The sequence below is a fragment of the Tinamus guttatus genome, unplaced genomic scaffold, assembly GCF_059628265.1.
Source record: "Tinamus guttatus ecotype Peru unplaced genomic scaffold, ASM5962826v1 Tinamus_guttatus_pri_ptg000639l, whole genome shotgun sequence".
In the NCBI taxonomy this organism is placed as follows: domain Eukaryota; kingdom Metazoa; phylum Chordata; class Aves; order Tinamiformes; family Tinamidae; genus Tinamus; species Tinamus guttatus.
In genome coordinates this window covers 1,055,704-1,199,882 of record NW_028289173.1, presented here as the reverse complement: position 1 = coordinate 1,199,882, position 144,179 = coordinate 1,055,704, and the positions used below count along the sequence as shown (strand labels likewise).

Here is a 144,179-nt window from a genome sequence, read left to right as displayed (position 1 = left end):
GCCATATTTATTAAGCACTGTCTACTCTTACTAGTAACCACAAATTTAACTAACAATCTTTGAAAGGTTTTTTGAGACGTTCAGTAGAAAATGCAAAGCATTGCTCTTTTCAGAGTGTATTTGGACTGAGGCATTGACAAATCTCCAAACCAATCTCCTCCACGCCCCAGCTCTTCCCCTGGCAGTGCAGGGCTTGTAGCGCTCCCTTCAGCTGGGTGGATCCTCTCACCAATATTGAAAGTGAAGCCAAAGTTTCACTCTCAAAAAGGAAAACGTATTTTCTTGGAAACGTGACAGACACCCTTTATTCTCTGCACTGATTAATTACACACATTTTCATGACATAAAAGCTACTGGAGTGATACACTGTATGTGTGAATGAGCCCATGAAGCCTAAGGTGATTCTAAGGTTTTCTTCTTCACATGAAAGACATTATGCAAAATGTCAGCAAAGATCAAGTTCTTAAGACAAAAGCTAAAAGAGATTAAAAGCCAGTTCTGAAGAGAAATTCTTCCTAAAAAGACTTAGCAGGAAGTGTATAATTCCAGGTTACAGTTGACATAAAGCAGCCTGGGACTGAAAGCAGTAAAATTCTATGCACAGGCCATGGACTGCATAGACTTTGCCCAGATGCTGTATTTTCTGAACTTCAGAAAATTTGTATTAGGTTTGTATTAGCCAGTCTTTTCTTTTGCTACCCAAACCCTCCCCAACCCAGAAAACTAAGAGTTAATAACCATTGGTTCTCAAATAAAATTTGCTCTTCAGATTAACAAGCACACCAGTGGTAAAGAATGGACTTAACCTCCCAGAGCACTATAACCCTCACATCCCAAGGAATTAAATGATACTAAATATGAATTTATCTAAACTTTACCACCCAAGGTGATTCACAGAATCACAGAATGGCTGGGGTTGGAAGGGACCTCTAGAGATCGTCTAGTCCAACCCCTGTTCAAGCAGGGACATCTAGAGCACGTGGCACAGGGTGGCATCCAGGCGGGTTTGGAAGATCTCCAGAGACGGAGACCCCACAACCTCTCTGGGCAACCTGATCCAGGGCTCTGTCACCCTCACAGGAATGAAGTTCTCCCTCATATGGAGATGGAACTTCCTGGGTTTCAATTTATACCCATTACCCCTTGTCCTGTCACTGGCCACCACCAAGAAGAGTCATCTAACCCACACTTCCTGAGCTTCCCCATGAGGATATTATGGGAGTTGGTGTCAAAAGCCTTGCTGAAGTCCAGCTAGACAATTCCATGGCACTCTCCTCATCCATCCAGCCAGTCATAGAATTGTAAAAGACTATCAACTCACAAATCTGATTTCAAACATTGCAAATTCTTGCATGCTTAAATCATTTCACATGTCTTTTTTAAGCAAACATGCAGTTGTGGTTCTATGTGCACCTGGTAGCACAAGCAAGGACCACGTGGTCCAAGATCCAGCTACCTCAGGCACTGAAGGAACTTTGGAGGTTACTAAAAGTCATAAGATATTTTTCAGAGTGCTGAATACCACAACAGGTACTAATACTAAATCTTGCATAGTCCTACATGATAGAAACAAAAGGACTTTGCTATCAGTAAAGTTCTCCATTCCACTAGTCTCTATTCCACTAGGGTCCACACTGGCCTGCTATAACTGTAGGAATTTCCACAAAATATTTGTTGTTCTTCTCATGCCATAGGAGTCATACATGATAACACTTACCATACTGGTTGGTATAAAGTAGCAGCTAAAACATCTCACAGACAACTACTTTGATCCTAGTTTTGCAGCTGTCTACCTAATCTTCATTTATCAATGGGAATAAGAGCTATATATACACCTCCCGAAACATAGTCTGTAAAGGATGAAGTTACGAATGAGAATGTATCACAGTGAAGTGCTCTAAATTTGAAGGTTTTATGTACTCAGTTACCATAGAATATCAACAAGGTCATTGTAAAGATTCTTTTTATTTAATGTTATAATTAAGGACTTCAGAGGGAGAAGAGCAATCCAGGTACTTCTAGGGTTCACTATAGGCCCGTTAGAAAAAAATTTGAGAAAAGTCATCCAAACAGTAAAAAAAAAAAAAAAATAGAAAAAAAGATATTTCTTTCAAAGAAATGAGAAATGATTCTGCTGAACAAGAATAATAGTTACCAAAATCTTCTGGGCCCCTTTCCTGATTTTAACTTCATATCAAGCCAAAGAGCTGCAGTCTTACCTTCAAACCTTCGTTAAAAGGCTGCTGTCCAAAAGGCTTTCTGTGTAATTCTTACAGTTCTCAGAACAGCTGTCATTATTTCATGCAATGTGTAGATAACTGTCTCAGCTATTGTCCTTTCTATGTATGCCTCATTATGCTCCATAGCACATACCCACCCTTGAAAACTCTGTCAGCATTCACCAAACAACAAATACCTCAGCAAAGCTTTCAGAATATTTTGTCTGAAATGTAAATATTGACAAATTATGTTGCTTCAGCAAAAGTAAATTGCTAAACCCAGAGATGTCACGTTGTAGAGGGATTCTGCACTTTTAAAATATATATAGTCTTATTTCTGTCGAATTTTTATTTACAAGGATGCTAACTTCTATCGGGCTTAGTTACTGAACAGTGGCCTAAGATATATCCACATTCCTGACATTAAAAATCAATGATGAAAAATCATCCTACGAAAGAGAGACTTTAACCTCGATCTTATGCAGAACAAATGCAAAACAAAGGCAAGTGCAAAGTCCTGCACCTGGGGAGGAATAACCCCAGACACCAGTACAGGCTGGGGACTGACCTTCTGGAGAGCAGCTCTGCAGAGAGGGACCTGGGTGTCATGGTGGACAGCAAGTTGACCATGAGGCAGCTGTTTGCCCTCGTGACCAAGAAGGCCAATGGGATCCTGGGGTGCATTAAGAAGAGCATCTCCAGCAGGTCGAGGGAGGTGATCCTGCCCCTCTACTCAGCCCTGGAGAGGCCACATCTGGAGTATTGTGTCCAGTCCTGGGCTCCACAGTACAAGAGGGATGTGGAGCTGCTGGAGAGAGTCCAGCGCAGGGCCACAAGGATGATCAGGGGCCTGGAACATCTGCCCTACGAGGAGAGACTGAACTGGGCCTGTTCAGGAGAAGAGAAGGCTGAGAAAAGACATGACCAGTGTCTATAAATACCTTAAGGGAGGCAGTGAAGAGGATGGTGCTGGCCTCTTTTCACTGGTGGCCACCGACAGAACTAGAGGTTAATGGCCACAAACTGAAGCACCAAAAGTTCCGCATGAACTTAGGGAAAAATTTCTTAACAGTGAGGATGACAGAGCACTGGAACAGGCTGCCTGGAGAGGTTGTGGAGTCTCCTTCTCTGGAGATCTTCAAAACCTGCTTGGATGCAGTCCTGTGCCAGGACGTGCTCCAGGTGACCCTGTGTGTGCAGGAGGGTTGGACTAGATGACCTCTAGAGGTCCCTTCCAACCTTAAGCAATCTATGATTCTATTAAATCAGTATTTTGGGCACTGGGAGAGAAGAAACACTTGCATGTAGCCGTAAAAGCATTCAGTGAATTTAATTTGTATTTGATCATCATGAGAATGAACACTTCAATGCCCCCCAAACTGCCACAAAACTAAATTTTCACCCTTTTTTTCTTTAACAGAACTGTAATACAAAACTGTTTATTTGTGTGGAGCCATCACACAAGACATGACTGGAAAGTCAAAACTCAGGCATTCATCTGGCTGGAATAAGGGGACGATGGCTTGTATTTACCAAGTCAGGTAAATATGTACAATTCATTTGAGTCCAACCATCTACCATCTGTAACCAATAGCTAGTAGGCATTGCAGTGTTTAATATTGCAGAATCAAGCTTTCTTTGTGGATCTTTCTCTGTTCTCTACAGACTGTTTTTATATTTGTCTAAATCATAATCCACTTATTTCATTATTTTTCTAAGCCTAGTGCAATTACTCTGACTGAAATTTCTAATTTTTGTATACTTTATTAAACTATAATGATATTCTTTTATCATGAAGATTAAGGTCAACTTACCTTGTTTCTGTTTGTTTCACCCAGATTTCCAGCATTTGCATACAATCACGTTAGGAACTCCATTTTCCCCTAAGCTTCATAGGGAAAGTCTAAGAATAAAAAAGTTTATATTGTAGGTTTGCCAAATGTTTTCCGTGTGATACAAATACATAGTCAGAATACCAGTCACATAATTTGTTCAACAATCATCCAGAGAATGTGTAAAAGTAAGAAGGCTAAAGGAGACAGAATTAATCTTGTCTTTAGTATGAAATACTTAATTTGTACTTAATTTAATAAGTGAGGCATTGTTTTCTTCAGCCACTTAACACCAGGAATGGTGCTAATTACCCTTCACAAAGCTTTAGGAGGGGTCCCATAAATCTTTTTATCCCATTTCTACACATTGTATATGAAGAATTTATGTATTAAATTAATAAGTTAAGAAATCCTTCTCAGCTGCCACTTGAGCTGACTTATGCCCTGTGATATGTAGCACACTCATCTCCATTCCATAGTCCATGCCAAGGGTATTATCTCAAACTTTTTTGAAGATACACTTAGGAATTTTCAAAAGAGAAAGAAATATTCTTCCTCCCCAGAGAGTGCTGTTGGTGTTGTATTTGGGTCAGAAGATGCTTGCTTGCTTCCTAGTCACCAGCACAGGAGCAGTGGCCACAAGCAGAGTAGCTCTCAAGATCATTGAAAAACAAAAGTTATTGGTCGGCTCTGGTTTTGTTGATTTCAAACTGATGGTGACGAACTGGGTCAAGATTTAAAAAACAGTAATAAAAAATGTGGAAGGAAAAAAGGAGCAGACAGGAAAAGGCTCACACATCTGGGAACCGCTAGCTTTCATTTTAGTGTATATTGAAACCCATCAGGTCAGCTGATAACAAGAAAATATATTCCAATCTTATTATCTTTGCTGAATATTGGAGCGTGAATAAACTACCTAAGGCTGTCTCGACCGTGCCAGTTTGTGTCATTTTAATATGTCAAAGAGAGAAGAATTAACAGCTCATCCTTGGACAAATTACCTCATCTACACATATAGAAATTCAATATAGGTTAATGTCTCTCTCATTTTCTCTTCCAGCCATCCTTCACCATAATCACAAATTTATGGCTAATTGTCGAACGGCATCCTTTGTGAGTAATTAAGTTTAACTAGCAGGGAAGCTTACATTTCCAGAAATAAAATGTTTGATGGGGAATTTCCCTCTATCACACATTCAAAGATCTTGTTATAAATAAAATACTACAGTTGACTTTTTCTTCAAATGCCAAAGTGTTTCCTATGTAATAGCACACAAATTATATGTAGAAAAGCATTATCCTTTATGAACTATTTCATGGCAACATCATAAATCACTCTGCTAAATGATTTCTCCATATTACATGAGCAAAATGCTGAACTTATCATTCCCTCTTTTTTATGAGTCTCAAGATAAAGGCACAAAAGCCAAAGGAATATAGATCAATCCTTCTGAAAACTCAAGACTCAGCTAATATAAAGAAGCAAGTATGCCTGACACCGCTCATTTGAAGGCTAAAGTGAGGAAGTCAAATGGGGAAGATTTTGTTGCCACATTCTCACCAGGAAACATAATATATGGCAATCTACTGGGTATATATCAGCAAAATCTGATGATGTTAATCAATAAATCTCCATCTTATTTAAGACACTCTCACTTTATTTTTTTCCTGCTAGCTGCAATCAAACACTGCAATATTTCTGCATTATGTGTGTATATATATATATAATTAAATCAAGATTTTTGAAGCATTACAACTACAGAACTATTACTAAAATGCCACTGACTATCCTGTAAATTCCTTACCACAGTAAAATCATGAGGAAGCAAATATTCCTCCATCTGACAATAATTTTCTATAGTGACTAGTCTTGATGACTAGTTGGCTTTGGGCCAACCAATAGTTACTTAGCTACACCGGAATAAAGCATAAGAAGTTTGGTTTCACTCAGCTGGCAATTGTCACTGAATAACATACTTTTACATTTGATTTTAAATATGTGCCTGTCTTTCTCTTTAGGTTGGGTTTTGCTTTTGAAAGAGGTCATCTTTAATTTCCTAAGGTGTGGAGCCAGTATTTGGTTAGCTACCAACAACCTTTGTCAGGGAGTCCCACTGGCATACATCTCAATGTGAGATAAATATGACATTTTCAAACTTTAACCTTTTGAATACAAAAGATAACACTGTAACATCATTAGTGTGTCTCATACTTGCTTCACAAAGAAACAGAAGACAGAGCTGGCATCTTGGTTAAGACAATGTCTCGCTAACGTTGTCTTTGAATAAATTACAGAAATACCAGGTAGTTGAATATAGGTTTCTCTTGGTACACTACAAAAGGTTAAATAGAATGGTCAACAGCCACATAAATAACTGACATCCACAGCAGTGCAACTGCTTTATGTGAATGGGATCAATTCTAAATTAGAAGAGTGATCCAGCAAATCTACTTATCAATAAAGATCTGATAACTCCTGTCCCCATTTTACTGTCTCCTTTGTCACAAGGGCTGTCCCAGCTGGTAAAATACATAATAAAAATAAATAAAATATATTGTGGAATTTGCAAAAATACTCAGTGCTGTTCTAGCACCTCCAAAGATAACATTATTTTGATTTCAATGCAAGTATAAATACGGGCACAAAGATGGACATGATTTTCATATCTTAAAACATACCTATGAGCACGTTGTTCACAAGTAGCTTTTTACATCTTCCCTCTCTGAGGAATTAGCACCTCCGGTTGTTTGCCATAACCTCTTGGCTTGATACAGTTGCTAGATACATTTTCATTACAGTTTCAGTGTCTACGTCTGAAGAAGTTTCTCCCTTATACATTTGCAAGTATGAATATACAATATATACAAGAATATACAAATAAGCTACATCTACAAGAGTGGATTTGCCCCAAAAGTCTCGCCTAACAACAGTCTCTGAACTGTGCAGTGCCTCATCAATACTTGGCAGCTCATCTTGGCTTGCTAAAGCAATGTCATAGTTTTTAGTGAAAACATTTGTCAGGATGTTGTTTCTTCTCATTTTCTAGCCAGACAGGTCAAATGGACCTGTTTGCCTATACTTATGGTTTCAATTCATTTCAATATTATTCTTATAATGCAAAAGAATCTAAGAGCATGTGTTTGCCACAGACTATGAATTAATGAACGCATTTTTTTTCCTTAAGGTCAAAATACCAAATGTAAGCTCAGAAGATACCATTGGTTAATTTAGTTTACAAGAAAAAAAATAGAGTTCCATCCATTCCCTGAGTTCTGGGATTCATCTTTTAAGCCACAAACATTTTGTATCATTTAGTCAAATCTGAACTCCAGTAGTAAGCCACCTGGATTCCATTTCCACACTCAGCTGCCAGGAGAAGATATGTCAGACTTGTCTCTTGGGCTGAGCCAAATTGGCAGAAGAGAGATCCTTTGGAGCTTAAAATGAAACAAAACAAAACAAAAAAAGGAACAAAATTGGTGCATTTAATCCCAAACAACTCTTTTCTGGCACACACTGTAGAAATCACTGCATGCGCTCTATTTTAGAGATCTGTATTGCCCTTTCAAAATCTGCATAGCTTCAGCTACTTAGTCACATACATACATGGTTACAGAAAATTTCGTCTTAAGTAAATATTTGTACACATGTTACCGTGAAGTAGAAAACATGTTTGGAATGGCATGATAATAGCGCACATATGATTTTAAGGCTTTAAATGCTCATCTGAACAGTCTCAACATCTTTAATGTCCTTCCTCTCCCAGTTAGATGGGTGTGCACATATATACATGCACAGAAATGGACAGATGTATTATAAATTCAGATAAAAACTCTTTGGGATTAGTCACTTGAGTAGGCTAGATTATCATTTTGAAACCTGATCCAGTCAGTTGCTTGTGGCCTGCCCCGACAAATTACTCCCCTCAACACGTAATTCCATGCACTGAATTCATTTGTTTTTCCATCTGTTTCATTCTACGATCTTATGTTTTTTTCCTGTTCTTTTGCCAAGTTTATAGAGGATCAAAGAAGGCTCAAAGAAATTAAGCAACTTGTGCAAGGTCACCTCAGCCAAAATTAGCACCAAGCATTAAAAACAGACATGCGTATGAAATAGAGGAAAAAAAAATCATTTGGAGGATTTTTTATGCTATGCATACATTGAGATGAATTTCTTTCCTATCAAGAATTTCTTTCCTTTACTTCCTCCTAGCAGGTCTTTGATTGTGCCATTCAATTCTTTTCACACAGAAAAAGCGATGTGCATGGCAGCTTTTCTCCTGTTGTATCATCTCTGAGGTTCAGAAGAAGAAATTGAGCAATGTTGTATTTGCTTTTAAAAAAAAAAAAAAAAAAAAAAAAGGCTGCTGGTAGGTACATTAAACCTCTGATAGACAGGGAGGACATTATTTGCTGTATTCTGTCTTGAAAGCAGAGAGGAAAATAGGATGCTAGCCCTTTGAAGGAAAAAGGAATACCTCATTTTTGGTCCCTACTTTTAAACAGCCTCACCTTTTCATGTCTGCAGATAACTGCATTTAAGAGAATTCAGAATGTGAACAGAATGCGAACAGAATAAAAAGATAAAGGATCTTATGAAGTAATAAAATATTGTCTTCTTTGATATTATTGTGCGCCTTCAAAAAGATAATGGAAACATCTGAAAAAAAAGGGTAAGCAGGGTCTATGACAGAGAACGTAAAGGCTTAAGTTTGGCTCAAAAGGTATTAATGCATAATCCCAAAATAAAGAAAACATTACTGAGAATATATATTTTGTGAGGATAAAATAATACACCAGCTTACTATTAAAGATATATATTATAATAATATAAAATCATTATATTTCATATTGTAGATTTGTATAAACTATATATTTTATATACAAAATATATCTTCAGTTCTTGTCATCCTTCCAGCTGCAGGCCAATTGTAACAAAATTATCTAAAGTATTTATGTTTTTATGCCTAAGATCTGAACTTTGTAAAGAGTTTGCAGAGAAAAAAAAAGTTCATATTTTTTTCTCTTCGACTCCACCCAGACCTTCCCAAAATAATTTGTGTGTTTAAGATAAAACACTGACTATAACTTCCTATCAAAAGAATGAGTACCTTTTTTCAATGGATCCCTAGGGAAGGGAAGAAATTCAGTTTATTGCCACGTATTCAACAACATCCTCCCTTTCAAATTAGAATTTGAGATTTAAAAAACAAAACAAACCTTTCATTTACTATATAAATATGCCTAATTTTCTTGCTACAATACAGTCTTCAGAATTTTCTTGCTACAATACAGTCTTCAGGCTCAGTTTCAAGTCTCCAACATTGTCAACCGATCTTTTCCATGAGAGGAAACCAGCAATTGCACAAGCACTGAAGGACCAACATGAAGCCCCAGGCTTTCTTCTATCTCCTAATAAGGCATATAGTAAATTTAGATACTTCTGATCTCCTTTTAGAGTTCAGAAATGACTCATTATGCATTTACTTCTCTTAATTACCTCCCACCATCTTTAAAAAATTGTGGTCAAAAAATTGGTGTCTTCTAGTTTTTTTTTTTCCTAAAGAGAAACTTCAAGTATTTGACATTCCCTTCAGCATTAGTACTTTCGGACTAAAATATATCTTGCTTTTGTTCATTATCAAAATCTATTTATAAGTTTCCATTGGGAAATATCTGAGATTCATGAAGTGAGAACAAGCACTAATCTATTCATTGGCTGCATATTTTAAAATTTGCAAGACTCTCCAGGAAAGAAAGATTAGATGTCAGTATTTTTCTCCTACAGCAATGTAATCGAGATTTTTTTTAAAAAAGTATTTTATTATAGGAATAAAGTCTTTGAAAATAACAATCTTTGAAAAAAATCTCCAGAAGCAAGCTGTAAAATGCCTCATAGACAACAAAAAGATACACATACAGACATTATGTGGCTTAAGTACTATTTATATGATAGTATATGCTCATGAAACAAATTCAGCTACACTAAAGGAAAACAAAACAAACAAACAAAACAAACCTATTGGTATTCATCTTTTGGTATTCTTTTTTTCTTTTTTTCTTTTTTTTTTTTCTTCTCCAGGATGTCTTGAACCATTCTAATAATATTTTTTATTTTTATATTCTGTAAACAGAGGGATGACTTTTTTCCCCCTCCCTTCTCACTAATTTCATCACCTCTGCAACATAAGAGAAAACCTGTAAGGTAACATGAAAACAGTCTGCCAATACGTTTCTAATCACAAGGATGCACAAGCACGATTCTTTTCTAATGCAAACTGGTGCAGGTAAGCCTACTCAGCGAAGGAGTGTTCTGGCAAGCACAGCAGAAAGAACATCAGTTCACATTTGCTCTTCTTCTTCTTACGTGCTGAAATATTTATACTGCACCAATATTTTATGTTGGTTCAAATACAAATCTCTCAGATAAGATGTTCTTCAAAGCTTTCAGTGCTAGAATGAATCTGAAGCAGATCTTGAATTAATTTTAACATTGGCTTTGCACTAAAAAAAGTACAGAAAAGCTTCATGAAAAATCTGTTAGATGCTCCAGCTGGGAGTAATCCTTTGCCAGGCAAATGCCAAATTACTTACTGTTCTGTTTAATAGTTCTTTAAAGAAAATTTAAAAGTAATACTTTCCATGATGACAAAGAATGCACTCACCCCTAAAATTCCCACCAACTCTCAAACATAACAGCACTAGCTGCTACAAGAAAGGACTTCAAGATTTACAATCTCTCATCCAATTTAAAATCATAGAAGCAGACACAGAGTCAAATCAAAGATTTTTATAGTCCAGAACTTGTTTAGATCCGGTCAGAACTAGATTCTAGGAACAAGAGTAGTAAAAAAAATATATATGGTATTTCCTTCAAATGCTGTCCAAGCCATTCAGAGGAAAAGGGGCTATCTTTGTATTCAGCAGCATTTATATGATTTCTAATACATTAATTTACCAAGTTCTTGCCCAAACATATTTTTAGCACAGGAAACTCCTTTTGAAAGAACCTTCTCAGCTTACCATGTGCTCTCCGAAGAACCATCTACTCCTGTTTGTTTTGAACATTTCCCTCCTGGTTTTTCTTTAGATCTTGCTTGGGAAAGACAGTGAATAATTTGGTGCATATTCACATTCTCCATGTTGGTTAGCTGAAATAATTTCATTGGCCTCATCTATCAAATTCACATGTTATTGCAACATGGAGCTGGCTACTGCCCCTCACTTTGCAGAAGGCTGCCAAAATGAGGGCTACAGAGCACCAAACAGGTATGAAAATTAGAAGCTTCAGTAAGATGGAGTCTACACATATTTATGTAAAATTCATGATGTAAAATTCAGCAAGTCCTCAATTTAAGCATGAAGAACTGCAGTTAAAGAGTTTTATGAATAAAAATTAGGAGTATTTGACAAAAAAAAAACATATTTTGCAGAACAGACAAAGACTGAACCTACATTTAGTGTAATTCTTACTTTCATAACACGTAGGTGCCAAATGGTACTCAAACCACCAGTGCCAGGAGCTGCATAGCTGGCATATATCCATCCAGCCTGTGCATCTCAACACATTCATACTCTGACCTACTGAGAGTGAAACAAGTCCCATTTAGTTTTCCTTCCTTATTCCACACAAGAAATCCTTTTTAAAGCCAATTCTGTAAGGCTGGTGCCCTGCCCCTCAGAAGCCCCAGAAGCAGCACTAACTTCAAAGTCTGAAATTCAAGTGATTCAACAGGGTTTAGTGACAAAACCTGGCAAGTTGTCCAAGAGAATCACAGACCCCAGGCTCAGTGGGATAGAATGCTTCTCATTTCCAAGTCATGTCTAAAGCCAAAATAAGTTTTGGGTTTTTTTTCCACTCTCTACCACATGCTATTCCTGCTTTACATGACTTTGACAGGAAACAGAAATTTCCTCATCAGAGAAGACAAAGATGTGCATATTAATGACAAGAGATGCTAAGATTCTTGGCTGGACTTCAGCATTTGCAAAAGAAAAAAAGGACAAGTTTGAGGCAGACTGCAAGCAAAGTGTACATGCTGGAGGGAACCAAGAGAACATTGCTTTCCAAATATTAAGAATTTCTACTAGATCTTACAGCTTTGCAAGTTACGAGGTCTTCAATTGCAGGAACAACTTACTCCACCATCCCCAAGCCCCACCACTCCTGCCTTTGTCTCTTGGTACAAGGGTGACATATCAGACACGCAGTAAGCTTTCAGTAGTGACAGTGCCTTAGCTTTCCTATTCTACTCTCACAGCTGTGAAGCAGATGAAATGGGAGTAGAAATAACTAGGATTACAAGCATCTTGACTGCAAACGTTACAAACCCTTTTGAATCAAGCCAAGCAGCTGTAACATCAACCCACACCAACTTTCACCAATGATCAATGAAACATTTGGAGACAGGTAGCCAAGTTACAGAACTTGCAGAGCATAAACACGGACTTCACAGTACCAAATCCCAGCAAGCTTGAGCTACATCCTGAACCAAGAATCACACATGATACTTAGTTTTTAATACTAGCTCCAATAGTAGGAATAAAAATAGTAGCTGACTGAACAATTGTGTTGGCACGCATTTAAATTAATATCAGTCCAATAATTAAAGAGACCAGTTTTAAATGCCAAAACCAATAAATGTTTTTTGGATGTTGTTTTAGGACTTAAGTTACAAAATGTGTAACAAAGCACATGTCAGCTGTAGACTATAATCACTTCTACTTTTGTGGATTTTCTCTTACATGATTACAACTAAAATCTAAGAAATACACGGTATTCTCTGGAATTTGGAATATCTAGTGACTACCCAGCAGATGAAGACAGGCAAGCAATTGTGTACATGCCTTGTTTAAAAACAAACAAACAAATAAAACCTTTTTTTTTTTTTTTTTTTTTTTTTTTTTTTTTTTTTGAACTAAGTAAGAGCTGTTTGCTAGCTTGGAGCCCAGGAAAATGTTTATTACCACTGAGGCACATTTGGACATATGACACTATTCTGATATGAGTTTCCTTTTTTCTAGAACCAACCACACTAACCAGCTAACACAAGGAAACTTACCAAGATTTAAGTTAATTTACATAATGTGTGTAGACCTTCTAAAATTTGTATTTTATTTATGTTCTGGCAATTTTTCATCTTCTTTTGAGAAGAAGGGGAAAAAAAAGGTACATACAAAAAGGTTGGTGGAAAAGAAATATAACACAGTGCTAATTATAACCAGTAAAATATAGATGTGCAAGTCAAGTGCTCAAACCCTACATTTTTTTTTCCCTCCCCCCTCTTCATTAAGGTATAGAATACTCCACAAATATTTTTGTGAATGAAATTTTTATTTACAGACTGTATCCAGAAGCAGATACATAAATCCTTATACAAGTATTTTTCAAAAATGTGCAAGAAATTACTATAATTTTGCTTACAAACCAAAACACATTAAAATCAATGGACTTTGGATAATTCACTCTGTGGTGTGCTTAGTACAAATAGTGCACACCAGGTCTGAAACAGAGAAAAGTGTAAACTACAGCAATCTGGATTGCAAGTATTAACTTCGTGGCACTCCATCATCACTATAAAAATTCTTTTAACCAGCACAAATTCATACAAAATTCTCTAAGACTTTTTCCTTATCTCTGTGTAGAATTTAGAACATTTTCCAGAAACAGCAATGCCATATTTCCCAGTTTAGGAACCACCACCTAGCCCATTTTTATTTATAAAGAATGCCTGTATTTTTTCTGTCTTTATAGTTGTAAAAAGATTAAAAGAAATTAAATAGGCAATCACTTTTATCCATAGCTTATCTCGGAATTTGAAAGTTCAATAAGAGAGAAATATTTCTCAGTAGAATCATAGCCCATATATTGCTGGTATATTGTTTTAAATTTATAATTCTGGTATTCACATACATGAAATGCATTACAAGAAAAACAGCACATTTTTCACTTAGACCAGCAGTCAATATTCATAAAAAGAAATCGCTTCTAACAAGATGTAAAGTCAGCTCATTTGAGAACAGAGTTTAATTAGTAATTGCATTTCTTATCTTTCTGACAGAAAGAGACTCTGATAAAAAGAGATGGCATTCACTGTGTCAACAGCAGGATAAGTGCTATATATCCTTCAAATAGATTAAAGAATACAAATCACTTTCAGTTGTTTATAACACTGGTTTACAAAAAGAAAAAAACAGAGCAAATTGTGCAAATTTAATTTCCTGTATCTAAATGAAAGAGTAAAACACCTTGTAACTGATAAAACAACCAAGATCATGAAATGACTGAAGTTGCTGATAAGCTCAAAAAACACCCCACCAGCTTTATTTCAAAGTTTTTCTATTCCCAAACATTTTTGCACAATTCAGTTGCATAAAAAGCATAACTTTAGACTTTTGTGCTGAATAGACATTTTTCCATTCTATAAGGATCACAGTCAGTTAGCTTTTAGTCTTAGTGTATCTGCCGCTAAAGGTATGCAACATATGCTCAATCATTTTCTTTCTGTTTGTGAAGAACACTTTGTTCCTCTAATTTTTATCAAGTAGAAGTCAACGCAATTTTTGTTGTTACTTTGAATACCTCTAAATTGTCTCATAATATAATGTTACTGGATTTTTGCATTAATCTTCATTAAAAGAAACTGTAAGTATCCATGTTCCTTCACCTGGCAGGACAGTTATCTCAGAAAAAAACACAAAGAATAATGAAATTTGTAAAAGTATTTTTGTTTACTTACTAGTGGATTTAAAGTACTTTGAGTTTAGGAGAATTATCATCACATTTTTTTATTTATTTAGAAAAAAGTGCTATACGGGTCTCACAACCTAGGCCTCGACTATTTTAAAGTGTTATGCTTGTGGATATTTTATGTAGAGAAAATAAAAGTAACAGGGATAACCTGATCTCATTAAGTTCACAAATCAAGAACAAAGTGAGGAAAGCAATTCAAAAACTGGATAGCTGAACCAAAGTCTAAAAAGCATCAATATGTACGAGTGAGCAAATTGAAATTTATAAAGCATGTAAATTCAGCACGCCTGCTCTTACACCTTTTCAATTCAGCAACAAAACTGGGATATTATAGCTCCAAATATTTAAGTTTCAATGCAATGACTGCTTGATTAATGCATGTGGCATAATATAAACATGTTTAATGCATTCAATAGTGGTATTTAATGGCAGAGAAAATATTTAACATACTATAATCTTTCAAAGATTCTGTAAAATGCATAGAACCTCCAGCTTGTACAGGGAAAGAATTTTTAAAGTGAAGAAAATGCCAGAGGTTTGCTTCTAAAAAGTATGCGTCTGAAATTCATAAGGATGATTTTCTTATCCCACTCCCCACAGACAGAATCAGAACACTGTACCATGCAGTAAATATTGTGCCTTTTTGAATAAAGTTTGTGATTCTGATTCACAGGGGTAGGGGAAATGTCAGTAGAGGGGAAAAAAAGGAAACAAAATTTCACACTTGCATACATATATCTCCATGGCAGAGCCAACAAATTAGGCATATAGATTGCTCTAGATTAAGTTTAAAACTTTATCAGACTAAAGAAGAAATCCTTATTTTCCCTCCCTTAAAAGCAAAGGCAGACTTTATCTGCCTTTGATTTTTTTTGTTAAACATTATGGTCAAAAAATAAATTAAAAAAATATAAATTTAGTCTATCAATTCAGGCAACCCAAGATGTAGTGCTACTGCACCACCTTGCAGCAATACTGTATTCATTACTAAAGACTCATTTCAGGGGACAAAAGGCTAGATTAAACAAGAAGAAAATGACCTAAACAAGAAAACTATATCAAAGACTTACAACTGCTTTCTCAGCTGATCTTTACTGACCAGCAACTTCTACAACGATGGGGAAGATAACATTCTCGAATACAAAATGTTAGGGCAGGAGATATGGGGCAGGGATAAAGCAGGCCCCCATCTCGAGTTGGCCATGATCCCTTTAACAAGTAACTTAGAGAAGCGACAGACACAGGGCACGGGCGAGGTGGCGGTGGGGCGGGGAAGCAAAAAAAATAAAACAAAAAACACATGAAGATGCCATGAATTAACCTTCCATGAGGAAAATGTTACAATGCAGAAGCTGTATGCCCAACTGAAAGTCATTTTTTTTTCCCCTAAAGAAGGTCAAAATAATTTTAAGCTTTTGAAATGCCAGAATATTTGACAGAGATCAGAAACATTTACTTATCTGATTCAATATTTCACATATCAAAATATATTCCATGACAGCTAACCCCAACATTTTCTGTGGTCAATGAACATTAAAATCCAAACTCCTTTTTCCCCATAATTTCACAGGCTGTGAAAATAGAGCTTTAGAGACATATTTTAAGCAGCTTCCATCCAAACTATCATCAGTTCTGTCCCTCCCTCCCGAAGATTCAAAGGTCATTACTGTATTACTGAATTTGAGAAGTGAAAATGCAAAAAAAGGGGAAATGTTAAAATTAGCTTAAATATATATTGCAGAAATCATCCCGGAGGAAGGGAAGCCATTCAAAGTTTTCATCATATCTCTAAAATGGCTTGTCAACTTGTGTTCCCATATAAGAATTCCTAGAGTCATCCTACAGATCCAGGTGATTTTTCCTACTCAGGGGGAGGTAGCAAAGGGAAAGAGAGGAAAGATGGGACCTAGCAGATGTTCATTCATCTAACTGATGACAGGATCTCAATACTGCAATCTCCATATAGGTACTACACACTGACTTTCAAAGATTTTTTTTTAAAGGCCATTTTTAGAAGGACAAAATACTGAGACAAGAAGAAAGCTGAACCAACTTCCTCAAACACAAAATAGTGTATGGACAACATAAGATTTATAAGGGCTTTTCTCCAAAGATATGCTGCATAACCATGTTTTTATCACACAGCTCTATCTATAAATTCTACATTAGGGCATATTTTTATAGAAATTTATAATTCATATGCTAGGAAACCATTTTTAACATATATGTAAATTCTGTAATTTAGAATACCAATATGTTTTGTCCATATGTTTTGATCATCTTTTTCAACAGGCTATTTTAAAGAAAAAAAATCCATTCAACAAGTTTCATTTGACTTTTACTTATGGTTGAATACACATGAAATGTGCTTTCAATGCATAAAAATCACAGTGGATAGCAGCAAAGGACTTGGGGGAAATTAAAGGAGAATTTGATCATTCACATTGTGATTAATCTGCACATTGATGAAAGATAGCTATTTCACACTTCTAAAAATAAACTTGAGATCATTCTTTCAAAAAAAAAAAAAAAAAAAAAAAAGGCGCCCCCAAAATACACAAAATCCCCAAAACAAACAAAAACCCAAATGCATTACTTTTGTTTTACACGCACACAAAAAAAGAAATATCATTATGGCAGCAAAAGATTTTGATAATAATGAAAGTCTGTAAACTGTAATTCAGTCTCTTCTTGTTGTCGTTGTTCCCAAAGTGCAAGATGCAAGATTCCCATAAGCTTTCAGTAGTGCTTTTCCTGTAGATAATCCTTCATTTTGTTTGGCAAAGGCAGTTTCTGAATCAGGTCTATTCTGGTATACTGACGTATTACAAAACGGCACAGGTACTGCAAGGAACGCACCTGCATAAATCGGGACACGGGATTCGTCAGTCTCACCGGGTAAGTTGCAGATCCAGGCAGCCGGGATCTCGAATAGCAGAAAGCTCCATTTTCAGAGTCCCTGATTGAATGTTCAATTAAATCAACTATAGACGTATGTCCCTCCACATCTGGTTGTTCATAAAAGCTAAACCTACCATTTGAATGTTCAATTCTAGTGTGAAGTGTTTTTCCATGGGAACGAAAACTCAAACTTAAAAGGTAACGATCATCAGAACTATCGCGAACAAGAAAGGAGCCATCAGGCACATTTGCTAATTTTCCCTCTGCCTCCCAGCGTGTAATGGGGCCCCAGTACCACCCTTGTTTTGCAAGTTTTTTCAGTTCTTCTGTTAGACTTGTCACAACCATGGGACCACTGTTCTGTACAGAATCATAAACTCTTCCAACTCCAGGGGCAGTGTTAGGATCAAAATTCAAATGGCAGCGCATACTTTCGGCCACGTGGCCATCTGTGCCGTTCAACCCATTAAAGTTCCTTTGGATTTGATTATTCTGCATTGGAGGTAGCAAAGGTGAGAGTGGAGGGACATCACTGTGATTCACTCTTGGGCTTTGCAACATGACTCCTGTGGTACCAATCAACAAACCATTCACCGCCTGGTCCACAAAGATATCTGGTGCAACAACTACATCCTGATCCACTTGACTCTCCTCTTCAAGGAAAGCACTTCCTCCCACTTGAGACGAAACAGTTGAAACTTCCATAGGTGAGGAACTATCCAGACAGTAACTACGCGATCCTTCCAAAGGATACATTCCCTCATCTAAAGGCACAGTATACTGAATGTAGTCCTGAGGCATTAATCCAATAACTACAGGCACATGTTCATCAAGATGAAGATGCAAGTCCCCATTCTGAGATTCCGTATTTTTTAATGCGTTATTTTGTTCCTGGAACACGTTATCTGACTGCAAGTCATGGAAGTCCTTTCGAACACCATTCAGTGCTGGGCTTGGATTAGAGGAGTGGACCAACGCCTTGACTTTCACCTCCATTTTGATACAAGTCTCTTCCGAATTTGTCGGTCGAAGGGGCCATGGAGTTGGACTATAATGGTGATTACGGAGGGAAGTGGATCTTAGAGGTCTTTGAGCTCGCACATCCTTGAAGGTTATTGGAGCAGAAGAGGAAGAAAAGGTGTCATCATCTGCGGAGCTTACAGATGGAGTGCTGCCTTTGCCTTTCTGCTTTTGTTTTGCTGAAAGCCTCCTTTTTAGCGTACCCATTAAGCTTTCACTTTTTGATCTATTTTTGCCTCCTTTTTCATCTTCACTATTGACTTCACAGCTAGCCAAATCTTTACCATAGCAGCTGCCAAACAACGAGTCATCTTTTCCAAATTCACTTAATGATGGCTGCTGAACCACTACAAAGTCACTTTCATCTTTGCTTTTATTTAAGTTAAAGGACTTGCGAATTGTTTTGAGACTAATTTTCTTCATTATGACAAGTTACCAAGTCCGGCTGATCAGCAGTGCTTCTGGAGATAGAGTCCTAACACATGCGGAGCAGCTTCTGCTTCATTTGTGTGTTTCATCCAGGCTCATTTAACTTCAAGAGCCATTTCCTGGAAACAAATAAAAACAATTAACTTCACAAAAGAAATAGTAATATTATCCATAAATTCCACTCCCCCCCCTTCCCAGAACAGAAATTGTAGTACTTAAATAATGGGCATCATATAAGAGTAAATACAGTTGGAAACCACTCAAGCTTAAAAAATATGTGAATCTACTCATCTGTCTTGAACTTCTTCAGTCTTTTTCTGCATTTACAACTCAGTTTAGACATAATACATATCACAAAAATATGTTCTTGTGGGCATATATAAATAGAACAGCAATCACGATTACAGGGAAATTAGTTGTAGCCCAATAAATTGGGTTGAACAGGGCCCTCAAGTTAATGCAAAATAGCATTTATTTACAGTAAATCATAGGAATCCCTTCCCAAACTTCTATGAAAGAAGAGATGCAAGATTTCCAAACTACGTGTTAGTCACATCACATCAGATCCTGAAAGGCCCTGATGGAGGTCATATCACAGGCAGCCCTTGCCTAGTGCTAGTGCCTTTCTTCTTCCAACACTTCTGACAGACACATCTTCTCAATCCCAGTTGACTGCTCCCAGCTGGCATCCTCTGCAGTCATGTTCCCCTGCCTCCCCTCCCAAATCTGACTTTTTGACCTGTTTTTCTTTGATGTCAGTTAAAGCTCCAAAGCAAGGCAGCTCTGCAGAGAGTAGAATAACAAGGGGAGAGAAGAGGGAGACAGGTTGGCCTGGCTGGTTTTGTTGCTGGCCAAGCAGCAGAGGCTGCCTTCACAAGTAGCCATTATTCCACGTATTTCCATTTACATGGCGTGTTGGCAGGATGAACTGCAAAGGCTTTGTGCTGAATATGGCAAACTGGAGGAGATGAAGATCACCTTGTCAAGAAGTATTCCCAGTTTGCAGGACTGTGGGAGAGACAGAACAACCTTACATGTGCTCTCCCCTCTTTTCTCCCATTAGATCACCACACTTGCAACCCAGAAAAACAGACACAAGCAGAAACTGCAGCAACTGAACAATATGATTTTCTTAAGTTTAACATCACAGAAACACTGTAAAAGAATAAAATGATAATCATTACTATATTCAAAGAACAGTTCATTGATCATGATTTTGATTCAGCCCTACTTTCACGGTATAAACACTAAGAACTTCCTCAAGAACACAAAGGCTAAAGCATCATATCCAAAGCTATCTAAAAAAAACAGTGCAAGGAACTGTTCAAAGTAGAAGGATCTTGAACTTCAAATTACCTTAAGCACTTTTAGAATGAAGCCCTGCTTCAAGGGAATTACTATTCCCAGATTTGCTATGGACTTGTTTCCTAGTTCTCTCTTTCCTTCAAATTCCACACACTATCCACATCAGAATATCTTGAAGACCTATTTTGCCTTTGCCTTGTCCCTTACGTTCTCCAAATCCACTGTATTCATCTTTATAATATCTTCAGTTTTTGGAAAAAGGAAAAAGGAAAAAGGAAAAAAGCCCCTTGCATAGAACAAGTATTAAAATGAAAAAAAAAAAAACCCACAATATTTTATCATAATTTCCCTGCTTATTTTTGACATTGCTGAGCTTGAACAAGTCTGACCCCCCTAGAAAAATTCATTTCCCTTAAAACTGTGAAGAAAATATTTTGAGAGATGGGTATGTTCTTTCAAAGACCAAGATCCTACTTTTCTATTTGTTTAAGATAGATATATGCAAAGTCAAAAAAGAAATCATCTTTAAAAATACTTATGCTTAATGGGAACTGCATATGTTTTGAAAAAAATTAGTAATTATTGAAATGCTAAAAAAAAGAATAATACATTAAACGTTTCAAGGTTTTTATATGCTTGGAATCTGTTGTATCAGAACAAATGACAAAGCACAGGAATTAGAAAAAAGCCACAAATACGGAAAGTGGGAGAGCTACGTGTCATCTAGAAGTAGGCTCAAAATGCCTGAGTGGCATTCCACTCCTAAATCTTCTCAGTTTTCACAGTTTACCAATGCACAGCCCTATTTTCATCCTGTGTAAGAAAATGACCCTATGAAATGAGTGAAAAAAGATAACTTCAGCATTTTATGTGATTCTTAACCGCAGTGAATCAGAGCATTTGGTATATTTAACCATGCCCTGTGTATTCATTACCAGAAGTCTCGTAACACATCAGCCCCACTTGCGAAACCCACAGTGTTCTCAAACTGGTTTCGACTAATGTTCAAGAGCTGACACTGTTTTCATCTGACCAAATATGTCCCCCTCATCGTTGCAAGACATACACGGCACTGCTTGCAGCTCCTAACCCTATAAAGGAAAGCACAAAAACAAAACCAAAATCTGCCTTATACTCTAGAGAGGAATTAAAAGAGAATACAATTATACAACTGAACGAGCAGATACTCAAACTGCTCGATTCACTCTTATTTTAATGGGTGTGCCTAATAAGAATTACAATTAGCTAAAATTTGGCTGATGGAGCTATATCTCTTAGGCTATTGGAGAAGCTAAAAGAACTAAGTGAACCACTTTAAGGAACAGATTTTTATTGCATACTAGCTTTTCCGTATCAAAATGTGTCTTTACGATTGAAAATCAAGTATCTAAAAATAATCTCAAGAGATAAATCTCTATGGCAGCACAGAGAAAAGTTGACATTTTGTACTCCAAGAGCGATCACTGAGCATGCTTGAACACAAGTGTTTCATATCCGTCAGCCCACCTTGATAGCCACTATTTTTATATCCAAATGCATAAATCATTACTTATATTGTTATTACATTTCATATGAGGAATAAAGGCTGGAAGTTCATATAAATTGTATCAGCCACAGAAAGAACCTGCATATATCCAGGAGCCCAGTTCATTCCTGCAGGAAAAGACAATAAAATCCCATGGGAACACTCCTGGCCAAAGCCAAACTGAAAACACTGTCAGTTTAGAGGAGTGATTCTTAACCACGTTCTTCATATAGGAACTACTTAATGCTGTAACACCTTTTACAATATTCCGGCTTTCTCCTGTCTTGAGTAACAAAATCTTAAAGACAAATACCTGAGCTGATCCAGATATATTCCTTCTTTCCATATCTTTAAGTACCACCACTAGTTCCACATTACATATTCATGCATTTTAAAAGCTCTCTTTGCACGGGCCTCAATGTAAGATTTATTTATACACTTGCAGGAGTAAAATTATTCACTGTCTACATCTAGAAGAGCTGAAACAGAGCAGCTAGGCATGCATTCCTTCCTGGAACACACTGAAACTAGTGGCTGAATTTCATCACACCTCTCAGCACTGCAGCAGCCTCGCTGGTTTCTGCAAGAGTTATGGCATCCCGGAGGTCTCCCACAGATGTGCTCTTCCAGGGCCATCTGCTGTACAGGGAGTTATAAGCGGCTAACTACAGATACCTCTGGAAAGCCTTTTGGTAGGTATTGGCATCTATTGCTGACTTGGACCCATGCTACAGTATACCCAAAATCTGGCATCTATCTAAGTAGCAGAAATATCCAGAGCACATTCCTTGTTTCTTTATTTGCAAAAATATAAGGGGCTTTTTTTCCCATCGAACTCTCACGAGGATATATCCATTCATTATTTGGGAGGAGGGAATCAACAACAGCATCTTAAAGTATCACAAATTAAACGCCCTATTTTGGAAAGAATGAAATCTCTAAATTTATTCCAGAAATCCTAAATCTATCAATGTCAATTGCTAAGGACTTGTTCTAGATATACGTCCTCGTACACTAGCAGCTTCTGACAGAACATACAAACCAAATGGCAGCTTTCAGCTTTCTTACCTACCACTAGTATATTGAAGATGATGGGGATTTCCCCTTCCCTGCTTTACTCTTTCCCTTTCCAAGTAAATTCTGACATCACGCTATTCTTTAATATACACAGATCTTAAATAAAGCAATTTACATTTCACTTCATATGTTGATGTTCCACACTATCTTGAAAAGAACAAAACAAATTAATGGTTTTAGCAGTGGCATATTCAGTAACAGATAAGCACTCATTTAAAGAAAGCAGGCAAATTTTGTAATAGCTCACCCCATCACCTTCTGCATAGCAGATAGGCTGCTGAGTATAAAGAAGCTCACGTAGCTTCACGTAAAGTTGGAACAAGTTTTGTTTTGGGGGTTTGTTTTGTTTTAAGAAAGAAAATCAGATGAGAAGCCCATCTGATAGAACTTTTTTTTTTTTTTTTTTTTTTTTTTTTGCCATTCAGGAGTACTTAGAGTTCCTATTTTTAACAGGACACTAAGCAGACGCTATTCATTCCACATTTAAACTTCCAACCTCTAAGACATGAACACCTAAAGAAGGAGGGGCCAGTATAGTGTAGTAGGAATTATACAGATTCAAATTTCAGGCAAGCAAACTTAAAAAAAAAAAAAAAAGGGAAGAAAAGCAAACAAACAAACAAGTCATACCAGTTCTGCTATTTTTCTTTTTCTTTCTACAAAAAAATCAAGTGAAAAAACTCCATAGGCACTAATGTTCTGACAACTTACAGAGTAACCCTATTAACTATTAGCAAACCTTAGTGCATTATAAGCAAGGTTATGCATTTAGCAACAAGTAGAAGATTAGAGCAAAATAATAAATGGAAAGTGGTTACACAAAGGGGTTTCCTTCGCCACCACTTGCACAAACTCACTTGCACCACTTACTGTATGCAAGGCCAGTAACAGAACCATGTAAAAAGCCTGAATACCTTGACTGCCTGTCTCTCTCCTCCTGTTAAAACAAGATGTCCCTTGACATCTGGACTGCCCTGACCTTTTTTCACTTCGCCCAGGACCGCTCGCAGCAAGCCCTGTTCTTCTTTCCCATATTTGGTTGCAGCACAGACTATTTCCAGCCGATTGGTAGCCTTCCTCGAGGGAGCAACCGCGGCGCGTTAAAAGGCATCTTTGTGCGGCAGCTCCTCGGCGCGCACACGCAGCGTCGCGACGGCCGCGCGCGGGGGACCCCGCCAGCGGCTGCAGCTCCCATGGCCACGGGTGCCCGCTGGGGCTGCCCTGGGCTCCGGAGGCGGCGCGGGAACCGCGCGCGAGCGGCGCCTCCTCGGAGCGCCCGCAGGAACCACGCGCGAGCAGCAGCTACGGCCACCTAAACCTCCCAGGCAGCGGCGTCCACCGGAGGCAGGCAGGGAGGGAGGCCCTGCTTTCACGCGCTTACTACCGACGGCGTTAGCACCGTCCTGCTTTTTGTCAGATGCCCAATAAGCATGGGCGCTGCTACCAAGAGTTTTTCAGGGATGATGAAAGCGAGAAAAAATAGAGGGTAAAATAGAGGGTAAAATAAAGCCGCCTTAGGGCTAAGACCCTAAAGAACTGCCAAGAAGAAGAAAATAAAAGAAGGAAAAAAAAAGAAGGGAGAAAAGGAAACTTATTCCCAAGCACTGAAAAGGAAAGAAGTGAAGCATTTTTATTGAACTGAATAAGAAAAATCACCAAAGAAACCTGAGGTGTGCAGTATGTGTACATACGTTTCATTGAAGCAAATCACTTCTACTGAATCCAAGTAAATCACCTTTTTTTCTTCTGCATGCAGCTGTGCAGAAGCAGGCTAAGAATGGGAATAATGTTCAGTCAGACTCTGTCTTTATTTCTTGTTATTCTACACAAGTGCAGCACCCTGCTTTGCAGCAGACTAGCTGCCAGAAAAAGGAAAAAAAAATTTAGTTGCACAAGCAAAGGTTAGATTTGCTGGGAGATGAATACGAATCCCTTTTCCAGGTAAGATGCCAGCTCACTTCTCGAATCCTGACAGAAGGCAGATACACCGTTTTTGCTCTTTTGTAAGGTATGGTGGTACCCTCAGCATTGTAAGAGAGGCTTATCTAAGGTTTCTTTATTTTTATATATATAGCAATATATATGTAAGTATATACATATGTATATGTAATATATACACATATCTACACATGCATAGTTCCATGTAGATCTATACATATATGTTATAGTAATGTTCAGAAGTCCAAGACTGCAGACCTCTCCAAAACAGCTTCTCAACACTAGCAGTCAGGAACAAAACCATGCTCTGTAAAAAGGAGTACTTCAAAATTTAAAAAGCTGCTTGTAGAAGCCAGCATACAATCTCCTACAATAATGAAAAGCCATAGGTAAGGAGCAGATTCTGTGCCTACTTATTGAATAACAGATGAGAGAGTATCTGAAATGTACACAGTGAAAGAGAAGGAAAGAGGAGGAAAGACAATCAGTAAAACCATAACAAATTTGCGTTTCTGTGCTTCTTTTTATAGAGTGATAGGCACAGATGCATGAATCCAGGAATATGTGCAGAAAAGAACATAACCTGCCCAATTCTATGGATGGAAGCACCACAAACTAGTTCTAAATGGAGCTTGTTTTTGAATCCTGGTGCATTTCTAAAAGCAATTTTAAAAATACTGTTCATTTATTTTTAAAACATATGCCAGAAAGACAGAAATAATAAACCAGAGCATTTTCCCAAAGATATTTTCTAGCCAGCCCTAATCTGACCATTCTTTTAATATTATTGACTAAATAACATTATTGTCTCTTACCCCAAACAACTCCACAGCAAACCTGTCCCTTCAGCACACGCAGAAACACTCCACTCCCTTAACACCCATAGGTGCCAGCCCTAGGTGCAGACGGACTATATATATATTAACTACATATGCTTTAACTGAGTGATAGAAAAGACAGAAAGGAGAAGATGACAACCTGAGCAGAGGGAGGAGGAAGCAGGAGAAGTAATAAAAGCCTCAGGCCATTTTTCTGCTGAAGACTGTAGAGTCTTACACAGGATCACCATGCACTTTATGACAGCCCTCTTTCTTATTTACTGGGATAAACACATTTTGTCTTGTCATTCTCCCTGAACTAAAAGCCAATTTTCTGAAGTTTGATTTCTGTCTTATTTAAGATGAAAATTAAAATTAGTTGCAGTTTCAAAACTGGAGGGTTAAAAAGCACTTACACAATGTAACACCAAAGTATGATGGATAATGGTAATTATTCTCTCCCAAAGTGCAATAAGGAATACACCTTCTCGGGCAGCAGAGATTAAAAATCTAAGCAACCTCGCATCAGAGCTTTAAAGTCATTTTCATTTAAAAAAAAAAAAAAAAAAGCTAAGTCTAACTTTCGTTTTGAAAACCTCATTGGGTAGACTCTCTAGCCAACCGGTGGCTTCATATCACACTTGTAAAACCAATACCTCAACCAGCAAGTTGTAAACCGGTAACCTTCCCATTTATGCTTATCTGACAGACGACAAGAAACCCTCATCTGCATGTACGTCAGTAAACTGGCCTTTGCTTCTCCATATAACATCCACCTGCGATCAAAGATTGGTAAAAAGAGAAACAAAATTCTGCACAAATTCCTTCAAGGTAGTGCAACTGCTTACCAAGTGTCGAGCTGGGGGTGGAGGGATCACCTTTGCGAGAAGATAACAAGAACTTTTTAATGAAAACAAACTGGGAAGAAGAAAGCTCTTCTTCAAGCCATAATCCAAATTTAGATATCTGAAATCTATCCCACTAGTAACAAAAGCAACATTGTTAAAGTCTAAAAGAGAAATTTATTTCACATGGAGTTCACTAATAACTTACATTGCAAGAGCTAAAACACAAGAAGCTGAAATAGAATTAAAGCAAGCAACTGGTAACTAGTAGGAAAATTCACCATGAAGAAAGAAACAAAAGAAAGGGTTCTGCTTTTCTACCATACCAAGCACACGAATACTCCACAACTAGAGTATCAGTGCTTGAAATAAAATTACTTTTCCAATGTCAGACTTCTCTAGAGGCCGGCATGGGTGCATGGCGATACCGCACTCTGTGCCGACCAGCCTGCCCTGGCTCCTGTGACCAATCGTGGCTGTACCTGGGCCTCCAAGTCACCCTCAGGGACAAGTTTCTGGCAAGGGCCCGAACTACCTCTCGGCACCACATGGCCAGGCGAGCGGCCCAGAGCCCTGGCTCTTTCCAGCTGCCGCCTCAGCACCTCCACATCTCCCTTTCAACCCCAACAGCAGCTTTCCTGCGCTAGCAGGTACCACTCCGTCCTCTCCGTAAAGCTCAGGTGCAGCAGCCCTTTATTACTGCAACCCAGTTACCCCCAGGTAAATGGAAAGACTAAGTGGGCACATTTGGGGCAGAGGGGAAAGTGAGAGCACAGCCTCCACCAGAGGCTCCTTCATATACCACCCTCGCAGGGAGAAACGGGACGAAGAAGCAATTAATAAAGAACATTCCTCAGAGTCACAGGCAGGAAGGAATTAACCTCCATTTTGCGCTTTTCTCTACTGAATAATCAAAGCTGGAAGGACAACACACTTGCCACAATAACACCACAGAGACACCCCCCTCCTCCTCCAGACCCTACAGAAAGTTTAAGGCCAAGATGGCATGATACTTGTCTCCTATATCAGGGCATTCAGTTTCCACAGAAGTCGAAGACTTGAGAAATTTCAAACTCACATGAAGAATCCCACCTCTGTGGATTTGCAGGTTTTGTGCACATAAAATCAGCAGGTACCTAGAATTTCTAATAGTGGGAAATTCTGGCAGCATACAAAGACAACTGACACTCCAGTCATTGCCTGGGGTGCAAAGCAAAAGCAAACTCCTTTTTCTGAAATTCACACAGACAGGTTTTATTCATTCATTTATTACAATGACACTTTTCCACAGTCATAGTCAATCATTTTACTACAGCTGCACATCATTAGCACAAACGTAATAACATAAAAAGTATGCACCTGTTCAAAATTAAATACATTTTAAGCAAAATACAAATATACAGAGTAACTTGAATTGAAAGATATTGGCTACATTTAAACGATTACTTTTAGTCAAACAAGGACTTTCCAAACCCTTGAAGTGGTAACTAAGTTTCTATATACCATTGCAACTCATACAAACTACAGGCTACTTCTGAAGAAATTTAACTCCTCAGACACTTCTCAGAGATGCGGAGTTAAACTTGTATTCACTGAATATAGTTTGTTTTAGCCTTATTTCCCATAGAAATGAAGCTTGTTCAAACAAGGCTCTGGGTATCTGTGGACCACCAAGCCAAAGTCTCACAATAAGCAGATAGGTGGTACCTCGACTGAGGGAACAGCCATTACCAAAATTCATATATTAGGTGTACAAGGAGTCCAATGCAGGGGTATTTCTAAATACAGGAAAAACGTTTTCTGGAGCTCACACGCATTTCCAAAACCAGAGAGGAAACTACTAGGGCTAAACTGTTTAATTCATCATAGAACTATGTGATTCATAAAGCTTCACTGTAATACACTATATATATATATATTTTTATCTACAACCATGAATACACTGTGACTAGAAACATTTCTTAGTAAAGAAAAAGGCTTAGGCAATACTTTTTATGCTACTGTAAGAAATCATTACCAAAAATATTGAAAATTGAAAACTTTCTCTACATATCATATTATGTCAAAGTTTCCTGAGAGTTTTTACTTCTGAAATGATCAGTAAGTTTCACTAGCTACTTTATTTTCCTGAGGTTTTTTGAATATAACTAGTCAAATAATAAAAGACAGCTTCTATGGCAATTTCTGGTGGGCAGTAATATTCTGTGTTTTCCCTCTTAAGCAACAGCATACTGAGGAAGTCATTTATGATCTTTGCCTGAACTATATATACAGAAAACATATGAGATAATTACATTAAGGCTAAAAGATCAAGAACTCGGAAGTTAAGAAGAGACAGAAGGGCTGCCTGTACAGGACAAAAACATTTACATTAATTTTACTTTCCATCACCATGTAAAATATATAGTCCTGTCATTTCTTTTTAGGATACTAATACACTCCAAATTCCAGAGCCTACAGACAGAAGTATTAGCCTCATTAAGGAAGTTTTTGTTCTGCTCAACAGCAGAATATAAGAGAGTTCAGTGTCCAACCTTTTTAAAAATGGAATTATAAGTGAAGACCAACTGTATTTTAATTTAGAATAACATAGGCACATTCAGGCAAAGTTAAGGTCGTTCATTTGGAAAACTCAATTCTGCATTTTCACAATGTAGAGTCATATGGATGCAGAGAGGAAGACCGAGAGGGAAACTGAGAGGGAGGTTTGTACCTCTAGAGTTTTCAACCTCTAGAGTTTTCAAATAATTACCTGCTTAAAACTATAACGGAAACCTCCCCATCTCTCTATGGAAGCATAAGAGTGCAACAAAACCAAAGCAATTTGACTTAATGGAGTTCTTGGTTGTAGCAGCAAATTGCCACCCACTGTGGACAGCTTTAGCAGGACACCAGGCAAATCCCTTTCAGGCATTTTCTGACAAAGCAGGAATCAGAAATACAGGACCTTGGGAGTAACATTCTGTGGATAAATAATCTTTCATATCTGTCCTGTACTCGGTGATCCAACTTCCTGACATGCTTTACAACTTTTAATTTCAGCAGGTGCTCTGCAAAGGTTTTTCAGTCCTACTGCTTAAAGATGATCAAAGCAGTAGGAAAATTAACCACTCATAATGCAAGAAGCATCAAGCAGAAGCTCCATGAGCGGCACATATCCGAAGGAGTTAGAGAGACAGAAAACCAAAGAACAGGATAGAGAAAACATATGAGAAACTTCAAAATTAGTATGAAGTGTTAGTGGAAAGATAACCTGCAAAGAAATTCAGACTAGCCAATAGGCCAACAGTATTTCTCTTTAGAGCCTGTTTCATGTGACACAAACTCCGAGTCTGCAAATCTGCTGTCCCTACCTAAGCACAGCTCCTGCCACATTCTGCTGGTGACACAACAGACCCGAGGCCGATGGCCTCCTTTCCAAAAATGCAGTTCAAAGCAAAGAACATTCTGACAATCAGCAGAGGTCAGATCCACAACCAATCTTATCTAGAACTGAGATAAAATAACTCTCTTTTGTCCTAGGCACAAGCAATTCCTCCAAAAATCAGTACAAACTACAAGCAGTCAGGGCATCATAGGTGCGTCGGGCTCCTAAAGGGCCACAGAAAGAAGGACCTCATGATCAAAACCCCTCTCCTTCACAGACACAGAGCTGCTTCATCTAGGAAGTACCCATATTCCAGAGGGTTTTTTTGTTTTAATTAAAAATTCCACAGTAGCCCTTAGCCTTATTTTTGCATACACAAGCAGAAGTATTTAATCTTAACAGAAGTGAATCGATGCCTTCCTCGTGGCTAAGCTTTAACCTACCTCCTTCAGCATGTGCTGACAGGGAAGTGTGAACGTGCCAATCACCCCCTCGCAGAATCATGCTGAATAAAACACGCTGGCAGCTCCACCGTGAGTCATGGCTGAATGGTCCTGGTACCTCTGCAACACATAAGGACTCAGTACTCCCCGAGGGGATTCGAGCTATAGACTCAGGCAAACCTGAAGAGAAACTCTCACTGCCTGATTTTCTGCTGTGCAGAGAGGGTTTAAGATGCAGGATAACTGGGCCAGGAAGAAGGTCCCAGGTTTTCCCACTCTAAGGCAGCTGCTTAATCCTCTGGCCAGAGAAAACACTCCATCTCCAGCTCTTTCTTTTTTGGCTCCATTAATCTTCTGCAGAACAGAACAGTTTAAAGGAGGAACAGAAAGCACCCCCTGCTCCAGAGCATCCTGCGGGCTGGTGTCGAGGCTCTGTGCAGACAGGAAAGGTAGAGGGGAGAATTAACTGGCCTATCTTACACTCTGAATGAGGGCTTTTGCCACCGGGCTATCGCACTCTGTATTTTAAATCACTGGTAAGCACAGCCAGTAGTGCTGGCAGTCTGCAAACCCTGCATGTGCAAATCACAAGGGTTTTTTTCAGCTATACACTTTTATGTTTAGTTTTATATTGCATTGAGATGAATTTTGTCATGTGGGCCCTGTGCTGAATGTCTGCCTGTTATGTGGCTCCCCATTAAAGGGCAGTAACAACAACATGCTTCAATCACAGACGTGGGATTTCATATTAAAGGCAAAGAGGTTAACACATCAAGCATAAAGATCCCACTCTTACCGTTACCCGTTATATTTTTATCTCATTTTTATTACAGAAAACCTATGCTATTTAACAACATTCAGTTCAAGAGAGATTACAAGTCATTCACACTTTCACTGTACTCAGGGAAAGGAAAACCTAATCCAAGAAAAATTAGAGTGAGCACATTACCGAAAAAAAAAGTTAATTGATAACTTCTGATTTCAGTTATTTCACTATTATTAGGAAGACTTTATCCATACATAATAGATATCAAAATGTTTCTTAAATTCATCTTCATCATGCCCTTAAGCACCTCCAGTTTAAGGCTCAAGGAACCAATATGCACAAAAAAGTCATAAGTCTTGCTAAACTAAGATCCAAATCCTTTTTGTTTAAACAAAAGTGCTCATTTGCTGTCATAAGAAGTTCAAGTGACAATACCTCATAGAGGTCAAGACAGCTTTCATTTCCCATCACTATTAAATAAAACTATTCCTTTTCAAAAAGGCAAAGAAAGAAGTACTAACTTACAGTGTTAGTCACAAGTTTGTACGATAGAGAAGCAACATAATTCACAAAGCTGAAAACCAATTTCATTTTAATCCAAGTTTTCTGGAAAACTAATACATGGAAAGTGATACATTAGACTGAATTTACTTGACATACTTGCAAGTGGAAAAAAAAAAAAAACCTATTTCAGAAGGGTGAGCAGGACAAAAGATAAAAGCACCTTTCAAAGGCAGATCTGAAAATAAATCCTAGGATTTCTTTTGCACGAAAACTTTTTCCTCCATTACTTGTACTCATATAGCTTAAATGCTTATCAAATATTATTAGAGCTGGTAAATCTAAGATAAGTACACAAGCTCCCCACTGCATACTTTTAAGTATCCAAATATTATTTTAAAGTGCATTTAATAGAATCAAATTGGAGGTGGAGAGAAAAGTGTACCAGTCTTCCAAAATCCCAAGCAGCAGGAGATTAAGAGCATCTCCAGCACTTTATTTCCTGTCTTGGACTCCACATGATTCACAAGTTAAGATATTTTTGAACCTTTGTATGAGGAGAAATCCTTAAGAAGGATTTGGAAGTGATTCTCCTAAATTATACTGACGCTTTTAAGTGTAAATTATTCACTTGGGAAAAAAAAAGGAAAAAAAAAAAAACAATATGTATGTATTAAAATATATACAGGAAAAATAGGTTAAGTATCATAGTCAACCTGAAATCCAAGCTGTTTTACACAGGAATGTTCAACATTGTCAGATACAGAAGATCAGTCCCTCGCTGTCAAGAAAACAGATCCAATTAATATACTCTGCTTTATAGAGGTCTGTTTTATCTTACAAATTACAAGAATGGAACAAGCCAGAAAAAATAAGAGGAGGGGAAAGAAAAAGGGAAGGGGGGAGAAATCAGTTCCTTCCTTCTGTTTAAAGATAAGGGACCTTTAATCTGTTTGGGACCCCCCAGGACAAGGCTTCTTCCTCCCCAAGTGCCTCTCATGACCGTGCTCTTGGAAGACACTCTCCCAACAGAATCTGTACCTGTCAACCAGAAATCACACCCATGGGAATGTGCTTTAGGACTGATGGCTTTTCCCTGTTTTGGGGACCACTCTGCTCTATTTTGGAGACTAATCCAAGCTCTATGGAAAAATGAGAATGTAAAACACAATTTAAAACATTTTCCTTCCCCTTTTCATTGGCAGAAAGCTCAAAAAGAACAAAGAACTAATTAACTTCCTTAGGGTTTGGAGCCCAACCATAAATGGGAAGCAGTTAGACATGGCTGTGCTCAAATTACTGTCAAATGTGGTAAACGCATTTGTACTGGAACTAGTATCTCAATCTAATCTCAAAAAATTACTTTAGTATTTTCTTTCCCTTACAATAGGAGGCATAATATTAAATTTGTTTTTTGAAATTAAGAGTCCTTTTAAGCCTGGAGAGTGTTTCTAAAAAAGCCCATGCATGAACTCTGCACGACTTGTGCACTGACCTGCAGTTGTTAGAATTACTAGGAAAAGAATTTTGACTCCATTGGCAAAACCACATAAGAATCTTTTTTATGAAGTCTTGATTTATCAGAATCAAACTTAAGAAGGTTTGAGGACTAAGGACAGGACTATACCCCTTCTGTCATTCTTGCAAAGCTTTGGCTGAATGCAGCTTATTCGCAATTACTCAAGACTAAGATCAGGGACTTGGCTTTTTCTCCTACATCCTGACGTCAATCATCTGTAGACAGAACGTCCAGCCACCCCAGCCAGCCCTTCTGCTGGAGAGGTAACACTGCAGTGGAAGTTTTCGAACAGACAGACATTTTGTCCGGTTGAATAACACTCCACAGAAGCAAAAAATCATTTTCCACCCAGCCTTAACCAATCTGATTTTGTTAATAACAAGTCTCAATGCACAGAAATGAATTTAACCTAAAGCAGACACCAAATCAACGGGACTGCTCCATGTTTGTTTTGTTTAGCTCGCCTATGAAGAACTGGGCCCTGATATGGAAGAATTTTGCACTGGTGTATAAGTTCTCATATACTGGATAAAAGATCAAGTTTTCACTGTTTATATGAACACACTGCATGAGATTTACACAAATTCAAAACCTTTATGACAGTCATCTCCAGAGTCAGGTCAAAAGTCTGCAGAGCCAACAATACAGAAGCTCTGTCATGAAAACTAGCAGAGCTCTGAAGTTCCAGCATATAAAAATTTATATACATATATACATCCATACAGACTATTCTGGTTCTTCTCTTGTTCTCTCTGACATACATTTAAACTCTCACACACTAAAAATAAAAAGAAAAAAAAAGATGTTAACCCAATTAAAATCAATGCATACTTTTCAATTTCTGTTCCTGTTTTCCATGTTCCTATTTTTCATTTAAAACTCCGCAGATTTCAAAAAGCACCTATTTTGTTCACACAAAGATATCTAAACCAGTACTGATGTAACAGCTCCCTTCCCTCCCCTCGCCCTTTTTTTTTTCTGGCCGACACCCGATCAGATTGCAAAAGGACTATTGCACTATACAGACCCCATTCTATCCCTTCAGTAAGAGATTGGAGAAGTGGATTTTTTTACACTTGCATTTAAGTGTTTTCCCAAGCAACTAGATTTTTTCCAAAAATCATCTCAAAGGCCCATGCCAAAGGCCCATGACTAGTCCAGGGCAGTGTGTGTGCTTCGGGTGAGCACCTGCGAAAGCTTTAGTAATACGACCAGAGAGACACTGTATCAAAGCAGTAGGTAAAGACATGTTCAAGTGATCTGATTTAAAAAGAGTATCTTTAGTTATGTCAGCACAACTGACAAACTCATACAGCTTGTACTAATCTTCTTTAGGCATCTCTGCAGCACGTTATTGAAGTATGTTTATACATTCTTGTAACCTTCTTTCAACCAACAAATCTCCGCAAAGGGGAGACAGTGCTTCCTAGGTGGGCTTACTGCTAACCAACAGCTCTCTCTCTTTCAAAAGCTAAGAAGAGAAAAGTTAAAAGTTTCACAGAATTTTGGACCAGAGTGGCTTTTGCCTCTGTCTTTCTGCAGGTAAAGGTGGGTGGTGGTGGTGAAGGAAAGCTCCAAAAAAAAAAAAAGGGAAAACAGCCCAACCATTTACCTTGCAAAGACCCAAACTTAAGAACTTGCACGTAGCCAAGAGACTTGCACATCTCAATGCCCAAACCAACTATTCTGGAATTGGCCTCTCTCTGAGCTAACCAAAATTCCAACCTGGAAAACTTTCCCAGCACAAATTGCATCAAAATGAATGTGCTGCACAAACAGCTTCTGTTCAGAGAAGCCAGTGAGAAATCTGCAGTGAGTGAGTGAGTTCTCATCAGCTCTAGCAAAAAGAGCTTTTCCCTAATAAAACCCTGCCCTGTCCTGGGAGTAGCACTCCCTCCGTTCTCAAGCTTCGACGGCCTCTCTCCTTCTGCAGCTCAAAACCTCTCCCCGGTACCGCTCGTCTCTCTTCCTTTACTTCATTTATTAAACCTCCTACTCTGATGCCCAGTCAGCTACCAAAGGAGTATGTATGGGATTCTGAAGGATGCTAAAAATCATTACCAAAACCAGACACACAGTTAACGTTATAGATTACAGATTTTAACTACCTGGTCTTATAACACTCACCAAAACAAAGTGTGGTGAGACGGAATTCTCCAAACCAGAAACAACAGAAAACATAGCAGGCTGTCTCAGAGAGAGCTTGGGATCAAACTTGCTTAGGAAAACGCTTGCAATAGTCTACTAATTTATTCTGGACCAATTTGAAGAACACACATTGCTTTGCAGGGTAGGGGAGAAAAATCAGGCCCCTACTCAGACACCAACAAACTAGGGTTTCAGCACATTCACCACATAACTTTTAGACTGATTAAGAATAAAGCAGAGATCACATCATAAAACCAGGCTTAACTGGAGCCCCACTTCCAACACTGTTGTCATCTAGAGCAGCAACTTACACATTGCTCTAAATAATATAGAATATACTAGAGGTACAATAGTAATGCTGGGGCCTGAAAAAACAAAATCAATTTATCTGATAGTTGAATTCATCACATTAACTTGAGACCATCAAAACCTTACACAAATCTTCTTACAGATGAGTATCTTAAAGCATACGAGATAAATAATGCAAATACAACTGCTTATTATTTACTGCTTTGGGAAGCAAAGAAAAACACCACATATCAGTATGGTTTATGTAACAATGTTAGTAAATTCATTTCCATTTTTCTAACTGGAGAGCACTTAACAAGTTCTGTAGAAACTCTATAACATCTACTATTTATACCTTCAGTGCCAGAGAAAATGGCTCTCATCCAGAATTGTCTTACAGCAGAATTATTTGGAGCTTGGAACACACACACATATACACAAAAACACACTTTACAAACCTAAAATTTTCTATATCTGCCAGCCTACTACATTTGACAGATAAAAAGAAAAAATTCATCAAAGGACAGGAAGCTGCATCTGCTATATGTAGCCTATAAAGACGCAATAGGAAGCAATGCTTGGAGAGAAGCACCTGCATAGAAATGCCTATATACAGCATTCTTAGGTTGAGAATACCTGCAAGCAAGAAAATACTCATCCCATGCAGGTTTCTGAAGGCAGAGGGACACACATTCAGCTACCCTATCAGCATCCTAGCTAATCAAGTAAAGATTTGGGTTTAACGTGTATAGTTTTCTTTGCAATATAGCAAGCAAAAAAAACCAATTTTGTAGGCAACACGTGGCTTACATCCTCGTCATAAATGAAGCCAACTGAGCTTCTGAAAGTCCAAAGAGTTATGTGCAGGATTAAGGACAGGGAAAAGAGCCAATAATTTCCACGATATTTTACCTTAATATAAATTTTCAAGACAAATATATAAATATATATATGAGTAAAAGCTTTAGCTGCATATCTATGTCTTTAAATACGTATTATGGCCTCTAAAGAAGACTGGTCAAATTTGCAAAAACGTACACCTCAAAACTTGCTGAAATGACGTGGAGCTGCAGTGGTTATTGCTTGCATGCCCGCACATGACAAGTACAAGCTAAAGACCATGAGAAATGAACAGAAGAAAAACTAGAGACACTTTTACTTAGGTGAATTCAAGAAGTCTTAATTTCTAACACTTTGATCTCAGAGTTTTATGTCTCTCGGTAGGCAGTCTAAGCCATATTCTGCACTATGCTGCCTTTTTATAATCAGCCTGTGTAATCTCTGGCAGTATCTGTGCAGCCCTCTTTATGCATTTGATACGTCAAGTAACACTTCACATGCAGTAATTTTTCTGTTTGCATCCAGGACCATAAGGTAAGGACATTTTTTTGTGGTTTTTCATTTTAGCTGCCAGAAGATGCTGAAGTAGATGACACTTTTTATTTTAATATAAAAAAAGTTATAAACATACAGGGGGAGGGGGAAAACAAAACAAAACAAACAAAAGCCAAGAATCATACTGAGCTTTTGGATGTCTCAAAATTATTCTAAAATAATTAGTATAGAAGTTTATCCAACTTAGCTAGTAAAAAGTTCAGAACTCAATTATTTCTAGAGGAAAATGCAAAAATAACAATAGGATCAATTTTGTATCAATCTTTACCTCCTGTTTTATCAAAAGCATATGTATTTGAGTGGTATGAAGCTGCTTTTTAGAGGTGAATAATGGATATTCCATTACAAGCACTCATAATGTTATTATTCTCTAAAAAACACACTGCTGCATGTATTTCACCACCTGAAATTGTCAGGGAATATTTGCAGGACAAGTTTTCTGAGAGATATTTACTTGCCTATTGCTACTGTAAATTTAATGAAATGAAGAGGGACAGAGGCTGACAGAACTTGGGAGCTCTGTCACAAGCACATTTATTGTCTTTTGAAGCTAGATATGTATTCCCAAAAGAATGAGTATACACTAAAAACAGAATGAAACTAGCTTTTGGCACAGCCATAAGCTATTATTTCTCTTTAAAAAATAATTAAAAAAAAGGAAACTCAACGTTCTCTATTTCTTTTCAGTTTAATACTTTACACTACATAAATACATACCTAAGTTGGCAAAGAAATCTCTACTCAGCCTTTCAATCTTTCAGTCCCAAACCTGTCCAATTTATCCTCAACACGTTTTAGTATTCATAGTCCCACGTCAGATTGCATTTACTTTTATACTGCTTATTCTGCTCCCTTGGAGCATCACAAATGCTTGAGCTACTCTCCCTGGTACGGTTGCTAACACACATTAAAGCAGGACCAAAGAAAAACTGAGACACACATCAGCAAAAACTGGCCTCCTCTTAACTATCTTTTGCTATCACTTACCTCCCTGTGACACTTTGTACTATTCAAACTCTACCAAAATAGTACTGTGTAGGCCCTGAAAGGAAGTAAAGCTACAGCAAATGAGACACTTGAGTGAGGAATTACCCTGAACTATGGCCTCAGTTCTGCCAGCAATAATGCAACAAATATTCAGTCTGCTCAAGGTAACTGAGGAAATCTGCTCAAGGTACAAGAAATCTTCCTAATGTTCTAATGTCCAATGCTGATGTTCAAGTTGCTGCATGATTACAAAACCTTTCATAAAAAGTAGCAGAATCAAATCGCTTCCCCAAAAAGGACTTTTAATGAGTTCACATTCCACCATTTCCCTGGGCTGAGCAGAATTAAGATGTGTAAAGTACTTGCAGAAGGACGTGGATCGAGTTGTCCTTTCTTCAAAACACCCCTTTTGAAGAGAAATCCAAGCTGTTTGTCTGACTTAGTTCATAGGCCACAATCAAAGAAATTAACAACATGGTCTAAATTAACATACATCTTTTGCAGATTTCCATAGGACAACTTTTTGGAAAGTCTGAGGACTTTATTTTTCCAAAACTGAAGAACACTTCTGGTGCTGCACGTCTGCAGTGACATGAAGACACGCTCACAAAAGCCCTGGAAACAACACGAGGTTAGCATTCTGCTGCCTTGCAACCTCCCAGAAAGTTAGCAAATATATGGAGTATCTCTATACACCACTGTACTGTGACAACTCACATACTTCAAGCGCTGAGGCTCAGTTTCATTGAATTTTAACTGTAAAATCTCTGCTTGGATCTCAGAAAACTTGGTATATAGAGAACCACCTGATTAAGCATACATAGCAGGGGAACCTGCTTTAGGTAAAAGCTCAGTTCCAAGCAAGCCCCAACTGCATGAAATACGATATGAAATGAAGAATACATTAGATAGTTGCTTCAATGCTTCATGATAGCATTTTAAAAAAGCTGAAATTTGACTAAGAAAGAGAGAGCTACAATTGCTGTCTTACTAGAGAAGGCTCTGAACATGCCTAGTTGTCCTCCATCAGCTTCGCTCTTCCAGCCAAGGAAAACAATTTATTTCACAACTACACCAAAACTTCCATATTTTCTACAATCTGAGGATGGGTTTATTAACATGAAGCAAAAATAGTACTGTTTTTTTTCCACCCACAGCAACGTAGAAACATTAACCCTCAAGTACTTCTGTAGACAGCAGCTCTCTCTAAGAAATGAGGCCTGCAGCAGGACTTTTTTTAAACTGATGGTGCATTAATATTAAGAGGTTGGACTTGGTGTAAACATTTCTGGCAGGCAGGAAAGAGGGTTTGAGACGTATCTGTGGAGGGGTGGAGGGACACAGAAGTTATTAGTAGGGAGTGTGGCTCGAAAGGCCACGCAGCTACCAGCACCTTCTGTGACAGCGCAACCTGCGCCCAAAACTGGCACCATCCCGAAAGCCAAAGCCAAGGGGAGGAAAGGCCAAAGAATAAAATGAAAAACGCAGCCAAAGCACCTCACCAAGAAGCACTCTCTCCACCACCTAAAACTTCAATGTTTACAAAGGGGTTGGTTTTTTTTCGGTAATAAAAGGCCAGAAGCCAGTTTTTCATGCTGGAAAAGGCATCGTTAGAGAAAAAGAAAATAAACCAATAACAACAGCAATAATACAAGCAGTCCGGAGGACAATGGGAAGCAGTATTTTCGAAAGTTCTTCCCTGTTTATAAGCCAAGTCTCTCGGTGCCCCCGGGCACAGGGCGCCCCGGTTCCCCTCGCCCCGCACCACCCCCGGGCGGCACCGAGGGGCCGCGCGCCCCTCACCCCGCAGAAGCCCCCGCGGCTGCTCCACGCGCCTCCCCGGGGCCCCAAAATGGGGGCCGGAGCGCAGCGGGGCCGCAGGCGCGGGGCGGCCCCGGCCGCGCGGGGCTGCGGCGCGGGGGGCCCGGCCGAGGCGCCTCCTGCGAGCGCGCGGCCGGGGCCGGGGCCGGGCCCGTGGCCCCGCGCAGGCCGCGCTGCCTCCGCGCGGCCTGGAGCCGCCGCCGCGCACACAAAGGGCGGCAGCAGGAGGCCGGCGGCGGCGGCAGGGCCGCGGGAGCCGGGGCCCCGGCGCCGCCTCGCCCGCCCTCCCTTCCCCGGGGCCAGCGGCCGCCCAGGCGAGCGGAGGCCGCGCGGGCCTCGCGGCGGGGCCTGCGGCGGCCGCGGAACGGGACTCACCGAGCCGGCGGAGGCGCTGGCGCTGCTGGCGCTCCTGCGGGCCCGGCTCCCTCCCTCTTTCCCTCCCTCCTTCCTTCTCCGCGCCGCCGCCGCCGCCGCCGCCTCCCTGTTCCTGGCGCCGCCGCCGCCGCTTCCTCCGCCTCCTCTGCCCCCACCCCGCCGTCCTCGGAGGGGCGCAAGGGGGAGGCGAGCCCGCGATGGCCGCCGCCTGCCGCAGGGACGGCTCCGCCGCGGCGCCCGCGCACAGCCCGGCGGCGGCGGCGCCCGCCCGGCCGCCCTCCCTCCCGCACCCGCCTCCGCCGCCCGGGCCCGGCCCCTCCGCGCGGCCTCCGCCGGGCACGCGGCCTCCCCCGCTGCGCTGCCCTCGGGCCCGGCGGCCGCGCCGAGTCGTGTCGGCCCCGGGCGCCCGGGAGAGGCGTTTTCACGGTCGCCCTCACGGAGAGCGCAGGGCCCCGCGCTGAGGAAACGGCGGCCGCGCAGGGGCTGCCCCCCGGTTTAAAACCAAACAAACAAACAGAAAGAGCGACTCAAGAAAATCCCTAGTTCAGGATGTGGGCGAGCGACGGGAGTGACGAGCAGGGCGTGAAAACATTGGAAATCTGCGGGCGCCGGGGTGGCGGGGGTATAAAAGTTTTTCGCAAGTCCCGTTTGCTGCTGGGCGCTGTGCTGGCAAAACGGCCCGGGGCTGCTGCCTTTGCTAGCGATGGCACCGCGAGCCCCGTTTTGTGAAGATCCACGTAATTTCGCTGGCCTCAGCTGCCACCCAAGAGCCAGGGGGGTTATTGCTATGGCTGGTTGCAACCGTGATCAGCTGATTTTGAGGTTAAGAAGAAATCACCAAAACTCCCAAGGTTGCCAGAGTGTTCAAGCGCACCCTGGCCTGAGCGCCGAAATTCGTGTGCATTTGGGGGCTGAGGCCTGTGAAATGTTTCATTGCCTGCAGTGCTTGAGGTCACACTGTGCCCTGATAGTGTTTGCATTTTTACATCCCAGCCATTTACTGCAAATTAAAGGGTTTTCCTTGAGCTTCATCCAAGGGTCCTGTGGTTCTTCATGCATCTGGTCCCACTCGGTCCTAGTAGCCACATCCACCTCAGGAAACTGGGTCTCTTAATAGCGTTTCAAAAGGAAGTGATTTTTTAAAGCTGAAATTTGTTATTTTTTTCTTTTTTTTCAGATATGGAGTACCTAAAATGATTTTTTTTTGGTACCTAGAATTATTTTGATACATGTTTTGCATTAAAAAATGCCTTGTAATAATGATTAAATGTTATCAGTAGTAGAACAAACAAAACTAAGAATAACCAAATAATAATAAGAGTATTTAAATAATTCAAATCTTTGTTCACAGGTAAGTATTTTCAAAACAAGCTGCGTATTTTGTTCAAAGGCAAAATTACACTAGGAAGAACAGCTCCAGGTGGATCATTTGGGAAAGTTATGGAGTGTAGCTGGTCTTTTTTAAAACCAGTGCTGCCAGTTTGAATGCCAGTTTGAATAATATGTGTAAACTTCTAGGTTAGCAGTGGTATTCAAAGAAAAAAAAAGATAATAAATAATAAAGTCCTTTTTTTTTTTTTTCCCAAAATACTGGAGTCGTTCTTTCTTAGGTAAACTGTTGGGAGTTGGATATCTAATCCAAAAGAGGATTAAGAGAGAAAGACACCTGTATAAGAAAGGTTTGTCTCTGACATACCATACAACTTTGTGCTTGGATTAGACTTTTTTTTTTGTATCCAAGTGTATCAGCAAACAACTACATCCCAATAAGAGTAAGAATTTATTGCCAAGGTTGAACCCACCTACATGTGCCCCACTGGCCTTGCAGTGTGGCCATGTAGGCAGACAGTAGCTCAAATAAATTGGTTCCTGGCTTAAAAACACGCACTGAAATATTAGCTGGATAATTCATATCTCCAGACCATATCCTCTTGTAATATTTTCTACTTATATCACTCTGTTGCTTTTGCATCACACTTGTTAGCTTTTGTTCAGAATGATGAAGACTAGAAATCTGGGTTTAGTGATACAAATCTTTTCAATCATATGTCCTTTTACCCACAAAATCCTAAAATCTGGAACTCTGGTTAGTTCTAATAACTTTGACTAAGATCTGTCTGTTGATGAATTCTTTATTTTGATATATTTCCACCTTTCCTTATACTGAAACGTATAAATACACACCATTTCATAACTTTGAGTCCTGTTTGTGTATATAACAAACCTGTTGCTCAGAGACACAGCTCGGAGACCAGATTATGAGCGTTCATTGACAATAAAGCCAATATTTTATCTTCTTACTGCTATTTACCTGCCTGACCTAGGTTACTATGGCTTTCTGACAACTATCCTTCTTCTAGCTCATTGGCTTAAATGTTGGTTGGAGGTTAATGCCTATGCCTTTTTATTGCTCTTTACAGGCATGTAATTGCATGTGATTGCATTTTAAGGGAATACACTATTGTGCAATGATTCTGCCATTTGGACTGGCTATATGTTGTGATTTTTTACCCAATATCTTTAAGGTATTTTAAAAATTAACATCTTAATACCTTTAGTTTTATGTGAATTTAAGATGATTATTCAAAGGAAAAGGGAAAATTAAAAATATGAAGAAGATCATTTGCTAAATGATCACTGTACTGCATGCCTTCTTTTCCACTTCCATTAAGTGCAATTTAGAAAGTGCATTTGTCATCATCTTACTGTAACCTGCAATTTATTGTAACTGTTTACAGGAACCCACTTTTTCTACATGGTAAATATTCAGGCAGTTAGGGAGAATAATACCCTTTCAAAGAAAGCGATATGCACAAGAACATTGAAGACTGTTGGTTGTTTTGATAACTATGGCCTGGTTTTCTAGTTCTTACATTCTTTAATATATTTATTTATATATATTAAAATAATCTATGTAAGATCATTTATTTCTTCCTACATTATAATATTTATTAAGAAAATTTTACATAACATCATCACATGTAATTTATGGATATCACAGTAGAGCAAGTGTTCCACTTTATTTTCTCATTTATTCTTATTGATATTCTGTAAATAAATTCCATTTCAATTACAGCAGTTCATATATGTAAGTTTTTTCATAGTATTCTTTTTCCCTGCTGTGCAGGGACCTCTTGCCACTCCAGCTTAATCTTACTGCAAAAAAATCAAAAGTGTGAAATATACAGGAAGTTCTTTTCTCTTGGAATTAAGTTTGCAGTGGTTACTGGCATTACTGAAAGCAGCTGAAGGTAGAAACTAAGAGTTAAGATTTCTTTATAGCTACTAAAGACTGACTATCCATCTCATACTTATAAATCATGTAGCATATTTTAGCAGAGAAGTGCTACTGCTCCGACTTCATCCTTTGGTTATGTTGTGATATGCCGTATCTTTATTTGTCTGTATCTTTATTTGTATATATTTATATGCATATGTCTTTTAAAAAATGCTTATTTATTTAAATAAGCATTTATTGATTTAATTCCAAAGAATGTATTCTTTGGAAATGATTTTTTTTTTTTTGACACAACATATATTTATAGTTTGGGTCTTCAATGACCAATCTATATAAATCTAATTATTTGCTAATACATTGAACAGTAAACAAGTGTTAATAAAATAAAAGAGAAAAATAGATAGTATGTTCTAGTGCTATTCTGTAAAATAATTCTTCAGAAAATGAATCCCTTCTGAAAACAAATTTCCTAGTATCTCAAGGGAGATTAAGGAAACTTGGGGAAAATATCTTTCATTAAGATTGTTTATGGAATATTTAGAAATAATCTCCTTCAAAATAGATTCCTGTTTCTACTTTTGAGTGCCGCTCTCATCTGTTTATTGCAATTCAAGAGGAAATGTACTTTACAGTGATTGATGAGCTTTTCTGAAATGAGGATTCTTAAATCCATTGCAAGATTTTCTACTGATGATAGTGATATTTATTTCTAACACAAGCACAACTTAGTATTTTTGAAGATCGAAATTCTCTAACTTTTTTTTTATGGCAGTCAGCAGAGTTAAAACAGCACAGTGACATTTCGGGTAATGGCTCAGGAAGACTAAAGTCTGCTCTGTTAGGTAGGGAGGAAAAGGAGGACCTTCTGTCTATGGATCAGAAGCTGAATAAATTCAGGGTAACTGGGCCTCACAAATGGTGTTTCTTTTTACAGTCAGAAAAGCAATATGTTACTTTTCTGTGAGGACACACTACAAATTATGAGAATAGTTGCTACAGCGCAATGCGTAAGCAGCACTGTGAGTAGGTCCATGCTCTTAGGTGGATCTCCGTGGATCTTGTGAGTCATGCAGACATATGGATGCAGAGGATGGGCAACGTGGAGAACTGGCCCTGCTCAGAGCTTGTCGACAGCAGCGCTGGTGACACAACCCATCCAAATTTCTCGGCACAGTGAAGTCTAACGTGAATCAGGGCACAGTTAACAAAGAAAGTGTATGTGAAGCCTGTACGTGCAAGGCTACTGCACTGCATACAGGCTCTTCTCATCCATTTTCCCATCAAAATACTATAGAGAAGACTCTAGTAGCCTTTCTTTCTATACCACAGAAATAGAGCAGAAACCTTAAAACCTCTTCAGCTTGAAAAGCTTACTCCTTTAAAAGGTGAAAATCTATATCCAGTCAGATTTTTTTATGCGTACTAGTGTCAGACTGTCTCTAAAGACGTATACTTAACATTTTTGTCCTTGTAGCCAAATTCATTCTATTTAAATTCCTTATCCTTCTTTAGAATGTAATCTCTGGGCTTGACTTTGTAGCCAAGTATTCACAGTGGACTATCTGGCCTGAGGATTATAGAGCTAACCATGAGACAAGAATTTTTCCACCAAGTGTCAAAAACAAAACAAAACAACTCCAGTTGCCACCTTATAATGCCTAAGTGCTCTGATCGTTTGGTTATGTGGTTGTCATAGATTTGGAGGATCAACTGAAATTTATGTGATTTGACTGAGATTGTGACAAGGGAATGCGCTTCTAAATGTCTTGATTTCCAAGTTTCCATGTCTGGAGGGTAAAACCTATCAAGAAGATGGTGCAGCCTAACTGTTTCTGCAGGGTAGAGCTCATCAAAAATGTGTCCCCAAAGCTTTTTAAATATGAAAATACTTACTTAAAAATAAACTTCTTTTTTTTTTTTTTTGAATCTTACTATTAAACGGCATTGTTTAAAAGGAAAAGAAGCAGTAGTTCATTTTCTTGTCTTTGAGAGGAAATGGAGGACAGAATACAAACGTGGAAAGGTGTTACAAAAATGATTTACTCTTTGTTTTAATTTCATGGGGAAAAATCTTCTGGAAAACTTAAGAGGTAATATTGTTTTTACATTTTTTTTTCCTTTGGCCAGCTCCTGTTCAGACTTTGTAAGGACTAAGCACACACCTGTGTCTAGAATCTTTTTATTAAACTAACTAAAAATAAAAGTTGGTACGACATCAAAAATCATACCTAGTTCACTAGACCACATAAAAGAGAGCAATGAAAAGTGTAAATGTGAAATCAGAATGTTCACAATGGATTACATTAAATTAAAAGGTGTCTAAAGAGCAGTAGCAGGTGTGGTTAGAAATTAATTTTGTTCTGCTTTCTGTATAATAAATAACTGTTCCTCTTGGCTCTAAGTGTTGCAACCATTTCCCTAGTTATGAAAAAGCAGGTCAGATGGGTTCTTCTTAGTCTTTACCTGAAGTATATGTTTTTTAAAAAAATCTTCAAACCATAGAAAATACTTAATTCACAAACAACAGTATATTAAAAATGAACAAAAAGCCTCTGCTCCCTAAAATGCATTTACGGGTGCAGTAACTCTGAAGCTGAGTGATTTGGGTTTACCTTGATCATCCTTTTTCTTCCAGTTTGTAGAAAAGACCCACGTTTACTTTAATAGTGTAGGATTGTGTCTCTAGTGCCATGAGCAATTTCTCTTGATTTCAGAACTCCCACTGACTTCAATTAGATCAAGGGTTTCTCCAGTATTCTCCTTTCTCATGGGCTTATCATTACATAATGTACTTTCAGCTAGAGAAAGAGTTGCCCCAATACTCTTGTTTCTCAAGAGCTTATCATTACAGAATATACCTGCAGCTGCTTGTTTTAATTGAGCATAATTTGTAAATAATTTTAGCTCATATTTATCATGCTCAAATTTAAAAACTAATTGGAATTATTTTGGGATACATCAAGCAATATGCTTCACAGACTTCCGGAATAAAATTCCATGTCATTGAAGAAATAATATTTAAATCTAGTTGGCTCACAGATGTTGACTATGGAACTTTTCATATTTAAGTAATGAATCCAAACGGGGTTTTCATTAGCTGCAAATTAAAACTATCCACCTTGACCTCTGTTACATAGCCAAGAAAAGACGATTTGATGCTCTCCTTTTCTGAAGTGGAAAGTGCAGAAGTTCTAACCGGTGAACATTTTTTCAGCAGAGAAGAGTCTAAACATGCTCTTGATATACATGCTTAAATATGGATTTCTGAAAAGTGAAACCTCTCTTAAAAAAAGGCAACATCACAGGCTTCTACAATTTTCCAAAACAGTTATTAATATCCCAAGAAGTAATAAATAATACTATTAAAATCTTTTCTGTACCTGAAATGTAAGGCAGAATGGAAAAGACTCTGTTATTCACACTACACCTTTTTATAGGCCTTGGTCTTAAGTCAATCACCAAAAGTGGCATTTTATTTATTTGAAAACATTCTACTATGCCTCTGCATATTATTTTCAAAAGCTTCTCGATTACACTTAGGATGCGATCTGTGTAAGTATAGGCAAAGTCTCACATTTAGATTCACATATGTTTTATACCTTTTTTTATACATGTTCTCATATGTTTTATACAAATGTTTTATGCAAAGAGTTCATGAAATTTGTTTTGTTCTTCAGGAATAATACTGCTAATCAAAATTATCACAAAATGTATCCTAACTTTTCACAATAATATACAAGAAGATAAGATGAAGTCTTACAGCTTCAGGAGCAAAACATGAAAAATCTGCAGATTATGACTAGTTTACTTTGTTGCTCGTAGCATGCAAAACAACCAGGAAATATTCTACCAACTTCCCTGGCTGCTATTCAATGACCAAAGATAGCACTCTAGTAGCAAATGAAAGATCTTTTGTACAAGCCTACTTCTTTCCCAGAAGCATTGCAGATCTCTAAAAAAAATTCTGTTTTATATTTATGAAACAATGGGGTTTTTTTTCATTGTAGTTATACACTATCAAAGCCCTTTAATAATTCTGTTCAGTTCTGGTATGTAAAGATGCAAGTGACTGATGGCCTGTTTAGGAGGAAAAATTGACTCGATGGATGCAACCTGAACATGCTGAAGATTGTTTCCAGCTGTCTTTGATCTCATTCAGGAACTTCGTCAAAGGAAAGGGCAGCACAGAAAATATAATGTGCTGTTCCAAAGCTGTAAATTATTATTGATGCAAAATAACATTGCAGCATCTTCTTCCCACTGCAGATGCAGTGGATTTGAACCTGCTCCTCAGTACACACTAACTTCTACATCTGAAGACCTAACATAAAGGTAATACGATCTTAAACTCAAGGACTGAAGGCTTCTGGCTGAATTTGATAGAGAAGTCTATTCTTCCAGAGAAAAGATAGTTGATTTGTTTGCAGAATATGCCCACAAAGCCAGTACATGACCAGAGTCTCTTTTTTTCGGGGGGGGGGGGGTGGGGAGGGGGAGGGGCATAAAAAAATAAGTCTTTAGCTGTATTTAAAATTTAAGAAAAGAAAATGCTTCCTTTGATAGAAGAAATGTCAGCCTACTCAGTATCATGCATTCAGGGCAGGTTTTCAAAGACGTCGGTTAGGTACCTTGTGGATATTCAGGCCTTTGAAAACATATTCTTCCTTGCTGTGCTAGGGTTTTCTGAACTAGAAATTCTTTTCTTTTATGACTCATCTCTATCATCTCTTTCCTGTAAATAAAACATTATCTTGGTTTTATAAATATGTTGATAAGCAATGTGGAAAGCATTCATCACTGAAGTTGAAGGATACTTAGCAAAAAAAAATGAACAGAATGAATTGAGGAAAATTTATTTAAATAGTATTCAACAGCCACAAAAAATGCAATGCACTTTCACTGTGATTAGACCAGAGAGTTTATTTTATCCTGCATGAAAATGATAAAATCTCTCTTTGTCCAATCTGAGACAAAATGATAATGAAACAAAATTATTCAGAAGCATATTATGCAACTAATTTTAAGCAGCTATGGAACACATTGACAAAAACAAAATTCTGCTTGTTTTTCATAATGATAGCCATGTTAGATAAAAAGAAAAAAAAGTTTTAAGAACATATAGTATATAAATGTGTACCTCTGGGAGCGATTTTTATACTCTGATACTTAAGACGGAAGTTTAAGTATGAATACCATGTAATGTTCTATAGTGGGCAGTTAGAAACAAAGTCTTAATTCCTTTTAAATCCTTGGCAAAGTCACTATTCAGGAGGACTGTGATTTCCTCCTTGTTGCCTAAATATTACCTGGAGTGTCCAGTCTTATGCATACTTCTGAGTATTAAACAGGGTAATAATCAAAAGGTAAAACTTCATTGTAAAAACGTTCTGTTTCATATTCAGAGGAAATTGAACTCTTTTTTTATTAAAAACATCCAAATTATGTAAATGGAACACCTAAAGCAGAATTAATGCAAACAAAATCAAATTTTTTAAGTTTCTTTAAAGGAGGCCAGTGCTCTTGTAAATTTGCTCTGTTTAATGCCGTAAAATATTTTGCGATATATTTTATTATTACTGTTTATTACACCACAGAATTGCTGGGAGAGTTCTTCATTCTTAGTGAATCAGTAAGAGTAAATTCAGCTACTTTTTTGAGAGTTTACAGATTCCTAAGAAATTTTGCACTTCCCTCTTTCAGGGAAGAAAATAAATAAATAAATAAATAAATAAAGTGCTACACTGTATCATAACAGAAAAATTGTACTTAAATATATCGATTCGATGAGATTTAGCCTACTCATAATCACAACATGTCTTTTTTACCTCTGTTAAAACATCTATTGCATTTCTGGCCTTGTTTGTTTAGTGCCCTGTATTGCCCTGTATCTGTCCTGTTCTTTTCGTTGCTTTCTACTCCCATGGTGTTTATGTAATGCGCCGAATTCCAGCTTATTAACATAATGTTATACTGGGTCTAAGATGAATCCAATGAAATTCCACTAGAAAAACAGATGTTCCGTGGCAATTTTTTGCTTGCTTTTATATCTGCATATCTATCTATTAGCAAGCTTTAATTCTGAGGGTTTCTAATTTCTCAATCAAACTCTTAATCAATATTAAGTTACATGTCAGTTAATTGTATTTTCTTTAGGAAGCATTTTATTTGCACAAGAACTTAGGTTAGCTTGATCAGACCTATTTTTCATAAAATCAGAATGTTTCACAATTAGTTAGATTTCTCTCCTTCAAGACTTGAATCATGGGATCCCACAACAGGCTTGTAATTACTGAAGTCTCCCTTTATCCTTTTTCATATGGTAGCGCATTATTAGCTTTTCCCTCATTCCTACAGGATTCCTCCAGTGTTTGTCAACACCAAGGCAAACTTTGTGGCTATACAGTTAATCTGTACATGGGAGTCATGTGCAGGTGTGGCTGGTGGAGGGAGGAGGGGATGTTTTTCAGAGTTATAGTAGCGATTATGGCATCTTTTTCTCAGATTATCTATTCAGGTAGAGTATATGTATGCATTTAGCAAGAACGCTCGCATAGCGTATGGACTCGCTTAGAGGGCAGTGCCGCTGCCTCTCTGGGTGTGTGAGCCTGGGAGAACAGCACCTCTCAGGAGATGTGGTTAATTTAACTTCCTGCCTGACCTGAGCTCTGTGTAATATAAAACCAACATTCATCAGCAGGATGGTGATTTTGAAACCAATACTGTGCATGATTTGATACGCCTTATTACCCTTAAGCTGATCTGATCTACAGATTTCACCAAAAAAAAAAAAAAAGGATCCTGTTTCCTTCTCCATTCTCCAGCTCTAGCAAAGTGTTCCTGATGCTTCCCTTGAATGGCGTCTAGAGGCTGTGTGGCTATAGGTGAGAGGCAGCTGAATCCCTGAACCAAAGCCAGGATCTTGCAGGGAAGACATTGGATTTCTGGCAGAGCAGCAAGATGATCTGACTCAAATTGCTCTGTGATTGCTAGAGCTGCTACAAGGTTGACCGGGGAAGGCAGAAGAGGAGAACTGTGCTTTTATCAGCAGCCCATGGTTAAAGCAGCTTAGATACAACCAGGAACCGCATCCTTTGGCTGCAGTTTCACAGTTGACAACTCCCTGAGTAACCCCACACCTCTTCCTCTGGCTGCTGTCCCCACTTCAGCACAACCTTTCACCTGCGCCAGGGCCAGGGTTTATGTGACTGAAGAGGGAACAAGGATCTAGGTAAAAAGAAAAATAAAGAAAGAAACCTTTTATTTTCTGCGGGAGTCCTTTTCCCTCCAAATTATTTTTTCAGTGTGGTTCCCATTGTAGCTCTATTGCTTGCAGCATAGGTGGTGGCACGGGGTCAAGAGAAGAGGCAGCTGCTCCTTAAACAACACTCCTACATTTGTTGTGGGTAGGTGACTCTGCCTCTACAGGAATAAGTGGAGTTTGGGGACCTCCCAGCCTGCTGTCCCTTGGAAAGAGCCGCTTCTGGTTGCTCCAGCAAGCATTATCAGATTCACTCCTCCTAGCCTGTCCTAGAAAGCTTGTCTTTATTCCAGCTGCAGAGAAGGAAGACCAGGATAGGGCTTGGCAAAAACAAGGCAGCAAGAGCCAGGCTATTGCTGCTCTTTGCTGCTGTTGTGGTGGATAGAAGAGAGAGGAAAAGGCAGCTGCCGCTTCCAAAGAGGAAAGCCAGGTCATGAGCTGTGAACTGCCCCATATTGTCTAAGAAAATCATGGCAGGATTTTTCTGCCATCAAAATTAGAGCCAACTTTTTTGACAGCAACAATTTTTTTAAAGAATTCTTTCATTTCAAATGATTTAAGTGATGACAGAGGAGTAAGCAAATGTTGGCACTTTTTAATCACTTTATGAATTGCTTAATAAAATATCACTTTATACAGTGAGATAAAGACCCCACTTCTCTTTGAAGTCTTTGAAGTGGGATTTCCTTTGCCAAAACCCCCCCGCAAAAATGAGAAAATACACTTTCCATGAAGCACATCGATCACAAATAAACTCCCTTATTTTTGCTAGATTCTTCATAAAACAGTAAAGTATTTTTGATCAACCCATAAATTCAATGTACTTTGTCTCTAGTTATCACTGGGCTAAACCATGCGCTACTTTCTGTAGACGAGTTCCGGGAAATTATACTGTTACGGTAAGGACAGAGTAAGTGAGTCACAGGTACGTCACGGAGGTGGGGAGTGACTCAGGCGAATGACTCTACCAGTTCAGAGCATTTCTGTCCTTGTACCTGTGCTGTGCCATTTGCGTGCTGCTGTTGGTGGTTGTGAATAGTAACACAGCTAAAGGATGTAGGACAGTGTGTGTTTTGAGCAAGGTTAAACAGTACATCAGCAGCAACAAGCAGTGATTTCAGATTTTCCAGTCTGCTTTACAGATGTATTGTGAGGATGTATAGTAATCTTTGTCTGATGAAAATTGATTTATTTTGGTGAAACTGTACTATGCACATTACTGGTGAGTCTGTTGGTAGCCGGTCAGTCACTGGTGCAACAGAAAGTGAATGTGAGCCTCGCAATGAAAACTTTCAGTTTGCTAGTGCATAAGATAATCACTGTGGTGACTTTTTTCTTTATGGTTACTTACACTGTTTTACCTATCACTGCCCTCTAAACCACAGATTCATTACATCATATTGTGAATATTTATATGCAAGTAGTTCTCTCCAGCTGTCTAAGGATCTGTGATCCCTTCATATCAAAGCTTAATCTGTATATGATAATTTACTCTTACATGTCTTTGTGAGATTGCCCTAAGCAAACAGGCAATGCATCTGAAGGGTCATTTTTTTTTCCTCTAAAAATGAAATTTAACAGAGCATTACTTACACTTCAGCATTCATCTGATAATCAAAACTTATTTCACTCGTGTTATTTTTCACTTATGTTATTAACTCTCAGGGGAAACTTAGTTGTTATACTCCAGTCTGGGACTCTCTTATACAGATTCGAAAGACAAAAGCTGCATTGTCTGCTCCAAGGAAAAACTGCTGGAGGCACTTCTCCTGTGTTTCTAATGAACACCATATGAAAACAACCAGAGAACAACTATTTACTCACATGCAGTAATCTACTGGATTCTAATACACAGGCCACTTCCTTTGCCGTGCCAATGAGCATATGATGCTGATATTATACTGGCCAGTCTATTTAGACAACATTTTTGTTTATTTATTTATTTTTGCAATGGCATAAATTGTGCTATTTTTGAGCTGAACTTTTATCGGTGGTGCTCTGTATGAGGATAAAAGATACTCTTATATATAGTTTACCAGACTTCAACATATCAAAGAGCAATAATATTTAAAAGGTTTAAATATTACTAAGTCATTCTTGCTCATTTCCTCGTTTCAAAGTTCAGATTTGCTGTTCAGGAATACCACAATTTTTATCATTCCCTGTGCTTGAAGTTTCTCATTTGCCTGGTTAAGTATGAATTGGAGAGCATGTTGGAAGGGGGACGCATAATCTTATAGACCTTCTTTAGATTAAACATCTGTCATATATTTGGATGTGGAATTGGTGAATGGATTCAATGACACGTAGACTTACTTTCCAGTCTTGTGTTTCCACTGTGTCTGATCCATACCATGCAGAATATCCCTTCTGGAGCCTACTAGCATAACAACTCTAGCCATAATATGAAATGCATCAGAGTGTGGCCCCTACCATTCTGCTGCAAAATGGAGGGTAATCGTAGCTGCATGGGAGGATATTGTTTATTGCTTTTTTTTTTTTTTAAAACCCTTTGCACCTGTGCAGGTGCCTACAGTAGTCAGTACAGTGCTATGAAGATAAGCACGTTTGCAAACACAATACAGGTGCAGACACACATATTTTCATGTATATTCTTTTATTTTTGCAACTTCTAATGAGTTATTCATTCTAACTCACTATTTTTAATAGAAATAAGAAAATCTAATCTTGTTTTAGGAAGTATAATCTTGTTTTATGATGAAAAGCAACTTGCAGAAAACCTTGAGCAGTTAACATAGTTCTCTATACTAAATCTTATTAAGAAAAAATAATACACAGTCGGGGAGCGACAAGCTGGACAAAGACAAAAGTATAGAAAATGACTTGCAATTTTCCAGCTTCTGTCTGGAAGTTTCAGAACAACCAACTACCATCAGCTTGACATTACCAAGCTTGCTACTAAAGAGAGATAGCTTTCATTCAGTGAAGAATGGAGTGCAAAAAACTAGCATCAAAAGCCAATGAAGTGAGGTAAAGTTTTATTTATATGCATCCTAGGATGAGAAAGTGACTTTTAAAGCTGAGAGAGGTGTTTTGAAAATAATATTGCTTCCCCTTGAAAATAAAAATGCTTTCTGTTGAACACAACATATTCAAGTAAAATGGATAACAAGTATATGTGATTGCCTGAATGTAGAGTTCAAAGGAATGTGAGATCACTGATAGTATCTGATGTGTTCAAGTATATTTTTCCTACGAAAATCTTGATAATTAAAAACATAACTTGTAAATAGCTACAGCTCTTTCGACTTCATTTTAATTTGAGCTAGACATTTAACTTCTGTTAAATAAAAATAGTGCTAGTAAGAGCATTCTAATATTACTGTGCAATAAGAAACAGTTTTTACATTGTTAGAAGAGTGTTAGCAGGAAAAGTGTTACATGTACAGTTATTTTAAGTCTTGCTTTTTCCTGCTTACACCTTATCCTATTCTGTCTAAGACTGTAACTAATGGTGTGACATCTGGCAACCATACTACCTCAGGCTGTGACCTTGTCAATTCTTGTAAAGCTGTGAAAAAAGTATAACAGTGTAAGCATCAGGTTTGGATTTTTTTTAAACCGTCTAGAAGAACAGAATCAAATATAGACACAAGCTACTCAGCTTTTTAGTCTCTGAAGAGCTAAATCTGCCTTCCGCACAACAGATTCTTTCAAGAGTTGTAGTTAGGTCTGATGCAGGCTGGGTTTTCTGGGGGCAAGGAGGTCTTAGAGCTCACAGTAGGTCTACTTTATGTTTCCCATTAATTTATATCATCCACCAAGATATAAATCGCAAAAGAAAGCAGACTGTGCAAAGATGTGAAGAATATCATTGCAAAATTTTGTTGGCAGAAAGCATTTTGCAAAATTGTGCACTTTTGCTATCTGCTTGAAAAGCATACTGTTTGCATTGCTAAGTTGTTAATATTAGAAAATAAGTGCTTTGTTATCTCTTTAGGCCTTTGGTTCACAATTGTTTTCATACTTCGAATTGCACATATTGTCTCTTCGACTTGCTGGAAAAAGAGAAACCAACCTCCTTGACCTGCTTTCTGGCAGAGGTCATGTTCTATTAGATGACACGACTTTACAGAGTAAGCGGCTTTGCTCAGTCTGCGTGGAGTTTGTAACAGTATCTTCTCATTGCATGGCAATGATCGTCATCAAGCCTTTTCCGTTAGAAACAATCCCTTTGCATTAAACCTCATGAGAAGTGGCATTCAGAGTAAGCAACTCAGTGCAAAGAGGCAAGTCAGGAGGAACTCTAGAAATAATATTAGGCATTTAGATAAAATTGATGATAGCAAAGGGCAGGAAAGAAATCCTGAGTGTCCCCAAAATTTTCAGTTACCCAGGTACCGGCTTCCCTGTCTTGTGATCTTTTTTTTTTTTTTTTTTTTTTTTTGCTTAAGAAAACTTCTCAAGGCTTCTTCAAATTGGCAAACAAAATTCTCTTGAACTGGCATGTTATCTGACAGTCAGTATTTAAAGAATTTTGTGAAGTATTTTGATATCTAAAAGCTTTTGCTAGATGAAGAGAATGGCAGAAATGTTTGCCTTTTGTATTTTCAAAGGCATGATTGCAGAGTTCTTCTGATCCCTAACACTTCATGTAATATAAAAAAGGTGTATGTGAGCTTGCAAAATGAAACTACTGGTAAATCACTCTGGTAAATTCCAGTTGTGAGGGAGAAACTATCACACCTTCTACCAGACTTATCCTGTGAAAGAGTATGTTTGGTGGGGTGTTTAACAGTATCTGCTACACTCTGATGTTTGACACAGGTCAAGAGGTTTTGATGGCTAATTACTCCCAGAAAGTAGAAGCTTTAAGACAATCTTGGTATCTATTTTTTCCTCTGTCAATGGAAAACATTTGAAAAAATATCTTTGTCAGGATATTCATCTTTCAAAAGTATTCTTGTTTACCACACTGTTGAGTTGCCTGAGACAAATCCGAGGATAGAGTTTTGGAACAACTACTCCTAACACAGGAGCCGTAAAATCAACAGGAAAAATCCTGTAGCTATGAACAGTATTTGGAATACAATACCATGCCTGTTTTCTTCTAAAGATTGGTGTTAGTTATGACCTCATTTATCTATGTTTATCCTTTATCAGCGATACTATCCAAATGTTTAATTTTTTCTACTCAGATCATCATTCTTTTTATTGAAAATTACTGCCACAAGCTGATACGTTAAATGTCCTTCAGCTTTGCTTTTCTTTATCTAAATTGGGTGATGGTAAACACTGAAGCAAACCTGCTAAATACAGCATCTTTTTCATTATTATTTTTTCTGTTTAAGTTCATGTGTGCACGGAAGATGGGTCTTTAACAAAAGAATATTTGCAACACTCCACATTCAGAAAGCCTATAATTACATCCAAGCATTTGTGCGTATTGATGTTTGAGAGTTAGTTAAAAGAGATTTCTGCATTTTTGGATATCTGAAATCCTAGCTGAGTTCTGCGTGTTATTTTAGCTGGCTTCTTAGAATATAACAAGTTATTGAAATAAAGTTAATATTCTGCAAATAAGCAGAATTTTCATAGAATTCTTAAAAAAAAAAGAAAGAAAAGAAAAAAAATCAGAAATATGTGCAACTATAAAATTGCAAATTTCCTTAGAAAACATAGTGCGAAAAGTACTTTATACTCAGGAATCCTAATCCATTCCTGTATATGTAGAAGCTGATTATATAAGACCTTCCTGAGAATTCAACCACTGTGGAATTCCCAGAAATCTATAATGGCAAAAAAATAACTAGCACTCCTGCAAGAAGCACTCTTAAATAGAAGTTAATCAAACCTTCTACTTAGCTGGTTTCCTTTACTGTATCACAGATCCATCAACATGAATGAAACTGAGTATAAGTTACGGCCTGATGCAAAAAGGAATCCCTCGTTCAAGTTACTAGGTTAATAGGTTACTGGTATGACTGAAAACCTGAGCACGAAAGCCAAGAAATCTAGCTTCATTGCTGGTATCAACATTACAGATAATCATAAACAAGGAACTTAAGTATATTCTTTGCTAAATGTTCTCTCTTTTTAGGTATTGATATCTTTGGATTTAAATACTTGTGAACAGATCTTGAGAGATTCCTGAGCGTTTCCAAAGTCAATTGAGGACAAAAGGAAAATACTTGAAAATCAGATCGGGAAAAAGCAAGGAAACTCAAACACTCTTTGCAGGTACTTTAACATGTTGTCTTTAGAAAGGTACAAAAGAGCAACCCAAGGGAGGCTGTAGCTCTAGTGTCCCCTCTGCCATGCTGATTGCATGCCCGCTTCATGCATTCCTCCTCTTGCAGGCTGAGTCTTAATCTGCCCGCACCTTTAACTAGTCTTCTTGCCACTCCGCAAAAGTAAAATAATTCATATCCCTTACTTATCTCTCAGGACTGCTGTGAAACTTAATTAGAAATGGCAGTGAATTCATCCTGTGTGTAATTTCATTGACTATTATCCAACTGGGCTAGCATCTTTAAGGAGCCTTCTCCAGGATAACCATTATCTACCATCCAAGTATTATTTCCATTATTAAACACTGATTTACTTTATGGCAGTATCAAGTAGGCCTGTGATTGCCAATCAAATTTAGCACCTTAGTCTAGGGAAGGACTTCCCTATTTTTATCCTCATTTCAAGGATTCAAATTCTGGATAGAAATGACATTTTTCTCTATATTTGTCCAAACCATATTCCCTGCAGAAAATACACTAATGCAGTTGTTGCAGAATAGCCATCTATACTGGAAAGAAACACCTACACACCCTAATATGCATAATATGAAAAGCTAAGTCAGACATCATGGGAAAATATCTGTACCAACAATGTACAAAATTAAGTTCTGTTCTGATCTTATGCCACAGACAGATCTGAATTTATTAAACTATTTTTAATTTATTTAAGTTATTACACAACTAATCAGTGTAATAAGACAAGTAAGTAAAATGGTATTCTTTCACTTATTCAGAAAAAAAAAAAAAGAAAAAAGACTAAATTTACCATGCTAAAATTTCAATACATGATTTTACAAGTCCTGGTATTCAAAATCCAGTGTTTTCACCAGGGAGTCCTTCCTAACAATCAAAATAATAGCCTGCCTAATGTTCAGGCGCATTCAATTGTGATTATTTGAAAACAACAATTTTGACTTTTTTCAAGATAATTGAAAGGCAAAGTAATAAATAAAATCAAGCAACTTCTTAGCTACTCCACAAAATCAAGATTTATAACTTCAGTGTCGTAATAAGATGACAAATATTTTGCAACCTAAGTCTTTATCAAGTTTGTCCTTAATTTTAAGTGTCAGTCAAAATGGTGATAACTGAAAAAGCCTAAAATTAGCTTTATAAAACATTTGAAATCTATTTGTCTTCCTCAGTCCTGATAGAGGTTGGTAAGTATAATTATTTCACTGACCATGACATTTTCTGTTGTTCAAATCTACAACTCTATCAACCACCCCTTGCTGGATATAATCTGTTTTGAGCTTAAGGGTTGAAAGACAAATATCTAGAAATGCAAACACAATATAAGCTCAGACTAAAAAAAAAACACTTTCATAAAAACCCGTCTGTGGAAACTTATGCAGCTATACTGTCATCTAATTTATTGCTTCTTTTAATGAGAAATTTTAGCATTTGTCCAACAATAAAATTATTCTAATGGAAGTATACTTGTCCAGTAAAACAATACTGAGCTAACTTCCTTGATGAAAACAAATAAAACATAAATACCTTTTTAGTGCTTTGATTTTTTTTTCTCGGATGAACAACATTTTGCACGATTAACTTCTATCTTCTGAAAAAAAATCAAAATATCCTGTAATAATTTTGTGTGTGACTTTTTTTTTTTGTCTCAACTGGGACCAAGTTTGCTCAGCTCGAGCAGATCTTACAATTTGCACCAATGTGACCAAGTTTTGAGAAAACGTCTCACAGAATAAACAAAGCAATAAAGAATCAAGTGTTCTCCATGTAACAGCAGTTTAACAATAGTTTCGCGCTATGTGTAGAGCCTTTGTTTCTGGATCTGGGAACAGCATATGGGCAATTCCTCTTACCCTCAAAGGTCAGATTCCATTATATCTGACCTCTTCACTACAAATTAGCAAACAAAGCCATTTGTGAGCCCTCACTGCTTATCATTGTTACTCATGCAAATCTGTTGCAATGGGCTATTTAGGACAGGCAATGCTGTAACGCAAGCTACATGACAATGCATGCAAATAACCATCTGACTGTGCTATAAAGACCGAGGCAAGAAGCTAACATTAATTTTTCCCACTTGTCTACATCTGTTGGCTCTAATAACAAAAATATCTGGGGAAAAAAAAAAAAAAGCAAGCCGTTTTTAGCCTTCAACCTGCATTGGAAGAATGTGGGTCACATGCCAGAAGAAATAGAGAGATGTTAGCGAAGAAAAGGGAAGCAAAGGTGTACTCCAGTTTATTAGCAGATTTAGAACTCTAAAAACCCAGGAAAAAAAATCAGATATTCTGAGTTTTACATTGAAGAACAAGTTCATTTCAATATGTACATTTTCTTAGATATATCTTCCACGTTTCTTTTCTTACAAGGCATATTTATAGGATGTTAAATACAATTACACTGTGTTGTATTTGCATTGATTGATTTCAGTGTAGTATATCCTATATAACACCTATATTTTAGGTGTAGACAGTTGCAGCCAAATGTCAAAATTCTCCAAAAGTGTGTGTGTTTTCCACCCAGAGACTGACCCAAAATAGCAAAACATTTAGGCATGCCAGTTCGACCCACTTAAATGCAAAATTTTTAGTATTTGGAATGCAGAATACATTAATATATTTTTTTTATGATAATGAAGTGGACTATACCGGAGAGTACAAAAAATAATCCTGTAACAGCCAGAAGATGAGCTATTTCATCTTGTTAATTCATTCTGTCTGTAATTTACATAATTTTATGTGACTCAGCACTTGTTCACAGAATAGGTTTGCCTTATATAAACCTCACAGACTCACAAACTCACAGAATGGTTGAGGTGAGAAGGGACCTCTAGAGATCATTTTGTCCAACCCCCCTGCTCCAGCAGGGACACCTAGAGCACATGGCACACGGTGGCATCTGGGCAGGTTTGAAGATCTCCAGAGAAGGAGACTCCACAACCTCTCTGGACAGCCTGTTCCAGGGCTCCGTCACCCTTACAGGAAAGAAGGAACATAGTTTCTGCAGCCTTTTTCAAATAAACAACTCTGAGATGAAGTTCTTTGTAGTAATTGTCCTTTGGAATTAGACTTCCTATCAGTGACACATCCCTTACTTATAAGAATAATCAATTGTATGTTGTTAATAATAAAAATATTTCCAAAAATATTATGGTAAATTGATGTGGGGCATGTGGAACTTGGGCATCACAAATAAGCTGTATAATGTGTAAGAGACTGAATGAAGATAGTCCTCTCCTACTCCTAGCTCTTCCTGTTCTTGCATTGTGCTATGTTTTCATTATACATGTAGGGGATTTTTTAGGTATAATATATAGTTCAGAATAGGTAATAAGTTTCTACTGAAAGACATATATAACAGGTTTCCTATCCAACACATTTTTTGCTTTCTTTTTCTTTGACTTGAAAAAAAAAAGAGGGTTGGAAAAAAAAAAGAAAGGTTTGAAAACCACCAGGAATATTTTCTTGTATCAGTCATATAAATGTATTGGACTGGACAAGCAGAGAGTGAGGTGGATTGAGAACTGGCTGCATAGCAGAGCCCAGAAGGTGGTGACAAATGGGGTCGAGTCCGGTTGGAGGCCTGTGGCCAGTGGTGTCCCGCAGGGGTCAATACTGGGCCCAGTGCCGTTCAACTTGTTCATCGGTGACTTGAACACAGATTGCACCCTCAGCAAGTCTGCAGATGATTCAAAACTGGGTGGAGTGGCCAACACTTCGGAGGCCTGTGCTGCCATTCGGAGAGACGTAGACAGGATGGAGAGTTGAGCAGAGAGGAACCTCATGAGGTTCAACAAGAACGAGTGTAGGGTCCTGCACCTGGGGAGGAATAATCCCAGGCACCAGTACAGATTAGGGTTTAACCTGATGGAAAGCAGTTCTGTGGACAGCGATTTGGGAGTCCTGGTTGACAACAGGTTAACCATGAGGCAGCAATATGCCCTTGTGGCCAAGGCCAATGGGATCCTGATCTGCATCGGGAGGAGCGTTGCCAGCAGGTCGAGGGAGGGGATCCTGCCCCTCTACTCAGCTCTGGTGAGGCTGCACCTGGAGTATTGGGTGCAGTTCTGGGCTCCCCAGTACAAGAAGAGCATTGAGCTTCTAGAGAGGGTCCAGCGGAGAGCCACGAAGATGTTTAAGGGACTGGAGCATCTATCATATGAGGAAAGACTAAGTGAGCTGGGCCTGTTTAGTCTGGAGAAGAGAAGGTTGAGAGGAGATTTGATCAACATGTTCAAGTACCTGAGGGATGATTGTAGGGAGGATGGGGCCAGGCTCTTCTCTGTGGTGGCCAGTAACAGGACAAGGGGTAACGGGTGTTAAGTTGAAAAACAGGAAGTTCCACCTCCATGTGAGGAAGAACTTCTTTACTGTGAGAGTGACAGAGCCCTGGAACAGGCTGCCCAGAGTGGTTTTAGAGTCTCCTTCTCTGGAGATCCTCGAAACCTGCCTGGATGCCACCCTGTGCTATGTGTCCCTGCTTGAGCAGGGAGGTTGGGCTAGATGATCTCTAGAGGTCCCTTCCAACCTCAACCATTCTGCGATTCTGTGATTCTGTGTATATAAATGCAGTCATTAGGACTTTTTCATTAGAATCTTCCCATATGTTTAAGATTTCTAACAGAGATATTACAAGCCATGAAATCCTGTAGAATGCTATAGAAAAGGGATGTAATTCCTTTACTCCCTCATCCACCAAAAAGAAAAAGAAAAGAGAGTAAACAAAAGAAAAAGGAAGCACTGGTTGCATTCGGGATGCTCAATTTTTAATATTATATACCTCGTAATATAAAGAAGTGTATAATTCTGAGAATAAATGACCTAATTTGCCTGCATCTTGCAAGTAGTGTCCATAGGGCACCATGAAGGGCTAGTCCTTCACTTGCTATGAATCTCAGTCTGCTGGCTTGAAAGATGGATAGGGATAAACCCCTCCATGCAATTACAAACCTATTTCAGTGCTTTGGTAAAATATAAAGCCATAAAAGTGTTTTTACCCTCAGTAAAGATCTCAGTGAAGATCTAAATCGCAGACAAGGATTAGCCCTTTTAAAACTTAATTTGTTCCTTTGTAAATGAATAAAGAACTTAATATTTTCTGTCTGTTTTAGTTATGGTTAGAAAGCTCATTACTCCTTAAAACAGTATTTTATCTTTGGTTAAATTGTCTTAATACTCTAGACAAAAGTTATAGCCCATGAAGATCAGGTATCTCACTAATCCAGAGTACCTTACTGTATCATTCCACTTTTTGCAAAAATTGTTTCCATGTCACTTGTCAGGAGTGCAAGAAATAAAGTGCATTTCATCATTTTGAAACACCACACTATTTGTTGCAGCTTTTCTGATACATTGCTAAAGAGAATTATGTCTAATATCAATATATTTTCTTTCCAAATCTAGTCATATCCGGGCACTTAAGAGTGTTTACTTTAACTGGGCCTGTATGTCTTTTTGAAGTTATGAACAATTTTCTCAAACAAGGAAGTTCTATTAATACAAGTTTACAGGCAAGAAGTCTGTGTCTACATTTCTTCTCTGACTCATCTGTTATTAAAAGAACGAGTGTCTTCTTTAGAAAACTGTATTTTACAACTGGAGCCTGAAACTTCAAAACTGTTTAGAATCTTCCAAAGTCAAAACTTTGCAATGTTAACATCTCAGATTAAACAAAGAGTAGCTTTATGTGTGTCATGGAAAAATACAAATGCAATGTAATACCTGATCAACATCTTAATTAACATCCTATAAACCTGGTAGTTTATTTAAAGCATTGCCAGTGTGGGTTCCTTCCTCCAAAGAACTCTCCTTATTCTCTCAAATATCAAGATAATTATATAATACAGTTGTGAACTTAGTAAATACAACCATTTCCTAAATTCTCCAAAAAATAATTGTGTACCCTCATGCCTGTATGCACTACTGAAATAACCCTCACAGATGAGGACAGAAGGACATTTTCCTTCTAGAAAAGAACATTTTATTGTTGATGGATGAGATAGTTTGATGTGCTAACTATGAAAAATATCATATAGATAACGAATAACTTCTGATTAAATATTTTAGTAACAGGGTCTTCTTGGATTTCCACTGGCATTCTTTTGTACAATATACACTTTTGCAGCTTAAGATGTCAGTGGAATTCCTTTAGTTGTGAATTACAGCTTCTCAGAAAGGACTTCAAGCATATTTTACTGTAATATATAATTTTATGTTAGAAGCAGAAGAATAGTTAAGGATATCTCAGTGTCTATCTGCTATTATTTTTTTTTCTTGAAGCTGGTAATTGTCCAACAATTGCAGCATGAATGCTTGTTATGCAAGGCCTCGGATCTGAAAAACGTTTTAAAAATAAAGTATTATTTAAATCATCCCTGACTTGCTCTGAATAAAATATGAAATGGAAATGTCAAACAATATTAAACATATTTCTCCCAGTGTCTCAAGTCCTAATGTTCTGGTACTGGAATTGACAAACCTTTTTCCTAAGAAAATGTTGACAGAAAGAGAGTACCTAAATTCTGAAGAATAAAGAATCTAAGTTCTTTGTGAAACAAAACAAATACATTCATGTTAGACTGGTGATATGTCAATAATTTAAATTAACGCTCTGACTTAATTAAATACTGAGGCAGTAAAAATGTCCAATGACTTAACTGGACCAAGGTTTCAACTTCTGTGTGCAATTAGCAGTAGTGTCAGTGGAATTGTATTTTTATGTATTGTAATTTTTACATGACACATTTTTTACTGGATTTGTTCAGAGAAGGACAGCTTAAAGAAATATTAAGAAAACTTTCAGATAAATGACCTGCTATCAATTTATGAATGTATAAAGGATGCTAGAATCAAAGTGGGAAAAAATATGTTATTTGTCTGTCAGGAATGAAAATGTAAGCATACAAAATCAAATATGGAAAAACAAAATTAATCCTTGCTCAAAAATATATGAAGATAAAAAAAAAAGAGTAATTGCACAAGTCAAAAGAAATAAATCATGAGAAATAGTTAAAATAAGTTAAATAGTGCCTTCATAAATAGTATACAGAGTATTATTCCTGTTGTTGCAAAAATGAACTGGAAGACTTTCTAGACTGTTTTCATTTGTAATTTCTAAATATGCATGTTGCAGCATTGTCTAGCCTAGTTTCCATTACTGTTAAAAAGACTGGGATATCCAAACATCTTAGCTGCTTATGAAAAATCTGAGACCTAATCCATCATTTTGTATTTGAAAAGATATTTTGTGAATAATCTATGGTATTTGAGGAGCTAAAGGGTAGTTCTGTCTTCTCTTTTGTTAGTGATACAGCTCGAGAATTTTTTTCTTTAGTATTTTGTCTTGTGATATCTACTATGCCAGTGCAGTCATTTACTTCATTAAATTTGGCCTTAATATTCCTCAAGGGGACATGCAGGAAATCAGTTTTCCTTCTGACTGCCTACATACCATGAGTGAATTCTGTTCTGCTTTTTACCAGGTATCCTTGACTTTCTGATTTGAAGCAGCAACATCTTGGTGTAGAAAGAAGGAACCTGACAAGCTCCAGAATATTCATTAAATTTTTTGAAATGGTATTTTGAAAGGTTGCTGGATGAATCCATGATGATTGCTGCCTTAAGACAGGAGATCTGAAAAATGTCTTTAAGGGATAATGACCAGTGTTCTTTTTCTGCTCATTGAAAATACTGTGTTGTTATAACAGACTTAGTGACTGAATACAGGTGTGACATTATTCTGCTTCTGAATGTCTCCCAGAGTCACTGCTAAATCCTGCTTCTATCTCTACTGCATATCTCAATTTTCCATTTTCTCAGGTTCTTCTTCTGCTGTACTTCAGGGCAAGAAAAAAAAAAAAAAAAAAAAAAAAAACCTCAACATTGGTCTCCTCTACAGTGGCTCAAGTTGCCCAGAGGGTTGGCCTACTTCTCTGCCACTTTTAAAAAATTTCCTTTAAAAACAGAAGAGATAAGAAAAAAGAAGAAAAAAAGGCTCAAAAGACATAATTAACCACCTTCTCATTAGTCCTCATGCACCATGAACAGCATGTCATGTAGTGGGTGTCTGTAAACAGGGAGCAGCGAGGCTGCAGCTGCTCCCCTGACAGTGACACCTTGCAGCTGAAGTGATGCAGGGTCATGCTGCTTTGCAGCGTACAAACTACCGTGCTGTAATTTGGGGCTAGGCTGTAGTTTTGGGCCCACACAAGGAGTGAGGGAGATGAGCTGTGCTCTAATAACAGCTCCCAGAGATGCTCCCTGTTGTGCCGGGAGGCACCCACGGCAGCTGCTGCCGTTACAGGGGCCCGTGTGAACCCTCTCCGGTGCCAGTGCAGTTCTGCTGAGTTCCGTGCACGAGCAGCATCGCTGCAGCAAAGCGGCTGCCTCCTGCTAATGAGGTTTCACTAATCACTTTAGCCTGCTCCTGATGAAATATATTAATTTCTGAAAAGAGCAAAATAAGGAAACAGGATAAGGAAGCAGAAAAATAGGATCTTCTTTATCCTCGTTCTCATGCATGCACTTAGGGAAAACTGCCATCCAACTGCTTGTCATTTCACTGAGGCGTCCATGTGGCAATAGAGCTTTCTGATGGTTAAATGGGTGCCTTGCAGCTCAGAGAGAGACGCAGAGAGGCATGATCTGGGACTGAGTGTCTCGTTTTGAAACATCACCAGCCAAATTCTGCATAATCCATACGTGGTGAAGCGATATGAGCCCCCAGGCATCTTTTTACTAAACTGCAAGCCAGTAATAAACCACTGAATGGAGCCAATGAACAGATTTAGACCTAACAAAGTGACTTGTGCTGCGCATCAGACAAACGATTATGTAGCACGAGTAACAAGGAATCTACATCCTGCTCTCAGAAAGGATCATGTGGCTCAAATGGACTGTTAATGAAATTAGTTATTTTATTATTGTAAGGCTAATAAAATTGTAACAAGAAACCTAGTAGCTCTGGAAAAGTCCTTTACATTCTTCACCTGGAACTTTCTTATTAGTTAAAAAGAGCTAATCGTTAGCTCTCAATTATTAGGTTGGCAGGATCTCTGCTATAGCTGTCTAATTCAGATTCCCTTCAACATGAATTCTGAAAATGCGCTTAATGCAAACTGAGAGACACAAAATTATGGAATATTTCAGTAGTAAATTGCTTTCTTAGAGAGAAGTAGAAATCTGCTACCTTCAAGCAGTAAACACAGCAATAGTCTTTGTGAATAACTCTTTCCTCTGCCCAAAACATCAAGAATTGGAAGGTACATGGTTAGCTGGCCCTCTTTTTCTATGACCTACATTCATTCGCAAAATGTAAATTGCAAAGTGCTCAACTTTAAATAAAAGAAAGAAGTATAATTATGTTAGCAGACATAGATTTCTGTCCTGAAAACAGAAGAATAGCAGTATTGTCCAACTAAAGAGTGACAGTTGTCCTAACAGCCACCATTACGTCATTCAGAGAATAAACAGTGTATTTTTCTTCACTAAGTGTAGGGCTTGGGAATGTTCAAATATTATCTGTAAGAAGAATGAGTTTTCTATGATAAAAAGAAGAATAAAGCATCTTCTAATTTTATCAGTTTAATCCATATATGTATATACCGTAAAAGAAAAAAAAATGTTGCTAGTAGATAGATTAAGAGGAATGTGGGAACCAAGACCTTAAAGAATTCAGTACTGAATAAAATAAAATATTTTTGGCACAGCGTGTGTCATATGTCTGGTATCTTTAGGATGTTAGCAATAACTTTTCCCTATAAAAATCTAGGAAAAGACTTTGCCAGAATTTGGATGAGGACAAAACATTGATGCCATTTATATGCTGAAAACCAGCCAATCAAAACAGACTAATCAATAACAACACAGTGTTTACCTTATTTTCATGTTTATTTATACATTACGTCCCTTAAAAGCACCCACGTTTGACAATAAAGTCACAGATAATGCATGCCATCAGATGATTCACACATTTAGGCAGCCCTGGCAAAATCTGAGGCAAAAGTAGGTGGAAGTCAGAGACTGGTGAACACAGACTTTGTGGTAATCTTCTCCTTGTGTTACTTCCACATATATATAAACCCACAGTGCTGATAAAACACACACTTTTGTTTTGTTTTGTTTTGAAGTAGCGTTGACATCAGTAGTGCTGACAGTTTCAGTATTTTAACACATAACCTCTTCCTCACTGTGACTCAGTGTCACACTCCTTCACACAGTGAAGCTCCTGTGTTTTATATTTAGTGTGCTAACCAAATAAAATTATGATCAGAAAACTTTGTAAAAATGACAAGTAAGTTGGCATCCATCTAGGTGTCTCTGTGAATGCCTCGTTTATTCTCTCAGGCTACACAAGCCAGTTCATGAACACAGCGCATTCAGCTACCTGAAAATGAATCAATGTCCCTTCTCCTCTGTATATTACTCATTGCCCACAACCCCTGAGAGTTGGAGAGTCTGAATCTTGCTAAAAATTAGTTCTGTGATTAATTCCTGAGGCAGAATATGATCCATCCCACCTATTTCTTGGCAGCTATTCTGAGTTAGCAGGGTGACATTAGTTAAAACTTATTTTTGTCAGTTAAGTAAGAAAATATGACGAGGTGAAGGCATACATATGGTTACACTTTCAAAGTGACTTCTGAAAAATGTTCTCAGGATATTTGGAAAACTGCCTATTTTTAAAAGACAAAATCTAAGTTTCATATGGAAATAGGTTTCATACATTCCCTATATGCTTTAGAAATATTACAGGTGAATTTCAGTATGCCACTTTTGAAAAAGTGCTTCTCTCTCACACACACATATACAAAAAAAGTAGGAGCTGTCATTCAAAATGTAACAATGATATAAGGCTGACTAAGACAATATGCAAACCAACCAGGCCCAGGACTCAGAGGCCACATATTTTCCTCCTACTGGGAAAAAAACAGATATTCAAAAGTTTCCAAGAAATCACTTTGGGCAGAGGCCATCTTGACATTGGCACCCGGACATGGCAGCCTGTGACCCAAATCCAGGCTGAAGGGACACTAATGAGAAGTGCTCTGCCAAAACAACATAATGTCCCTGTCCTGCTTCACAGCTCACCTTTTAGAGTCCAAAAGACAGCCATAGATGAAGAATCTTCAATATCTTTTCAAAGAGGTCCCAGTTTTCGTTTTTTATTTTGGGAGATACTTTGTATTTTTACATGTAGACTGAGTTTATGAGGGAATGCTTGTGAAAGTCAAATGGGAAAGTTCCTGGAGAGTAAGCTTCTCAATTTTGACCAGTGTTAAATATTTTATAAAATAATTGCTAATGTAAATTAACAAATTTTGTAAGCAAAGCATGCTTACAGATCATCAGCTGAAATTTCTGATAAATTGACTAATTTCTGCTTACCAAGAGTATTCTAGTAAAGCGTAAACTGTTATATTTTCACTACAACTGACTTGTTTTGACCTAAAAACTGGATTGAAATCCAAACACCTTAAAAATACAATTGTTATCAATGAACAGAAACTTGCTTACATATGATGACTGTATTCAGACTGTAAGCCACTGAAAAGACTGAGAATTTCATTTTTAATCTTAGCTATGCATGTCCCTATAAAAATAGTTTTAAAGAATCACTTGGTTTATTCAAAAGGCATGCAGAGAATGATTTCATACCACAGTAAGGAATACGATGGAATGACAATCCTATAAAATATGTTAGGTCAATTTACACATCAAATTATCAGCTGCATATTTGCTCTAAGATCTATAGTCATAAAGAAGTATATAATATTTCCAGACTATCTTAACAAGATTTGAAAGTTTGCCAAAAAATGAGAAAGTATCACATTGCTGAAAGACTGCTTACTGTCTAAGGGCGTTCAGGCAGTTTCCCTTCTTGCAGATGTCACGGTGCCAGATTGGGGACAATGTTAAGTCACATGGCATTCACCTGACCTCACATATAGATAGCAACTGAGAAGTATCGGAGTCACTGGGGAGGGTTAATAGGCCTACGCAAGGAGCACTAAGGAGTAGTAATGGCAAGAGGACAAAGAATGACATACTGAGTTACCTGTTTTACCAGATTTTGTTTCAAATTTTATGAAAGATATGGAAGAAAGCAGGAAATCAAATCCATATTAGGGACAATCAACATATACCTGGCATATACCGCTTTGAAATTGGATCAAAAGAGAAATAAAAATATTTCGAAGATTTTGAGGATCTTGGCAACAATGTTCCTTATAACATTTCTTTCACCTGAACATGCAATAACGAACCTCGTTACTCAAATATTTCAACATATGGCTGTATTTTTTACACTTTCCCAAAACCGAGAAGAGTTGAGAAATATGAAATAAAGAATTTCAACTGAATCTCAGGTTAAATCACTGGTGCGTGAGAATCACTGCCTTTCTCTTTAGAAATTGTGCCCTACTCAAGACAGGATGGAATTTTAAATTGAATTTCTGCATTGGTAATTTTCTCCCCTGTGTCCTTTCTGCCTGATGCGATTCAGGAAATCTAGAATGTTTGCTGGATGCAAGCCCTGTGCATTAACAGCTGGCCATACCTTATTTATCACAATCATAGGTTTGAGGAACTCGTTAGATTCTTGGAAAGACAAAATGGAAACACAATCTCATTTCCTCTTTCTCTGGCACTGTTTCTGGCTTATTTATTCATTCTAATGAAAGGGTAATATTGGAAAAAAACACTAAACTGAAGGCACTCAACACTGCTTTGCAATTTCTCCTATAACTCAAAGACTGTGAGGTAAGTGGAATGGATGGAGTTGCAAATATTACTATGTGCCTGGGTTGTGCACGGATAATAACATGAGTTTGGACATTTAATTTTCTCAGCCAGATGAAGAGTGACATATATGTTGAGGGTATTATTAATTAAAATAATAATAGTGATTATTTAAAAGAGTATTCAGTTCTGTGAATTTCACTCTCCATTTCTTCTAGTCCATAAGCCATTATATAGTAGAAACATGATTATTTCTTCATTATTTGAAGAGGAATTATTTCCTGCTTTGATCTAGATTTGATAATTTAGTTATAGCTATATCAATATAAAAGCAAAAATATTACAGTATTGACTAAAATGGGAATATCTTTCAAACTCAAGAACTGCTTCTTTTAAATGTTTTATCCTTGACAATGATGTGCAGCATTATTTTTACCAGAAGGTAATTCACCCCATGACACTTTACCAATTCTTAAGAGAATATACATTTTGTCTAAAATTAGTAGGCACTCTTGATATGTTGAATATTATCTAAGCAATAAATTACAGTAGAAGGCAATTTAGAATGCACTAAAGAACATACTAGATTATGTACTAAACACAGTAAAGAATTGCGTCAGCACGTCTTAACCAAATCACTGCTTCAATAACATCCAGTGTTTTATCAGAATAATTTGTTAATTTTAAATGATATAACTAGAATTTGTTTATAAAAAGGAAGAGATTTGTGGGTAGTAATTATACAACCCGAGCAAGAAATCTTATGTAACAAAATGGGCCCTCAAATAAAGGAATCTAGCAATCAGCAGTGTAGCTGTTTACATACAGTTAGGCGTTGCAGTCTTTTCTGTGAAGTGGATGCAGATACAATTTACACTGGTTTAATCTAACCTTTTCATTTCGGCAAAAGAAACATGCAACATTTATTTTAAGTTGGTTTGTATTTCCGAGGAAAGGAGATTCTTATTACTTGTAAAAAGGCATTAAAAATCTGTGGGCTACATCTGTCTTTTGAAGGTTTTGGTATCTGACAAATGCTAAAAGATGACATGTTACAGAAGGACAGGTTTCAAGCTGAAATGACTAACAATCCTATTCCTCTGAACTTTGTAAGCAGCATTCCTTTTCTGTTCTAACAAAGTTTAGAGAAGGCAAATAACTAAAGAATCCTCCTGGGGTATGTTTCCTTTGGTAAGATCAAAATGCATACATCAGAAGACTGTAAGAAATGCCTTACTGAGGGGAGAACAAGCTAGCACAGTATTCTGCCATTTCTATTTCTTTCCATTCCTAGTATTCCCCTTCTCTTTGCTTTCTTTCATTCCTTCTTGCAATCCTCTCTCAGCTTGTAGGTAGTTAGGTTTGCGGTAGCTGCAGCAGCCAGTGACGTCTGGGTATCACAGTCCCTATTTTGTGTTCTCCTCTGAGAGGCATCTGGAATTCGTCTTTCGCATCCCTTGTGCTCTGCTGTTTCTTATGCATAAGGCTGCTGCTCTGTGGAATATGTGAAGAGCCAAAGAGCAGGATTTTCACAGAAAATCAGAGGTTGCAGCAGTTAAGATCAGAAATATACTGAAAATATTATCAAAAGTGGAATCAAGATGCTGTTATACAGTCTTTGATATGGTGATCCTCAGAGTAACTTTAGGAATATAAGAGGAAAATCTAAAAAGCCATAAGGAAAGGATTTTTTTTTTGAATAGAGAGCTTTGATAAAGGAATAGAAAAAAATAAGACTTTATCCTGCATTGAATGATTCACTCAAACGATATCCAGAAATATTTTACATTGTTAAATAAGAGGCGAAGCTGAAAACTCTAGGAGAAAAAAAAAAGGACTTCAGAAAAGCTTCGTTTTTTTTCTAAGATATGTAGGTGGACAGAAATTTTAAGTTAAAGAGCATCCAATATTAAAAGATCTGCACCTTCAAGTATCATTTCAGATAAAATGACAATAGACTGACCCACGGGCCTTTAGATTCAGGAGATTTTATCAAGGACAGATTTTGGCACAAAAGTAGGAATAGTTCTTGGGATAGAACACTGCTGATATAAAGGATAATGAAAAAAATGTTATTGGAGTTATAGAAAGTAAGCATCAGATGAGAGAGGAGTAGGCAGTTCTTTAATGCAGAACATATGTAGAGTACAGTAAGGAGGCAACAAGGGACGTTGTAAATGAGATTCAGTGACTAATTTCCCCAGTGGCAAAACTCCTACACATTTTGAGTACAGATTGAGAAGAATATACATGGCAAAACAGATACTCGTATTAAATAATGCCAGAGGAGAGAAAAAAAAATCGAATGGATTTCGGAAGTGGCTGTAGGGATCAGAAGGTCAATGGGAACAGCAGGTAGGCCAGAAAGCTGAGGAATGAAGTGGGAGTCCAAAGCAGGAGAATACATGCAAGGAATCAGTGCTTCCAGTAATGAGGGACCAATCTTCTCCTATTTAGATTTTATCACAATCCTAAGAGTAATTACTAAATCCATCCCCATTTTTTTTTGTTTTCAATATGCAGAAAAAGGGATTTTTAGTTTTTCGTAAGAGATATACTATATTTTAACATATTACTCCTATGTTTATAATAATAAATATGACATTTGATTACTGTTGATTATCTTTAATTTCATAGTAGGGTTGAGCCATCCCAGCATAAAATATTGTGCATCTTTCTCATATATTTCATGTATATTCAGGAATTGAAGACAGTAAGAATTATGGATTGGCCATATTTAAAGTGGTGAGAAGATCCCATATTCACCTACGTCTTTTTCTGAAGAAAAGTTCCTACCTAGGCACTGTCATGAAACGGCTGCTTAAGCAATTCCTCCTTGCTCAAAGAAGAAATATAAATCCAACCCATTATTATAGTAAACTGCTTGTATGACATCTCATAAAGTTTATACTAAGCCCACTATGGGAAATGTGAGCAGCACTATGGGAGACCAACCCTGCGTGATGGAAACACTTCAGTTTTCATTTTATATGCATATAGTCCACAGCTAAAGGGAATTTTAGTCAGCGATGCTTCCTTTGTAATCGCACTTGAAAAGTATTGACAGATCCAGCCTTTTGTGAAAAAAAAGCTAATTGCAGCAAGCATAGTACGTTTACAATCAGTTTAATATGGTGCCTTTGCTTTATTACTTCATAGATCGAATACTGTCTTGCAAAATGATGAGCTGTTCTGAGTTGCAATTAAGCATTTAGTAGAGGCTGGATACAGCAGATGGAGGGCATTTATTTGAGTTCACTGTGAAATAATAGCACAGGGACAGAGACCAGGGTAGAACTACAATTAGGCATAAACTGAGAGTCACGTATGTCATTTTAGAAATCAGGTGCATATTCTATACCTTGCTTTTTATGTTTTGAGTTTTTATTTTTCTTATGCAATATTTCACATCAAAAAAATGAACCATGAAGATTATACAGCCGTTTTGATTTATTCATCTGCAGACACATGCAAAAACTTTCGCATTGCCTATACAAGCAACAACATCCAACATTTGCTATCCTGTCATCAATTTATTTTTTCCAATTATGAAATAAGCACCATCTTTCAAAAAAAAACAAAAACAAAACAACAACAAAAAACCCAAACAACTCAGTCTTTTGTTCAGACATCCTACGATATGACATCCTATGAAACATCCTATGGATGTTTCTTTCCTCTGTGCATACTTTGCTTTGTGGAACTGACTTAAGGTATGAACAAGGCAATGTAATTCTGAAGTCTAGGTTACAAGCATAAGAAAAAAAAATCTTCATAGTTCCCCTGCTTCATCCCATTTATCCAGTGGCTTTATATGAGTCAGCAAGAGCTATCTGCAGTGCTTTCAGACACATCAAAGAAACATTAGCAAGTACCCAGTTATTACTATAAACATAAATCATTCTCTGGCTTCCAAACCTAGGTCATAAGGGCACTAAAGACTGAAGAAAATTAGCTCTTTCCTGACCATCTGGACTCAGGCAACTAATACTCCTTCTTGGAAAAGATGAAGATGCAAATAAACAAGGAGGAATGACTGCAGTCTTCTTCCCAGAGTTATGAGCAGAGTTCATATTCAGGCTGCAGGTAAAATATCAGAGTGACAACTGATTTTTAGGTACGGACTGCTATGCCCACAGATGTGCTTATTTTTCTAAATGGGGCCAGACAGTAAGTAAATGATGTTGAATTAGCCTTCGGGACCATCGCAAGGCTATTGAGTTACTGCTTTTCAAAGCATAAGGCTGTGAAGACACAGATTTTCATATTGAAGTATTATTTTTGTGGGAAATAGCATAGCTCAGTATTGCACCCAATACGGATGGTAAGAGCTTGCACTTTGAGGGAGTGCGTAATTAATGCCAAGCTGTTGGAGGCGGATTAATAACTGTGTGCATCCATCTGAAGTTTGGTATGCACCACGTTTTATTGAATCCTGATTTATTGTTATTGAAATGCAAATCCACTTGTAAGTGTTCCTTCCTCTCTCAGAAAAAAGAAATATTCCTGTAGATGTTTGAAGTTGTGTAACTTCTAAGTTGCTCATATAACTGATTCAGACTCCCTATGTGGAGTCTCTTGCGGGCGGAGGGGATCAGTCTTACTGCCAAGAAAACCTGGAGGATAAAAAGAAAAAAAGGAAAGACAGCAGTTCTTTACACGAGGACGACGCAAAATCCCCTCCAGCAGCACCGTTTTCCAAACTCATCCCTTCTGTTTGGCAAATACTGGGGAAAAACCGCCCCGTTGAACGCGGCCGCAGGACGAGGCGGCCGCGGGGGGGCGCGAGGCGCCGGGGCCTCCGCGGCTTCGGCCCTGGGGCCACCCCAGGCGGTGGCGGCCGGGCGCGGCGCGGGGCACGCCGGGAGTTGTAGTCCCGCCCGTTCCCGCCGCAGCCCGCCGCGCTACGCCACTTCCGGGGGCGGGGAGGAAGAGAGCTCCCGGGATGCTTTGCGCCCAGCGCGCAGACGAGGCGGCGGCGGCGTGTACGGGCCGGGACTACGTTTCCCAGCGTGCGCCGCGGCCCGGCGGCGGCCGTTGGCGGCGCGGCGGTTGAATTCCAGCGGGGAGCGGCGCCATGGAGCTCTCTGCCCTCGTCAGGAAGCTCGGTAACGGCCCCACCACGGCCCCCCGCTGCCATTACCTCGACCTCTGTCCCCGCCGTGCACCTGCACGAGGGAGTTTGTTTGCGGCTCCCTGTCATCCTCCGCGGGGCCCCCCGCTGCGCGTCCCGCTCTCCCAAGAAGCGATGTTTCCCTACACGGGAAGGGGGAATGACTCCCCTGCTCCGGGGCGCGGTAGGGGGGGTCCAACTCGCCCGGCTCTACTTTTTTTGCTGTAGCCTATGTCAGATCTGCGAGGGACAGTGCGTGACAAGTATCCGGTGGTGATTCCCTGGAAGGTGCTGGAGTCCTTCCAGTGTGGTGTCCTCTTGTGAGGTCCTCTTGTTTTGTATTTGTAACCTTTTTATATCTGTATTCTGTAAATGTATTCTTCCTTTTATGCTCAACTAGCTTAGTGCTGAGGAACACAATAATCATTGTATTCCTAGTAAGCACAACGTTCACAAGTGTGAGCTTTTCACAAGTCTGTGACAGTATTCTTTTTGTCTAAATATGAAACCAGTTACCTGAGATAATTGTTTTTTATATATATGCCTTTTTGGGAACAGGTCATGAGCTGGCAGAGATAAGAGAGCGATCTCTGAAGAATATACTGTTTAAACTAGATCATAACTTGATTTCATATGCTGATCTCGTCCATGAAAAGCTGCTTTTCCTTAATCTTTTGGAGTGGTTCAATTTTCCAGTGGTACCAATGAAGGAGGAAATTCTAAATTTCATGAACAATTTGATTAAGGTATGATGTGAAACATCTACTTTTATCTAAAGCATATACCTTTAGAATGCTAAATCTAAGCAAAGTTGGGGAATATTCTATTTTGCAACACTTTTAATAAGGTTTTACTGTGTAAATGGAAGGGAAAACAGTTATAGCAGTTGACTGTGTGTGTGATAACTTAGTGTTTGACGTCCTCTATGGGCACAATTTGCAGGTAGGCATTTGCTGTGTTCCTGAAATAGAAAGATTGAAACGATGATAAAATATATTTTAGAATAGTTGAGAACATTTTGCAGAAATATCAGAGATCTCAAATTATTACATTTTTTAATTTTTAATAATAAACAACAAGTATGCAGAGGAGGAAAGAAAGTAATTCTACCTTTGATAGGGATGAACAGTTTTACAGAATACTGAAGTCAGATTTGGCTTCTAATATCAATAATGCCTCTTTTTTTTTTTTTTTTTTTTCCCAACCTTTGATTTAGAAACTGTGAATCTCTTCTAGATAACTTCTCATTTTTTGTTTGTTTGTTTGTTTGTTTGTTTGTTTTTTTCCCCCCTAATGTAGCATCCATCTGCTGCCCAGCAAATGATTGGAATTGGTGCAGTGGAATTTTTCTCGCAGCTTCGCCCCAACGTGGAACCAAACTTACAGGCCATAATTGATGGGATTGTGGATGGGCTGTTTTTGCTTCCTTCTGGAATTCCTTCTAGTTATCTGTCAGCGTGTAATCAAACTCAGCCTCAGCCTTTGGTAGATCAGTCAGGTAAATCAGGTGTCGCTTATTTAAGATGAAAAAAAGTAAACGAAAAGCTAGGTTATAAAAAGCTGTTTTTCTTTTTTTTTTCAGGCATAATAGGCAAATATATTTTTGTAATTTAATGAAGTGTATAATAAATGGATTCTGTTAGAAAGAGTATTAACCTGAAAGTAGCTTAGCAGCTTGTAGCCACTACTTTATTGGAATCTTCAGCACAAGGAACAGTTTGTAAGGCAGTATGGGGAAATGGAAAAAACATAATTGCAGAATGTGATTATAAAAACACAGTTATTTTCACCCTGGATTCTTGACCATCTGAGACTATATTAAATCAGTTTCATTAGTAAGTTAAAACTGAAGGGCTAAAGGGAAGCAGTTCAAACACTTTAAAGACAGTTTTGCATTTCTTTTTTTTTTTAGTGTACATTTTAAAACTTACCTTTTATTTATTTTAGCTCTACCTCAAGAGGAATTATTCACTGGATACTTTTGTCAAGATGGAAGTCACACGCAGCAGTTAGAAATCTCTCCCAAAAGAACAATTGGTGTGTGTAATTATGAAATACAAATGTGTTAAAGTTTTTAGAGGTGTAATTTAGATTGGATTTCATTACAGATACAATGGTTGTTCTTTTTCATGTTGTTATTCTATGAATTCTAGTATCGCAGAAACTTCAACTATACTGCTTATAAAATGGTATTTATCATAATGAATCTTTCTGACTTTTTTTCTACTGAATAGCTTACATAACCATAGTAAAATAAATAAATTCTGCTACAGTAATGCTATAACATTTTAATATAGTTTAAAATGTAAATGCTTTTCAGAAGATCTAGAAATGCCACGTGTAATAGCCTTATAAAGTATATTCCAAATATTTGCCTTTTTTTTTTTTTTTAAACAGTAAAATGCCTGAAGTTTTCTACATTTCCTTGGCTAACTCTTACTTCAACAGATAGACATGTTCTTTCATCAAATGAAAGGTACAATAAAAGAAACATTATCGTTCAGTTGAATTCTTTTTTTTTCTTTGATTCTAGTGGTTCAAACTTCCTGTTCTCATACATCATTAGACTCTTCTTACAAATAATTAATGAGTTGTTTTTTGATAGCTTGTTATAAAAGCTGCACTGAATTTTGGCAGAGCAGATAAACAATGAGTCGTAACAAGGCAATCTCCTGTTAATGTCTGTCTTCATGCTTGATGTCTAATTCAAAGCACACTTTTGATTCATGATGCTTGATTCTTTTAAATTTGTCCATCTGGGTCATAGACATAAGAGACATTCATAGATCTTCTTTCTAAACTGATTTTTTTTTCCTACTAGTTTATGTCAGTGAAATAAAAACAACCTTGAAGTGGAACATATTTTAATTTTAATGATTCCATACTAAGATAACGCTTTAGTGAATAGGGACTAAATTTCTTTCTTTTTGTAACTTCCTGCGTAATGCAATTTGAGTAAGTTTTATGGGAACCTTGCTAAAGAAAAGCTTTCTTACTGGTAAGCACTGGATTCTTTACTGTATGGAGCTTTTCTATGACTAGCTTCCATGGAATTTCTGACTTTTGTTATCATAATTTCAAATTCAAAATGAATCAAGTTGTTTCTCTTCTAGGAACTTAATTTTATATTTGGTTTGATGAGAGGTGAAATTGAGTTTGTTCTTTCTTATATGTGGAATTACTATAGCTAAGGTGTAACTCAAGTTTGAAAATGGCATAGTGGTAGCATTACAGCATTGCTGGGATATTCAGTGCTGTAATTATAATTTTCTTGCAAAAACTTGTCCAAGCTGATGATAAATGTTTTCTTTGCATATTTAAATATGAACTGCATTTAGCTCTCTGAGAAGTAACAACCACAGTTTAGTTTGGAATACATGTGAGCTTCTCCAGGATGTCATTATGCAAGATTTTCCTGCTGAGATCTTCCTTCAAAGACCAAATATTGTACAGGTGAGATTTACCGTCAAGATTAGTTTCTTGTTGTTCTTGGCATAACTTGTGCCAAGTTAAAATTGATACAATGATACAGTTTGTTTCTATTTACTACCATCAGCAACTAAAGAAAAGTCTCTTTAAGTTAGTATAAACTGTAGGTGTGCAGCAAAAAGAAAGTTCGCTAGATGTTGTATTCTGAAAATTATTTGATTGTCATGATTTATATTGCTAATTGGCAACCAAATGTGTTGTGAAGTAATACTTCATTTCTTCTGGATAAGAAAATCCATTTTGATGTCATAGTCTCTGTGCATTCTCTAATAGACTCTTATGATAAAAGTATGAAAATATATTAGCAGAGAAACTTCATTATAGTAGTACGGAACTCAGCTTCCCTAGGACTGATAGCCTTGCATTTAGTAAGAAAACAGTAATTAAACATATTTATTTTTGAAGTGAATTTTAAACACTTAGAAACACTTAAACTATATATAGATCAAGTTTTTTTTTTTTTTTTTTTTGCGGTGATAGTTCATTAAGGTGTATTAGTTTTCATCCATCAATGTGAATGGTTTTGTATTTGCAGAGCCTTTTGTCTCTGCTCAAGTTAGCTTTTGGAGGAGATGGAAGACATCGCCTAGCTTTGCAGGCTGTGTCATGCATGCAACAGCTATGCCTCTTCTTAAGATACAGACTTAATTTTCACAGAGATCCGAATTTCTTCTCCAGTGAGCAAGGTGGGTTTTTAAAAACACTTTAAAAAATATATTTTTTACTATAAATAAGATTATCTATAATTTTATTTAAAAACACTTTATTATGAGTGGACACTTGTGTAATTTTTGCTCCATAATAGTGTTCAGTACTAGCCTATGGGTGCTCTTCATATTAGTAAGTAGTTTTGAGGTACTTGGATGACTTTAAATATTCATTTGGATCATTTCCAGTGATTCTTTATGCATCTGCTTTTCCCTGTGTCCAATTATTTGTATGTCAGATGAATTTTTAACTAAATTTAAAAGTCTCTAAAGCAAAAGTGGGTAGCTACTGCATCTAAAAAAAAGTTTCAAGCTGTTAGTGCTTGACAAGGTATTTGTGAACTGGATGAGCCATGCTAACTCTTCCTCTATTCTAATAGCTGAACGTAGTTTAATCATTGTTTCAGATATTGCAGTCATTATGTCTGTTTCACAATGTTCTTAATGCTTAAATTTTGTAGATTTAATAATGTAGATTAGTTGTAATGATTTTCTTGTTTCCGTATTGTCAGCTGAATTTAATCAACTTTATGTTTCTCTAAATTGGTAGTCTGGTTCTCTTCAGAAGATTGTCATTATGCTTAGTGTCTTAATCTCAATAAATTCTATTGGCTGTTTCTTTGCTAATTCGATTATAATATGAGCAAATCCAATAACACTATGTATGTTTGTGTTTTGGTCACTTATAAAGTAAATCTTCCTCACATTGTCTCTCTTTTGATATGTTTTAATATTTTTACTCTGATAGAGTATGAGGCTTTTTTGAATTTGGTTTGTTTATGCTTAACTTCAAACAGTTGACCAGAGCTAGTGAAACATTCAACTGAATCTTACGTAACTCAGCGTTGTTTTCTTCCACTGTGTGATTGTAAGACATTAAAGCAGAATTAATACAATATATCAGAAATTATTCTAGTAAGATTTGTTTTTTAAAAAAAGTTAGAATTATGACTTAATTCTAAATTTCAGTGTTTGCATGGTAACTGAGTCTCCCAACTCTGCTACTTGTGAGTAATACGTTGTCTTAGGCTGCTAGTATTTACTTGGTATTTGCCATATCCTACCTTAATTACTTTTACTACTACTTCACTACCTAGTATCTTTCAGAATTATGGATTCTGGTAATGGATTATATGTTAGTTTTGAAATATGTTAGTTTAGAAATGTTAGTTTTATTTATGTTACTTCAAGGCACAGCTTCCCAGAATTCATCTATATCTTACTGTCAAGAAGCAAGAGGTCCTCCTCATTCCCAGAATCTGTCTCCTGGAAGTAGTAGCCCTCGGCCATCTGTTATTGGGCGGACAGTTCAGCGGCCTCGAGGAGACGGTCAAGACTGGGATGCAGCTTCTTCCAGGTGAGTAAAATAGGAAATAATTTTGTGTTTTAATTAAGGTGATTGCTGTAGAATTATGTCATCTACTCCACTCTGGTTTGTGGGAGTGTCTTCGGTGCTTTCCATGTGTGAGTGTCTTCACTGCTTTCCATGTATGTGGTTTAAATTCTAGTAAGCTAATAAGTGGCACAAAGAATTACATAAAGGCAGTTAGTTCTTTAAATAGTAGTAGGAATATATAAGATCAGTTTTACCTACGTTATTCTGTACCTAATAAACTTTTTTTAAAAAAAAAAAAACTCAGTATACCAGTTGGTGTTGTGCTGGTTTTGCATACATTTGTAATACATGGACATAGATTTATTGAGATTATTGCCTTAATGAATATTGAAGTCATGTTTTTTTTTCCTTTTCTTCAGCAGCTCTGTCAAAAAAAAAAAAAAAAAAACCACTCTCAAAAGTAGAATGAGTATTTCATAGATTGCTATACGGCATAGTCAAAATTATTGTGTCTCTTAAACATTTACGTTACATTCTTTAGAATCTGGCGTAAATTCTTAAAACAAATTTGACTTGTACACACCTAAACATGCAACCTCAGTGTGAAATTACAAATTATTTGCATATCGTCAAAATATTAAGGTTAATGGATGTGTGTGCATTTTACTTATCTTGGCAAAATAGTCTTAACTGTTACTCCAGAGTCACCATCTCTGGAGCAATAGTCTCTATTGGCTCTTTTGAAGGAACTTTAAAAGTTCCAAATATCATTATTGAGTGCTACTTGGTAGTTTTTGAGTCTTTATGGCATTTTGGCTTAATAATCCAGTAACACTTGAACTGTTCGAGTAGACTGATATTTTAGATGAGAATAGTTCACCTTTTCAACTGTAAATGCATAAATGCATCTTGACAGTCACTATATTAAAAGGTTATTTTTATCCATCTTTAATATATTCGTTCTTTATTATCTATTCATATGCACTATACATGAACTCCAGGCTTTATACACTGTTGAACCTGACTGTTTTCTCAAGCTGAACGTTCACAATTTAATAGTAATTGGTGAATATTGCTCAAGAAATAGGGCTGGCCGGACAGTTTTTGTGGTAAGAATGTCAACACAGGTAACTTACTTTCCTGACCAGCGCCTACTCTGTAATGTGACATCTATGGAACAGGAAGTGATAATTTCTTGGAAGTATAAGGCCATATTATTAGCTATTTCTTCATGAATATACCTTTGCATTTTTCTACATCCTGTGGGGCAGTATACCTGCTCTCCACTCACTCATTTCTGACCAAGATGCAATATAACCTAGCTAGTCACAGTATGAAGAAAAACATCACATTAAGTGGAAAATATAAAGGAAGGAATAAACAATGTCTGTAATGCTGATTTAAGATCTCTGATTTTAGTATTAAAGAGCTCCTTTTAGTGAATCTGCCTTTTTCTACTCTTCATAATTGTGATATGAATTATTTACTGCCATAATTTTTTTTCCCTTGTCTTGATTCTTTACATCATTTCTCAATTTCTTTTTGTCTGCTTCAAATTCTGCCTGGAAATTTAACTTTCTCCTTCCGAATTCTGAATTGTTTTATGATTAATGGTGAGCCCTCTTCTTTAACTTCTGGTAAGTGCAATCAGAACTTACTTACTGGTGAACTTATCATTTTTTTGCCTATATTCTTGCATCATCTTCATATAATCCTTTATCTTTTAAACTCTTAATTGCTGGGGTTTAACCGTCTTTTAGGTAAAGACAGTATGATGTAATACTATCATACCACAATTCTGTTTCTTCAGGTTGCTCAATTAAACCTTTTGGCAGGGGAGAAAATTTTCTTATACAGCAAATCAAAAGTCCTACAGACTTGGATATAAGACTCTTTTTTTTGTTTTCCTCCCAAGGATTATGTAGGCAGCTGCAGAAATAGAATGATTTTAATACACCAGGTATTGTACAAGTGAAATTTGATTGATTTATTAAGTGGCCTTGCTTTAAGCAATTGTATATTTTGGACATTGAAAAAGTGTCAAACAATTTTTTTTTCTCTTGCAATACTGCATCTCCCTGCTATGTATGAATTCTTCCAGTCCACGTTTCTAAGTTCATATTTGAAGACTACTACCAAAACACTAGGCATTCACTTGACACGTTACCAACTCTGCAATTTTAAAAACAAGCACAATCTTTCCTCTGCAACTTTGCAGGAGAGTAGAGAAACCCTGGAAGGAAGGGAGATGTTAAAACACTTGGTGTCATTTGGTTAACATCTTTGGATTTTCTTCTTTGGAAAAAGAAAAAAAATTATCCTTAAAAAATTATCTTTTTTTTTTTTTTTTAGTGGAAACAGTACTCAAGGAAATGCAAACTCAAGGCTGTCTCTGCACTCCCCGTTTGATGTTGGAAATATTGACGTACCAGATCTTGAAAATGAGGATATTTTGGAATTACAGATGAAACAGTTTAGCCTTCCGCAGTTCTGTGTTTTGGTCCTGGAAAGTTCTATACCTCTTCTAAGAACAGGTGCGAAAGTTTGGAATGAAATATGTTACTTATGTATCTCGTTCACATTAATTTGGGGAGCTTGATACTTTTTCTTAAGCAAACTTTTGTGTGAACTGCCTAGGAAGTTAGTATGATGAAGTGAATACGTCAAATGACCAGATATGTATGATTACCAAAGCATATTAACAAATTAGAGTAGTTCTAGTCTAGAGGTTTTGTTTAGATCTTCAAGGTAGATTCTTCTGGTCATTTCTGAATGTGTTGCAAAAATTGTGACTGCTTTTTACTAGTGACTGGGGAGCAGTGGTAGGAAGTAGGAAGTGGTTGTACGGGAAAAATTGCTTGGCAGAATAAGGGGAAACGTGAGTTTTCCCCTCACTTGAGGGGAAAAAAATCAATGCTAAAATAAAATGTGTTTTGTTGAACTCTCTTTTTAAATCTCTTTAGGCATATTATTTTCCTTTGTGCAGGAAATAATCTTTTAAAGAATTTTTATTATTTTTCTTCTTTTGTATTCAGTAATAAACCATACATGTGTGTTAATTACTAAATTTTATAAGTAATGCTACCATTACTCTTAATATCAGTAATGATTTTTAGTTAAACTTAGGAAAGTTCTGAATTGCCAAACCTTTTGAATATTTAGTCTTTTTCATCGTAGACTTTTAAAAATAGAATTTAATTGTAAAACAGTGTCATTCAAATTTGATACTGACAAAAGTTTATTAAATGTAGGAGTTGAAAATATCTATCTATGACCAGACAATGCCTATCACCAGTTTCTGAATGGGTTTAGGATTTGAATTTATAGAATAAGTGAAATGTACTGTTATGTAGTGCTGTTTTAGGCCTGTTTAACTCATGATGACATTTTTGTGCCACAAAATACTCCTTTAAATATATGACTGTAAAATCAATATTAAGCTTTCTCCCTCTGCAAAGTAATGCATATTTTCTTCTTTTTCTTTGTCTGTAAATACAAAAAGCTCACAAAATAAAAACTTTTGTTTTCCTTTAAAAATAGCAATATTTGAATATCACTGTATTCAAAACATTCTCTTGACTTCTGGCAGTTTCTCCTTTTTTTATGATAGAAAATATTTTTTATAGATTCCCAGGTATTTTGTTTCCAACACTTGTAGTATCTGAGCATCTATTTGCTAAATCTTCATATTTTAGGAAGAATTTTATTCTTTGCTCAGATCTTAGTTTTAGATTTTTCAAGATCTTTTGGTTGATTTTTGAATGTTATTCAATAACATTTTTATAAAATGAATAGCTGAATTTCTTATGTGTAAAGACAAGCCAAGTGATGCCAAGCATACATTAGGCATGATTGTTATCAATTATCAGAACTGTATCTGATCATCAAAGTTTGACAGAGATATCTGTCTATCCATCCATTCCTATGCATCCGTTAAAAAGATTTTTTTATGTCTTTTTATATTCCGATTAATTTTACTCTTGTAAACAACAGAGTAATAATCAGATAATTTCTGCATATTATCTGCTTGCCTCTTGCTAATACCTTGCTAAATAAAACATTTTTCAAATGGATAGAAGGATTACAGACAATTGCCCATTTTTAACAAAATTAGTGTGACCTGTCTGTTATTCTATTGATAAATGGAAAAATGTGCTTGCCTTTTCAGTTTATTGGATATGTTTTTGTTGTTTGTAAGTTTAATGATGTGCTGGAGAACTTCAGTGGGAAAGTTCATGTAAGAAGTTCGTTTTGATCTAATTTCTTTGAAATGCAGTTGCATTTTCATTTGCTGAAACAATGGAAACATGCATCCTTGTAGAATGTGATCAGTTTTAGTGACGTGTTTCATTTTGAGGCAAAACAGGACAGAATTTCACCAGTAGCTTTTCTGTTTATGTGTTTATCTAACTCTATGGTTATAATCCCTCATCAGGGCAGTAAGATACTTCATACACTTCTGTAGCTTGCCACTTGAATCTGCACACTTAAACTACAAGTTTTTTCCATTTTTCAAGATCGTTTGTATCTTATCTTAAATATTTCATTTCCAGATCAGTTTTGTTTTCCCTTGTTTCTCTTGATGATAGTCTTTTATGACAGAATGTAAGCAGCTACAGGCTCCTCTCAATTAATGACTGCTTTAGTCTCTTCTGTTACATTGGCTAAGTTGTTAGTTTCGATGACTCACTTTTCATGCAATTAGCATCAACTAAATTGGAAGAAGCATACAGGAAAATTAAAATCTCAGAATTCCACATATGGAATAATGCCATGTTTAAAATGACTATTGAATTTTTTGTGTATTTGAATTTTTCTGTCTCCTCATTTGCGTTCCTAGGCAGTAGGAGAGTGACAATGGAAGTTCTTGAACTACTTGTTGAAGACATGTACCTTACTGGTGATGCTATTTCTGAAGATGTTTGGGAAGATGATAGCCTTTTTGGGTTGGAACTGGTAAGATTTCTTTAGGCTTTGATCAGCTATGTTTAACAGTCTGCTTTTATAAGCTTCTGACATTTTCTTGCAGTAGTTCATATACACATATAATCTTCTGCTGAGCTACCCTTTTCAGATCTTAAATAGCTTAGTATTAATTTTACTACTGCCACGTTCTGTGTATTTTAAAATGAAATCTTGTATTAGAGCACACTGAAATTTCATCTCAACAAAATAAGTCATTGTGTTTTTTTGCCAGGGAGTAAAAGGCCATTATGTTAAGAGAAGGGAAGCCATTATGATAAGGGAAGGGACCTCAGAGTGGGGGAAAAGCACTGACTACAAATATTAGATGAACAGTTTGTTTTATATGAAGACTCTGATTTATTTATATTATTACTTTATTTAACTTATGAAGTTTTTATACAATATCAAGTAATTACCAGGTAGAATAGCAATGTATGACTTGCTTCTATGTGTGTGTAACTGAAACATTAGCTAGTACGATATGTCTATGTAGATATTAGAATTCTAGATATTGAAAATTGTGTAAAAAAATCTCAGTCGATTTTTATCTTGAATGAACATGACTTGTAAGGTAGCGTGAAAATACCACAGAATATGAACCAGTTTTTACAATCTTTGTTATTAATTGACTAATAATTTTGTAGACTTTCCTACCCTATCTGCTGCAGATGGTATATCTTATTAGAAGGACCTAGCACTGGATGTGGACTTTTTACTTTGCTTTAGTATACTCACACTCATTTGTCAAAATCTGTTACAATTGATCAACATCAATTGAAGACACCTGAAAGCACCATTCTGAATGTTTGAACTAAAAATTTTAGTATTTAATTTTTTTGTTTAGTTGTTGAACTACCTGAAAAAATATATTGACTGAACAAAGAACGTTGTCATGCAGGAGAACAACTTATGCATTCAAACCTGTCAAAGTACTGTAGAAGCTATGAGTGGTATTATACACACACACATTACTTGTGAAAGTTCTTAGAAGAAAAATCATGATCTAAAAAAATCATGTTACTAGCAGATATAACTTTGCCATCAAGTTAAATAGAATTTCGGTATATGGATGTGTGTGTTCATATGTCTATATGTATATTTATGTGTATAAAACCTTGATGCTGTAACTTTATTTTGCTAGCAGAAATATGTGCTACACTAGTAAAATGATTACTTTCTAGATATAAGCTTCACTGTCCATCAAGGCTCTGAGTATGCATCTATCTGAAACATCTGGACTGTCCAGGGCCAATAAATAAAGTTAAAATTTAGCTTTACAAAAATCAGTTGACCATGCAGGAGATCAAAAACATCTCTATCTTTTCTGGTGTTCAGATAGGTAGCAGATAACTTGAGGAAACAACTACTAAGCTTATATTATGGTATTTATTGCTACATCAAATTATATATATATATATATATCAGAGTTGTTATTCCTCAGTGCTTAAAAACATGCTTTTTCTTTGTTTTGTATTAGTTCCAAGGGAAAGAGGCAAAGTCTCACTTGTCTAGGAAACTTCAAATTATTTCTTGCATAGTTTCATTCTCTGATGCTATTTGTTTGAAATCTACTTTTAAAAAAATCTGTGAAAAAGAGTATCTTAGAGAAATATATATACTGGAAATTCCTTTCAAAAATATGTTTAATTGTAAATATATATATTTTGCTTTTTCATTATCATCCCTATGTAAAATTTTTATTGCTTTCTTATTTTTCAAAGTGTATTTAAGTATGGTTTGATTTTTGCACTATCAAAAAATTTGAATCTGTAGAGCCACAGCCTCTCGAATTTTTGTATAATTTGCTTTGAGACAGACATCCTTTACAGAAGAATAATCTGCTTGATTCAGCTGCTGATTTGAGATTCCTGGAGTCTTGAAGCTGAGGCACCACTTGCCTCTGCCAGCTCTGTTAGTAGGGCAGGAAGAAATCTATTTTTTTGAGCTATTAAAATGAGCTTGCAACCTGTTCATCTTGCTGTGAAATAATTTTTGATGATAATTACTTTATAAGACTTAACTGAATTTAGTCAGTTGCTTCCTGTCATTTTTTTCAACTTCTACCATGTTGAGTCAGGCTATAGATCTTAATGCATTTACAGAATTACTAAACTAAATCTCTTATATGCCTGCTTGATCAGTCAAAACTAAGGCAGAGTTAGGTGTCCTTAAATACACACTTAGCTTTTTTCAGGTGACCAAATTCTAGAAAATCATGTTGCTCTCTCCTGATGATTTTTTTGATCTCTCCAAATGCTAGAGATTCTATTGCAGATTTTTATATGATCTATTTTTTTAAAAAAAATGTGCCTTTATTAGAAATAATCTAATAATAGCATCAGATGTTTTCAAAACTTATGTGAATGTGTAAACTTACTTTTTCATGATTAACTAGCACATTCCAATTAGATCATAAGATTTCTATCTTAAACGTGAACTTCAAAATACTTTTTTATACACCACATCAAATGTTGAAAGTTCAAAAACAGACAGGAGGAAATTACAAAAGGGAAGGGGGGAGCAACAAGTTAAGGAGTAATTACAGAATAATGTATTCAGAACTACAAGTGAAAATGCAATCAAGTCCACAGCTGTAATGCAAACTTCTGTTTAGATGATAAATGAAACTCCATGTATTATGTATTATTTCTGCATTTTTGAATTAGTTTGTATAATTGTGTTAAAGATAGTACAGAAACTGTATAAGCATTTCAAGATACTATAATAATATTGTGGCAATTATTTCTAATGATTGTATCTTTGATTCCATTTTCAGAAGGACAAGTTGCTTGTTGTGTTTGATTTGCTTGGAGAAACTATATCCTATCACAAAAGCAATATTAGTGCAGAGCAGCCCGAGATGATACTGGTGCATCATAGAATGGCATTTATCAGCATCTCCCTTTTCACTGTTAGGCTGCTGCAGATGCTTCTGCCTGTAGAAAAGGTGAGGTCATCACTAATTTTAGAAGTGATTATGTCTTGGGTTTTTTTTGTATTTTAAGAGGTACCTTTTGCAATGATTATTGCTGGGAGAATACTTTGTGGATAGCGAAGTTCGCCTGACTTACACTGGCTGTGGTTTGACCATAGAAGGCAACTTTGCCCTATCTTCAGTTTTCAGTGTATTCTTCAGATGTTTGGTGCAGATTTCAAGCATTATTTAATATACTTGTTATTTTAGTGAGGTTTTCAGAATTCAGTGTTCTTTTTCCTCCTGTAGCGTTTTTCTAATCAGGTGTGTGTGGTTTGCAAAGCTGTGCTGCCCCCTGCTTGTTTCTAGTAAGCACTTTGTTTAGACTGACTTACTATTTATAGTCATCACTGTCTCAATGTATTTGATGGAACATAGCGAATAATTTTAGTATTTTATAGTGACTTTAGCTATTCTTTGATTGTCTTTAATTACTTTTTGATTCTAATGTTCTTTAAATCTCCTGTGTTGTATTTTGTGGGTTGTTTTTTCTATTCAGTTTAGACAGGGATCTGATGTGATCTGATCTGGAAGTTTTTGTGGGAGAGAAGATGCGGGAAGACATTTAAAGCTTCTAAAGCATTTTAAAATCCCAAGAAACTCTCTATCTCTAACTCTCTATCTTTATGCTTTCATCACTGTGTTACGGGATAGCTCTCAGATTTTTTTTTTTTCAATCTGTTACTCCGATTCACTTAGTTATGGATTTTTTTTATGAACATGAAATATTTTATTATTAATGCAAGTAATCTCTTGTCCGTGAAAATAAATACAGAAACACTAATCCAATAAGATTTTATGTTTTTGATCGCTGTGCTCTTATATACCTGGTGTAGAATTTTTAATTCTGTGCATGAAAGGTATTGAAAAAGAATTACTGGATTTGAGGTCACAATTTCTAGTTGAATGAACATTTGTAGTAAAAAAAAAAAAAAAAAAAAAAAAAAAAAACTGGTACAAACATAACACCATTCTTAGTATGGTATATTACTATGTGGGATTTTGGGATAGCTTTTTAGTGATTAAAGTATTGAAATAATTGTGATCTGTGTGTTTTCTGCCATCTAGTGGTTTGATAGTAATTTGACCTAGTCAGTCTGAGTAGTTCATGTTGTGGCTGGATCTGATGCATCTTCTGTTATTGTCTGCAGGTGTGACTCAAAACTGGTATTTACTGGTCTCTCACTTCTTCATATAAAAACTCCTTTGATATATGTATCTCTCTAATTTATAAAGAGCAGTGATTGTGTAGAGCAGTGATTGTTTTTGTTGAATGGCTGCAAATGCTGTTGTTTTTACTTTATTTGAGAGTTGTTCTTTCTGTTTTATTCTGACAGTCCTTTTTTTTTTTTTTTTTTTCAAGGCAAGTAAAGTTTTACCGAAGAATTTACTAGCTGCTTTATTTCTCCTGTCTCTGGACATGCCCTTCTCCTTGGAATATCCAAATGTTCATGAGTCCGCAGTAGCATATTTGGAGCAGATGAGTTCAGAAAACTACAGTATTTACAAACAAGCCTCAGAAGCTGCTTATTCAATTGAATGCACTTGTAGCTTTATGATGGAAGCTCATAAGGAGGTGTGGAATTTTATTAAACAACATATTTTCTGTAGGCAAATTTCTTTTTCCCACTTTTTTCTTTCCCTGGTGAAAACACTAGTCTACAGGGAAGAGCCATAGGTATTCTGTGCTAAGCAGATGCAGTTATTCTATATTCTTTTTCACTTAATACAATTCATGTCATTAGTAAAAATGTTATGCAAATTTAAAAAAAAAATGGAGATTGGAAGCGTGCATATGACTTCTTACAGCCAAAGAAGTAGGAAAGAAATGAGCAATATATTTATAGAAAAAAGAGTATTCTAATTAAATAATTTTCAATATTTTAATTTCGTACTACCTGGTAAATTTAGCTTTAGGTAAAATTTCTTCTAGAATGTGTGAGACTATTATCTGTGGGCTTATCCATTATGGAGACAACCAATATACTTTGTCTTATAAGTAAAGGCATTCCATCGTTGTCTTAAAATATTCTTTTCCATTATCTTACATACGTAATCCGTAGGTAAGTACTGCTTGTGCGCAATGCTTCATCCATTGTTACTGTTTGTAGGAAAGATAATAAATGAATAAACTACAGCAATGTAAAGTATTAAAAAAGATGAATTGAGCTTTTTAATTTTTTTTTTCTGGCAAGCTCTAAACTTAGTGTAAATAACAGTTTAGTCATAAAATATATTTTACAGTGAGGTTCAACAAGTCATTTAAATTTGGTGGCTTTAAGACATTTATTAATGAGAAGTATGACACGTGCTTCAATTTCGAAATCTCATTCTTGAGTGTTAACAGCGAATTCTTAAAAGTAGTTAAATTCTGCATTATGTCTTCTCCTGAAAAATGAATATATATATATGTATTTAATGTATTTCAATTTTGAAGAACAAACTTCAAAGAAAAACTCTTCTTGGGCATTTTAAAAAGTGTTTTGACTACTGTTACTGTGTTCATGCAAGAAACATCAACTACTCTTTACTCCCATTGCATTTAATAAAAGCTTTTTGGGATTCAGCAATGGCAAGAACAGGTACTAAAATGTATTTATTTTAAATCTCTTAGTGAATCAAGTTAACTGTATAACTTTTCTGAGAAGGGCTGAATTAACCTGTATTTAGAAGATGTATTATATGATAATTCTGAAAAATGGTACAGGAACTTTTTAAGGTTGTTAATAATACTGATAGTCCTTTCCCTTTATTTTGTATTTCAGGGGGATAAGAATCTTTTTGAATTAATAGAATTGGCAGATCAGGCCTTAAGCAGTCTCCCTTACCATCAGCACTTTCCCTTACTTCACGAATGCATCCAAATATGCTCCAATATGTAAGTAAACTACTATTAAACTTCTGTAATTTTTTAAAAAACACTTTATAGAAAAACTTTCTCAAGTTGTAGGGTCTTGGACTTTTTTAATGCTCTATATTTGAGCAATGTATAATATTAGCTATTGAAACATCTCTTGGTATGCTTTGTACCATCCTATTGAAGATTGGATTTTAAGTTGAATCTCAGGTACTTAAAAACCCAATTATTCATTTTCAAGGATTTACCCCCGTATGCTTATGTTTATGAAGCTACCATGTGGTTTACAGAGAAAATGTATTAAAACTTTGGCTTATCTTTCTATTCAGTATTTTATGAATTCTCCTGTTTCAGGCGAATTTGTATAACTGGATTATTTTACACTCAGAAATCCTAAAGGACTTTATTTTCATTCAGATGCTGTGTACTGCAATATGGCAGCTCATTTATTAAATAATGAGTTATTTGCTTTTCTGAATACTCTCTATCTCTAGGATAGAGAATTTAAGTTACTCTGTGATGCCTGGAAAAAATCTCTACTAAGCGCTTGATTAGAGATATAAAATCTTAATACTGTAGTGATTTTTTTTTTTGAAAAACTCTTAATGTGGAACTACATTTAACAGCGCTGTAACAGTTGTCTTAAAGATATGAAATGTAGAAATGTGTTTTACTGTTTCTCTACTGCTTTAGAATTATTCTGTGATTACTATTTTGAAAAACAAGAAATTCACTTATATTGTTTTTAATTTTAACTGTTACCTCTGCAAGGAAAGCATTCTGAAAGCATAGAATTTTTATAAGTGTATACTATGATCTACAGAGCCTACTGGAGCTCTATAGAATGTGGTGTTTTCAGATGAGTAAGCATGTTTATCAGGTTCCTAATTTCTATCAGAGTTTAAAAACATTTTCAAAGGATTATGAAATTTAACATTTTTAAGACATCTTTGGATACTTTAAAATAATTTCATACCTTACATAAAACAAATCATGGTTAACCTTATTGTGTGAATTTCCTTTTTAGTTGGAAATCTGACCAGACCAACCCAGTGCTCCAGACTAGGAGTCAGAAGGTGCTTCTGCATCTGTTGTCTCATCCTGTGCAGAACATAAAAACTGAAGCCTATCGCTGTTGCTTGGAAGTGGTTAAGGTGAGAACTAACGCTTTTTATTTTATGCTAAATAAAGATATATATTCTGGTGTCACTAGTTTAAGACTGTCTTAGAGAAAAATCTGTTTAACATACTATATACTGAGATTTTCACAGTGCTGAGCTTTGCTCACCTTTTAAGTTATTGTTACTATTTTTTATTCAACTATTCAGTTTTGCTTGTCTGCTGAAAAGTTGCTCTGATTTTATTCTCTTCTTAGCAGTTTTTCGCTTTCCTTATATTTTTAATTGAACATGAGCGCACAATCTTTTTGATCTGGCTGCTTTCCACAAGGTTGTTCACTGAAGGAAAGCAAAACAGAATACCAGTAATATACAGATGATTTCAGAATATATATTTTTATCTGGATTCTGTTTTGTTTAAACTGTATGAAAATCTGAAACAAAAATGTCTCTTTCTTCATATTTATGTAGACGATTAAGAGCAAGTCAATCCTTTTGTGTTATTATTTTAAAGTTTTAAAATCTCCAGGATCTATACTTACTTTTGTCTGTATTTTTCTTTTTAACTATATTCATGAGTTATTTTTTTAAAGAAAGCTCAAGGGGTAAAGAATGTAAACTTTCTGAAAGTATGACTGTACTCTTAAACAGTAATGACAGTGTCTTATTCATGAAGTCTCTTTAGGTAGTTAGTAATATTTGCTTAAATCAGTGGAAAAAAAGAATTACCGTCTCTACCATTAGGCAGAAGTTAGCTCTTCAAAACTGAAGAATGTAAGAGAGCAGATTCCTTCTTGAACAGCTGGTTTACGTACTGAGTTGCAATCATTTAATTTATGAAATTCCATTGAAAGAACTCATATCAGAATTCGTATATGTGCGTATCAGTGAGATTTAATTTAGCTTGTAGAATCCTTACTGCTTGTGGTGAAGTATACAGGCTGTGTTTCAAGGCCAGCAGTTAAACAGGCATTTTTGCTTCTTGAAAACTAAATATGCCTCACCTTAATTTGTTGTGTTAGGGCGTTTTTGTGTGTGTGTGTGTGTGAGAGTGTGAGTGTATCATTTAATATAATGAAGGCCTGGTGTGTGAGTGAGCCCCCTAAAATTAACAAAGTTGCCCTTGAAATAAAGACTTTTAATCCAGCAGAAGACAGACATGCTTTGAAACCTCTCTGCAATGTTGGCTTTAAATTTAGTATATTCCCTCTTCCTTTCGAAAATTATCGAGCCTAGCATATACTTGTTAGAATAGATTGAACAAAGCTTTTCAGGATAGCTACAGACTTGGTTAAACTTATAGTTTTTTGATATCGTGTTACTTGTCATTCTTATTTGTATAATGGGCACCTGCTAAACTTCACATTGTATTTAAAGCAATTCACTAATATGAAAAGCTAACTGAACTAGTCTACCACAAAAAAAAAAAAAAAAAGGTAACTACTTCCACCAAATGATGTGTATGGCATATTTACCTCCTTATATTAGATTTTGGTTATTTTGTTGTAATAATGAATGATATGTAAACTTTTTCTGATTTATATTTGCTATTTTCTAAAATTAAGACAAAATGATTTTCTGTTTCTTAGCCTGTATAGCAAATGGAATTTTCAGTTAATGAAGTACAAAGGCGTTTGTTTAAATATCGAAATGTTTAGCTTTCAGAATTGTAGTCTTAGTTGCTTTTCACTGGGTGACAACCTCTGGCAGCCTATAAAACAACTGTGGTAGTGGAGACATTCTTGAATTTTAAAATTAACCATCTTTCATTTTCACTGAAGGACTGTTTAGGTATTCATAATGCTGCTAAACCTGTGTCTTCAATCTGCCATGGAGTACACTTTCTTCTTCATCCAAAAGTTTTATATGAAATCTCTACATTTGGTCTTCAAGAAAATAAAACTGAGGTACTGTATTTATGCTGTATTTGTAAGCTGATGTGCATGCATCAAAATAGGTCTTAGTAGCATGATGCTATTTATTCAATGTAATAAGTGCAAAATGAAAACAAAATAAGCTGCAGGTTTAAATTTTATAATTTCCTGTAGTATACTTAGCCTTACCAAAGTGGGCATATGGCAAAGTAGCACACAATTCAGGTTGTGCCCATGCTTACTCTTTCTACTGTTTAGATGTATCTCTGCTAGTTAAATTATCATTAAACATCAGTTTGATCTTTCATGCTTGTGACATTGCAAAGAAATTGAGTATAATCCTAAACACTTTTTTTTTTTTAAAAAAAATCCCAACTGTTAAAGATGAGCTAGGATGATATTTTGAAAGACTATTCTTGTCTGGAGTGAGAGTTATGGTATAAAATGCCTTTTTTTTTTTTTTTTCCAAACATCTAACGACAGACTTTTATTTACTTTTTCCACATAACGCAAGGGGAAATAATTCTTAAAAACAAGAAAGCTTCCTCTGTTACCTTTATAGCAACAATAACTCCTAGCGTGTGAACGCTTTCAACATACATTGGTGACTATTGAGAATACTATATTGTGTGCCATTTTTTCATTTTTCAATATAGAGCTACAAATAAGTTCACATAAAATTGGAAAAATTTTGATAGCTGGCTGAGTTTGACTGTTCAACTCCAAGTGTAATGGCTATAAAACAGGTTTTGAGACTTTATCTTCTTGTAGCTCCAGAAATATTGCAAATAAAATCTGGGAATTGGAGAATAAAACGACCCAAAAATATAAGAAAAAAGTACATATAATAATTTGTTTTTCCTGGAGGACAGAGAGGTTAATAGGTGTATAACTTGTAATATATATTTTTTTAATTTAGAAAAATTAATTGGTCTTTCTGGAAAATAAAACCTAGGGTTTGGAGATGAATAAAAAGATATCAAGAACTATCGTTTAAAAAAATATGCTAAATGAAATTCAAGCATATTCTTACATTAAAAATAATGTTTTTAAAAAAAACCCTCCAATACTCATGGTATATTACAATTTCATCTTGAAAGGTAACATTTCACCATTGGCACATCATGTGCTTAGACTCACTGCTGCGTGTATAACCTGGAAAGGAATTACACTCTCTGAAGTCATCTCTCCAAGGCTGTGAAGATAAATTAACCATGTATTTTATAGATTTGTAACCTTGCAATGAAACTCTGGCATTTCACTTTTTTTATTAGTATCTTGAGCTTAGAGGCTTTAAATTCCAAGAATTTGTCTGTCCTGTTAAAAGGAAAAGTATCTTCTCTGACAGGCTTTTCTACAACTTTTAAATTGTCAGTCACAGTAAATATTAACGTTCTTCAGTGAGAGTACATTTCGTTCATAGATTCTTTCCCTTTGAGCTGTGTTTGTATAAAATTTGAAGACAACCTTATACTTCAGTATTGACAAACTAACCTAGACACTTAGGCTGTCACATCTTTATTATTATTTTTTTTTGTTACCGAGCAGGTGAACTCTGCTGCCAAGTCCATTCTGATGTACCTATTGCAGGGACGACTTGTAATGACGGTGTTGACTTGGAACAAGTTTATTGAGGCCCTCTATCCCGTCATTCCTATTTTACAGGTATCTCTGCTGTTCGGTATGAATATGCTATTTGATGTATGATATGTGAGATATGTAAACAGCAGCACTGGAAAGTAGATGAACAAATATTAAGCTGTCAGATGGAGAAATGTTTTGTATGGGTCCTAATGCCAGTAAAAGTTACTCCTTTCGGTTTGGTAAACAACTTTAGCCTGATAATATTAGAATTTGAAATTTTGAAGGAATATGTGGAAAACTCGGCAAAGCTCACCAGTTAAAATATTCCTCGATCATATTTTTTTCCTTTTAAAATAAGGTAGTTTTTAAAAAATATTTTCACGGAGGAATATCTGGTTTTGTTAAAGTTGTTGCATTTTTGATGCTTCTCCATTCCCCCTTAATCACGTTCCCAAAAATAAAACAGAATTGTATCCTCTAGTTTACTCATTATTAAGCTTTTTAATTTAGTTTTTTTTTTTTTTTTTTTAGGGTTATGCTGATACAAAAGATACATTAGGTAATTGTATCCTCACTTTGAGTGAGACAAGCTCTGATCAAGGAGAGGGTGTTCTCCCTAGAGCTACTAGACTGCGGGCAGCTCTCCGTCTTCTTTTCTCAAAAAAACAGTTGTGAGTAACATCCTGTAGTACAAGGGGACTTAAAAAGCAGATTAACCAATATTGATTTGAGTATTTTCCAAATAGAAATTTTATGACCTATATAATGTTTAACTGTAAAGCTAAAGTTTTCCAGTATGAGGACTTTATATATTTCTTTTAATCATTTACTCCTTTAGGGTTCGTTCTGTAGCACTTAAACATTTATCATTCCATCTTTTGAATGAAGAAGGAGCCAACCTGAAACGCCCACATCTGCATGGTAGTGTGTTATCCATCATTTCAAACTTGTTTATTGTAGAAAGAGCTATTGAGCTGAAATTGGATGATAAAACAGAGTCGGTATTTAAGGTGAATAAAGTCTGTCTAAATATTCTGTCATTCCTCAACTCTTTTCCACCTGTCTGGTAGCTTAAGTTATCATTCTCAGGAGATTGAATTGTTTCATATGAATCATCTCATATCACAAAAAGGATTATATGTACAGATAGATAGATAAAGATACATGCATAGATATATTCTCTCTATGTGAATGTTTAACAATAGTTTTCACACTACAAGATGCAGCAATGAGTAAGAAAACAATTCATTCTGCTTTTTTTTTCTTTTCCTCTCTGGAGATAAGTTAAGCTTAAGAAATTGCTTAACTGCAAATCCTACAAGCCTGCCATATTTACATTTTAAATGTGCATAGAAAGAGTCTGATTTTTCTCAGGCAGGGATTTTATTTTTCAACCCAGAGTCCCTTGTTACTGAAACAGCCACAAAGATAGTTTAATATGAAATATTCTAATATAGATGTAAAACTTCTGTCTGTGTTTTCTTAGTATTGCAGCGTCTGCAAAATGAAAACAAATCACAAGTATATTACCAATGAGTAAAGCTATCTTTTTATTCAATCAGCTAAGGTATTTTCTTACCACCGCTGCTTCTTTCTCCATTACACTCAAAACTTGCAGGTTTAAAGGACTATCTCCCCCAAGTTAGGATCTTAAATCTGTATGTGAATTCACAATTATTTTAATTTTTCTAACCCTGCTGCTCCTGAAAAAGCACTCCTGTTCACTAAATTAGAAGTGTATTGCAGCATTTCTGTGTAATTCTGAGATTTCTGTAATCCTTCCTAATCTACTGATTAGAAGTCTGCTGTTGTGTGCTAAAAACTATTCTCTTATGTGCCCCAGGAATTATTAGAGATTTCTTAAAAGAAGATTATAACTTAATCCTTTTTTTTTTTTATCACGAACATGTGGAATCCAATCAGATTCTAATAGAGAATATAAATCTTTCTATTTTTTACTTTCTGTCATGAAGTTTAGCTAGTTACCTTGTTTCACAGTAGCATACTGTATGTAAATCTAAATATGCTTTTACTTTTAGGCAGAAACTGTTGAAAAACTTTATAGCATCTTGACCTCTGATGCTGTTGACTTAATTCTACGAAAGTCAGCAGCTGAACAACTAGCTATAATTTTGCAAGGTAAAGTTCTTTAGAAAATTTTTATTCATCTGCTGATTTTCAGTGACTACTACTGTTTGGCTGTTTTGTTTATGTTTCTATTAAGGGTGCTTTTATTTTACATAGACCTTAGCTGTATCATTTGACCAGAGTGCAACAATATTGTACTGTTGTGATAAAATACAATCTAAATCAGAACTTAGTTATTTGTTAATGTACTCAAGAATAAGTAATAGTGTAGAAAACAGCAACTTATTTCTGTAAGTTCTGTAATAGTGGTTTGTTTGTTTGTTTGTTTTTCTCTCTCCATTTGATTTCTCATTTTGTGATGTTTGAATTAATAATTCAAATTCAGCTACTTCTATGTGCAGGAAGGCAGGCGAAGGTCATTAAGAAACATAAATATTTTCAGTGGTATTGTGTTTCCGGTAATAAAGTCATTCTCAGATTGTGCAAACTAGTGAAACGGGTTTGTCACTTAGTGACAAGTTCCTTTTAGCTTCCAGAATTTCTTCTTCTAAATTGAGTTAGTCTAGATACACATTTAAAGTGAATTTAAATGCTGATTTCATGATTAAGAGTTTGGTAAACTCAAGATAAACTTCTGAGATTCTACTCTTCCAGTAGCATGAAGATGCAGACTCCACAGGGAGCCTGCATTCTATTAAATTATGAAATATAATATGTAATTTTAAATTTAATATTAATTTAATAATATATTCTTACATATAGTAAGATAGTAGTTGCTGGAAAGATGTTCCATCTTATACTCCTTATGATTTAAGTGACTCATCATAAATTTGCATCACAGCTTTTTATGATTTTGTTGCTCACAAAGGAAAAACTGATAAGTTCTGGTAAAGAATATTTGACTACTTAGATGCAAGTAGGTAATCTTGAATAGAGCATTATTTGACTCTGTACAGAACCACTACTCTGAAGTTTTAGACCTGGATGTCAATACTCTACCCACTCAAACTCTGGTTCAAATATGTGTTTTATTCAAGGCAGACAAACCACAATGTTAGAATATTATTTTTTTTTGTTTCCACCCTGAGAAGAAGAGATCTTAGACAATATTGAACTAAGAATTTTTGTTATCAGAAATAACATAAAAATGAAGAAATGCTTCCTATATCCTGTAAAATACATTTTGCTATGACTATCATTTTTCAGAAGATTAAAAACAAAAACATGAAATCTAGCATAGAATGAAATTATAAAAGAAAAATGTTGCTGCTTTATCATAACAAATTTAATATGAAGAATCACAAACCCAAACAGCTTATGGCTTTTTGTATTGCTAAGTATTCTTGAACCAGATGTTCTGAAAGATGGTTTCAGTGGAAAAAAAATAGTTATTGTTATTTTTCATTAACAGATTCATGACCAATTTAAAATTGTTGCATGTTAAATTATTGAAAACTTCAAATATTAAAAGTGAAATCCTGTGTGGCCAGTATTTGAGTTATACTGAGGGTGATGTAGGTGAAGAACATAATGACATTTTGGGAAGATATTTAGGTTTCTTAATTGTGTTTAAGAGGCATTTGTAATTGTGCATAATGAGATGATTGCAAAGGAAATGGAGATGTTGTTGTTGTTGTTGTTGTTATTATATGGTCTTGAAGGTCTTTTCCAACCATAATGATTCCATTATTATTTGGTTAAGAAATTACTGGCTAAAATATGTCCTGTAATGGCTGCTCCGTCATTTGGATGTTTTAGGTCTTTTTCACTTTTAGGCAGACACCTCTCTCTCATTTATTGTCCTAAATTGCACAGTTCAGCTTTGTAGGAAGACTTCTATAACACTTATGCTTTGTAGCCAATCCCTCTGAAAGAAGTGCTAAAGTTTTGCTGATAACGCTCTAGTGGGGACTTACCTTGCTTGTGCCTTAGCTGTACCTGCTTTGTTTGTTAGCAGTTTGGGAAACTGCTGCTTTCAAGAGCACAAATTTGTTACTGAACACTAAGAAGCTATATATGGCACCAGGGGCTCCTAATATAGATACACTTTTTCTTGCAGATACCAAAATGCATAATGCAGTGAAAAAGTTGGGTGTGATAGAAAAGATTTTGGCTTACCTCAATGAGTGCATACATCAAGATGGCAAGGTAAAAATACTGGCACAAGTTCTTCTGGAACTTTTGCATAACATGGTGGTAATATAATGCTTTTTTTCTGTACTTATGGCACTAATGTTTTTACTGCATTGATTCTACACAGAAGACAAATGTTTAGTAATGAATATAATCCCAATATCTATTTATTTTATTTTTGAATATGATGACATTCTGTTTAGATTTTGGTCTAGATATATTAGCTGGTCAAAGAACTAACCATGTTTGGTTTTAGGAGACCAAAATACAATTTCTAATCAGCTTTTTTAAAAACAACAACAAAAAAATAAACATCTCTCCAGATTCACGCGCAAATAAATATAATTAAAACCTGTCCTTTATTAATGGCATATGAGTACCTCTGTGAACCCCTGATAATGAGTTGGGGAAATATGATGTGAGGTTCTTATTTTTTTTAATTGTGTTTATTGTAGAATGCCAATGTCTTTATTTTTTTACTTTTTTGAAATAAAAAGTAATAAAAACGTTCCCAAGTTCTAAGCAAGTTTCCACTTTTCCTGGCTCAAGCCAAGATAATTCTTTACCAAGAAAGTTAGTAAGACCCGAGGATCATAGAATCATAGAATGCTTAGGCTTGGAAGGGACCTCTAGAGATCATCTAGTCCAACCCCCCTGCATACGCAGGGTCACCTAAAGCACGTAGCACAGGACTGCATCCAAGCGGGTTTTGAAGATCTCCAGAGAAGGAGACTCCACAACCTCTCTGGGCAGCCTGTTCCAGTGCTCTGTCATCCTCACTGTTAAGGAAAAATTTCTTAAGTTCCTGTGGAACTTTTGGTGCTTCAGTTTGTGGCCGTTTCCTCTAGTCCTATCAGTGGCTACCACTGAAAAGAGACCAGCACCATCCTCTTCACTCCCTCCCTTGAGGTACTTATATACATTGATTAGATCCCCTCTCAGCCTTCTCTTCTCCAGGCTGAACAGGCCCAGCTCCCTCAGCCTCTCCTCATAGGGCAGATGTTCCAGGCCCCTGATCCTCCTTGTGGCCCTGCGCTGGACTCTCTCCAGCAGCTCCACATCCCTCTTGTACTGTGGACCTCAGAACTGGACACAATACTCCAGATGTGGCCTCACTAGGGCTGAGTAGAGGGGCAGGATCACCTCCCTCGACCTGGTGGAGCCGCTCTTCTTAATGCACCCCAGGATCCCATTGGCCTTCTTGGCCACAAGGGCACACTGCTGCCTCATGGTCAACTTGTCGTCCACCATGACACCCAGGTCTTTCTCCGCAGAGCTGCTCTGGAAAGTAAATGGAGTGGGATCTTTGCTTACCTCTTATCTGATGTAACTGAGTGTTAAAATAAGCTGAGTGTGTCTCATTAGGTCAAGGAAAGAGCATATAGATATGATTATGTAAACTAGTCTATAGGTTGCTACCCTGAGGGAATCTATCCCAGATTCTTATTTTCCTTTCAAACTGTTCTTAATTTATTTCTAAAATCATTAAAAACGAAAGTTTACTTGCTTTTGGGAGATGACTACCAAGAAAAGGATGAATGATAGAGATAGTAGAGAGGAATAAGCACAATTCAAATTTTAGAATGGGCTGTAGGAAAGCCAATGTCACGCCAGCCTTCAAAAAAGGCAAGAAGGAGGACCCAGGCAACTACGGGCCAGTCAGCCTCACCTCCGTCCCCAGAAAAGTGATGGAACGGCTCATACTGGATGTTGTCCCCAGGCATGCGGAGCTCAAGAGTAGTCAGCATGGATTCACCAAAGGGAAATCATGCTTGACTAACCTGATAGCCTTCTTCGATGGAAAGACCAGCTTAGATGAGGGGAGAGCAGTAGATGTCATCTATCCTGACTTCACCAAGGCTTTTGGCACCGTCCCTCACAACATCCTCCTGGGCAAGCTCCGAAAGTGTGGGACAGATGAGTGGACAGCGAGGTGGATTAGGAACTGTCTGGATGGTAGAGCCCAGAGGGTGGTGATCAGCAGTGCAGAGTCTAGTTGGAGGCCTGTAGCTAGCAGTGTCCCCCAGGGGTCAGTCCTCAGTCCAGTCCTGTTCAGTTTATTCATTAATGACCTGGATGAAGGCACAGAGTGCTCCCTCAGCAACTTTGCTGATGATACCAAACTGGGAGGAGTAGCTGATACCCCAGAGGGCTGCGCTGCCATCCAGAGGGACCTGGACAGACTGGGCAATGGGGTGGTGAAAAACCTCATGCAATTCAACAAGGCCAAGTGCAAGGTCCTGCACCTGGGGAGGAATAACCCCAGACACCAGTAAAGGCTGGGGACTGACCTTCTGGAGAGCAGCTCTGCAGAGAGGGACCTGGGTGTCATGGTGGACGACAAGTTGACCATGAGGCAGCAGTGTGCCCTCGTGGCCAAGAAGGCCAATGGGATCCTGGGGGTACATTAAGAAGAGCATCTCCAGCAGGTCGAGGGAGGTGATCCTGCCCCTCTACTCAGCCCTGGTGAGGCCGCATCTGGAGTATTGTGTCCAATTCTGGGCTCCACAGTACAAGAGGGATGTGGAGCTGCTGGAGAGAGTCCAGCGCAGGGCCACAAGGATGATCAGGGGCCTGGAACATCTGCCCTGTGAGGAGAGGCTGAGGGAGCTGGGCCTGTTCCTCTTGGAGAAGAGAAGGCTGAGAGGGGATCTAATCAGTGTCTATAAGTCCCTCAAGGGAGGCAGTGAAGAGGATGGTGCCTCTTTTCAGTGGTGGCCACTGACAGAACTAGAGGTAATGGCCACAAACTGAAGCATCAAAAGTTCTACAGGAACTTAAGGGAAAATTTCTTAACCGTGGGGGTGACAGAGCGCTGGAACAGGCTGCCAAGAGAGGTTGTGGAGTCTCCTTCTCTGAAGATCTTCCAAACCCGCTTGGATGCAGTCCTGTGCCACGTGCTCTAGGTGACCCTGCGTGTGCAGGGGGTTGGGCTAGATGACCCCTAGAAGTCCCTTTCAATCTTAAGCATTCTATGATTCTATGGAATAAGATTATAAATATAGCTGTGCCAGACTCCTCTTTCCATTCTAAGTAAGCCTATTATCTGTTGAAAATCAAATGGAACTCTATTTGATGGAGCTAAAAGAAAATTAAACATGGAACTTTGGTCAAGCAGAATGTGCTGATTCATAGCATGAACATTTGTTGTAAACTTTTCACAGTAGTTCATTCTAATTGGTATTGATAAATAATATTTACTATGGTCCTGCAGGTCATGGAATGTATAGTGCTACCCTGTCTAACACTTCTACGGAAAATTGCATATGCTGATCCAGTGGTGCGTTTGTCCCTAGCACAGCAGTCATCCTTTCTGCTTGTGTTATTCAGAGGTAAAGATTTTATTTCTAATTTTATTTTAATATGTGAGTAGAAAGCACCTGTGTGAAACACATTAACCAAAAGCTTACCAGAGAGCTTTGGCTGTCTTCAGAGAGAGAAAGAAATACCATTCTTTACTAGTGTTACTCAGAAAGTGGTAAATTTTGAGGAAGTTTGCAAATAGACTGTAAAAATTGAGTGTTTCACCAGTTCCATTAAATATCCCAGTTTTTCTAACATATATTTTAATTATCTTTATTCAGTTTCCCTGATATTCCAAGCTGATGGTGCTGTTCTAACTGAAGCTACAGTATTGCTTTGCCTTCTGTTGTTTGATGAAGTAGCAAGACAAGAAACATGGTATAAAAAAAACACAATTTTTGATTATGTATCGCTAGCTAAAATTTTAAGTTTTCACATTGGTAGAAGTTTTTTTCTTTCCAAAATTGCATCTTGCTTATTTGTGTAGGCCAAACAAATTGTTTAGGTATTTGTGCTGAGAGTCATACAAGTTTACTTGATGTACAGTTACAATATAAATGCATCATTATTCTTTGGTTTTATTTATTTGTTTACTTTTAATTTACTTACATTTTTCAAAAGTCCCCTGCTGCCCTCTAACACCTTTCCATAAATAGAAAGTCCACTAAATAAAAAGCTATAGATCTAGCCCCTTTTTCATCTTAGTAAGAATTCTCTCATATAGTCTGGGTTTTAGGTGGAGCAATTGTCCTTTTTAAAAAAAACTTCAGCTTGAAGAATGTTTCACATTTTATTATTTGAAATTTGCGTATAATTCAGAAAAAAATATGCTGTTATAATTAACACATGAAATATGTACTGAAAAAATTGTAATGCCTGCTTTTTTTCTCTAATGGAAATATAATTTAAACAACCACGTGCTTTGATAAGTCATCCTTAATTTCATTTTGATGTACAGTACATCTGCAGCAATTATTTTGCATATATGTGATCAAAGAAATTCCTTGAAGGGAAAAAAATAGCTATATCTGAATAATAGCAAAATAGGAGCATTAGTAGAAAATTAGGATATAAATTAGTATATAATGAGCAAATAATAACTATAGCTTAATCTTTTTCTTGCAGGGCTCATGACATATCTAGTAATGATACTGACCTACCTTCCTTCAGTTTGCCAGTTGCTGTTGTTAGACGGTATGCTTTTGGCAGTTAACTTTGTTGCTTTGTTAGCTACCAGCCCTGAAGGGCCAAAACAGGAGGAAAAGGAGATACATTTTATGTTAAAAATGAGATTGCATTTTTAAATGTGATTTTTTTTTTCTTTAAACTCCAAGAGTTTGTCCTCTGACAAAGACTTTCCAAAACTTATTTACAAATGTAAATGTCTTGTCCTAATAGAGTACTTTATTATTATTATTATTATTTTAAAAAAGGTATCATCTTCCGGTCAGAATCACTGCTCATCATGCTGTTAGTCCCAATGCTGTCATTACACCATTGTCTTCTGACTCCCTGGCTATGAAGCCTGTGTCAGACATGCTTAAGATGGCTTGGAATCTGTCATGGTTTCATGGGATTGAAGACCTGTTACAGCTGGTAAATTATGAGAAGGAAGCAGAAATGTAAGCTGTTCTGTTTGGATTTAAATTCCTAATGTGTTTTAATAATATTAAGGGTCTTTCAAGGTTAAATAGCTTCTCAACATAAACTGCAATTCAAATTGTTTATGATATTAGAATGCTGTCTTTTTTAAATGTAAAATGTTACATTTTAAATGTAAAAGATTACATCTCTACAGGACTTTGTAGATACGATGTCAAGGGCTGATGTTTTACCTAAATCACATTTATGCATCAAGTCTAGAGCTTGATACAACTTAACAGTGACGGTCAGGCTCAGTCAGAATTAGGTAGCAGGAAGCTCACCTTATTATGGGGCTGGAATTTATTTATTTATTTATTTATTTTACACTTTTTAATGTTAATACTAAGAATTACAGTGGATAATCAAGAATCTTTTGACTATCTCTTAATTGTGCATAATTTCTGTGTTTGAGAGTATTCTGTCCCTGGGCCATAGAAAACACTGCATGCTTTGATTACACTTTTATTTAAGTCAAAATAAAAAAAAAAAAAAAAGTGACTGTCTCACTTGCACTAAAGTATGAAAGAGTTGGTGCTCACTGAAATAACTTATAAAGACACTGACCGTTAACCATTGCTCTTTACCTTTGCAGATTTTTAGACATGCTAAAGCTGTCCTCAGAAGATATTCTTATACTGAAGATAACACACACAAGCTATGGACTGCAGGAATGTTTTAATTCCATCATTCAGGCAGTATCCCACAGGGACGTTAGGGCTGCCGTTATGAAACTAAGTTTTTATGTTCTTAATGATAAGCTTGCTTTAAAATATAACTCTGGGCCTTCTGGAAATACTTTGGAGAGCTTTGTTTGGCAAAGAGCGTTAAACAGGTAAGCATACTGACTGCAAAAATGCATTAATGCGTATGATGTTTAAATTGTAAAGTTGAAAATATGAAATTTCTGAAATTAATTTCCCCTCTATCTCTAATTTTGATTGCTTGTATCCATTCAGATATAGTATAATCCTGCAGTTGAACTGTGTCTCCTAGTGGTTACTGATGCTGACAGATGATGCAGAGTTTTAATGTAAAATTTAAATTAACCTTCGCTTAGTCTTGGCTTTGCAAGTATGTTTTTCCAGTGTAGGGATGTTTTGTTAGGTTGTTTCTGTTGTTGTTGTGTTTCTGTTAATTTGTTTGTTTATTTTCCTGGTTTGTGGTCCTGTTTTGTATTTTTCACTTTAGGTTTAATATAGGTAATTCCCTATTTGCAGGTTACTTCAGTATTGCTAGGCTGAGATCTTAAATGTCTTTAATGTGCTGCAGGTGTAAAAAAGGTATTTTTGTTTGCATTACAGGTTTCTACAAGTGCTTCCAGCTTCTATCGATGATGAGAAGCTTTTGGTAGATGTCTTGAATTTTTTAAACAAGCTGCTTAGGGAGCAGAGAGCAAGTTTAGAAATGGACCATCTAAAGTGGATGCTGAAAACATTGTATGAGAATGTAAGAATCCACCTAATTTATCTGTAGACTACCAAATGTCTGTAACATGTTTTTGTTTTGATGAGCTTTTCTAGAAAAAGGACTTCTAGAACAGAAGTTCTAGAAGAAAACTTTTTGTTTATTTATTTATTTATTTGCCAAATAAAAGCATCATCTACTTGTGGGTTTAGTTTGTTCAGGTGTTATTGAATGAGGCAATATGCTGTATGTGCTAACTTTTCCAGATAGCTTTATTTTGTACGCCTCAGGCAGGGGATAGGAGTAAATTTATAGTTAAATTAGTATCAAGAATCTGTTAAGAATAAAAGCATCAGTAATTTTTTTTCATGCATACTTAAAGAATTTTGAAACTTTCCATTTTGATGGTATTAATGCAAAGATTATAAAGTAAACACATGAAACAAGATTTAACCATTCTCTTTGAGTCTATGTATTGCAGTCACTCCATTCTTTCCTTTTTTATAATATTAAAACACTAAGAAGATAGCAAGTGAGGTAATAGCATATGTTTCCTTGAATGTTATTATTTTAGGGCATTATAATTATGAATGGTCAGATGTATTTATTCTTTACTGACATAATATGGTTCTAGTACTTTTTAATGCAGAACCAAGAAAATGATGAAGTTTTTCTTGCCTTTCCTGAGACCATGCTGTTATGAATATAGCAAACAAAATCATAATTGTAATACCAAATTCTTTTCTGGTTCATAAAATATTGAAAATATAGAAATCTTTTACTAAGATTGCAGAATATTTATGGAAATGTTTTTGAGCCATAACTCGCTTAGTTTTCTTTTTGTGGAGCCTCATGAGATGTTTCTGTTACTTTTTGGTTTTCTTGATATATGTTAATAACATCACTTTCCCTGTTCCCTAAGCTCCAGATACCTTTATAAATTATTTTACACAAGAATTGAAATGAAATGTATCCATTTTTATATATTGAAAATTTACGTAATTTAGATAAATGCTTCACTGTCAACTTACTGTCACTCTTTTTCATGAGGCAATATAAAGATTAGTGATAGTTATTTATTAAGACAAATCCTGTCTATCCTGGAGCTTACTGTTGATGACATAGTTGAAATCATTTAGGTAAGATAGAGAAATCATGCACTTATTGAGAGAAAAGATATTTTTAAATGCATTTGGCAGGCCACTGTTATTGGTGTTACAATTTTCCTGCAGTAATATTATATTACTGGGAAGTGTGAATGAATATGCATTATTTTACACCATTTAGTAGATTCAAATAATAAGTAATTGTAGGAAGCCTTTACTGTACATTTTATAGAAATACTTCTTAGTGAAATGATCATGCAATTTTTTTATAAGATCTTAGGTTTACAAGCTATGAACAAAAATGGTCTTTTTGTGTGGGTGTTAAAGCAAGCTATCAATACTGGATTGCATAAATATACTTTTATTGCTTTATTCTAGAAACCAAACTCACTCTTGGACCTCCTGGTGCGGCCAGAATCCCAAGTGCAGGATGCAATAGATGAAATACAGACAGCTGTCAGACAACAGCTGGATAAAGAACTCATTCACCTTTTTAACACATTGCTGCTTTGCTCCATGTCAGTGACTGACAGGTACATTGTAAGGGATCTGCCTGCATAATTGCATAATTCCAACTGAGGAACTTAATATCTAGTGAGACTGTATCTCAGTCATAATTGGTATATGATTGCATGGTGACACAGTTATTTAAAACTGTATATATTAAAAAAAAAAAAAAAAAAAAGGAACATACTCCTGAATTGAAGATCAAAGCTTGGTGGGCTTTTTCATGACAAAATTAGGAAAGTAATCTGGAAAGGGTGCAGTAGTGGTCACTTTCTGAGGAAATGGAAACTAAATTTGATAACTTGGTTGACTTTATAGCAGTTATTTATTGGAAATAGAACAGTAGAATATTATAAATAATAACAAATGTTTATTTTCATCCAGCTTCTTTTTGGTCTAATAAAGTGCATCTCTGCATATTAGTCATGAGTTTGGACATCTACTTCCTTCACGGAGTTTGAATCCTTTTTTGCCAATCAAGAAAATAGAATAATTAAAAAAAAAAAAAAAAGACATATGGGGAGGGAAAAAAAAGGAAAAGATGGGGGGGGGGGAGGTGGTTAAATAAATCCTTGACAGTTGTGTTTCCAGCTGAATTCTAGACTGATTGAAACATTTTAAAACCTTTGTCTCTTGAATCAGAATAAATAAATATACCTACCTTTGGATTAAGAAGTCCCCTTGTAAGATGCAATACTAGGCTTTCAGAACCTGACTGGGACTAAAAATATCAGATTTGACTCCGTGTCATTCTGTGCATGGGGCAATAGTTACTAATTCACATGCTGCGAGGGACAGAATAACAAATAGAAGAATGAGGCATTGGCCTCTTGTGAAATGACTCATTTTAATAACTTGCTACAGATAGCTGAACCTGTTTTGCTTTTTACAACTTTCCCAGAGAGGGCTTGGAACTTGCAGGTGCTTTCAGAACAGAGCTGGCCCTGAAGTTGCTGCAGTGCTTGAGGCTGGCAGACGCACCACACTTCTATGGCCTCCCTTCCCTTGAAAGAATACTGCGAGGAATGGTGCACGTTACTGCACTTCCAGACTGGAGCACATATTCTGCAGTGGAACCTATTGCAATCTGTAAGAAATATTTAGCAGGTCTTCTTGAGGTAGGTAGCTTGTTATGTATTTTTGGTGTGAATGCTTAGAAAGCACAATGTAATTAATTCATGAAGTTATGATTTATTAGCGTGTAGGACAGTTCTTATCTACCTGTATACTGCTTACAGCAAAGCTGTCATGAAATTGTTCCACCACTCCCAGGTCATTTCATCATTTTATGTTGAATGGGGAGGAAATGCTATGTCCTTCATGGGAAAAGGTGTTACGAAGAGCACAGTTCTTTGCTTGCTTCACTTGTCCCATGAAATGATGGCTCAAGCCAAGGAAACAGTGAGTACACCAGAGTTGTCCTTAATGTGTCATTTGCGAGCATTATGCATAGATGACATGAGATTTACCCTAATTTTTTTACGTGGTCAGTGGAAAATGCCTTATGTAACAACGGTCAAAAATGCCTTTGCGACAATAGTCAGTAAAATATCAGATTGTAAAAAATTAATCCTTCCTAATTCTCAGCTGCTTGTGTTGAAAATGCACACAAAATACTGTGCTCTAACTGAAATTTGTGTTTTTTGTTACAATCCATAGAACCAGGCTGGTCAGAAAACATACCTCTAAAATTTTAGTTATCATGCTTCATTATGGACTTAATGCATTGTTTGTGTAAGTGCATGGTTATACAAAGCACTTTGCAGGTAAGTTTTTTTGCCCCGAGCTAAGGAAATGAATTTGTACAGTCCAACTTCATTTCCTAGAATCTCCAACTAAGTGGTATGTGATACTGTTCAATTTCATTTAATCAGGTGAAAAGTACATGAAAAAGAAGAATTATGATCAAAGAAACAAATGCTTGTGGGTGTTGCTTGATATTTTTATGTATATGTATAAAAAAAAGTCATGTTAATAATGAGTGAAAATAAATTTAAGGATTAATTTTTGAATAGAAAACATTATTCTAATACTCAAGCGAAATATTTAATATCTCTTTAGCATTACTGTCCTAATCTTATGAAGAAGCAGACACAGATTTAACTTTACTCAGTAGGTGAAGTCAGTGAGTTAAGTATATCTTTACAGGAGAATCAGAATCTTTTTATTGTAATACAAGTGCTTTTAGTTTGCAAGTATGTATGTAGTCTGATAGCTCAGACTGTTGGTAGGCTGGCATGAAATTGAAGGATTTACAAAATAATTTCTTACTCTATTTTCTGTTATCAGGACTGGGTATCTCTTTGGTCCTTGCCTTATGATAACAATGAAGAGCAAGTTCCTCCTCAGCTAGGTCTGGCATGGCTGGTTCCTTTATGGGTTGATAGAGATCCTGAGGTTAGTTAAAACAATGTTAAATGGACATCTTTTGTCACTTAAATATGTGCCATATTTTTCTTTCATTGATTTTATTTAATATTAAAACTAATATGTTAAGTAATATCTTAAATTATTCAAAACATTATTGACTATATTCTGAATAACAGTAACAACTGTGAAGGAATATTTTCATATACACATCTGAGCAATACTTCCCTGCATCTCTAATCTTTCCTCTCATTAGTCACTAATGATAATGATTCATAAAGCAATATTGATGAAAACTGCTTCAACAAATTCAGAGCAAACATGTTTGGTGTAAAGTGTGCTTCATTTTATGAAAGTTTGTTATCCAGAACTATTTTAAGAGGGAAAATATAAAGAAAATTGAAGAATATGTTAATTATTCAAAGGCTTTTTTTAAAAAAATTATGTCATTATTACTTACACATTGTAGTGATTATTGGCATTTGATCAGAGAGAATTTAGGGAAAAAATTTGCTTCTCTTAAAAAGATTCCTCCTAAGCTACAGATTCAGTTGCTTTAACTCTCCAAGAGTCGTAATAATTAGCACTGCTTACTGCTGCAAGTAACGTGGTTTTCTACTGTGCCCATTTGTTGTAGGTCAGATTTACCTCACTTGGAATAGGATCAGCTCTTACATCTGTTGAAGTCGGATGCATTGCTTTAGCAGAAAGCTGTCAAAACATATCAGGAGGACTGTGGGGAACAGTGATCAATATCCTTCTGGACCAATCTGAATGTAGCATGGTGCGCAGGGAGGTGCGTTTGTGTATCCTTCTGCCATCTCCTGTTGTGGATTTGTAGCATATGTCTAAAACAGTGAGCTGACTTGTAGATTGTGTTGTTCAGTTTTGGTTTGCTTGTTTTGAGTTTCGATGTAGCAATGGGAATACTGATGTTTTCTTTTCTTTCAGGCTGCTTTTATTCTACAGAATCTCCTTGTGATCCCAATTCCTACTGAAGATGTGAAAGATTGTGCTTGGCAAGTGAGTGACTGCTACATTTAATGAGAAGGTTACAGTGTCATAGAGAGACATTGCTTGTTATAAAAACATGTCAGTATATCTGTAAACAGAAATATGCGAACGTACTAGTATCCATAATATTTTAAAATACAAGCTGGTCTTTAAACCAAAACCTGTTAGGAGAAAGACAAAGAAGCTTGTTACTTGTCTTTAATTTTGAATGTTTTCTGAAAAACATTGGTTTCATTCTGTATATGCCTGAAGATTTTAAGTGTGGATTTGAATGTTCAAGGTGGCATAAAAAATTGTCATGGAATCATAGAATGGTTGGGGTTGGAAATAGTTCAACCCCCTGCTCAAAGCAGGATGAAAAAGAGCAGGCTGCACTGGGCCATGTTCAGTCAGATGTGAAATTTCTCTAAATATGGAGATTCCATGACCTCCATGAACAGTCTGTTCCAAAGTTCAACTACTCTCTCATTTAAGCGGGGGGGAAAGAAGTCTCTTCTTCTATTTAAGTGGAATTTTGTTCTAATTTTTGCCTGTTGCCTCTTATCCTATCAATGGGCACAACTGGGAAGAGTCTGAATCCATCCTGATACCTTCCATCAGGTACATTCACAAGATTCCCCTATGAAACTTCTCTGCTCAAGGCTGAAGAGCCCCAGCCTTTTCAACCTCTCCCTTAATAGGGGAGTCCCTTAATAATCCTTTGGCCATTCTCTAGAGTCCCTCCAGTAGTTCCAAGTTCTCTTGTGCTGGTGAACCCAGACCTGGATCCAGCACTTCAGGTGGTGCCTCAGCAGCGCTGAGCAGAGGGCAAGGATCACTTGCCCCCATCACTCTTGCTTACACAGTCTAGGTTGGACACACGGCTTCCTCGTGCTTGGATTCGTGTCCACTAAAACTGCCAGGTCCAATCATCTACAGAGCTGCTTTCTAGCCAGTTGGCCCCAGCCTGTTCTGCTCTATGGCAGTATCCCTCCCCAGGTGCAGGACTTGCCACTTTCCATTCCACTTCCTATTCCTGTAGCAACATACATAATTTTATTAGTGTAGTTACTAGTGGAATAAACCAGTTAATTATTCAAGAAAGAGCATATTTCCCAAGATTGTGGGCTTTTCAGTTTTGATACCAGAATTGGAAAACTGGATTTTACACAGGGCACAGAATCCCTGGTGAATTCCAGTGCTATGAGCTCTGAGTCAATGTGATTCTTTTCGATAAGTGCAATTTAATGGAAATTGCTCGTCAATTAGGGGTTCATGCTGAAAGCTATTGAACAATACTTCACAGTAATGTGAATAAAAACTGAAAATACCAACAACAATTACAAGACTACTTCAAAGAGTTATTTTTTGCCTTGCACAGGATGAGTTAGTTTATCAGTAGGAAAGTTAATGCAAGCAAAGTTCAAAGCAAAGCTAGTAAAGAGGATTTGGTGAGTAGCAGAAATAGTGTTTTACAGCCAAAGTAGAACATTATTGTTTTATCCCTAAGGCAAATGGGGTTGGAAAAGAAAATACTCTTTCTAGATATTATAGGGATGTTTTATTAACATGTGAATGTATGTTCTGTTGCTGTTACATAGTTGATTTGCTTTATAGTAACTAATTTTGATATGCTACTTTGAAAAGTGGCACGAGTATAATCAATTGGTATAAGGTGCTTTGAGACTGCAACATACTCCGTTATTTAAAGACTGCTAAAGTCAGAGCATGTTTTGAATGTGACTGAGTTTTGTCCTGTGCAGCCAAAAAAGTGCTGACCTGGTATTTTAAGTGGGCAAAGAGAATGCTATCGTATTGGAGATACTACATACTGGAGATATACATATTACTATATCTCATATATATATATATGAGCATATATATATATGTGTGTGTATGTATATAATATTAAATAGTAAATCTTTGAATAAATGTAGTCATACATCATGTGTATAAAATTTCTGCAGTATTCATTTACTGTACTTAATACTACCCAGGTATATTACTGACCTAAGCATGTTGTCAGTTTTCCAATTCATTGCCAGCAGTTTACATGCAGTAGAGATCTTCTTCAAGCAGTTTGTTACATCCAGTTCTTCGTTAATTGCTGTAAAAGGCAAGTGATGAAAGTGGTCAGCAGTTTATATTGCAGCAACCAAAAAGAAAAGGCAGGAGACATCCAAAACTCTATCTAGAACTTACAATGCAAAATAATTTACTCCTTCTACTTTATCTTCTTCTCTCTTTTTTTTTTCTTGTAAAATAAGCTTGTAGACAGTGTAAATGGCAGAAAGGGGTCAGATCTAGCCTGCAGATGGTAAATAGTGTTTTTCCAGCGACTTATTTATAGCTGATTTGACTCAACTACCTCCTCACTACCAAAGAAATAGCATGGGTAGATTTTCTTTCCTGTAATTTTAAATAGTTTGTGTTAAGGTACTGTCAGCTACCTGCTAAAAACCATCATCACAGAATGTAATTGGTTTGAATTCTTCTCAATCTGGGTTCTTTTGACAGTTAACGCTTTTATGGTTCTGGTCCTTCTAAAACAAGTTTTATCTTAGCTGGGCAAAGACTTTACAGTAATAGAAGAAAGCAAAAACACCAGAGAAATACTGTTATAAAGGTAGGCAAATCAAACTGTTTATTTGAAATAATACTATGAAGTCTTTCTTTTAGGGTAAGTTAATAATATTTAACAAGAAGTGAACGAAAACCATTCTTCAAGGAGAATTTCTTGTAATGTTTTGTTTTGTAGATAAGTCTCTTATATATGATTGGAATTGATAGCTCTAGCATAAGCACAGTGTATTTGCCAAAAGACAACCTTATTTTATGTTAGAGATTCCTTTTTTTAAAAAAAAAAAAAAAAAGTCTGTGAATTTCATGTCTTTAGGGACCCTGTGTACATGATGAAGAGTCTGGTCTCTCACAGTCAGGCAAACCTGCACTTCAGGCCCTTTTCTATCACTGCCGCTTCTATGAACACTTGAATCAGATGGTGAAGCGCTGCTACCTTGGGTGTTACATGTTTGATTTGAATTGTGCCAAGGGAGACAACCTGACCATGGAAAAAAGTGGTACAGCTGGTAAGTGATCCTAATGTAACTTTGTATTCTTAATCTAATTAAATAATTTCTAGTTTTGAGTAATTCTGCTAAGATATGAATTTGAAGCTTTTTTGAAGATGAGAGCATCTGCTCATTACATATTTCTGCTGTGACACCCAATTCCTTCAATACTACTTATTATGAAATGATTAAAGCCTCCACAACTGCAAGTTGAGCTGAATGTAATTTTTTCTAACCTTATGTTGCAGCTGAATATAGTATACTTACATTACTGCTGTTTGAGGCATTAGTGGACCGTAACTCATTGGTCTTATGTGTAAAAACCTATTAAATATTTTGAAATCTTCAGAAGGAAAGCTGATCATTACTACTGTTTCACTGAAAGACTGATTTGGAAAGCTTGCTAAAGCACTCTGGTTGTCTTTTTTACTACTACAAGACCATTTTTGTTGTTGTGTGTTTTTATTTGTTTTGTTTTAATCCTTTTTCTGGTTTTCCTACAGATTTTGATGATTCGCTTAATATTTGGAAGGTTCCATCCACTCAAAGCCAGTCTTCCCATTCTCTATCAACATCTGATACTATGGTAAATTTCCCTAGCAACTTATTTGTTTTAAATATACTGTTGTACATTTAATTTTCTTCAAATCATTTCATGCTGTTATGGATACTGAAAGACAAAGCTGAGCCTAAATTGAAATTTACTCTAAATTAGCTTTAATACGCTTTTAAAAACTTTTATAGTTATTTACCTTGGCAAATGCAAATAAAATGGCTTCATTTATCTAGTTAAGTGGATAAGGCAATGATGGATTCTTTTTGTATCTTCTCTCAGCAAGACATATTCTCTAGAAATTTCTCTGCAGTTGACTTTATTGACAAAAGGTAGCTGGATCATCTGTAGCTGTCATTTCTGTTGCTTTTCCTAGCTGTCATTTCAGAGTGATTCAGCATTTGCATTATACAGTTACAGAACTGGATCAATAAAACCACAGCAGCATATTTGGTTAAAATTATATAATATACATATATATTATAATAAACTCTGGGTTCTGAAAATGCACAATTGTTTGCCTGACCTGTGAAAAATATATGAAAGCAAGTGACTGCATGATAAAGTTGTTTGAGTGGGATGGTTGCTGTAATAAAATACTGTGAAGACATTGTGTCTTTCAAGATGGCAAATGCAAAAGAAGAGAAAGTGAAGTGCTTTCTTCATGCTCCAGGACAGATTTGCAATACAGGTTCAGGCTGCAGGGAGAACTTTTCTAACAATTTTTAAGGTACCCGATAAAAATAATCTATTCTCAAAGATTGAAGTAGACCTCTGAGAAAACTGACATATTGCATAGCAATCCCTTTTTATAATTCTATGTTTCTACTTTTGTGATTAATGCATAGCCATCTAATATATCAGAGCCATAAAAAACATAGCTCATGCAATGTATAATTTATTTAAAGATTTTTTTTATGAAAAACAATGCTATGCATTTGCTGGCAGTATCTACAGGTTTAGTTTTCCTGCATCTTCTTGTATGAGACAAAATAGCTCCATGAAGAAAATTGTAAGATTGTATTCATGTACTTGCTATTTCATATTACATAGATCTAATCTAACATATGTTGTTGCTGAAACACCTGTGTTGTTTCTTCTTTACAGTATTGGTCATGGTTATTTTGGGCCAAGAAAAAGAGTTTCATATAGGAGCTTGGCAGGGTTTTTGTTTGGCTTCCCCCCGCCCCTCCCCCCCCCCCCCCCAAAAAAAAAAAATAGGGTATTGTAACTTTTGTGACTTCAATGTCTTCAAAGTATTTGCCAGTTACAGAATTTCAGAGCAATGCTTTGATATTTTTCATATCTTTTTAGAAATTTATTCATTTAATAAATGAAAATGAAACAAAAAATAAGATATTTTAAATTTATTATTCAGAACTGAACATTTGAAAATGATATAACTGAGTCATTATAAACGAGCGCTCTTAAATATGCTTTTAACTGAATTATCTGTGTCGCCTTCTCACTCGGGAATTATTTGCATATTATTTGAGGGGAAGTTCAGCTTTAATGACTTGGAAAAAGAAGAAAGTCCAATTTGAAATTTACTAGATCAGATAAAAGCGTACGTGTAAAATACCATCAATGGTTAGTATGAAGACATAGATTTACAGTTGCATTTAACAAATGGAAAGCTCTGAACTATTTATAGCTGAAAGAGCATGTGATACAATGATGTGTTCGTTTGTATCAATCTTCCAGATATTTTCATACTTTTTGTATGTATTTGGGAAGATTGTGCTTTTACAGCTGATGGAAGAGAGCTGAATCCAAGGACATTTTTTCCTTGCTTCCACTAGTCAATATAGATTTTACAAAACAATTTGATCTTACTTTCTCCTTTGAGAGAGACTATTTAATTTGCGTTTGTCCTTCACGTGCTTTAGCTTTATGGACCTTATAAGCAACTCTGAATTCTAGTTATTATTGACTAGGTTACTTAACCTTTAAAGTGTCTGAATTGATGTGACGAGTGGTAAGTTTTCATGTTGAGGGGAGAGGTGGGCAAGTCGGATGTTCCAGTGCCCCTACAATTGTGAAAGACTGAGGAAGGGATCTGAGACTATACAGAAACTCTGTTCCAAAGAGTGATTAGTGACTACTGAGTATTTATCTGTTGTCTAAAGTTTGGAAATATTTTAAAACTCAAACTGTCTTATAAGTTCTTGTAACTTTTTATATAAATTGACATTTTGTTTTCTTACAGTCTGTCCCAAAACTTTCAATTTTTATATATGAGGAGGAGTAAAATATTTATGAATTAATTATGCCAAAAAATATATGTCTATTTGTCTCTGAATTTGGCCTGTCGCTGCAGATGTAATTATTCCAAGCCCGCTAGATGGCAGGCTTTCCCTGTCACAGATGAAAGGGAGCCCGCACATCTTACTGAAAGGAAGAATGTTGATGTTTTCGTGTCTGGCGCAGATTTGATGACAGCAGCCCCAAAAAATTGAGAGTTAGCAGCTATCAAAGCATGTAAAATTGTTTCTGTCAGAAGCTCTTTTCTTGTATTTTAATAGCTTTTTACATAGCAAATTTAAAACAAACAAACAAACAAAACCACAGTTGTAAATCTACCCTTATCCGTTTGTCCATGCATTTCACAAATGCCAATCTAGGTATCTGAAACTGCCTTTTGCCTGCAGTAAGCCACATCTTTGTGGAAGCCAAAGCTCGCTGTCTTTCTTGAATTCTAAGAGCAGAGGAAAGGTCTGCTGATTCTGGAGGATGCATGAAAACAGCTCTGACAAAAAGAAGACGACACCACTATTTTTCTCACTTTTGAGTTTTCATGTAATTAGTTTGAGCTATCCAAAGGCTGGTTTTATTTTGAGTTCATATAAACTCAGGTGAAGGTAGTATTTAACTTTTTTCCCAGATGTATAAAAATTGGGAAAATTAAAGCAAGTACATTAATAACAGAAATGATTCTTATTTAGTCTCTAAAGTAGTCTGACGGGTCTTGCAGAGACAGTTAGTACAACTCTCCTGATTTTATAGAGTGAAGAATTGCGATATGGGAATGAAATAAATGACTCAAGGTCACATAAAAGGCAATAGTAGAGCTGAATTACCTCTGTTAAACTGATTTGTGCTGGTTTTAGTATCTTTAAGATCTTAGTAGATTGCAGATTTGTCAAAATCATCTTATTTTTCTGTAAACTATAGTGTGGATATTACAAAGAATACACTTCTTTTGAAAATAACATTTGTCCTTTGAAGGACTACATGAACTCAACTTATTATAACAAAAAACAAATCCTTACTTTTAATCAATATCTTTGTTTTAATATGTATGCTTTAAAGCACCCATCAGGCACCAGTAGGCTAGGACTGCTTAACGGAATGAACAATTGGTTTAAAAATTGGGGCTAAGAATGGTGCAGGTTAAAGGCGCTACAGGCTTTCCCCATAGATAGAAAGAAGATTTCATGGAGAAGAATGACTATGAGTTAAAGCTATTTGATTAAAAAAGATAAAAATGTGCATGTTTTATTTACTGGATCCATGGTTACCAGAGTGCTCTAAACTAAAGTGATGTAAACCACTGAAAAGAGCACTGGATAGAATGAATCACTGAAAGCCTATTAAAGCAATGCTAGAGGGATTTTTATGCTGGAGGTTAAGAAAAGACCTTTATTCATATCTAGTAGATAAATGACAAAAGCATCACCTTTGTCTTGTGTCCCCCGTGACAATTTCAGTGTCCTTCTCTATTCGTTGTTATGATCTGTAGTCTTCTTCGCACTTCTTCCTCTCTAGTACCTCTCCTTCCAAACCTCTGTGCTTGTGCAGTGAAACACCAGAGTGCTTCATCACTCCTAGAAAGAATATGGTGGCAGTAGTAAATAAATAGTAATTGTAAATATCTTCTACAGGGTATGATGTCCCAGACCCCCAGATTATCCTTATCAAGGGTGATTTATAAAAGTGGTAATATCTTTTCTTTCCTGGAAGGCAGAACACTGTGGAAATTACTTCATTGTGTTATTGTATGTTTTCTGTTAAGATAGCAGAAAATGTCTGTTTTTAACCCCATATCCCACTGTGAAGCAATTACCAATAAATGTTCCATCAGTGCAGGAAACTAATAAGGTATATTTTTCCAACCAGATAACACTATTATTGATGTGTGTTTTTTGCTGTTTTTTTTTTCCTCTTCCAGTTAGATAAGACTTTATTTTTATTTCTTTGACCATAAGGCTCAGACAGTTGGACAGGATGCAGAAAGAATACATGTTATGCAGCACAGCCGATGTGCTGATTTGTTAACGCGTGCAAGCTTGTATGCATTCATAATATCATTAAGATGAGTCCCAGCATAGCAGTAATTTCTTTCGGTTTTAGCTGTTGCAGGAGAAATACAAGGACTGTTAGAGGCAGTACTTTAGGTTTGTGCTTGTATAATTTATATATATATTTCTGACATTTATTAAAGTGCTGGAATTTAAGTACAGTGCTTAATAAATGCAGAATTTACTCAATGTCATAGTGGAGTGATTTACTCTAATACAAATTATTGATTTATATAATGATTTAAATCAGCAAGCAGAAAACTTTTCATTTACTTTAATTTGCAAATACGCTTTTTAGGTATGTATTTAAAAGTTCTATCTAAAATATAACTGTGCTTGATTTTCAATTTTATGATGGAGTTTGATAATGCTTTTTGCTCACAGGGAGAATATGGTGTACCCAAACATGTCTTATTGATTATGTGGTCCTGGGATTCAGATCTGCACCCTGATTTGCACCTCTGTGCTACAGTGACGTTTGGTCCTTTTTCAGGACCAGCTGAGCATGCTTGCACAGGAAGAGTCAAGGAGATAGTGGGGAAGCAGAGCAAAATGGGGGGAAGGCAGTTGCAGCACGGCAGTGAAAACCTTCAGCTCATGCAGGGCAACATTGTGTGATGTAAATATGTGCTGACAAGGTTTGGAAGTGGCTGGGGACCACGAGGGGAAAATGGAAAACCTTAGGGAGAAGAAAAGACTGTGTAGACAGTTTTCTGCAACTCATAATGCCATTGAGTAAACTGAAACCAAGCATGGAAAGAAGTGACCTATCTGCACTGGTTCAATGGGTAAGAGAGGAATTAATAAATTCTCTCCCCTTGCCACTTGATGTGGTTGTTGTCTTTTAGATCACTTCTGCTTTTTCCTTACGTAAAAATTATTTGAAATGATATTCTGATAATCCTTCAAAAAGAAAAAAACAATGACTCCTTTGAAGAAAAAAAAAATCTACTTTATGTGAATAGTCCAGCTAGTAATCAAAGAACAGAAGTGAAAAAGTGCCCTGGCATAGGTATTTATGCTCTGAGTCAGGTCACAGGTCCCGGTAGGTCACAAAGAATATTATTAAGCTGTAGAGTCTTGGGCTTCTGATTTTGTGCTTGCAATTTAAAACATAGTGACAAGACTATTAACTTCTTTGAAAGTCTGCAAAGTTGCTAATGTGGCAGGTGATTTAGTTGCTCAATTAATAGAAGCTTCACTATAGTATATTATTGTGATGTAAATATATCTTCACCACAAAACAAACGCATCTGAGGATCACAGGACTAAGGTTAAGAGAAGTCAGAACAGCTCCAGAACTTACTCTTTGGCTGATGAGACTAATCCATTTATTATGTTTTATCTAAGTGTGCCCTTACACAAATGGATGAGCCCTGATATTTTCAGCAGAGCAGAAGTGCACAGGAATCTTAACTTTAAATGTTTCAGTGATGCCTTTCTTTCTTCACAAAAAAGTGGATTAAAAACAAAACAAAAAACAACCACAAAAAATAAGAGGGAAGAGAGGGATTTTCCAGTATTAAATCTCGGGCATTGATAAGTTTGTGAACTGAAATGTTTTAGCTTGTTCAAATTTTTTTTTTTCAGTAGTTTCAATTCTCAGATGTTTATATTTTTAAGACAATCAACACTGAGTTAAATTGAATGCTGAGTAATTTTTACATGTATTTCTGTGCCTTCAAGCAAAATGAAAATGTCTGTTGTATTAAAGATTGAATAGCTAGTTTGCTTTTTTTTCTATCTAGATTCTGTCTGCATCACCGTCACTGGGGAGTGCTACTGAGCTTCAGACAAAAGGCCTAACATATTCATCCAGTTTTATTCCCAAAACTGCAGCTGATAGGCTTACAGCTCAAGGTAAGCTAAACTTTAATTGACTTTGTAAACATGATGATGAATATAATGTATTATTTAGCCTGTCCTTATTCCAGTATTTGGATACGCATATAAATCTTGTGTGTCGTTGGAACAGTCATGCTGACACTTTGAATGGTTATTTCAGAAAACAAGCATAAAATCATGCCTTTAAATTGAAATAAGGTGAAATACATTGACAGAATTAAGTACTAATGGTTAGTCTTGTTTGAAATGTTACATATTTGTGAGACCACTTTTCCATTCCTGTCAACCAGTCACCCTTTCAAAATATTAAGTTTTATAAAGATGTCAAATATAGTTAAAGAGCTATGCACCCAGTATTATGAACGAAAGAAAATAAAAATTATGTCATTCCAGATTTATCTTTAGTGGCCTACAGAAAGAACAGTTTATATAGGAAAAATATTAAATAACACTTTCCTTGTATCTGATTTTTTTTTTAATTCCAGATTATACTGTTTTAAGTATATAGGGAAGATGGATATTCTATGAAAAATAAAAAGCAAGTTGTTTTACGTAAATGCAATGATTTTTTTTTTCATATGGTTCTTTTGTTTCTCTCCTCTGTGTTTAATGAACACACTTTAGGTCAGAGTGATACTACCACAACAGGGTCTTCAAGTCAGCATGGTTCTCCCCTGTCTGTTGGGCTGTCTAAACAGTGTGCTGTGGTCACACCCGCTCTCCTGTCTGCGATTTGCAGCCTTCTGCATAATCTGCTCGTTGTCACTCCAGAAGATACTGGAATTGCTCTCCAGCAAGCACACTTGCTAACAGCTCTCAGCAGGTAGGGGATCAATAGCTGCTGAACTACAAACAGGTGTAGTAATAGAGCTGAAAAGAATGTAATGAGATCTACCAGTGTTTCATACCAAAGCTGTTAAAGGTATTGATCAGATCTTGCTTCTGGGGTGTTAACAAAGGCTTTATTTAATTATTTATTTATTTTCCTTTTTAACACGAGTAGCAGAAAAAGAGGGTTTTTAGAATTTTATACACAGAAGAGGTAGACAGAAGAGTCATATGGGTGATGCTAGTTATGGTGGTGGTCTTCTACAGAAATGTCATGGTTGTTTGTTTGTTTGTTCTTTTTAATACTTAGATGGAATGTTTGGAGGACAGACCAGGACTTGTCATAGTAAAAGACCTCTCCTAACAACTTTGGGAAAACATTAGATCAGAAACCTTTAGTTCATGGGTGTTTTTTCTTAAAGCAAGAATAATTTGAAATAGTTTTCAAATTGTATGTTTTCCATTTTTCTGTTCGAGTAAGTACAAATTCTTTTATGTGAAGAAAGTGTTTGGAAGTCCTGAAGCGATGCATCAAAATTAGTGGGGTTTTGGGTCTTGTTTTGTTTTTCTTTTGAAAGTTTTTTGTAGTTAAGCCTCATACATAAATTAATAAAAACAAATCTTGTTTGAATACACATTATATTAGCAGTGAGTTGTTAATTTTTTTATGAAAGAAAATGATCAATTAAGAAACAACAAATGATTTAGTCTTAAAAATACTTTATGCCCCTTTGGTTGTACTTGCACTACAATTAAAGCTTATTATAGTTTACTCTGTTTATTTAAAATGAACTTTTTATGTAAAATTAGTATATTTTTTAATTGCTTACACATGTTTCTTATCAACTGGCTTTATTTTAGTCTTGTAAATGCTAATCTAATCGAGAGATGTATCCTGGAACTGAAAGCTCCTTTGGGTAATTCCTGTCATGTGGAACAAGTAAAAGTTCAGGTTAGAGAAGCATTTGTTGTTGTCTGAATTTTCTTTGAATGATGAAGCTATATTTTTATTATCTGTATTTATTAATATAGCCCATACACAGTGGTGGAAATGAGATGACTCGCTGCTCTTACGAAAGGCTTGAGAGAAAAGTAACAATATACTCTGTTCAACATACCAAAAATATTTATTTATTAAAAGAGCTATACCTAGAACTATCGAACAAATAAAAATCAGTTGTGTTTTAAAAACAGATCGAACTCAGCAGCTACAAAAATCACATAATTTAATTTCTTTAGAGAAGACTACCAAGGCCTTATGCAGTTACTGACACATTTGTTTAAAATTTTAAACACCATTCTTATACAGATTACTCCTAAATTTCATACTTACTGCCTGTTGGCTTTGCTTTGCTTCCAGTCTTTTAGACACTTGAATAGTTCTTAACTAACTCTGGTATATAAAAACTGTAGAGATTCATTACCTATAGGACTACATTGGTATCAAAATATTTAATTTGTAGTAAAATACCCATACCTGTAAGGAAGTGTGTTCCTGTGGTATTTTTGGGGGAATAAATAATGTATATATGACAAAAGTACTTGTTTTTCTAGTACTTAAAGCAAAGATTCTGTTTTCAGAAAGTATGCATGTATTTATTAGTATTTTTCTTTTTTGTATTTATTAGTATTTTTCTTTTTTCCTTTGTGATAGTTTCTGAAAGCTCAGAGCCTACACGAGCCATGACTTTCTGATAAGGAATTCAATACTTGTTCACACAGAAGAATCCTTTATGCATTCATTTGCAGAGTAGGAACTCTGTTCTATTTTTTACAGTAGAAAATGAAGCAGATCTTAATTTATGTCCTGTTATTTCTTTTAACTGGTGTATTTATAAATTCAAAATTAAATGAATAAATTGAGGTAATGTGTTTAAATCATAAAAATGTGGCAAGTGCAAATATATGGCTTTATTTCCTATCCTTCTAACAGGTATTACTGCTACTTCAGTACTTATCATCTGTGTCCAAGCTTTTGAAAACATGCTTACTGGTGGACTCTCAGCTCGTCATCCAGGATGAACTGTTGAAACCTTTCCTAGGAAACAGTTTCATGATCCTCTCCATTCGCTCTAAAGATGGGCTCGGTAAGAAACAATTTTATTTTCAGCACAGCCAAATGGCAGGTCTCTATTTTAAAGTGTCAGTTTCATTTAAAGTGTCAAAACTTGTGATCAGGCTTGGCCGTTCAAATTTATATGCATGCTTAAATTGTTTGATTTTTCTATATTCTCTTTGCAGATGCTGAGCTAACATCTGCACTCCATGAAACCTGGATAGACTACTTCAATCTTCTAGCTACGTTATTGTGGAAAAGTGGCCAATTTTCTCTTCCATCTGTAACAGCAGCTCTTGGAAATCATTGGACAGCAATAATTGGTAATGCCTTTTCCTGTTGGTTTGCAACCTTGCAACTAGTTAAAAATAAATAAATAAAATGAGGGGAGTCACCCCTGATTAGATGCTGTCAAGATGTATACAAACAGCATATTCATAACGGTAAACATTATCATGCCAGGTTTTCACTTTTTCCTGAATTCAACCTTTGTAATTCTTTCTTAGGCAGTCAGGCTCATTTCTGTTACATGCATGCAAATAAAACTTGTGAATTTATGGTAGTGTTGCTAATTGTAAACCATAGCCAGATACTGTACGTTTAAGCCTGAAATGGTCAATTAGTATTTTGCTTTTTCCTCATATGTACTATTTTATCTTATACAAAAACAAAGGCAAAAAAAAATCAGAGGAGGTAAGGGGTACTGCAATTCAAGATATTAAACAGTCATTTTTTAAAATGCTTTACTTGTTACTTGTCTAGTCTGGGTTCTGAGTCAGCAGGACTCTCTAACATGTTTCAACATGGAACACGGTCCATTCAAGCTTGTGATTTCAGTCAGCTGTATGTTAAGTGATCTAGTGAATGAAGGTGTAGCTACACATCAAACAAATGTAATTACTGTCAGTGCTACAATGTAAGCTGTAGAATAAAGTGCAGAACATTCAGTAAAATTGTTAGATAAATGAATGGCTTAGCAAAAGGAGAATACCTTTTTAACTTCTGGTCAAGTTAATGGATATCAAATAATTCTTTCAAACCTTAATAAACCTAAAAACTTTCCATGCTTGCTTCTTTTAAAGACTTACTGTCAAATGTATAAATGTACTATAAATGTGCAAATGTGTAATGTACTTCCTCATGAAGTACACTAATGAAGCGGCTTCTTGGCTCATGCATTCTTTGATCAATTTTCCAAAATTCTAAAGTTCTTTTAACTTGTTATAGAATGAAATGTAAACATCTTTAATTTTTTTAATTTAACATTTCAGATACCATTTGTGATTGTATTAATCTGTCAACCACGTGTCCTGATTTATATAAGGCTAGTTTACAGTTTATCACTGCTCTTTTGACTGAAGAAGGAAAAAGACAGCTCGGTGATAAACAGAGTATGTGCCAGAATCCAACTGTAAGCTTTCTTCTAGATGAAGCTGAAGGATGTCAGGCATCAGTAACTCAACTTACTGGATTAATAATTCAGGTATTTGAACTTTAATAGTGTAAATGTAGTGTAGTATTTCTGTACTTTGTTAAAAATGTTTTTTTTTATCTAATGAAGAATTAGTTTAGTCTCTAGTTATAGACTGAGCCATCTTTCATCTCTTGTGTCTGTTATTACATGAAGTTCTCCAGTTCAAACTGGAGAAGTTGCAGAGAAGCAACTTATATGCAGTGCCTCTCAAGACATTTACTGTCATACTGCAATAATATGATATGAAATCTTGTGTGGGGAAGATGTGCACGAGTAGAATATATTTGGCCAAATACTGAAATGTTTCTTTTTATCAGATAAGAGTGGGATTTTTAAGGCTTAACATATTGTTATTTCCACTGTAAATAACAGCATCATTGTTCTTAAGCTGTCTAATCATAAAAATTGTGACCCCAAATGAGTCATTATGCCCTGCAGTTTGTTTCCTGGCAGTGTAAGATTGGCATTGTTACAGTATAGGGGCATATAATGTATTTTCCAACCTAATTTTAAGTCTGCCAGGTATAATATTTTCATTTGTTCCTTCGGGAACCCATTGCCCAACATAATATATACTACTGACCATATTTCTAGGTACTCATTCTCAGTGTTTTTTCTTTCCTCATATAATCTCATTATTCTCATTTATACTTGCTTGTACTGTCCTAAATACTTCCTTTACCTCTTTCATATTAATATCCTTCATTTATTTACTGGCTGTTAAAATTTCTTCCATTACTTACTTACTTGTCAGTAAGACAAGATGTATGTGAAATTTGTACCTAATTTATCTTCGTTCTCAGGTCAGTTCTTCTATCTACGTACTCATTGTCCTTCTTTAAATCATGCGCAGTTTGTCCCTGTAGCAATAATAGTGATCCATGAGTAAAATGTACTAAATGGTTGAGCAAAGCTGAAGCACTTCCATTTACTAATGCTTTCTCTTTGTTAGTTTTAGAAGCATGTATTTGTCTGAGATGCAAGCTTCATGCAACTTAATGTGGTTTATGATTTCTAAATCATAAGATCTGGAGTCTAATGTCTACTAATTATTTTTTAAAAAAATCAATCTTATTTTGAAACTTTTTGTTTGTTTTTTATGTATCTGTGGATGTTGAATGATGCAGCCAAAGTAACCCCATCTTAGTAGCACGTCATTTTCCCTATTCCTGTGGTTGCTGAATTCTGTACAATAAGTTTGCTCTCATCAAGGCTTGGCCTGATCAAGCTGACATGTCGCATAACCTATGATCCCCATGTTGCTGTTTTACGCTGCTGTGGCTCTGTAGGGGTTGGAGGCAGAGTGTTCTGTGTACTGAGACTCCAGTAATCTGCAGGGACAAGCAGCTTACTGAGTGAGTCTGTCTTGGCACGCTTGGCCAGGCCAGGAAAACACGAATTACTCCATTCTTTACCAACAAACTTTAGATTACTTATGTGCTTAGAGACCTGTAAGGCTGTGAGTTTTGGAAACTCAGGACAGCAAAAAAGGGTTCGCTTCACTGAAATCCCGTGAGTAGCTTAATATCCTGTTAGTATTTTGTAGTCATATTACTCCAACACTAAAGTATGTCAGAATTTAATGCTTCTGTATGTACCTTAGCCTCCTTAGTTCTGGCACAGAAAGCGTGTCAGTATGTTAAAGAACGGAGACCTTCAAATGTTCCGAAGTCAGTCATCCTCTTATATTTTGCTACAAGTATATACATCAGTGACTGCCAGTCTTTGCTGGTAAAAGGTGATGCTTCTCATGATTACAGCACAGAAAGTACCTATACAGTGAAGAATTAATTGCAGCCAAGCCTACAGCTAACAGTCAAAGTACATCAGATACTATGACATAGTCTGAGCATTGCAAGAGGTACTAGTCTTTAACTTAACAGTTAACTGTTCACACAGCTGTCCAAAAAGTTGATGGACATTGCTTTTTATTCACAAAGTTATTGAAAAGATAACCTGTGCTTTTTGGGGCTTTGCTTTTTTTGCAAATTCTCTCTACTGAGAAATTATTATGTTTGCTGGATTTAAAAAAAAAAAAAAAGACTAGAGAGCTAGTTTACCTTAATGTCTAATTATAATCAAGTGAAATAACAAGTGTTAAACAGAAACAGTAGGAAAGAGCAGATAAAGGGAGAATCACCAGGAAGATATAGCATTCTATTACTTTTTTTTTTTTTTTTTTTTTAACCATGGTCATCACTGAAGGACAGTCAAAGATAACCATAGAACAAATAATACAGCTTAAAAAACTATGCAGCAAAAAAATAAGTACAGTTTTTCTACAGAAGTACCCAAGGATATAATGAACTTTTATGTATATATAGCTATGTATATATAGCTATGTATATATAGCTATGTATGTATTGGGGGGGGAAAAAAAAGAATTATCAAGCAATCAGTAATCTCTGTTAGTTACTCCATCTATCTTAAATATTAAGGTTTTTATTGGGAATCTGATTTTTGATATATACTACTCTCACTTATTTTGGATATCAGTATTAGGTTTATATTTTAGGCAAAAAATGGTGTTCAATATTCTCTTTTAGACAATATGAAAGACTGGGAGCAGCCTCTTTTTAATAACTGTCTAATATGGTTCCAATAAGTATAATCTCTATACTTTCCAATGAATATTCATATTGTTATTATTTACTAGAAATGCGAGGCTCACAAAGGCCTCACATGGATGCAGAAATAAGATAAACTGGTTTTTCTTTGGTTGGAACTGTGCCTAATAATTATTTGTGTGTCAGTGATATGTTTATTCTAAAGAAGTTTTCTAATATTCAGTTTCTGTTCTTGAACGTTCTCTTGAAGAAAAATAAGATTGTACTAAAAGAATATTGCAGAGGTGTCTATGATACCATGGCTGCAGATTAGAAAAATTTTCGAATGCCGAAATTGGGAATCCAGTCTTGAAGAAGGTAAAATGTAAAGAAAAGAATAAGAAAACTGGGCTTAGGAGCAAATGATTTATTTATTTATTTATTTATTGCCTTTTAGTTGAGAAAATAGTGAAGCACTTCTTTGCAAATAAACATGATTATGTGCATGGAGAATTCCAAATAGGAATAGAGTGTTGAATCTTCAGAATATTAATATAGTCTATAACAACATACTTATACATGTGAATACCACTTTTAATATGTATGACCCCTTCTCCATTATCTCATTATTTGTAGGTCTATGAGAGAAAATCTTCAAAGGATGTCCTGAAACAAGTGGCTACAAGTGCATTGCTATCCCTGTTAGCTGTCAGTAGAAATGCCCAGAAATGTGCTTTAGAAGGTAAGCACTTTAGAAGGTAAGCATTTGATTTATAAATCAAATGTTTGCTGGTGTTTTAAACACTTCATACTTTGCTAACATAGTGTTGTAGGTGAAAGTGTGTCTGGTATTCTCTTTGCTCTACCCAAATGCTCTTTTTTTTTTTGTTTCCTTTTTCCTATTCTACAGTTTTTAGTGGCAGCCCCTCCATTGAAGGCAACACCTTCCATGCCCAATAATTTTCCTTTTTCAGTAGTAGAACTAAAAACCTTCAGTCAGATTTTTGAGCAGAATGCAGGAGAGGCTGATTTATTTGCATTTCTTATATAAAACAGTTAATATCTACTGATAAACACAGATATGCTTTTCATCTGGATGTTTTTTAGGTATTTACATCTCTGTGTTGCTTAGCCTGATTCCTTAAACCTAGATCATATTTAACTAGCTTTTTATATCTGCTTGTTGTCTGATCCCCCTTATACTCGCATCACACTCCAAAATTCTAATCATGCATTATATACTTGTGTCTGTGTGTCCTGTATATATACACTTTCTCCTCCTCCCCAAGATACTGGTGATCCACTTAGCCCTTGTTTCAATCAGCATTCTCAATTTGTTGATATCACAAGCAGTTATCCAAGAGACTTGGCTTTCTTTCAAGACAATACCAGGATAAAACTCAAGTGTTTTCTGTGCCAGAGAAGTCTTCAAGTCATCTCCAAGTCACCTTGCAGCACAAGTGATAAAGATAAGAGGAAAAAGTTCTGAAGTGAAAGCTATGTCCTGAAAATGTTTCTAGCTTTAACACCAATTCTTTAGCTCTTCGTGTTTACTTTCTAAGGGATCAGAAAACATATGTGGACGAATCCTGGGAAGGAGTCACTCATTACAATACAGGCTGGAGATTGGCTGTTGGGGACCTACAAAGGTCCTGGCAGACAACAAGCTGAACATGAACCAGCAGTATTCCCTGGCAGCAGAGAATGCCAGTACCTTGGCATTAATACAAGCAGAGCCAGCAGATCTAGGGGAAGAATTATCCCCCTCAAGTCAGCATTCCTTAGACCACACCTCAAATGTGGCATCCGGTTTCGAGCTCCCCAGCACAAAAAAGACATCAACAAACAGGAGTGAGTTCAGTGGAGAAGCCACCAAGATGTTTGGGGCCTGGAGCACTTACTCCCTGAAGAAACACTGAGGCAACTGGCCTCCTTCAATCTGATGAAGAGAAGGCTTCAGGGAGACCTGAGTAGCCTTGTAGTACCTACGAGGTTATCAGGAAGACGGAGTCAATGCTGCCTGATGTTGGGAGACCAAGAGACAATGGCTATAAACTGATATTAAAGCTGAGTGCTTTGAGCAGGAGGTTGGATCTCTGGAGTTCATCTCTTCCAACTTGTTTTATCTTATGATCCTACAGTCTCACTCAAGGGCTCTAGGTCATAAGAGCCTCGCTTCATATTTTAGAGTCTGAATCACCTGAATGTTTGCTTTCCTTTGTCTCTACTTTCTCTACCTCAGGGATACTAAACCTGGAAAGAGTAGGGGGAAGACTTGGGTAAGATGTGTGTTTATTTGCTCTAACCTCTTGAAGGTTTTGCCTTTGAGTTTCTAGGCAGCGTTGTTAAAGATGTCAAAAATTATGAATTGCTATCCTCTTCCCCCCAATTCTTTTTCTACAGCCATCTTCTGCAGCTGTCTCCATCTTTGACATCCGTCTGCCTTGTTTCTGCAGAAATGCAGAACTACAGATATTAAAGTCAGAAAAATAAAAAATTCTTCTCTATATCTTATCAGTTCTTCCCTCCTTGGGAGTTCATCTCACAGAATTCAGTTGCAAGAGGAGTTATCACCATCCAGTTATATTCAGTCCATTTCAAAGTGTGTTAGTTCTTTCCTGAAACCAAAAAGATAGATATATTTCTTGAACTTACAGAATTTGGTCATCAGTACCCTTAAGTTTCAGTTCAGGTGGGGTAACAGAAATCAAGATAATTGCAAGAAGGCTGCATGTTCCTGATTTCTTTTTTTTTCTTTTCTCTTTTTTTTCCAGCTGACCTAATAGACAGCTGTGTAGAACAGATGAAACGTATTCATGCGCAGATGAATTTGGATTCCCTAAAGCCTGGGAAGACTCAGAAGAAAAAGGTAACAATAAGAGCTGTAAGGCTGATGTAATAGGGCACTTTCAGGTTTTTTACTGAGGCAAATACTCCTAGCTATTTGCCATGGGTGAGAGAGTAAATTGCACCCTGTAGTTGCACCCTGTAGTGGATCCCTGGGTACTGGCCATTCTTTAGGAACCGGTGAGTTTAGAACTTTTACCCTGCTTGATTATCTCACACCCTCAATCACTCCCTTGTGCAATGTTATGTTCATTGAGTCTTGACCGTCTTTCCCATTGGCAAGAGTTTGTCTTATTTTCCTATTTCTTTTCTTTTAACTTTTTTTTTTAAAAGAAATAACATATTTGACCTAGATTCATTCTAAGGGAAAATGGAAGCATTTTACCTGGAGATTCTCTACCTCTCATGAATTAATTACCCTAATGCCAACAAATGCCATTAAATAATTTATTATAATCTGATTTATTGAATATATTATTTATAAAGCATATATAAATTCTTGAAGGAACTGTTTAATGTTTGCATTTTACATAGTTAAAGACTAGTCAGATACAAATCATCATTAAAGATGCCTTTTATGACAGGCTTGACTCATTTTTATCATATCTGTTTTTAAGATAAACTTTTACTTCATCACTAAAAGTCATCAGCTGCATATAATATCCTTTAAAAGCAAGTGTTGTTGCTTCAGTTTATTTGAAATTAATCCTGAATGTATTTTACTTGCATCTCTGTTCCTTTATGCTTCATGAAAACAGAAGTGGCTTCCTGGGGTGAACGAGCTTATTGAAATTCGATTGTCTTTCAGAAGTGTTTTAACATGTCAGCCACTTAAAAGTTAGAGGTCAGCCATGGCTAGAGAGAGTCCTTTGTTGTCACAGCACAACCATGAAGACAGATATGTTGTTTACTTACGCAGTTAAATCTCTGTATAGAACCTACCTGTTAAAAGGTCTGTATTTATCTTCACAATATTCTTATCAGGCTGAAACTATTTCTATTTCCAATGTTAAGGTTAAGAAAGTAAGACACAGAGAAGATAAGGATAAATTAGTGTGACCAAATATAGAGATCTGCAAGATATAGCTAGTTTATCCTTGTTTTATGTTCAAGGAAGAAAAATAGATGCTTTTAGTGATTCATCCGGCTTGTTGTGGAGATATGTTTTATAACAGAATAAATCATGCTCCAGAATTGCTTCCTTCTACCCCTTCATTAGTTGTAAGGGAAATGGAGCTCTGCCTTACAGATCTTTGCATTTAGCTGGACCTCTACCCCCTAGAAATACTGTCTGTGAGTTATGAAGAGAAGTGAGGATGAAACAAGTAACTTGCTGTAAATGTCTGCACCGTACATGCATGTCTGCATGTTTCAAGCTAGGTAAGATGAATCCTGGCTAAGATGAGAAGGAAACTCTGCAGAACAAATCTGACCTGAACATTAGCACCTTAGATTTGCATCTGATCTTTGAAACTTTCTTCTTCATTGCACAAAATGAATCCTGTGTTTATGTTGATAATCTTCAAATACCTTTATGTAAATAGGAGGATAGCCTTATCAAGCAGTTACAGTGTGCTATGCAGCTTCTCAGAAATTGCCTCTTTCAAAATGAAGAATGCAAAGTAAGTATTATTTCATTACCTCACCACATTAGTGAATAAAGATGATAGATTTATTTTATTTTGAAAATATTTTCAAATTGACTAGATTTAAACTTGGTACTAAGGGCAAGAAATGGTTCGAATTTCATTATTATTTCTGCCCTAGGAATATTTTATGCATTCGTTAGATAACTGAGGTTGATAATGAAACATTGTGTCCCAAAGATTGCAGATGGCAGTCATCCTTTATACCTGTTTCTGCTTGGTTAAAAATCAATCAGTCCAATTTTCTAAGTAGATAACATGAAAAATGGATTTGAAGAAAGGTGTAGAGCTGTGAGAAAGGAGAATCAAAAAGCATGTAAGGCCTTTTTTTTTTTTTTTTTTTTTAGAAAAAAAAGAATATAAAACAGGATAAGAAAGATTTTTTTTTCCTTATACCTTTCTATTTTTTCAGTTTTCCTTTCTGAAGGAAAAAAAAAGCCTTGAATATTAATTTGGTATTTACTTGTCACACAGTCTCAGTTAAAATCGTAAAATAATAGTGCATTTTAGACTGATCCTACAGAATGTGATTCTGTTTTGATTTTTCATCATTTTTCTTGCTCAGAATCATAATCATACTTTTTTTTTTCATGAATCATCGTTTCTATGTGCTTATCAGTTTTTCTATTTCAATTCTTATCCCTATTTATTTTTTATGTGACTTCATTCAGCAACAGTAAGGAATAACTTTGTTAATGACACGGTTATTTTCGGGTCACTCTTTCATAAGTTTGCATTGTGATGCAAGTTCTGCTGCTTTTAAGAGGTCTTGGTGGGTTTTGCTGGAACATTTCCAGACCTCTCAGGAATACTACCATTGAGGGGATGTGTTAAAGACTATTTTTGTGTGTACGTTATGGGTCCAAATAAGCTATTTGCTTATTCCTAAGGTTCCTGTATATCAGTGTTTTGGTCGCATCACTGCAACCTCTCCTTTGTAGAACCCAGAGTTCTGCTTCACTAGCAGTGAGGCAGAAACTAGATGAGATTATAGTTGAGCATTTTTTTTTCTTAATTTTCTTTTGCAAGGCTCTACAGAGACAACTGTTAGAAGGAAAGAGGGTTGCAGTTGATAAGTGTCTTGCTTTTTTTGCTCTCTAGAGCTTTCCTAGGTTATTCTCCTACGTCTCTGCTTTTTGAGTTCTAATAATTAGCATAATTAAGTAAAATAAAATTGTAGTCTGGGAAACTCTTGCATAATCACAGTTGGAATGAATAAATCTTCATTTTGATTTGTACATCTCACAATAATAAAAACATTTTAGAGTAGTCCCAGGATACCATTAGTGTGGTTTTCCAGTACTTCCTAGCAAGTAATGTTCATTAACTATGTATTACAAAGCTGAAGTGAAATAAAATATCAATATATACATGAGAAAAATATCAGGACATACAAGAGAAGCTTCTGCCAAAACATTCTAATGTCAAGATATATATGGCAAAGTGTTGGTATACATATAACTGAGTGTAATTTTAAGGTATTCATTGAAAACAATTCAATTACAATATTTAAGATTGAAGATTGATTTTTAATCAATTGTCATTTGGAATTTGCCTCACTGCTCAAATGAGGATGTTGCTTCCCTCCGTAAAACTATTTAAAAGAACTAATGGGACAAAATATGGAAATAAGATAAAAATATGCTCCCCCACTTTATTAAAAAGACCTTCATATTAAAGTAAATGCTATATATTTTTCTAAAATAAGAAAGTCTTTTCGAAATATTGTGTTCTCTAAATTGTTCCTCGTGTTCATGCAGCTGGCAGCACACAGAGCTCACCTTGTTCCTGTTCTGCATTCGCTATGGCCATGGTTTTTACTAGATGACTCCTCGATGCAAATAGCTCTGCATTTGCTTTGTGTCTACACTGCAGACTATCCTGCAGGTATGATGGTCACTTCATGATACTATCCAAAAATATATTTAACTAGAATAATGAGGATAGAAATAGTATAATAATGGAAAAAAAAATGTTTATTATTACCATAAGAGCAAAGGATAAAAGCACTGGTCCATCACAGTCTGAGAGTTTCGAGTTTAGTATGTTCAGGACTTCTCAGCTCCTCTTTCAGAGTTTAAGTAGATGAATTTGGTTTAACAAGGATAGAATTATATTAAAGGATTAAATAGTATTTAATATGAACCATGTCTAAAGGTTATGCTGAAAGTCCTGCCAAACTGAGCAGTATACTGCAAAGATACTACTCCCAGGAGTTATATCAGAGAGAACATATATCAGTGCTGTACACGTTAGCCCTTATTAATAAAATTCTGTCTTTAACACATTCAATCTAGTTTAATTCCTTATTAAAATTCACACAACTATTGGACTCAGTAACTTAAGTTTGACTATGGCAGTTTTTTGTTAGCATTCTCTTCTGATTAGAGTAAATCCTCTATTTCTTTTGATTATTTTGTTTGATGAGTAATCCCAACTGTTAAAAACTGTACCTTTTTCTAATATGAATTTTCTTCATTTTGTATTCTGGTTATTGATTCAGATTTTGATTCTACAGTAGCTTGAAGAGATCTGTTGATTTCTCCTTGTCAAGCTCCTCTTGAGTTCTCAAGAGGTAGCATAGTTAAAATACGTTAGCTGAAGACTCTATGAGCTTTTTTACCGTCTTTTAAAGTTAATTTCTCCAGGCCCTATAACTGCTTGTGATGCTGTTTTTCATGAGCAACAAATTCTTTAATTTGGACTGAGGAAATGGTTGGTGGTTGACTAATGTGTTATGCTGGGAATCGGGCCTAAATTTCTGATGGTCTTTCTTACTCCTCAGTTGTATGACTCTAGACTGCATTTTTATTTTTCCTTGCTAGTAAGGGAATGTGGTCTTAAATTAAAGCTTAGAGATTTCTTTTCTGGGCCAGTTTCATAGTGTCACTTCAGATTCTCATGCCAAGTAAGTGTGTAGTATCTTAAATGCAATGTTCCAATTTCTAACAAAATATTCTGAAATAATGCAGCAGCTTCTCTTTAAAAGTAAAATATGTTCTTAGGTTTTAGAACAATAAACTCCCATGCCTGTAAACTGTCACATTCATGTCACTTTCTGCTGAAAGCCCATTTTATTGCTTCACTGTGGTTCGAAGTATATATATTTATATATATATATATATATTTAAATAAGCTCAGTCTTAAACCCTGTGATAAGGGTTTCATTTTTCTTTAAGGTTGTAGTTCACTTTCTTTGTCAAGTGTTGGACAAGCACAGCTTGCATCTGTTCGAAGTGGAGCTGGCAATTCATTAATGCATAACATCATGAAATTGGCTACTCCCATATCAAGTGATACCAGCCCTATTCTGCTGATGGTCTTTGGTCTTCTTTCTAACCTTGCCTTGTCACATGACTGTAAAGGTGTTATTCAGAAGGTAAGCAAACAGTATTCTTTAGCACTGTGATATTAGCACTACGATGGGTGCAACTTCCTTTTTTTAATAAATGCTTGATTTCAGTATGGGTCTTGGGATCACAGAAATCCTTCTGCAGGAAGGAAAACCCTTGGGACTTCTGAGTTGTGTTACTCTTCAAGTGCAGCATGTAATTCGGTCATATTCGTAATAGTGGAGGCAGAAATTTCATGTGGAACTACACTATATTTTAATAGATTTTTTTTATAATCTTTTAATTTAATTTCTTTGGGCTGCAGATTTTTTAATATCCACACATATTATTGGATTATGAAAGTGAGAAAACAGTAGTATAATTGCATGTAAGTAAATGAGAAATTAAAATTTGGATAAATAGATAAACTTTGTGAAGCATAAATCTCGATTAAAAAGTAGTTTTTAGAGAAGTCGTATATGTCAGTAATTGGGTATTAAGTAGAAATCAGTTTTTATTATGTACCCATAAGTATTGTCTTTTTCCTTTTTAAATCATACATTGAAGGAATCCTTACGCTGTTTTATCAAATGTTTCTAGAAAGATCTATTTTTTTTCCTCTTGTTTTGTTCCTTTTGATTTTACTTTGATCATCTAATTAAATTCAGCACATAGAGACAGAATCAGACTGTGTAGAAGATTTAGCCTGGCTGTAGCCTGATAAAACTAGTTAACGTAACCACAGTTATGGAGAGTACTTATTTTAGCATCTTTTATACTATTTTAACAGTAGCAACAATTTTTTTCTGGAGTCCAGTTAGCTTATACAAAAGAGAGAAAATATAATCCTTTTATCACAGTACTTATGTTGAAATATGCATGGGCTGCTTCTGTTATTCTCAGAAAACTTTTTTTCTAGAAAAGATACCTGAAATGCTTCATTCTGTAGAAGATGGTTTATTAGATGAAATATTTTGCCTATAGTTTAGAGCTCCAGTCTAGTGTAATGCTACTCTTCTTCATTTTCTCTCCCAGACTCTGCTTGCATAAATCTAAGAATTATTAATTTATTTTGTTAGAATCAACTTTGCAGTGTTACACGTATGAACAAACTGTAGTGAGTTTGTCTACAGGGTTGTTTGTTGTTTGCTTTGGTGGTTACGTGTCAACATGCAGAACTGTGTCAGGTCTGTGAGGATATTTAGTCAGGGACTTTTTTTTTTCTTGTAGCAGAAATGTTGTTGTTCACCACATTGCCCTCTTGCAACAGTGGAATAGAATTTCACCTGTCCTGAATCTCCTTAAAGTGGAAATTGTATGAGATTAGGAATAATAATGTGTGAGATTTTCAAGCTTTGTTGTTGTTGTTGTATCAAAGTTTAGAAAAATGAGGAGCTCTACTATGCCTAACCAAGAAAGGGGCATGCTATACCTTTAAGAGTTGCTAATAACCAAATAATAATTAATGAATCAACTACAGTAACTACTATATACAACTTATTTTTGAGCTTCATGAATTTGCTTGTCAATTTATGTATCCATACTGTATAAGTTATTATTGAAGAAAAATCTTATATGAAAATGCCTATTTAAACAAAATGTGGATCTCATTCATAAATAATTCTTTTAAATATTCTTCAATAATAATGGACATCTTGAAATATGCATAATAAAATATCGATATGTTTTTTGGTCAAGTCTACTGAATGGAAGTTCAAACTGCAATGGACAAAGCATACAATAATTCAGATATCACAGTCTCACATGTTTTTCTTCCTTCTGACAGAGTAACTTCCTGCAAAGCTTCCTTTCTCTGTCATTACCAAAAGGAAATCATAAAAATCTTAGTAATATGTGTGCTCTTTGGCTAAAACTGCTACTGAACATATCTTTGGAAGAAGATGGACAGCAGATGATTATGAAGATCAATGGGGCATTAGACCAGATTGTGGAGATGTGTAAATATAAGCACAAGAGTAATCGGCGTATAGCACTACTTGTTTTACATAATATGTGTTTTAGTCCAGCTAATAAACCCAAGATATTAGCTAATGGTAAGTATCTGAAAATTATTGAAACTAAACTCTGAGAATGTCAAAAATACATATTTTCATTGCAAGTTGGGTTACCCATCAAAAATTCAGTACTGTTATTTAGAAAATGTTTTTATAAAAATAATTTTCATTATCAACATAGAAGTGATTATAGAAATTATATTTTTGCAGAAATATAAGAATTTGTAGCAAAAAATAAAAGGCAAATGTATCAGATAACTAAAATATTTTCAGAATTTATTCCACGATTGATCATTTGAATAGATAATGCAACATGGTTACAGGTATTTTTTTCGTTTTTTTTTAGAGGTAGATTTGAAGAATTCTTCTTTCCGCCGTGATGAAATGAGCTAGCTTATAAATTTTAGTATTTTTACCGCCTAATTTCCTATTCTTCAGTGGAACAGAAGTTTGTTAGTTCCAACAGACCATAGGTTTAGTGGTGATTTCAGTGTATATGTGTAACCCTATTTCTGGGTTGTCTGGAAAAGCCATATTTATTTTCTTCATTTAATTGCAGAGAAGGCTTTTCTTCTTTAAGTTCTAACTAGGTCTTTTGTAGTGTCCTCTTATTTTTTTTTTCCATGATGATTCACTGCATTAACTAAGCACACATTATTCATTTATATCATCTGCTGAATTTTGTGAAGTGAACAAGCAGGCTTGAACAAGTAGAACAGTGAATCTAGGAAATTAAGGAACTTCAGGTGGGGTGGCAAATTTCTCATTACTTACAAATCACCTACCTAGTAATTACTAAGTGAAAAAAAAGAACATTTATTTTTTTTTATCCCAGTGTGGCTGTAATTGTGGTTACTGGGAATTGTAAAGCAGTTTTCATGAAAATGACTTACGTGTTTATTCATAGGTAACAGCTATACATGCATGCACATGTTTTATTATTAATGGCTAATTTTTTTCAGAAATTATTATTTTGCTTCTACTTGCTAACATTTAAGTACAATGAAGTTGGCAAATTTTTGGATGTATTTAGTTAATCTGATAATTTCTGCAATTGCTGTACCATCCCACTATCTGTCATAGATATAAGCATTCTCCAATCATAAAAAATACAAGTGTAAATATTTTTGTTTATGTCTGATGTTTCTTGCTAGGCGATTTTTTTTTTTTTATTATTCTTTTTTCTCATTAGATAAAGCTATCAGCGTGCTATCTGCCTGTTTGGAAAGTGATAGTATTGATGTTCAGAGAATCGGTGCAGCCTCACTTTGGGCTTTGCTTCACAACTATCAAAAGGTTAGTATTTGCTAAACACTTGTTGCTTAAGAAAAAATAGTGCATTTGAAGGTAAAAAATATCATATTACTTTTATTATCCTATAAAGAATAGAATAATCTTTAAATAAATAAAAATCAAGTTTACAGAAGCAGTTCCAGTTTTTAATTGTAATAATGTGCTAAGGTCATCATGTTATACAACAAGAAAACTTAGCAGCTTGATGTGGTTTGTGATTTTTCACCTAAGTGTAATGTGTAAGATGACATGTTAATTCTGAAATTCCTGGATATCATACTCTACTCTTGTTACTGTCATTTTATAAGTATAAGTAGCTAAGTAGATGTCTTCATTATTCAAGTGTCAAATGTGGGGAAAAATTAAAATCACTTTATTTTTGTTTGTGTGTAACAGGCAAAAGTGACTTTGAAGAATCCATCTCTAAGAAGGAGAATAGATGAAGCTTATTCTTCAGTAAAGAAAGGTAAGTATTGAACAAAACATTTTCCATCTAGAACAACTGGGCCAGTCTGTAAAACTTCTATTCAATAGACCATTAGTACATTCTAAGTTACAGTATCATAGTCAAAAACTTAAGTTTTGAGAGCTTATTTCTATCCCTAAAATAACAAATAGTGGTTTATATTTGGGCATCTTTTAAATACAGTTATGCAAAAATATCTCTAGGTTAATAAACTGTAAATAGGAGCTGGGCAGTTGTCTACAGTGAGTTTTAAAGAAATGTTGTTCAGACATTTGTCCGTAACTTCAGTCTACTGTAGCAGTAGATGCAGTTAAGCAGTAGTTAGAGTTAAGACTCTGATTTTGCAAATGTTTCATTTTAATTTCATTTCTCATTTAATTTCATTTTTCTACTGATTTCATTTGCTGTATTTTGTACTTAGATAGGTTTACTCATGCAGGAATTTCAAATTTTGTACCAGGACAGAATTGCCATAAAATTTCTATTGAAAATTGGCAGTGTCCTAATAAGAAGGAGGTCTATTTTTCCTAGCACAGCTCGTGGTAGTTCTTCCTATGCTATGAAACTCTCATCCCTTCATTTTATCCCTCTTCTTTTGTTCCAAATTCATCGTTTTCTAAATTAACCATCAATCATAATATTATGCAACATTTTAGTTACTCAGACTGATAAAGAATAATACAGATATATCTGTTACGGTATAGTATTTGTGGTATATGTATCAAACCACAAATCAGTAAGGTAGAAATTTACAGTTTTTACAGACTAGCACTTCTTAAACATTGTTCTCTGTTCATTTTTGTACTGCTTTAGAACATAAGATCTTCGACTGAAACATTCATTTTGAATTAAAAAAAATATTGGCTGTAAAACACTTTGTGGAACTGCAATCATAACTATTTAGCCATGCATTAAGTTTCCGAACTTGCCTAGCGTAATAAAGCTTTGAACACTTTACAGTGATGTCTGGGTTAATGACCAAAAGGATCAATTGTTCATCACAAGTGGAGGAATTTTTCAACACACCTTTGTTTTGCTTTGTTTCCAAATTTGTCCTTTCACATGGAAAAAGAAAGGACCATAGAAACGAATATTTTGGCAACTCTGTTGTATTATAGCATAATGAAAAGAGAGTTTTTATTTCTTTGTCTCAGCTGAGTGAAGGCTTAGAGAGTCACTTAATGCTGTCAGGTTTATTAAAAGCACATCTTGCAAAATAAAGTATTAGTTCATTCACTACTAATATCTCAGATAAGATTAGAAAATAGCCTGAATCCTAACCAGGCATTTGATATAATCTTTGGAAAGAAAAAAAAATCATTTTATGTTAAGAATCAACTAGAAGCTTAACTTTGTATTTGTCCGTTTTTTTTTTTTTTTTTTTTTTTCTCCTTAGCTACTCCACAGCCAGAAGAAAATGAGCTAAATGCATACCACCTGAAATGCTTAGAAAATGTAGTGCAGCTTCTTGATTCTTAAGGATTGTCAAATGACTTCACATCTCGAAACCGGTAGCTTGCTCAAGAGGAGACTGTAAAGAAAAGAGCTTCTAATCCTTGGATTTATGGCAGCAACATGCTGTGGAAGATATTTATGAAGTTTTTGGGGAAGGAGTTGATCACTGAACCAAAGAATTGCACTAAATATGACTGAAACTATTTATATTGTAATCCCAATGGGAATTTATAATGATGGTACTATGTGTAGTACTTACATAGGAGAAAGAATATACAGCGGAAACAGATGAGAAAAATCAGTAATTTTCTTAATTTATGTATTATAATGTCACTGGAAAGTAGCAGAATTGTTGGTTTTGATCAGTTTTAATAAAGTTTTTTTTTTTTTAGTTCTGTTTAGAATTTGTTATTTGTGGTTTGTAATTTCTAATGTCACAAGTGAACACATAGGAAATAGATTTTAGAACTGAAAGTGTTCACAGGTAAATCATAGTGTGTTGAATGTCTTAGATATAGAACAGAAACATGTGTTTTTTATTTTGAGGAATTTTCTTTTTTCTTGAGGAATTTTCAGTTGCCTTATTTTATCTCTTTAAATATGACCATGTGAAAAAGAACTCCCACTAACTGATACTACAGGTGACAGCTTTGTTAATATAACAGTTTCTAAATAATATGAGGTATGTGCATCTCTCTTTCCTTAAAATAATGTAGTTTTTTTTGACAATCTGTTGACTCCCATTTCATGAATACTTACAAAAAGAAAATGTTTTTCCCTTGACGGGGGGGAAAAAAGCAGAAGGTTACCTAGGTCTGTGTCCTTTAAATTGCTACTATGCATTCTGTACAAAATAAGTTTAGGAAGGAGATACATGCCAGAAATGCATGTCAGTCAAAATTTGCTGCTCTGAAGTATCTTAGAGAGTACTTACAGATTTCTCTCAAAGCTCGTAGCTATGACTGCCATCAGCAACAGGTAAAATGAGCAAATAGAAAGTAAATGTTGGGTAACATCTGTAACTTGTAGCAAGGTCATGTTTACCTAACCAGATAATGAAAACACTCTCAGCAGACAATATGTTACTTGATATTACTTAATAGACACAACCATGATACTTGTAATGACCGAATTAGATCACTACCAGAAATGTGACTCTGGATGAACTAACACAACCCCTCGGAAAGCACAGAGCCAAGGGGAGACCACCCAAGCCTCATTCTTTTTCACCTGATGCTTTGCATAATCATTCTAACTTGCAAAGGAATTTGAAGTACAGTTATGCCTATCTCACAGTTTTGCAGAAGCTTAGGCAGGCAGGGATCCCAGTACTCACACGTAGATAGGTAGCTCTGGAAGTCAACGTTCTAGGTCCAGTTTATGAAGTGGGGCCCTGTTTTTCTTGGGAGCAACTGTTGTCCCCTTTCAGGCTCTTACATACTTACTCTTGCTCCTGGTGACTTCTCTCCTAAGTCAGGTCGTAAGTCAGCAGGCAGATTGGCAGTTGGTTTCTCAGAGATGCAAAAAATGGGACAACCGAATCCTGCTAAATAATAATCTTGTTATTTTTATTGAAGTGAATTTGGCATTAGGAAAGAACTCTTTCAAAGTACAGAAATCCACATGGATCTAGTGACATGAAAGAGGGTGGCATTAAATCTGTTTTTCTATCTGATTCATATGAAATGTTTTTAGAGATCCATAATGTTTGAAATCTCTAGCCTTGAAAGGGCACAAGAAAACTGTGTCCTCAGGAAATAAGAGCTGTGTTAAGTTGCAGAGCATGAATGAAGAGGTGTCTGAAGACTCGTAAGCTGGGTGGCAAACTGATCTCCATCTCATAACTATTTAAACTTGCGCAGACAAGAGTTGGCTTGATTAAGGTAGTGTCTCTTTATAGCACACTGGATATTGATTTATCTGTTTTCTTCTGAATATCTGTAAGCAAATTATAGATAAATGGCTTTATTAAATGCAAATACAATGGAGTAAGAACATAGAAGAACTACATGCCCATTTTGTATTGAACACTTCTAGCTATACATATTCTTTATGAAATTACTCATATGGAAAAATCCAAATGAATTGCTACTACATTTGTTGTTATGATAGGTCTTACTCGTGTGAGTGGTGTGTTTATGCCCAAATGACCATGGAAATACCTTCTATTTTCTCAGTGTTTTGCAACGTTTTGCAATTGTGGAAGGCAAGCTTCTGCCCTTCTATCAGTGGTATTAGTAAGTACTTAAATTTGATGCTGCTGCTTAGGAAAATATATCCTCGGAGGGTATGGACCTCAAATTGCTATTTGCTTTCAGTGAAGAGCCTTCATAGAAATTCAGAATTTTCAGTTTTGTTGTTGAAACTTTCCTCCTTCGAGATTAAGGAAAACAGAAATTAATCATCAAAGGTGAGTTTGAAGGACAGCACATTTTTCATCATTTTTATCCCCTAAGCTGGGTGTCTTGTTTCCCAGCATAAGCAGATGATCTGGGGTGATGAGGAGGGTTATGAGGACACGTGACCCTATCATTTTTGTTCAGGGATACTGGATGATTTTAGTTATGCTCACAGTTGCCTAAAGTCTTTATAGTTTTCATGAAAGAATTTTGCCTGGAAGCCTATGTGGGGAGCAGAGCTGACCTGAGCTCACACAGTCACTGAGATACCGTGTCCCTGCCCACGTGCTCCAGGTGTCCCTGCTGGCACATGGGGTTGGACTAGATGATCTCTAGAGGTCCCTGCCAACCTCAACCCTTCTGTGATTCTGTGTGGTTCTGTGAAATCTTGAAACTCATTAACAGTTGAGCAATCTTTCAGGATTTTGGCAGTGCATCTGTTTCTAGGGATGTGTCATTTGAAATACTTAAGTTTTAAAGAAACTTGAATTCTAAAATACCTTCAGATTTTTAAAAACTGTAACAAAAGCTGTAATTACTCCTCGTGCACAGGAAAGCACAATTAAAGTGGAAGGGGATATTGCTGGAAGACACTAACGAGCTTGGGCTGAAAAGTAATTGAAAGCATGCATCTCATTTCTTCACTGAGAGGCATTACTGTGCAAGATAGGAGTCTTGTGAAAATCCTTGTCCAGGAGAATACGCTCAGTTGTCCCAATGTAGATATACCATGCTCTTCCTTAGTTACAGTTTGTAAT

The 144,179-nt window shown here is 36.2% G+C and overlaps 2 protein-coding genes across 3 annotated transcripts; one reads left to right on the top strand and one right to left on the bottom strand.

Annotated features, from left to right (window-relative positions):
- Positions 1-17,128: 17,128 nt before the first annotated feature.
- SOCS6 (suppressor of cytokine signaling 6) lies at positions 17,129-40,337 on the bottom strand. Of its 2 annotated transcripts, none has more exons than XM_088535636.1 (2): positions 40,276-40,337; positions 17,129-19,276 (listed from the first exon to the last, which is right to left on the bottom strand). In XM_088535636.1, exon 2 carries the CDS (start codon positions 19,149-19,151, stop codon positions 17,547-17,549), a length of 1,605 nt encoding a protein of 534 aa, XP_088391762.1. In that variant the 5' UTR covers positions 19,152-19,276; positions 40,276-40,337; the 3' UTR covers positions 17,129-17,546. The 2 variants fall into 2 exon arrangements, with proteins under 2 accessions (XP_088391762.1, XP_088391763.1); XM_088535637.1 differs by lacking the exon at positions 40,276-40,337 and adding an exon at positions 30,476-30,496.
- Positions 40,338-74,778: 34,441 nt separating this feature from the next.
- On the top strand, positions 74,779-141,110 carry RTTN (rotatin). Its single transcript, XM_088535655.1, has 49 exons — positions 74,779-74,840; positions 75,404-75,591; positions 76,145-76,343; positions 76,793-76,882; positions 77,243-77,321; positions 78,184-78,298; positions 78,870-79,020; positions 80,233-80,398; positions 82,730-82,911; positions 85,218-85,333; positions 88,119-88,289; positions 89,680-89,892; positions 91,082-91,194; positions 92,201-92,327; positions 94,073-94,198; positions 95,714-95,830; positions 96,281-96,420; positions 96,588-96,759; positions 97,789-97,888; positions 99,897-99,985; positions 103,185-103,302; positions 103,555-103,651; positions 104,399-104,467; positions 104,707-104,895; positions 105,510-105,749; positions 106,219-106,363; positions 107,806-107,960; positions 108,836-109,052; positions 109,207-109,335; positions 110,224-110,331; positions 110,939-111,097; positions 111,253-111,324; positions 114,191-114,383; positions 114,869-114,951; positions 120,968-121,079; positions 121,689-121,887; positions 122,754-122,844; positions 123,826-123,979; positions 124,134-124,271; positions 125,220-125,431; positions 128,605-128,710; positions 130,743-130,837; positions 132,360-132,437; positions 134,222-134,348; positions 135,641-135,840; positions 137,580-137,847; positions 139,001-139,104; positions 139,498-139,567; positions 140,964-141,110. Exons 1-49 carry the CDS (start codon positions 74,810-74,812, stop codon positions 141,044-141,046), a joined length of 6,696 nt encoding a protein of 2,231 aa, XP_088391781.1. The 5' UTR covers positions 74,779-74,809; the 3' UTR covers positions 141,047-141,110.
- Positions 141,111-144,179: the final 3,069 nt, after the last annotated feature.

Bases quoted from the DNA above. Each gene is read 5' to 3' on its own strand.
- SOCS6 (XM_088535636.1), bottom strand. From the start codon at position 19,151: ATGAAGAAAATTAGTCTCAAAACAATTCGCAAGTCCTTTAACTTAAAT.
- RTTN (XM_088535655.1), top strand. From the start codon at position 74,810: ATGGAGCTCTCTGCCCTCGTCAGGAAGCTCG. The intron at 95,831-96,280 runs GTATCTCTGCTG...TTTTTTTTTTAG, and splicing joins CCGTCATTCCTATTTTACAG to GGTTATGCTGATACAAAAGA. The intron at 137,848-139,000 runs GTAAGTATCTGA...TTTTCTCATTAG, and splicing joins ACCCAAGATATTAGCTAATG to ATAAAGCTATCAGCGTGCTA.